This window comes from Tyto alba, unplaced genomic scaffold, assembly GCF_018691265.1.
Source record: "Tyto alba isolate M040663 unplaced genomic scaffold, T.alba_DEE_v4.0 Super-Scaffold_13, whole genome shotgun sequence".
Lineage (NCBI taxonomy): Eukaryota > Metazoa > Chordata > Aves > Strigiformes > Tytonidae > Tyto > Tyto alba.
The window spans coordinates 18,111,651-18,255,829 of record NW_024881275.1 but is presented as its reverse complement, the minus strand read 5'-3'; the positions used below and the strand labels follow the sequence as shown (position 1 = coordinate 18,255,829).

The 144,179-nt window shown below is 37.9% G+C and overlaps 2 protein-coding genes across 4 annotated transcripts in view; both read right to left on the bottom strand.

Moving 5' to 3' along the window:
• Positions 1-23,000: 23,000 nt before the first annotated feature.
• On the bottom strand, positions 23,001-137,639 carry COMMD10 (COMM domain containing 10). The gene is made up of 7 exons (XM_033000986.2): positions 137,556-137,639; positions 137,332-137,422; positions 135,016-135,126; positions 133,119-133,274; positions 114,633-114,743; positions 24,320-24,379; positions 23,001-23,678 (listed from the first exon to the last, which is right to left on the bottom strand). Exons 1-7 carry the CDS (start codon positions 137,585-137,587, stop codon positions 23,640-23,642), a joined length of 600 nt encoding a protein of 199 aa, XP_032856877.2. The 5' UTR covers positions 137,588-137,639; the 3' UTR covers positions 23,001-23,639.
• Positions 137,640-142,891: 5,252 nt separating this feature from the next.
• ARL14EPL (ADP ribosylation factor like GTPase 14 effector protein like) overlaps positions 142,892-144,179 on the bottom strand; it is a 7,854-nt gene continuing 6,566 nt past the window's right edge. For 2 of the 3 annotated variants that reach the window (XM_033000978.1, XM_033000979.2), the window contains exon 5: positions 142,892-144,179. This exon is cut by the window's right edge and continues 497 nt beyond it. The gene's annotated coding sequence lies outside the window, so the exon portion shown is untranslated. The other variant, XM_033000980.1, reaches the window with a different exon arrangement.

Below are 144,179 nucleotides of genomic sequence, written 5' to 3'. Positions count from 1 at the left end.
TTATAACACAATCTTTCCAAGGTCATTTTTCAGAGCTGAGCCGCACTCTAATGCTTTATAACATTACTTCCTGAAGACTGAATTTTTGCATCAGCAGAGATGTTTTTAGCATCCAAAGCAGACACTGGAACCACCAACCTAAAAAAATGTCATGAGGTACACGGGTACCAGCTCACCTGATATCCTAAACATTGACTCTGCACTTATGCTACCAAGGGGTCTTTTAATTTTGTGATCTGTCAGGGAATATCCTAAATAAAGCATTTCTAATAGCATGGCTCCTCCAACACTATTTGGAAGTCTTGAATCAGAGCTAACATTTGAAGGGAGAGAGCTATTTAGTGAATAACAGACACCACAGCAGCCAGATTTTACTCAGGGGCTTTCATACAAGAGAAGAAGAAATGAAGTCCTGGGGAAGGGAGGTCCAATGACATCTTTGTCATCATGTAGCCATGTCAAGTCACTGACTCGGTTCGTGTAGATGCTCCAGGCTCTGTGTATGTTTCCTGGCTAAGGCAACGGTACCATTCTGTTTGCTGATTTTCAGTGCAGGGTATTTGCATGGTAGAGACAGCTTTTCAGGCCTAACAAGGGAAAGAGCAAGCAGATGACAGATGATAATTTTGTGCTGTGCAAAGAAACTTCATGAACAAAGCCCAGTGAGCATACAAATCCCCGCCTGGTCAATTATGAAGTTACATCTTTATCTACCATTGTTACCCAGAGGAGGAAAACATCCAGATCTCTGGCAGTTTTGCTCCAGCACCAGCTGCAAGACGTGCCTATAGCTTTAATTGCTGAAAATCTTGTCATGGTGATGAAATCCATACTTTCTCTTCACCCTCAGGCACAGCCAGGGATACTGATTTGAAGTCAGAGTCTTTTTCCTCATGGAGACACATGCCACTGCAGTAAACCAACTTGCTTGGTCAGCCCTCTGATTTACATGGTCTTGGATCAGGTCTCCTCCAACTCTTCACACAACCGACACTCAAAGTGCAGATGCCTGTCATTTAAAGGCCTAAAAACCATGACAAAAAACCATTAGAGCTTTTTTGCCAGGCTCTCCGCCTAGGGGAAACTATTTCCAAATCCCCAAACTAGGAACCAGCATAGCTGCTGCTGGCACCAATACTGAACCAGTACAGCAGGTCAAGCCGAACTGTCCCCTGCTCCCACCCCACTGTTGAGCTCCGTGGCAGTTCTGCCTGATAGGGCTGATGCCAGTATACTGCCACCAGCCTCTCTGTGACACTCTGGCACGCTTGGGGAGGTGGAGAGGGAGAAAGAGAAATAAATAATTTCCTTTCGCTTCTGCTTTGTCCTCTCTTTGCGATGGGGTCAGCCCTGAGGCACCTGGGGAAGCTGCTTTCCCAAAAGCCTCTGTGGGGTGCTCCTCTGCTCAGGGGCTCCAGGGAAGGTCTCGAGAACTTCATGGGCAGGGAGAGGGATCTCCCTGCCCCTTTCTGGCTGGGAAACGATTTACAGCCTCCAGATCTGATGTTTTTTGCTCTGGTGTCAGGTGGAACAGATTGCATCTCCACAGTACAGCCTGGCCTTGCCACCAGCAAGGCAATGTGTCCTCCTGCCCACATCTCAGCTCAAAGTGACCCATTACCTGCCAAGGACACTTCCCAAACATGATCAATAACCAGCTGAGCTCCTGTTTGGATAATGTAGGATGAACTGTAAGGAAAAGCTCTGGTTTGGATAATGTAGGATGAACTGCAAAACCATGACCAGTCATGCTGACGCCTAGTTTTCAGGACTGGAAAAGAACAGTTTCCACGTTCCTTCATCTGCTCAACACCTTGTGCGTTACTCAAGAGCATTTAAAATAAAATCAGACAGAATTTTCACTGGGAAGATTAACTCTTTTACCAAGAGTCAAATTCTCTGTGATGTTTGTGAACTAATTTCTTTTCTTTTTTAGGATAATGAAGGTTATATCCCCAGGAGAGCACTTACTCTGATCTCCTTCCATCCATGTGCAGAGACAGGAGGGAGAGGTAAGGTGCAGAACTGAAAGAAAAGGGCGAAAGTGGTGCTGAAGCAGTGATGGAGAAATAACATGTGGTGAATGGTGTGAGGGGCTAGTTTGTCAATTTGTGCAAGTCAACATCAGTGAAGCAAAGTGAGCTGCATCCGCTGGGGAGCTGACCCCTTCACTGCAGAGATTTCCCGATTCTCAGCTGCCAAAAGGATAAAACAGCAGGCTGGTTATATACCCTTCTGGGAAACTGTTTCCAAATATTTCCAAACAATTTTAATGTTCCTTTTGCTTGTCAGGGTTACATATCCTTGGTTAGGTTTTCTATAGCAGGTTTCTAACACCCTTTCACATATCCTTAAAATGGCCTGTAATGTTAGAGAGAGCTCTAATTTTGCATAGTTTAAAACAGGCATAACTACAGAGCTGTTATATCCTGTGCATCTTGTCTCAAGGCACAACGTAAATGAAAGTGGAGCTAAGAATAGGTCCTCGTGTCTCAGCTGAGGGGAGAAGCATGTGCCTGCCTACATAAAGAGAAGTAGGTTACGTTTGGAATAGCAAAAGACTTTTTTTTTTTATCAAGAAGAAAAAAATGAAAGTGTCAAAAGTATCAACTAAGCAGAGCTGATCTATTCTCCTTGCCTCATTCCTAAGCAGGTAAACTATATATACAAGAAAAACAGACAGACAGAAAATTCCCAAAGGAGAATCTTGTCTTGTTTAAGACATAATGAATTCAGTATTCAGAGACCACGAAGTCTAAGTGTTTTTAAGCTCTGTAATGTCAGTCGAATAATTATCTCACAAAATGTGTTTGTGTAGGTGAGGTCCCTCTGGTTTGGTTGCTTTCCTGCTATAAAATAGAAAGCTGCTAACCCCTTGAAAAAAAATACAGGGAAAGCAGAGAACATCAAGTTTGTATAAACACTGCTTTCCACTTGTATTCTTCATTTATGTCCTGGTGATAAAACAACTTAGAAATAATTCTTATGTGTGACCCACACTAGTCTCCCAGTTGTATGTGCAGACAATCAGAGCGAAACATTAAAATAAAGAAAATTAAACACAATGCCAAACAGTTGAGTATTAAACATGTCATTAACTGAAAATATTACACTGGAGTTAAATACAGAAATTTCAGAAAAACACCCTAATCAAACACTTTTATTATATTTTTGTTAAGTTAATTAAAAATAGAGTATTAATTCAGTTGCAATGTGACTATGTCATTAACTTGATTAGATATTTTCAGATGTAGAATATTTTACATTTCAGAGATAAAATCTGGCAGTGTCACCCAGTGGATATGGAACTGGATTAAGAATTAATCCATTAATTGGCTGGGCAATTGGGCAAAGCACATAATCCTTCTGCATGCTTCATATTTAATACAGAGTTTTTATGCTCTCCAACTTTCACAAAGTGCTTTGATATACACAGATAAAAGGCTTATATTAATTATTATAGGTGAATACCGAAATGTCAGAAAAGCATTGATTTGAAAAATATCAAGTGAGACTAACCCCTTGCCTTAGATATTGAGGAAACACATGTGAACTAGGGGTCTTAGACTGGTCTCCCTGTAGATAATTTGCCACTCTGAACAGAGGAACAGACAGAAAACAGAGGTATTGCGTTGTTCAGTGGAAAAGTGAAGTCCTGAGCCTGCTAAATGACCAACCAGGACTGCCATTAACAGCTCAACCACATGCACCTAAGACACCACCACCACTCAGGGGAAGATCTCTGGTGACTTCGGTGTCTTTGGGATAGGAATTTTTAAGTGAAAATGATACCTAAGGGAGCTGAAGATATAATTTCATCTCCTGCAAAAAGCTTCCAATTTCATGCTCTGTCTCTTTCAGTGGAAAGTGGTCTGGACCTAGCGGGGGGTGGTAGCATTTAAAGGTTAGTAGCTAATGAGGCTGCGTGGAATTGGAGAGACCAGGGATGGGAGGAGGAGGAGGCAGGGGTTTCTGCTAACTAAATTAGGGAATCAACAGAAAGCTGTTCTGTCTTACATTTGCAGAGACATTTACAGGATCCCACAAACACCTACAGTTCAATGCACCGTGGGTATTTTAGGTGACAGTGGTATGTGAAACATTTCAATAACACAGTAAGGAAGTTACTTAACTGTAAGGGCAATCTGACAACAGACTCGTAATTGAAGTTTTGTCATTAGAAGTGCTTGAAAGTAGGTTGGAAAGCTATACGGAGCATCTGGCAGGTGGAAAATCATGTGAGCAGGATGCAATGGGTTAAACTAAACAATGTGATCTTTCTACACTCACAGTTACGAAACATGACACTTTTGTTTTTTAGTTCATATTAATGTCCTTCTCTGAATTCTGCCCTTTCTTGTTACTAGATTTTTTTCTCTTAGCATTCCACATTTTTTCCCCCTCTTACTTTATGCCATTTCATGTACCAGGTGGCACTGAAGTGAAACTGACCACAACTGTGTTTCTGAAAGCCATAGTGAACACTGCCAAAAAGTTTACCAATCTAACCTGGCTTTGCTTCCCTGCCAGAAAATCACTTGGAAGACTGGCAGGAGACAAGTGATCTCAAGCTTCGAGGCACATCACAGGTCACAGAGCCACTGAGCCTGGCAGTGCTGCTCATCCACCAGAAAAAGAGGAGAAACAAAGCTGTGCTCACCTTTGTTTCCTAACCTAGATCTGTGGTTCCTGAAAAGAAATCTGGCTGGTGGCACAGCACAGCATTTGCACCATGCTCAGGCTGCAGATGAACCCTTGGAAACCACAGAGGATTTGGGGCTGCATAAAACCAGGTGAAGCTCTGACAGCTCCCTGACTAGACTCCAGTGCAGCCAGGTATTTTATCACAGGTGTAATTTTAAGTGCATCCATAATTCCACTGAAATCACAGCTATTCACATCTCTTCATTTAGGCATTTTTCATAAGTACTCTGCTGAATCTTCCCCTGGGAGCTTACTGATTTTTTTTTTTTTTTTTAAACTGTGTTTAGACTGGTTACCCCACACAACAGTTTGCCAAAGTCTAATTAACAACCCCCCCACCATTTACGTGACCCAGAAGCACAGTTTGAAGCACAGACGGAAGTGAAGACAGATCAAGTGAAGAAAGATAAAAGCTCCCGTAGGATGAAAGTCAGATAACCATGTATCAAATGCCTATGCCATGAGTAGCCCAGCTGGCTTCCACAGGACCCTTGCAGGGGTAAGGTGATATTCAAAAGGAATTGGGGTATTGGAGTTTAGCACTTAATAGCAGAGAGAGCACACTGAGACATGAAAACACAAAATGAAGAAAACAGTAAGCAAGCAGTGAATGTCTGGCACAGCCCAGCCTACAGAGCCACCTGCGATACTTTTGAAAGGAGCCCGTAGGAAAGCAGGATGACTGAGCTTGTAACCTCCTGCACCAGGGGACACGTGCCCTGTGCTCAGCCTGCTGTAACCTCTGTGAATGGTACATTAAGAGGAGCAACTCGATACAGCAGAAATAATAGAAGCCAACAAAAAAACCCCACCACATTTACTGGTTTATGGCATGGGGGCTGGGGAAATCTTTCATCCATCAAATCTGCAGCAATGCATTTCTGGCTTTTCCTTTGTGTCCGTGAGAGAACTGCAGACTCAGAGACTCAAGGCACACTAATTCATGTCCCTCTATCCTTTTGGGACACTCTGCGCTGAATACAAGAGCCATCATTAAAAAGAAATCAAGCCCAGCAGAGGGGACCTTAGGGTTCAATTTTGCCTTTTCTCCTGGGAGCAGGAATACAGTCCTCTGTTTCCACGACTGCCCTGTGCCAGTCATTTTCTTGGGTTAGCCTGGTCTGTGATCCTGCAATGGCAGACAATACAGCAGCATAAATCAAAAATATCTCCACAGAAATAATTTAAAGGGCTGATCTAGAAATAGACTGAGTTCTCACCTAGGGCCTCAGTTTTGCCAGTGATGGTGGCTTTGATGTGCCTTCTTCAGACGCCATGCTAAATTCATACATCCATCTCATTTTAAAGAGTGGGAAAATTTATCCTTATTTTAGCTCTGTCACTTCAGAGACTGTACACTAAGAAGGAATCAGCCCATTAAAATAGATTTGAACTCAAGTCAGAGAGGTGAAAGTCTAATGCTTTACGAGTATCCATTAAGTACCTGGTAAAAGTGCAGAATATTCCAGATTTTATCCATCTGATTTTATAGTTATCCGAATAATGGAGACAAATCTGAAAGCTGGATCTATTAAACTCTTCATATAAAAACAAAAGCTGGGAATCAGCAAAAAAATGGAAAGTGTGAAAAGTTTCACTTCATTTCCCTTTTTTTTCCCCACTGTAACTTCTCTCCCACTATCACTTCAGTGATTCAAATTCTACTCCACCATCTGTTCTGAAAAGAAACAAATGGAGTGCGTCTAATTTCTGGAAATTCTGAAATAACCTGGGTAATCTGATTCCAACAAAGAATCTGAGTACGAGTGAGCTTTCTGATCTTTATATTACACACGGAAATGCAGCTGAGACTGGGTCAAAAGAATGCTTATAGAACAGAATACAAACATCACGACAGAGTAAATATACACCAAAAAATATATTTATTTCTTCATTGCATTTCTCTGCGTGATGTGCCTGTAGTAAGACACTACTCAAGGTAGTGTCTTACTTAAGCTGCCAGACTGCATAACAAGTCCAAAGGATGTTCACAGCAAAGTTACTCAAGAAAGTTCCCCTAAAGCTCTGGATTAAAAACTAAAAGTGACTATCAAATCTGTAATCTAACTTGGCAGATTTGAAACCATGTTTTTAACCTTGTCAGCTGCCCATGAGTTACACAGCATGAAAAGCATTCCTTCCCCTTGAAGGCCAAGGCAACTGTACATCATCTTTTCACTGTGATGTGTGAGGGAGATGACAGATGAGCCTCCTCCATGTTCCTGTTCAATGCTGAGAGATGCAATATTAATGACAATGCACATCAGCCCTTCTCTGGGAAAAAAAGTTTTTTAAAAAAATAGACTGAGAGGGAAAAAATGCCTTTTAGAAGAACTGTACTTTTTCACCTTCTTTCCACGCAATAGCCTGCAGGTTAACACACAGCTAAGTCAGATAAGAGTGAGAAGAAATAGAGCTGTTATTCCTCTCATTAAAGATAAGCATATATAGTTATGCGAGCACCCTATAAAGATTGATGGTTAAATGTACAGTGACTAACTAGACATCACAGCGTGGAGTCTTTGCTTCCAAACACCACATCTGCTGAACATCACAAACTTACCTTTTAACAGTTTATAAAACAGTCAGGCTATTAAAACAGGTAACTGCCTTTCAGATTCCCTCTGCAGAATAGCTTCTTCTGTCAGCTCAGGAGGCTGGAAATTAACTTCTGGTGGGGGCTTTGATCGCTTCTGCTAGAGGTTTCTCTTTGGTCTCATAGGCTTCAGACAGGTGGTTTTTAAGTCACTATCTAGTATGGGCAATATCTAGCATGCAGATATACAAACACAGTAAGTGGAATTCTGAAATCTCTGAAGTCTGAAAGCTTTCTTATTTAAATACATCTGCAGATGTACTTAAGAATCTTCCAATGGCCAACACACACCTTAGTTTTTCTTTGCTATGTGTGTAGGATCCAGACAGAAATGATGACAGTGCTAGTTCTGGAGATTAATGGGTATAGAACTCACCTTAAGAGTGAGCTCTGCAGCAGTTCTTAGCACGACATTATCCTGATGAATGGCACCCAGCTGAAGTTCAGCAGTCAGAGCCCTCACTTCTGCCACTTTCCTCTGGAAAGCTTGACAAATAAAAAAGCAGTCTCAGTGCAAAACAGAATTATTCCAGCAATGTTCTACAAGATAGTAGTACCCACAGGCCCCTTTCAGAATCAGGACTGCCTTGCTTTGTCATTGTACAAGCAAACCTATCCCAAAAGATAAAAAAGCAAGTCCCCATAAAAAGACTAAATAAAGAGTCAGATAAAATTAACTACAAATAAAAACTGTTCCACGCAGCACCCTGAATGCTGTACGAGTGACAAGCTTTATAAGAAAAGAAAATGGAAATTATTTTAAAATTATTTTAAAAGTACTAGAGGGGGCTTATACATCCATTAGAAGATAAAACCAGCCATGGAAGGCAGAAGAATATAAATAATTTTTACAGTGATGAACCATTTGTCACCATCGGTCACTGGTCACCAAAAAATGGAGGTCTTAAACCATTCTTTTAGATAAAAATATATTCATGTTTCAACAACAACATCTTCCAGTCTGCCAAGACTAAATGAAATCTACATCATCACAGCACAGGAAACAATTCTACAAAAGGTTTTTATTATGTTGTTATTAACAGACCACGTCTTCATGGCCCAGTGCATGGCTATGCAAAGCCTGCCTCTGTAGTGCTTCCTTGTTGCTCAGCCTGTCTAAATAACTCTGCTGAGAAGCAGAACATAATAGCCTGGGTAGGTGGGCTGCTCTTTTGTGGCTACTTCAGCACCCTGGCTAGCCTGAGTATCTGTACATTACACTGTTTGGACCTGCCTGTGTTCCCATTTTTCACTTTCATTTGCTGTGGAACACACATTGTGTATCCTCCCCTCAAGAAATCTTACGTGGCAGTACCCCAGGTTCCCAAATTAGGATAACACTGGATGCAAATGACATAACTAACACTAGAAAAATAGATCCTTCTACATTAATGAGCTTTACATAACAAATCAGGACCTTAACTGAATTTAACTGCCATGGTCTTAGGATTCATATTGTAACAATGTAAATTCTTAGGTATGGTTTATTTTTTTTTTTAAAATACCACTAGTTACATGTTCTGGGTTGAGTGAGTGGTGGAGTTTTTTGGTGGCAGGGGAGGGGCCTATCGGCGCGGCCCCCTGTGAGAAGCTTCTCAAAGCTCCCCCAGTTCCAAGTCAGCTCCACTTCTGTTTGGGAAATTGAGCCAATCAGCTGCGCCTCTGCGATAAAGTATTTAAGAAGGGATGGGGTGAGGAGTGGTGGGACTTGTGAGGAGGAGTTGCTGCAGCTGTGTGAACACCAAGGTCAGTGGAGGAACGGAGGAAGAAAGGAGGGGGGAGGTGTGCTGGAGCAGAGACCCCCCTGTATCCTGTGGGGAGACGGCAGGGCGGCCCCCCCTGCCACCCATGGAGATCTACGGTGGAGCAGACACTGATTTATGGCCTGTGGCTTCTGCTTGGCGTAATCAAGGTTCTGTGCCTGAAGAAGGCTGGGGTCTCATGGGAAAAGGCAGCCCCGCTGCTGTAATTCAGTGCTGGGAGGATTGCAGCATGCGGGGGTGTCCCACGCCGGAGCAGCTCGGGAAGGGCTGCAGCCGTGGGAGGGAATCCAGTTGGAGAAAGATGGTGACCCATGACGGAGCAGTGTGGGGAACGCTGCGGCCCATGGGAGGAATTCATGTTGGAGAAAGTTTGTGGAGGACTGTCTCCTGTGAGAGGGGGACCACGATGGAGCAGGAGGAACAAGTTCCGGACACTCCCCTCACCAAACATGAAGGAAGTGGCAGCACTGACTGCACCCCCCATTCCCTGCCCCTGCGCCACTGGGGGAGGAGGTAGAGATATCGGGAGCAGAGCTGAGCCCGGGAAGAAGGGAGGGGTGGGGGGAAGGTGTTCTCAAGATGTGGCAATGCTTCTCACTGTCCTACTCTGTTATGTGTTGTCAGTGTCTGTAATAAATGTATGTTCTTTTTTTTCTTCCCCTAACGAGTCTGCCTTTTGCTCGTGATCATAAAGGGGAATTTTTCCCCCATCCCAGTCCTATCTCGAACCCCAAGCCTGGCTCTCTGTCCCTTCTCATTGCCGGAGGGGAAGGGAGAGAGAGCTGATGCATTGTGGTTGGCTGCCAACCAGGCCTAAACCATGAATAGACCTATTCCTTTCAAACGGCAGGTGCATTAACTAAGTCAACCTACTTGGTCAATTTCCCTTGAAAACATTATCTGCATTAAAAAATGTACCAAAGCAAACAAACACTCCATTTCCCTTTCAATTCAGGCTCCATTTTATCTAATGAGGCAGACATATCAAGTTGTACTTTGCATATCTGGCTTTTATGGATCAAAGAATAAATATTGCCTTGAATGTGGATTTTATTACTGTCAGGGAACAGTTCCTCTTGTTCTTTTTGCTTATATTACTAGACATCACTGTCACATACCGACTCTTAAGGTTTTTACAATGTGTTAAGATAGGTCCACAGATGAAGCTTGATGGAATTCAAAGTAGAAAACAATTTTTCATCTGCTTCCTTCCTCTGCTGACCATTTGACTTTCTTGATTCAGCAGAGGATGTGAATGAGTACTACCTCTATTTAAGCTGATGTAATGCCTTTAAAATGGATCTTAACAGAGGCAGTAGACAAGATCCTGTAACAGTTTAGTACTATGTCCTATTTATTAGCTTTCTGTCACCATTTTAGAGATTGCCAGACTCCTGTAACACTACAATTCTTTTCTCTGCACTTTATATACATGACACTTGGTAAATAACTTGATAGCACCTCATGGTGAACTCCCCTCAAATAAAAATTCTTTATCCTCACCTCTGAACCCACCCCCAACTCCAAATCAGTAATAGACCCTAAAGATCAAGGTTATAAATACATATTAATTTGAAAAGAAATAAACAATTTAAGTGAGCACAACAAGAAAGTGTCTGCCCTAGAACAACAGACAGAAACTTAGATGTGCTCCAAAGCAATTTCAAACACTCTTTATGTGTAAAAGTTATCCTGCTTGGACATCCCACCAGATGGATGCTTCTTGGATATCTTCAAACTTCATCAACAAGGGCATTTTCTGTAGATTTGCCTGCAAGCTGTAAGTAACTATGTGGCTATAAATTCAAGATTCAGCTTCATCCTTTGATTTTGCTTCAGGTTTTTGTAAGGAGAGGCAAAAATCTTTGGAATTTGATGTGGCTTAGCTTTAGTTCAAGCGGCCTTTGGCCTCTCTTTTATGAGAAACTCCCTATCATTTTATATCCTTGCAAAAGTTTTCACAGCCTGAAGATGTCTCTCATGAAAAAGGTGAATTAAGAGATATCTTTATCGTTAGTAGGCAGCACATTTAAAGTAATCCTTCTCTTATGGACCTCTAATATAATAGAGAGGTACAAGAGAAATATCTACAGTCTAACACCTGATACCTGGTGTCATGCAAAAATAGAACAAACTTCTTAGCAATCAAATTAAAAGTTAAGAATAAAGGTTATATAAATACTAACACTGAAAGCTGGCAAAAAAAAAAAAAAAAACCCAAAAAAAAACAAACAAACAAAAAAAAACAAACGTACAAACAAAAAAAACACAACAAAGAGAAATGAAGATATGAAAAAACTCCAGTTATGCTGACTGGATGATAAAAAGAACAGATATGAGAAATAACTGGGTGAATAAAGGAGGACATGCTTCCTCCCCTCCCATTCTCCTTTCCCAGAATGGCAAGAAATTCTTGCCCAATTGAGAACTGAGATTAATGTGGACCTTAGAAATGTCACTGTATCCTGATTAACATGTTGGTATTTATTTACAACACAGAACTGGATAACCAGGAAAACTTGAAGGACTACCTAGAATTTTTATCCCCAGAAATGTATCACACTGTGCTTGCCTGAAAAATAATTTTGATACAAAATAAGATCTATGTAAATGAGTAATGTGAGAACAAGACAAGGTGAAGACACAAAAAACTCAGGGCTGGCGTACAGAATGTTCTAAATGATATGCCTTGACTGAGAGAAATGAAGTGTCAGCAGCTCTCCATGGGGATGAAGAACTAGCAGGTGTCAGAGAGCAATCTGAGAAATGGTGACTTGGAAAAGGAATTTACCTACCAGGTAAACAAAGGCTTCTAGTCAGGGGTTTAAGCAGGATCCACGGTACTGCACTGCATTCACACAGCACAATGATGCTGAAAGAAGCCAACTCCTCACCTGCTTGGTCAGGTCCCTCTCCTCCAGGGCGGCCAACCCTCAAATCCATCTCCTGAAGCATCAGCAACAGCTCATCTGCCACACAGAACAGGGCAGCATCAACCCTCTGAAGCCCAAGTAACCCTTTGTCAGTTACAGGTATCTAAGTGGTGAATATGGAAAGGAGTAGCTATGGGACAAGTCTGGAAAAAAAAAAAAAAAACATGGAAGGGAAGATGAACCATGAAAAGTGTAGTGCGCGAAGATGGAAAGAATGATAAAGTCAGAGCTGACCAGGAGGAGAACAAGGTCCTCAAGTGCTCTTAAACATTTGTCATTAAATGAGTCATCAATTTTCAAATGCCAAAATGACTGTGTACAAAAAGCAGTTTGTTAAGTGTCAGGTAAACACTGACATCACTGAGCTTTTCTAATATACCCCTAGGAACAAATACCCCTAGGACCATAACTGTACTAAATTCTTCTGCCAGTGGTCAATTCAATACAGATGATCCCACTGGAGAAGGATGAAGTACTGGGATGCACCTGTGTGTGTGTGTGGATGTCCATAGCCCTGAGTCCACCCAACTCTGACACTGGTGAAATTAAGGGAAATACGGATTGGCTGCTCCAATCATTGAGTTGCTGAAGCTGAGGAAGGCAATAAAAGCTGAGGAAGCCCACACAAAACTGAAATCAAAGGTCTGAACAGAGCAGTTTTATGACTGAAGTGCTGGAAGTGATGGCAAAGCATCCCTTTGTGGGAGCTAGGACATCCTTCTGATTAGAAACTGGAGATGAATTGGACGAAATAGTCTTGAGCTCTCGCATTAGTACCTTAAGTGATACACATCAAAGGAAATTAGTGAGGGATTAAATGTAACTTTGTACTCTCCACAGCCACACCAGTAGGTGGATAAATATACCTGGAGCCACATCAGGGTTCAATATTGCTTGCCAGCATGGTAACAAAGTGGCAACTCAGGTGTGCAGATTTGGGATTTAGAGAGTTTTATTTGGCAGCTTTTCAAAGAAGCTCTGTATTTTTTTTAACTTGTCTCTGTTATAGCCTGTGTTACTGAAACTGACTTGATCCTGGAAGAAGAGCAGTGTGAAGCCTCCTGCCTCTTGAGTGCCATATACTATGTGCTGCACAGTGGGGCAGAGCACTTCACATCAGTACTCGAAGAAACACTCATACCGCAAGGCGTAGGACGGAACTTTCCGCCACACACAGCAGGACTGCAGACACAGTATGTTAGCAGAGAACCTGAGGTCCACCAGTCTGTGGATACAAAAAGGGTGCTCATCTGGAGATGCTTACAGCAAATCCTTCAGCAGGGCACCCATCTCCATTGCCTCGTGAGCCAAACAAACATCACGGAAACTCCCAAATTAAAAGGTTATCTTATTCTGTAAAAAGACCCCAGTGTAGGCAATATGCAGTCAAAAGGAGTAACACAGTGCACTCTTCAGCTGAGATAACTGGCTGTGGTACATGAAGCACTAAAATACTCTCGTTTTTTGGTGTTCACATGTTCTGTATCCTGATGGTTGCTACGTTAATTTGCTTTCAGTAAAAAGTATCAGAACAATGGCAAGCCGAGACTAGGACTTAAAATAGTATCTGCATAACAATTAAGTATATATGCACCTGAAATAGCTTCATATTGCATACTAGACATCAAAAGACTCAAAGCCTAGCAACCAGACAGTTTGTCACAAATTCACTCTAGAAAATCAAGCCATTCAAACTTCTGAGTGCCACTCTTTGTTTCATTTAAAGCAGCAAATATTTTCAGTTTTTAAATTGGGAGTACACACAGACCCTCTGAAATATGGGCAGAGGCTACTTGGCAGTCTGCTGTGCTGCTATCAGATCCTTCTGCAGCATAGTCCATGAGAATATTTCAATTCAGTTCTTCATGTTTTTGGTAATACAGAATTATTTGTATCACAAACCTGAAGATGTTCTATGTTCTTATCATTTACTGATAAGAAATACATCAGTCTTGCAAGCTCAGCAGCTAGTATTTATGTATATCTTGGTTTTGATCATGAACCATATCTTTTAGCAGGAAATTAAAATCTCTTGTGGAATAGTATCAAATCCATGCTTACAAAACACATCAGTGAAAAGCATTGCTGATGTGTCTTCGGGGGATTTAACTTGACCGTGTCACATTAATCACCTCTGAAGTAAAGGAATGACTCATAATTGTTTTCCATTACCTTGTGTTTGCTTTTTCAGCATTGCAAAAATGCCTGGGCCAAGACCATGAATCATAAATCTCATCAAACTTGCGGACAAGTCTTTGAGTGCTTTTTGCTGTGCTATGTTACATGTTAGCCTTTTCCTTCTGATTATAAAAATACGTCTCAAATAAAGGCACTTCTCAAACATCGTGTTTTCGACCTTCTGTTCCTTTGAACACAATGCTCCTGTCAGTTCTTACAGATGGTAAAATTAATCTATAGGGCTATTCCATACCCTCTAGGATAAGATATTTGCTTTTCAATTAAGTGACTGAAAACTACTGTGTACTAATATCCAAATAAACAGACTGTATTTGCAGCTAATAGATCTTTTTGCTAATGCAGCAAAACCTCTCTACAGAAGAAGTTTATGTGATCACTTAAGGAAGCAATGGAACCATTTGCTTCTTAGCAGGAATGATCTAATAAAGGTAGATTAGAAATGTGCTTCATGTGTCCAGAGATGGTTTTTTTTTTTATTTTTTATTTTTTTGGAGCAGGCTTTTCTGTACCTTACTGTTTCCTGATCTTCTCTGCTGTTTGGCTGGTTTATGTAGTCACTTCCCCCTACCAGCAGTACTGACCTTGAGTGTCATCATGATGAACAGTGCAATTTTACACTATGATCCATTTGAGAATGGTGTTTTACCGGCTTTAAGATCTGTACTGAGTCCTTCAAATGTCCACACCAATAGGAGACTCTTGACAGAAAGATGGTATCTCCTGATCCTTCTTTTGAAAAGTGGCCAGGGTACATATGTTACAAATAGGAAAAGAACATAGCAAAATGCTAATTACAATTTAAGAGTGTAGGACAAATTATAGGCAAAACCAGTTAGCTCAAGATGCACAGTGAGACAAGGTAAAACCAGTAAAAGACAGAATCTGCCAGCAAAGAAGTCAAAGAAAGAACTAGCAAGTTTGGAGGAAGGTTTTCACAAAATCAAAGGGAGCACCAGGACTCCAGTTCATGATTTAGTGGGATGCATCATTCTTACTAGGGCTTTAGAACTGTGCTCAGATCATTTTTCATAAAATCTGATGATTTCAAGATTGGTGGCTAGGGAAAGGTATCTACACTCTTCAGATTACGTGCTATTAGTAAGATGCACAACAGCAGGATTTCAGCCAACTTGCACCAAGGGACAGGCATGGACAGCCATTCCATTTCAAATCAGTTAATCTCAATATTTGGAAATTAATTTCTAATTGTTCTTTCTCCAAGCAGACTCTTCCTTGAAGACAAAGTGTTGTTACAGGTTGACACAGCTGTGTTTTCCTGTTCTTCCTCATGCTCATGCCCGATGAATGGTTACCAGTGGACTACCATAGCACCATGTTCCCAGACTGGGAGAAGGATCAGCTTTCAAATATGGGAGAAATATAAGGAGAAAAGGGAGAAATAAGGAGAAAAGATTATTCAAAGAAAACTGTAGCATCTTTGCCTGATCACCAAGTAATTGGAAAGATTCTGTCAAATCACGGAAAATCATCAAATGCTTTTAACCAAAGCCAGTATAAAGTATGCATTGAAGATATGTACTGACAGTCAAGAGGTAGAGCAGATCTTCATACAAGTGATATGAAGATCCCCTGCATCTCTTTATACAAGAGATGTGGCTACTTTATCTGGAGGCTGACAGAGCTCTCAGGGGCTGGATTTTCAAGGGAGGAACTACTACTTTAGACACAAAAGTGGGCTAACATAGCAGCTGAAGGCACTATCTGATTTGAAACCACTGAAATCACTTGACAGAAGATAGCTACGATGAAGGGGCTACTCTGGCAAGTAAAAAGTACAGTCGTGTCTGCATCCTGAGCTTGATTTAGGCAGAGCTGTGAAATGCAGAACAAGGTTTCAAGTTCATGCTTTGTGACCTTGCATGCTGGAATAAGGTTGATTAATAGGAAATTTCCTTTATTCCAACATGCTGAAATCATTATACCACAGGGATATGACCTTTTGCTCAGATACTCTTACACATTCATATCCAGGTCCTCCTGGAAGGAACTCAAGGGTAGATTTTATTCATCTAACACAGTAGTTAAATCATGAACTTTGCTCCAGGCACCAGAGTAAGTTCCACCTTTGGCTTCTCTTTCATATTGACCATTACAACTAAATACTAATTTAAAACCTCTCTGTTCCCAGAGAGAAGACTGATCTCAAAACTTACCAGCTTCAGTGCTGAGAAAGAGACATTCACCAATCCGAAACTTGGTCTGTCAACCTTAACAAACATAGCCTGTTCAGCCAGAAAGACATTAAAATCACCCAGAATGCTTTGCCTTCCCAGTTGTGTACTGTTTGCAGAGGCAGCTAAGAGCAGCACTGCCCAGATGTGCATGAGGTCCTTCAGGGCCTTGTATCCTCTGTCCTGACATACAGGGGGGCTTCAGGGCACTCCTTCTACTGACTACAGACACAAAGGAATCAATCTACTGAACAGGCTTTCAATAGACAGATGCAGGGGTGACATCTAACAGGGTATGGGAAGCTGCAGTTCACTTGTAGGACATTAAAAGGAATCCAAGTCACTTACCAGTTGTTGCAATGAGGAATGCCCAGTCTGTGTTGCCCAAATAAGAACTGAGAAAGCTCCACTTCACTGGAAGTGTCCTCAGTGATACACTGTGCTCTCTTGCTTAAAGGAGCCTCTTCTCTGCTTATCTCTTCCTTTTTGGCTTTTTATGTTTTGTTTTGTTTTTTTTTTTTTCTTTTTTTAATTATGTTTTAGCATCAGATTTTCTAAGAAACTGTGACCACTGCCATTCATTCTGTGAGAGACAGTGAGTGAACACAGCTCTAAAGGGATCAGCTCACGTTTATGGGCTTGTTTTTCCACATTTATCTGATGTACTTCACTTCTGTTTCCCTTAATCAGACTCTGAGGATGATTTAACTTGCTTCAGTCCATAAGGTTCATCCAGAGAAACAGGGATGACTTTATTCATGTACAGAGTTTGGCTGAAAAAGAGAAACTGGATCACTCATAGGTTGAACTGAGAGTTTGATCCAGAAATAGCCAAATGGTTAATAATTCCCCAGTCCTGAAAGGCTGGTCTTGTTTTACGTCCCTTCTCATGTAGATTTTTTTTCTATCTCTCTCTCAAAGTGAGTTTCAAACTTGGTGTGCTAGAGCAACCTCCATGAAAGCTTTACCCTACCTGGAACTGTGCTGAACACTGGCCTGAGATAGGAGAAGGGGTCCCCTTGGGAGCAGAGACGAAGCAGAGAAGAAACATCCTTTTTTATTCTCGAAGTCTGTGGTGCATGTCTCCAGGCTGTGTATGAGCTAGAAGTGTCAGGAATGTGTCAGGATTTAAAAGAGGAGAAGATGGAAGAGGCCCATCATCATAAGGCTTATCTCCTGACTGAGACATCAGGGATTCATATGGGATGCAAAGTGCTACTCCTCTGACCTCATTCCTCACATGGAGGAGATCTCGGTAAAAGCACTGCTTGTCATGAAGAAAATACTCTCATCTCTTCCAGAGGGTAGAGCTAAGCTAACAACATTCAGTTAGGGCTATGTTTTGCCCAGTGCAGTCAGCTTCTCTAATCTTTTCCTGACTAATTGTTGTCCAGGAAAGAGGCAGAGCTCACCTAACTGGTAGTCTGAGGTGCAAATCAAGGCTCATAACCTAAGATGTACCCCAATGCTCAACAGGGACGAGTGGGTGAAACAGGAGACATGGTCCTTTCCTCAGTCCCCTAGGCTCTGCTTAGATTCATTTGCTGCTGCCTACAAGGATATTGGCTATGGCAAACACTTCAAAAGTAGAAACAAATCCAAGAATCAAACGTTCTTCAAAATGCTGACTGTATACATTAATTGAGTAATTGCTTAAATCAAACTGCTTTATTTACTTAAAACAAAACAAAACAAAACAAAACAAAACAAAACAAAACAAAACAAAACAAAACAAAACAAAACCAGAGCTAAGTATTACTTAACACTCTGGAGGCAGAAAAAAAAGTGAGTGATAGAAAAAGCACTGTGTTCTCATGGTGCCCATGAAATGCAATTTAGTTAAGTTGCCCTACTATTGAACCTGTGGATTGGAATGAGAAGAAACAAAGTCAGCCCACCTGTATGCAGAGCTCTTCATATTAACCTTCACGGGCTGAACCTTCCAACACAGTGGAACCAGGGAGTACTGCTTCTCCTGCCTTCACTTGTCCTGAATGACCAAAGGGTGATTTCCAAAAAAAGATGATCTGGTGCTGCGGCATGTCCAATCTTGTAACTATTACTCTACAGAAGAAGATGGCTCCCTGCATATGTGAATCTGTACAAGCATCTCAGAGGCAGATACTACATGCATCCAGATTTCACTTAATGTATGCTGTATATTACCACAGTTTAGGTAACAGTGATGACAAGAATTAGAAAGTGTCCCACTTGAATAGGAATTTGCTCTAGCAAGGTGATCATCTTATAGGAAGAGTCAGTCAAGACAGTTATGCTTCCAACACATGTAAAGCTCCACATTGCCTTACTTTGATTTCAATAAATAGAAAACCTTGGAAAACTATGGAAGATATGTTGGCCTCTGTAGAGAAGGAACTAATCTTGTTAGTGAGAGGGACAAGTCCTTTCTGGATACATAGCTCAACACAGCTGGACAGCAGCTGATTTGTAACAGGCCAATATTTCCTCCTATCTCTTGAGAAACAAAATAACGAAGGAATGAAGTGATCATCTGAACATTTTATTTCAGTTAAAATTACAGCATATAATTTGGTCTGATCAACACAATTACAAAGGCCAAGGGAAAATCCAATAAAATTGATTCATTACTATGGAAATTAGAAATCACTTTATGCGAGAGTTGCAGATAAAAGCATCTTATTAGTTTATCTTTATGAGACATCATCAACAGCATAGCAGACAGCAGCACCATCGTTCATGTACCTAGATGAAATCACCGTTACTCAGAAAGCCAGTTCAGCTGATCCATAGAAAAGGAACTTTCTCACACCGGCTCTAAATGTTGTTCATTTTCAGTCAAATAAGCTATACAATGGTCACAAAATGATATAATACTTATCCACTGGGAAACAAGCATTATTAAGCTTTGTCATTTCCTTACTGTAATGTGAGTGAATTAATAATTTTTGGAAATATGATATGCCAATACAGCCAAACAATTAAATGTTACTGATGCTGTTGGAAGCCAGAGAATATGAGATAGAAGAAGTGTGAAGGTGAGCTTATACCATTTTACCACAATAAACACTTTTCTTCCTTTGACCAATGTAATACTTTGAATTTCAGTGAATTCCTTATGCTTTGGAAGAACAAGACTTCAGAGTCTTTAAAATCAGACTGTAGGAAATTAAGCTCTAAGTAGTAACTCAAAATTGATGTGTCAATAAACCCAGGCATTAAAGGGAAATTTGAAAATCTTCTCTGGAGAGCCAAAGCAGGTTTGGCAACAAGTCAAAATTTGAGATAATAAAGTTATATTTGTCTATCTACCTACACATTTTATTTCAACAATAATAGAATGCAGAAACTTACATACATTTCATTTTTTGTTGAGAAATAAGAAGTACATGCCTAAGGCTGAAATGGGCAAAGATAAGATAATGTAATGAATTTGTACTCAACAAGCATTAATGTGCTATGAGTGTTGTTTTTGCTAACTGATATACAAATAGTTGCTCTTTCCCAGTAAGTTGGTATTTTTGAGGTAGTTATTACACTAGTTTTCATTTTAGGCCCAGAACTCCAAGTCTTCACGTCAAAACAATATGGATGTTTGTTTACATCCAAACAGAAAGATTTCCTTCTTCTGCCAATAGTCCATTTGAGGCAGATTTTAGTGTTAGAGCTTTGTCAGAAGTACGGTCATGGAAAATATTGTCTTCAATGCCTGAGGAAAGATGAATCAAATGTTTTTTAAATGCACCGAAAGATCTGAAATTAGATTCAGTAATTCTTACTTATTCAAATTTCCAGTTTTAGAGCTCAATAAATCTCTGCAAATATCTTCCTTCTACACTATCAGAAGCCTTGGTAATTTCAGTTCTGGATCATGCCCAGGAGATATTACAGACCAATGCTTTGCTAGGACCCTGCACTGAAGAGAGACTGGGATGTAACCCTTTCCTTTCCTGCAGTAAAATCTCCAAAATATCCACAAGACTCACTCTTCAAAGCTATGTTTTACCAGAATGCAAAACAAAAGCTTGAAGACCTTCAGCATGCTCCCACACTAACCTGGTGTATTTAGCTCTGAATAGGCTACATGCCTTCTTCCTCCCAGCAGGTGTTTTTTTTTCTGTCACCTCTGAGGTATGGCACTGGGTCTAGTCCCAGCTGCAGGAAGATCTCCCATTGCTCCCAGGCACCCCCCAGTCTGTGCTGGTGCTTGTTTTTCTCTCATTCCCAGACCCTGCTGGAACACCAGAACTTTATCCAAACTAAGCAGGGGCAGATGCTCTCGGGGGAAGACTAATCGTCTCTCCAGCTCTGCTCAGGCTCAGAGAGCAGCAACCAGAATAAAAGCCTTCTTTTCTGCAAGACTTAACAAAAAACTCGTGTAGTACTGCTCTCTCAGGGTTAGTCAATTTTCTCTTCCTTTTCAGGAGCACTTAAATAAGCAATCTTGTTCTTTATGATGTCACTGGTTATGCCATTGCTACCTAATAATGTACAACCCCAAAGCTTCCTGTTACATACTGAAAAGTCTTTCTAAACTGTTTACTTCCAAGCGCTCCTTGACAAAAGATTACTGTACTTCTTACCGTGAGGTAGGCTATGGCTCTTATTACAGCTTCTGACAATATGACATTCAGCACCTTTAGTAAAAAAGAAAAGGCAACCACTGCCAAAGAAATCACAGATCTCTTCTTCCATCTGCAAGCAAGGATAAACGCTAAGCAAATTTTACAGAATCCTTTAAATCTTACACTTTGTTTTTCCTATTTTTCCTTTAAACATTATCTTATGATTTTTAAAATATTCTCTACTAAAGCTAGATTTAAAATGTTCTTTTTTGTCATCCCACACTTTGCTTTGCTTTTGGCTAAATTTGCACCAAAGCTGACATATATGGGTTAGTTCAAAATATTAGATCAGTTAAACAACAGTTACAGTTACACAACTGACCACAGTCTTTATAGTTAACTATGGTTTACTTTGTTTCCCCACTTTTCCTGCCATTCCCCTACTATTTAAGGGTTTTTCTCCCCCTTTGCCTAGCATTTTCTTCCAGTGTTCCTCCTCTCTTCCTTATAGTTTTCCAACTCCCAAATTCCATGCTAGGGAACATCCATTACTCTATCCTTCCTTTCTCCCACACCTAGTTTCTTCCTACTCAGTCTTGAACTTTTTTTTTTTTTTTTTTTCCCTATGTGTACCTGCTAATTCGTCCAATGCTTCTTGCTCTCCAAACTGGTCCTGCCTTCACTCCCTTGTCCAGGATTCATCCATCACTGCCTATATTCACAAGCATAACTTAACCCCTCTCTCACACTTGGACAACTGCCCTAGTATGTCCTGCACCTATACAGGAGGGTCTTCAACTTGCTTCAGACCTGACTTCCAGAACTTAAGCTCTGGCAACTCAGGAGAAACGCTCAAGAGCAGTGTCCCAGCACACAACATTCTGTCCCACAGGACCAGTAGGAAGCCAGGAACTAGGTGTCAAGAAGCAGCGGATTTTCCTGGCTGTGCTACTTACAATGCACAGCTAGTGCTGGTAGGCAGAGGTGATGGTGGAGATGTGCTCACCTGCAGACATACCGATCTTTACAGCCTCGGATGTGCGAGCTGGCAAGCTGCTGCTAAACATCCAGACCAAGGATGTGCTGTCTGTGGGTGGGAGTGTTATATCCCCAGAAGAGTAGGCACGGTTGTTGGTGGCTTGAGACCACACTTGATTTTGGCAGTCAGCCTCACAAGGTATAGAGTGTGAGATTCTGCCATGCAACAGTGACTCATTTCTTTTTTCCAGCACGGTAATAGTGTTACCTTACCAGAGTGGTACAGTATCATCTGGCATTTCAGTTAAGAACTATGATAAATGTGGGTTTTTCTCTTCAATGCCCTTTACTAACACATAGGCTGTTAATGACTTTATCTTCTAAATCTATTATCTTACAGCTTAGACAACTGGTGCAAACCCCTTCAGTATTCTAGAGGTGACCATGCAATCCCTAATAAAGCAACACAGAAAGCCTAAAAGCAGTCTCCAAAAGCAGCAAAGCAAGAAATCTGGCACAAGAGAACCTAAACACCAGCTATTCAAAACTTATCTTTTAGCCATATTTGTATCCACTGTCATGAGCAAACAAACCTCAAAAGAAAACTGGCTGGTTGGGTACTAACCATCTCTGTTTTAGGCACCTGGAAGAAAAGCCTTGTTCAGGGAATCCCTCAAGGAGGAAAAAAGACAAGCTAATCACAAAGATTTTTATTTCCTCTCACCTGTTAGCCTGGAGTAGAGAGTTGTATAATGTGCCCATTATCATAGTGCAGCACTGAAGCTGCCTCTCAGTGAATAGCCACAAACAAGAACTAAGATGACTTTTACCTTCTCATACTGATCATTAATCTCCATTCATGTGGAACTAATGTCTGAAAATATGATTAACTTGGCCTTTAAGTCACTGTACTTTATTTCTTCCTGCTCAATGTAAAAACAATGGTGGACAACATTAGGAAGGATCAACAAATAGCGTTCACAAATCTGATTGTCAGACTCTTTCAGTGTTCTTTGTTATATATTTTTGAGATTTCCGCCCCCTCTCCCTCCCCACCCCGTTACACACCATACTACTTAGATTCATTGGTATGCATGCAGTGCTAAGAAGCTGTATTTATTCTCAGTGACAAAAGTAAACACTGAAATCAGTGATATTGTTGATTATTTAGAAGAAAAAAGCTTCCAAATTAAAACAGAACCAAGATAATGAAGTTAAAATAGCCCAAACTAATCCATTTTAAAATCTCAATTTATTTTGACAAATTTGCAATAAGCATTATCAATCACATGAATAACAGTTAAAAATGACAGAGAGTTTATTAGCTGTGTATTTTCTTACTACTTTTATAATCCTTTTCTGTCAAAAAAATAGATTTTATTCCTGGTCCCTCATTAGTATGTAAATTTCTACCAGAATCAAGTAACACAAGTAACAAGATAAAAAAAAAAAGAGATTTCTGAAGCAGGGTAGCTTTTTTTTTTTTTTTTTTTCCTGCAAGTAAAGCCATTCTTCAGAATTGCTCAGAAAACAAGAGAAAGTCCATTTGATTCTTCAGACTCTTAACAAAGACTCCTGGCTAATGTTACTGGTTTAAAAAGGAGATAAGCTATATAATTTTACAGGAAGCAACCCACTGAATCCTTCAGCAAACACAGCTTGGCAATCTATCTTCAATTCAAAATAATGAGGTGGCAGGAGTGTGATGAAGAAATAAGTCTTCAAAAACATCATGTAAGGGAATCCAGCTGTGCTTGTATAGTTTCCAGCTATTTAAAGATACAAAAAAGAGAGAAAAAACTCCACTCATATAAAATGTTGTTTAGAAACATGAAAACAGAAAAAACCCCACATTCCAATATCTTCAACTATGCATACTAAATCTATTCACATAGCAATAAAAAAATCCTGTACTCATGAATATTTGTTTTTACATGAAGCTATTAGAATTCATTGCTACAGTTTAAATATTCAAATTTTAAAGAAACAGTTGCCTAAATACTACCTTTTTTACATGCACAGATGTTTTGCCTTGAATTTCCAATGCATAATAAAAAGGAAAAAAAAATAATAGAGTTCATTTTGACTGGATTATGAGCCTGGCATTTCGACTGAAGACATAACACAAAGATGCTCTTTCCAGAGAGCTCCTCATTGTTAATCATCAGCTACTCCTCTCAATCTAACCGCCAGGTATGCTTGCAATGACCCAAGCCCTGCCTGTTCCAAATTTGAATGCACAGACTCTTCTTGAAAATGCTTTATGTGATCAAACAAATCCAACAGCCTTAATTAACGTTGGATCCATTTTCCTTCCAGTTTCATTAGATTTCATTCAAATAGGCAACACTTCCTGCTGAGCAGCATAAGGTGTTTACAAAGAAACTATAGTATCGTAAAATCTACAGACCTTGTTATAGAACTCAAACAGCTCCTGATGACTAAATTCTACAAACACTTTCTTCAGGTTCTGTGAAGAAAAAAAGAAAAAAAAGGAAGGCATAATCATACTTTTTTTCTTTTCTTTTTGGTATTAATTCCATCAATTCAGAATATGAGATTAGGCTATGTGAAAGACAATGGTTGCAACAGTTAGTTTTCCTTCCGTTCACTGCAATATGCCTGATATATGCATATTCCATTTCAGTGAAGAATTCAAGGTGCATCTATTCTCCCACTGTGAAGCATAATAATAATAAAATATTCTATGGAAATTATTTTGTTACCTTATTTTTAAGTCAGATAAAAAAGAAAGATTACATTAATCTTTCTCAGCAGTCCGTCTAAGATCTGATAAATATCATTACACAATGACAAAGTCAGGAGTGTATTTGATTGGACTTGCACAGCTATTAATGTACTGCACCAACACAGAGCTAATACTTACATTCATTAATCTAACAGTTATGATCTTAGCATGCTGACACTGCTAAAGGCATCTATGCACAGACTCAACCTAAGTTAACAATTAACACAACAGCTTCAAAGCAGTGCTTAAACACTAAAAAAGCAAAATAGCACAACTGATGGAAACCACTATGGGTAAAACAGATGGTGGTAATAATCCTCTTCATGCATGTGCTGATGTCTGCGGAGAAGGGGGTTAAATTAAAATTTCTGTCTTGCTTAACTTCCTTTCAAGAAACAGGTAGCTTAATGCCTGCTACTTTCAATCACAGTGGAGATCTATCCAGATTGTTTCTAGCCTTATTTCTTCTACTTGGCTTTGTCATTTTACTTCTTTTAAAATAAATTCCTAACTATTAGTGTACATTCTCTGTGTTGTTGCTAGACTTTCCAGGGCTTGGAGGCATTCCTGAGGATAACAGCTGCACTTCCATAAATACTAACAAGGCTCTGTGAAACCTGCATCTGTGGACACTTCTACCCACAAAATATTATCAGCTGTAGACACACTGATTTTGTTTAACAGGTACCAAATTCATGTACAACTTAAGTCAGTAGAAAAATGCTTATTTATCAATTCAGCTTAAATGAGTAAGGATACTTTTGTATACACATAAGGCTGTGGGCCAGATTCTGTGTATTCTCATACCAATGCAAGTCTCGATTTAAGTCAAATAATGCTGTTGAATTTGGCGCACCAAATGCACAAGAGCAGCAGAAGCCCTGGGAACTCAGGATAGGTACTGCCTGGTGCCTGTTCCTCAAAAGGAGCTGTAAGACACAGGAAAGGGATAAAATGACTGGGGCCAGCCTGTCTGGTGCAATTCCTCCTCCCCACTCTGCAGAAAGAAGGATCCTTTCCAACAATTTCAGGAAGGCTACAAAAGGCTAGAAAAGGACCAGTGATTTGCATGAGAGACCAATCTTCCCCCTCTGGGAAGGAACAATGCAATTCTGGGAATCGTATGGTGAATACAAAATAAAACTACCAGGACAGCAGTTCTCTTTGCCATGACTCCAGCTGATCCTCTCTCCAAAGAGCATAATGCCTTGACAGGGAAGTAAAAGCATTTTTAAAGGCTTTCTAACAGCTAAGAAACAAAGAGAAAGCAAACAAGTAGTTTCTTCAGAAAAGAAAGGGGGTAGAGGAAAGAAGAAAGATACATTAATAGCAAATGGATCTACCATTTCAGACTGAATGTTTGTTTGGCATTTGCCATTCCAGAAGGATTTTGGTGTTTGAATGGAAGGAAGTGAAACTGAAAAGAGGAGGTTCAAAATAAAAAGAAGGTATCATATATCTTAAAGTTTATCAGTCACAAGAATCAGTCAGGGTCATCTCTTGAATGGTTTTGGGCAGAAGAGTCTCCCTGATTTCAATATAACAGTTTTACAGTGACTCCAGAGAGGGGCAGTGGGTGTGACACCTCCAACAACTAGATCTCATTTCTCCAAGCTCTGTGTCTAATTCGGGATGGGCATTTTCTGGTACTACTTCAGATCAGCAAGAAAGATCAACTTCTCACACACACACAAAAAAAAAGAAATTGAAAACCTTGCCTTTCGTATTTTCTCCTACCTACATTAATTACTGTAAGCTATAAGACAGGGTATGCAAACGAAAAAAAGTTTGGTCCTTTTAATTCAGGTTCTTTTTATAATAAAAAAAAATCACTATGCTTTATGAACATGCTGACATCTCTCTTCCCATTGTTATTTCATAATCATAGTCTGATAACTAAGACAAAATTTATGTTGCATTGTGGCAGGCAAAAGTCCGTGGAGATCAAAAAGAAAGCATGCCATGCCAGGCTATGTTTCTGATCTGGGCTGGGGGTGGGTGTATCAGTGGGAAAGGGGATATAACCATCTTTTATGAAATATGTTGTTTATCTGCACTTAATTCTCTGCTAAAACAGAATTGTTTCTGTGTATAAAAAGCTGGTATGTCTACTACATCACTTCAGCAGAGAGCAGTGTCACAAAAAACTGTGCAGAAGTGTGGCACCAGTTAAAAATATTATTTTTACAATATTAAATTTCTCACTAGTATGAGTCCTTTCAGAAAGGTGTCAAAAGATCATTGTTATGTGATCAGGAGTTCCTATATAGGCCAAAAGATACTGTATCATTACTAGGTCCCCATAAGAAAAAGCTACATCTGAGCAGGGTGATGCCCCCCATTTTTAGCTGAGATATCCATTATTCACTTATTTGCTTTATTCTATGTGAACTGTAATTAAACTGTATACAAATAAACTATGAACAACAGTAATTAAAATAATGTGTCACAGGACTAGGTTACCATCCAGTTCTTTAATTACTCATTAAAATATTATTAAAAATTACTGTATAGATAGAATATTGCTAAAGCCCCCAGAGTAGGCAAATTCCTAACCTACTTTATGGAATTTTGCTCAGATAGGCATAAAAAATTACAAAATGAAATATTTTTTCAACTGTAACTAAAACACAGGATAAAAAAAAAATCACTTTCAGCTTACTGACTTAATTAAATGTCACTGTGTGCAGACAGAGTCTCAGCCTATTTATGAAAAGTGTAGCTAAGCTGCCCTCTTCTATCTGCACATACAACTTTTCAGATGTTGTCTCTGACCTAGTATGTGTTTCTCAGAAGGTAAATAAGAAAGCAGTAATTTGCTGGATGTCTAACTTCTTTCTTCCGTCTATCAACTATATCATTCTCTTTTCCTCTTTGCTGATAAATTCCTTCCCATTCCTCACCTTCACTTCACAATTTCCCTTATTTCTGGCATCTCATTTTCTCCTTGCTGTTATCACCTTCATTTGAAAGAAAACTAAACAGAGTAACCAGAAAACTCAACTGAATTTATTCCCATTGTCACAGTCAGTCACTCTAATACATTTTCTAATTACATCTCAAACTTTGTTGCTGTGGCAGTAAAAGTCCTAGATCCTACTTTTAAGAGTTTTAGCCTTGAGGGTAACAGCTTCATAGCATCAGAGAAAGATAGTTGAAGATGTGATTCTTATGAAGACAAAGAAATCTCTAAAATACCAAACATTCATTATTTGGGCAGCTTTGAAAATGGAGAGAAAGGCTTTTTGTCTGATTCAATACCCATGAAGAGTGGCAGGGACAGTGCAGGAGTGATATGCTCAATGAGCATAGCTAAAGATCTGATGTGCAGCATCTTCAGCTAAATAAAGTTGCTGTTAAGTTCAATGTGCTCTTCTGCTGTTAAACATGACAGAACATCACATTCGCTTCCGGAAAAGTCTGCAGGAATTGCAGGTGTCGCCCATCTTTACAGCACTCTGAATCCATCGCAAGGAATATGGTAAAAGTTTTCTGAAACGTATGGTTTAACATATTTGGCCACATATCACTACTGAATGTATCTTTAAGTGTTAAAATTAAATTTTAGTGACATTTTGCCTGTATAGATCTAGATGGAATCTGTTTTCACTTTGCCTCTTTTTCTTACCCCAGAGTTGTACCAATTTACAATTTACAGCCTCCTGAGAACTGTGAAATTCTAATAAGTTTAACTGAGTAGGGTTGTTTTCTCCCCTTACCTATCTTCTCATTTATTGTCTGGTATCATTTTTAAAAATGTAACATCTTCACCAGTCTCTAAAACAGCTGTTCATAACCAAAATTCTTTGGGGAGTGAGGGGGAAGAAGGAAGAGAAGGGAAAGAAAAATGAAGATAAAATCTTCCTGCTCCCAGTCAACACTAATACGCTATCCTATTCAAAACAGCCATTCTGAATGTATGGCTAATTCTACAAAGTAGTCACAATCATTAAATATACACTTAGATTACAGCCACCAGCAAACAATTAGGCAATTTTTTAGCTGAGCATGATCATCAGCATAAAATGATAAAGATTCAACTACACAAGATGTGAAAGAATGTCCAATTTTCCACTGCCTCGGCTAACAATTTATTTTAAACATGAATACCTTCTTGCTGCAGAATGTTTCTGTGGAAACCATGCAAAAAATGTCTCCTTAAAATACTTCAGAAAGCAGAGGCAAATTCATGGTTATAATGAAATACTTTGGTTTTGATTTCGCTTTGTTTTTTTATTCCAGTGCTCTAGACACTTCTATTTTAATGTACTACTGCAAAAGGCTTTATTACTAATGACAGAGTTTTGCAACCTTATTTATTGCCCAGCTGTATTCCACACATTTAACTCCCCCACTCCATGCATAAGCACAGAACAAGGTACTAGGAGTTATAAATAAAAGGCAAACTTCTGGTTTCAAAGCTAACTTGAATATGAAAAATTGATATTGCTGTAATAGTTCTCAACTGCAAAGCTGTAACTACTTTTACGACGCTGCAAAATAAATGCCAAGTATTCTGAAGCAAACAGATGGAGGGACAGGCTGGTTTGTATATCTAAATGTCTACTGATAATGATAATGTTCTATGACTGAGCACATGTAAAAAATTACAGTATATTCAGTGAAGTTTGTTAAAAGTATCTAGCTGAAGTAACACATATCTCAGTCTCCATATTCTAATATAACCTTTAACACTAACTTGAGCCACATCTCAATTAGGTTTAAGAAAATAGTATTTTCACATTTGCTTTCCATTCTACAACTTATTCCTACTAGATATCCTTAAAATCTCAGATATAATGGAAGGATATGGATAATTAAGCCAAGCAGTTTATGGCCAAATTCAGATGCATTCCTAAACGGACCCCTGTTGATTCTTAGTAGCCTACATTTCCCTCTGGACCTATCAGTTTTTGTGCTACATCAATTCAGAATTCCTTTAAATTTCCTTGGATCCTGGAGAATTTTGGAGATGCATTTGCTTAGGCATTTACAGATGGCACGAGGGTTATAAGTTGTATCTCAAAATTTATCAGCAAGTTTAAGTTGCTTGGTCAGAAAGACGAATTGTAGCATGGTAAGAAAAGCAGATGCGTTAAAACAGACCAGCATCACTTAAAAACACACCTGCTCCTTAACTCTCTGCACATAAGAGATAGCAATTAAGGCTCCTTTATATTCTTACAGCAGTAGAAGGATGTAATTCAGCTCAGGGATTCATCAGAACACAATGAGTTAAATACTGACTTATATATTCCTAATTACACTTCTTTCACATCATCAGAAAACATGACCTTCAAACTTCACTCTTCTTCCAAGATTACTTCCATTTGCAATACCAAATAATTATTTTTGTAGAGAAAAAAAAAAATCATGCCTTATGACTGAATTAAACACGGTTTCAAGTCTCAGTGTGCAACTGTTATAAAATAGAACATCTTTCATACTAATCCCCTCTTTTCCTGATCGATATGTTAACATTTAGTTTATACATATACCGCATTCTACCTTTCAAAGTTGCATTTCTTTTTCATATAAGCTTAAGAATTTAAAATTCCCTGTGGTATTTAGGGAGATCAAAATCAGGAGCATACTAAGTATGTCTTTCCCTCCCTCTGCAATGTATTCGTAAGCTCCCTACCCAAAGCTCTGTGTTGATTTCTGACATCCAAACAACGTGTTACTGGAATCTAATGGTTTGGAGATACGTACAGACAACCTTACTTCAGAAGATACAGGATCATCTAGGCATGTTTTCATGGAAAGTGCCTATAATAAATTCATCGCGCAGTCCAGTAGTGACCCAATAGACTCTGCAAGCATTTGAGGACATGAAGATGACCTGACATACTTCCAAAGAGCAACAAGAACTGTCAGGCATTTACATTTTCACTCCTCCTGTTCCGCTCCACCCTCATGAAAATACCCATTACTAGCTGGATGAACTGGTGCAAAGTTACAGAAAAGAAATGGGTCACAACTACTAAAAAGACCACATAGGCTGGGGAGATCACAGAGCATTAGAGGCAGACAGGCCCCTTTCTTCACAGTAGAAGAGAAAAATGCTTTTAAAACTGAGACAGTGATCTGTAAACAAAGAACTACAGTTTTCACCTCTATATACCTAATCAGAGTAAATACAATCTTGCTAAAGAAAAAGGAGATAGCAAAGCAATTTTTTTCCACCAGTTGTATCCAAGCAGAGGGTTCCTTTGCCTTAAATGTACCAGGAACTTACATTCTTAAAAATAACATCATTGTGTTGGTTGGCCTTTTAATGGTATTTTTGCATGGAAAACCCATCAAAACCAGAAATCCAGAGTTGTAGGGTTGTCACATCTTTGCAAAGATTATGTTAAATATACTTTTACAAAAACAGCACAGTGAACAAGCATGCTTTTGGAGGAAGTAGATCGTAAATGTGTATCACTGCCTGCCTATCCCAAGAGATATTTAAAAGCAGGTCTTTTGTACTGATACCTCTCTGTATGTTCTACGTCTGGGAAATGGCTCATAGAAGATCTACTGAAAGGCTGACTTCCTTCTATGCCTGTTCCGTGTTTTATATACCTTCATATACCCTTTCCTTCTTTGAAGATAACTATACACAGTATAAATTCATTATTAATTCCTCACTAGCCTCCACATGGGATCAGTCACTAATAGCATAAAGCATCCATCCGCACAAAGGTGTCATTGTAATTTCAAGATTCTATAGGAAAATGTGTAGGTATAATTGACAAATATAGTACCCAGGAAAAGCTGTGTTTTAAAATTTTTAGTTTCATTCACTAATAGGCTGCCACGCAATTACTAAGAATACCAGTGATTAACCTAAGGAACACAGGTCTTAATAATGACAACTTTCCTATTTCATCTATCGCTCAATTTTGCAAATTATACTGTATTCCTAATAGTGTAGAAAGCCCTCTGAAGAAGCAACTTCACAAAAAGTTTAAAACAAATATATCCTTTCTTCCTCTTAAATTTCAATGTATCAAATATGGAAAAAAAGAGTCTCTGGGAAAGCACATACACCCTAATTGTTGCATATTGCTTATAGAGTGTATAGTCTGTAACGATCAGAATACAACTTTCTTCTTTAGTCAGAACATTACTTTGACAACTAAATAATTTATTCCTGAGAAGAAACTGAATTCTTTGATCTTTTGTGTTTCAGTACATGTTATTTGGCACAGAAATTATGGTATTAAAAAAAAAAAAAAAAAGTTCATGAACACTGTAATGAAAAACACTAAGTTACAACTCCGTGTTTCATTTATTTCCACGAGGGCTATCATGTAAGTCTTCAAACCATGAAGACCAGTGAGTTCACTCTTCAATTCTAAAGATATCTCACATCAAGACTGGCACAATAGTCTTACATTAACCTCGAATGATAAGGTATTCACTTTTCTTCTTTTGCTTGTACTCATAGAGAACTACTGCCGAAGAAACAGAGAGTAAGCAGTAAGCATGATGGCTCCAAAAATGCTTTCAGGCTTTTCTGACCGTACATGTCCACCAAATTCGATCACAGTCAAATTAGTTTTTTACAAACTACACATCTAAAAGATGTCACATAGGCATGGTTATGAAATGTTTCCATTATTGTAATCAGAAAATAATACAGTTTTAGGAAGCTAACAGAACTGAGTGTAAATATTAAGTGCAACATTATCCTGGCACTGGCATCTGAAAATTTAAGATTACGTACTCAATCAGCAAACACTGCAACTGGGTTAAGTATCTCAAGGCAGTGAAGCTCAGCCCTACAGAATCAAAGGCAGACTGAGATAGATTTGTACACAAACTTACAATGGTCAAAATCTCCTACAGCATGGAGAGCACCTCAACAACATGCACAGAGTGCTTCAGAAAGAGCTTCTCACACAGCTTGGTTGTAGTGGACATGATCAATATGAAGTTGCAAATCCTTTATGTTCAAATCAGATACACATCTATGTTGGGTCTGAAGAAAATTTGACTTAGAGAAAACTCAGATAGTGATCCAAACCACTCAGGAAGTCACTCCTTTGGCCTCAACTAAAAGCCAAAAAAAAATCTCCTGTGTCCAGGGGAAGAAGCCTGGGTTATTGTCACCTGCATCTGCATCTAGAGCAGCTGCTCTTGGCAGGAATTTTATACGGTGCAGTCATGCAGATGAGTAACACTTTAAGAAGGCTTTAGATGAACGGATGAAGCTGGTATCTTTTTGCAGTGTTAGCTTCTGCAACTACCTGGTTCAATAAGATACTGCAACACTGCATTGTTTTTCCACAAAAGGCCTTTCTTCACCACCAGAAAAACAGAAAGTATCTATCATTTCTACTGAGGCAAAAGAAAAGAGACTGGATAAAAGATGCCAGCTGTGAGAGGAAAGATCTAAGAAAGCTCAGATCCACAAAATCAATGTAACTGACAAGAAAATACCTTTTCAAAAAAACCTGCTTAAATATTTACAAAATGTCAAGATTAGATAATTTGTAAATTAGTTCTTTTGTTTGGGATGGGTCACTCAGAGTATTATCATTTTGGATTTTGTTAGGCAAACAAGCAAAGATAAAATGTTTAGGGTTTTTTTTTTTGTGCTGAAAAGGTGTTAGTGGCTGTGAGCAAGCACATCTCTGATCTCCAGTGGGCACATCATTCCAGCAGCTAGCAACTGGGTGCTGGAACACAAGTCTCAGCTGCTGAAAGAGACTGGAAAGTCATGCAGGAGTGAGGGATGTTAACTAGCAGACTAGTCCCCAACAGGATCAGACAGAGCTCTTAAAGAATAAGACTGTTTGTAAAGTAATGTTTTTGTTTTGTTTCGTTTTGTTTTTTAATTAGGAAGTCACATACTATTTTTACTTTATTCTAAGAAATAGAACAGATGTACAACTTTTGCTGCAATAGTCACAACTTACAAATAAATGCCAGACTCCTAGCCAGTATCTCTTCCTCACCAGAAGCAAGGCCTTGAACCTGGGCTACCCATTTGGATTAAGGGCATACAGATGTTTGAGTGTGATGAAAAAAATATCACCACCCTGAAATAAGCAAACACCAACATTTTTCAAGCCACACAGCACAGCGCAAAACTGGCCTCAAATGAGACAAAAAAGCTTTGCCTTTTTACAAGAATTAAAAAAAAAAAAAAAGGACTGGGTGTTTTTTTCTAATTATGACTCTGCAAAATTAAGAGGAATGTGGAAACAACTACTTATTATGAGCCAATCCATCAACAACTTTTCTTTCTTAATTTGTCACTGAAGGTTATGTATGTTCTAATGATCCAAAAATTAGCTATTTTGGATTTTAAACAATGTCATTTCAGTGATCTTCTTGCTTTGTTACTTCTACTGGTAAGTTATTTAAAGCTTAATGCAGTGGTGTGGTATGAATTCTCACTGCTTACAGAGAAAACTGGACAGAGTGCTAAGGACAGAAAGTACTACAAGTGCTGTGTAAGTGTTTTTACATACAGTGAATATGAAATCAAACCATTCAACCACAGTTTCCTTCAAAGGCAGAATATGAATATAAGTTTACAGGTAATACCCTCTCAGGGAAGGAAAAAAAAAAAACCAACTTTTGGCTAACATAAGCAATGCAAAAGAGGGTATCAAATCCCTTTTTGTTTTCTTCAAGTCCGTGTGCTATTGAATTACAGTTCATGAAGGTTGCTTTAAAAGAAAGTAAGCAAAATGAAGGAATATAGTACTAGATTTGAATTATTCTACACTCAGCTGGAGTACAATGCAGTAGTCGGGCTGGCTGCAATGGTTTCAGTGAATATAAAAATCAAGATACTTTCTATGTTTTTCTCACAAAATGAATCAATTTAGCTCCAAATTAATTATTTTTTTTTTCCTTCAAGCTTGATACAAAACTAAAACGATAAAGCAAGGAGTAAAAAGTAGTATTATATGCCATAATCTTTTAATAGACATTAAATTAATATTTAACTATACTTAATGTCTTTCAGATTTTTACCTTTTTAACATATAAGTACTTCAAAGGGGAAAATGGAAAAAATAAGGTGTTTCAGGGCAGTCTACAAACACTATTTTGTCTATATGAACAATTTTATAAACTGATGTTCAAACCTATGTTTAAGATACCAAGTCACTTCTTCCAAAAAAACACTGAGAGCTTACAATTTGTTTAATGTCTTGTCCACAGTAATTATAACACAAGTTAAAAGTGTAACATATGGGTTTGTCACTGATATTTAGATTTGCAATCTAAGAAGTTATGAAACTTTTAAAATAATCTAACATGTTCCCAGATTTCTCTTACATCTCCTCCTATATACGGAGAGAATGCTAAAAATGTATTCGCTGACTACTGAAGGTTTTAAATTTAAAAGAAAAAGAAATAAAGGAGAAGGCTTAAAATATTCTCTCTTGAAATAGTATTCATATGCTACTATAGAATGGAATTTAAGACAAATTTTCTCCTCCTTTTAGTAACAACAAGATTTTCAGCATGCATACTGTTCCCAACAAAATTCTTACTTCTAAGTGGATGGACTGGTAAATGGTTAAGGAATTGGCTGGATGGTAGAATCCGAAGAGTTATAAACAGTGGCTCAATGTCCAAGTAGAAACCAGTAACGGGTGGTGTCCCTCAAGGGTCCACACTGGGACCAGTACTATTTATCTTTATTACTGTCTTCATTAATGACACAAATAGTGAGATTGAGGGTGTCCTCAGCAAGCTTGTGGATGACACCAAGCTCAGTGGTGCAGCTGATTTGCTAGAGGGAAGGGATGGCACCCAGAGGGGACCCTGGCAGGCTTGAAGAGTGAGCACATGTGACCCTCATGAAATTCAACAAGGACAAGTGCAAGGTCCTGCTCCTTGCACTGGGAATCCCCTGTATCAATACAGATTTGGAGATGAAGGGGTTGAGAGCAGCCCTGTGGAAAAGGACTGGGGGATACTGATGGATGAAAACTTGGAGACAAGTTGTCAATGTGTGTTCGCAGCCCAGAAAGCTGACTATATACTGAGCTTTATGAAAAGAAGGATGGACAGCAGGTTGAGGCAGGTGATTCTCCCCCTCTACTCCACTCTGGAGTACAGCATCCAGCTGAGGAGTCCCCAGTACAAGACAGACATGGAACTGTTGGAGCAGTTCCAGAGGAGGACAATGAAAATATGCAAGGGCTGGAACACTTCTGCTATAAAGAAAGGCTAAGAGAGTTGGGGTTGTTCAGCCTGGAGAAGAGTAGGCTCCAGAAAGACCTTATTGTGGTATTCTGGTACTTACAGTGGCTTATAAGAAAGATGGAGAAAGATGTTTTACCAGGGTCTGTACTGACAGGACAAGGGGCAGTGGTTTTAAACAGAAAGAAGGTAGATTTAGATTGGATGTAAGGAATACACTTTTTACAATGAGGGTGCTGAGACATTGGCACAGGTTACCCAGAGAGGCTGTGGATCCCCCCTCCCTGGACGTGTTCAAGGTCAGGGCTTTGAACAATGAGATCTAGTGACAGATGTCCCTGCAGAGGGGACTTGTGCATGTCTTCATAACATAGGACATTATTTTACAGACAAAAATACCTTTCAGTACTTGTACTACAATATTCAGACAAATTAGAATTATTTCAATTAATATTTAAATAGCTTTAATTGAATACTAAATTTCAATACATTCAAGTCAAAACCAGCCAGACTTTCTCTTCTTAAATCATAAGTAATGAAGTGATGGTAAAGGGAACAACAAAGAAGAATGATATGCAGGTATGGGAGCTTAAAAAAATTTGATTTCTAACCTGACATAATGACACATACACTGTTACAGTGTTTAATTTAAACAGAGAGAGAAGAATATGATGGTGAAGAGTACTACCAGGGAACTGTTAACAGCTGCTTCCCCACTGGCTAAATAGAGACTGTTCAGTCTGGCTTTCCTTTATACAACAGAAATATTTTCCAACAGTCTCAGGGAAAACTTACCTATCTTGAACCCACTGTACGTTCTCCCATATTCTGGGTTGTTACGTGCCTTTAGGGTATGACTATCCCTGTACAGTAAATTGCTTTGTCTTTAATCTTCATGATTCACATATTCTTCTATCTAAAGCAAGCTTTCCTAAGAAAAAATAAGGAAGTAAGGGGACTGAACTATCTCAAGTTCAAATTAAGCATATATCAGAGACAAAACGCAGACTCTAGACTCACCATTTCCTCCTATTTAGTACCAAGGCAGTATTCTAGTTGCATTCAATGTGTAAAACCACACTGACTGGCAGAAAAATGAACTGAGAACACAAATGGTTGACAGATGAACCGATGAACCAGAAAGATACAGTGATTAACCTGGTCAGGTACTCAGCTGAGGCCTCAGGGTAACAGCAGTCTCATGAAAAAGCATATTAGGAGTATATGTGCTTTCTTACTGGTGAGTGACAGAATTAACAGTTGAACACACAGTAAAGGGAGATGCCATTAGATTCCAGGCATGAGAAAAGTTTTGACTGATGAAAAGAGAGTAATTCCACATTCTTGTGCAGAGGAATGAATTACCCAAACTGCAAACCAGTTGCTTTAATGAGAATAAATAGTCCAACATGCTTAGGACCATTATTTTAAAAGGATTAAAGCACTATTGTGTAGGATAATCAATTCTATTTCAATTGTTTTGTTTATCTTGGAGATAAAAGGATTAACTTGTCTGCAACCATAAGCTAACCAGAACTCTTGTCATCAGGCAAAGGCAGTGTGGGATCAGAGGATGTTTAAGGAATGTGTAGATCCAACAGTTAATTTGACAGTTGGCAATCCAACTCACAAACTGATAAATGCTGTACTTGGTTTTGCTAAAGCTGAAGCATACAGAAATATTAAAATCTAAAATGTTAGAACAAAGCCTGAGATTGCAAGAGGAAGGATCAGCTGAATAAACTGCATCTCCGTATCAGCAAGAACTTTGGTAAATATACAAAGTGAGTTTTTGTATTTGAACTGAAATGCTTCTCCAGGAATTGTTCATGTTTTCTGTGTTGAAAGTATTGAAAAGTTAAAGCAAACACATGGGACGTCAAAAACTGCAAGCCATTCAACAATAACTATACTTCGTACAGCAATGAATGAAAGTTTTTGGATACTGAAGATTCAGAATGACTTTCCATTCATTTTTTCTTTGGGAACTAAAAACTTTTCCTTCTGAACTTCTGAATCAAATCTTCAATAGTTCTACATGCAAGACAAGAGACTTCTTGTCTCAAAACATATCCCATTCTATGAGGAACAGAAGAAAGCATTCACTTCCATTAGCAAGAATACAGTCATCAGGCAAAGTGAAGTAATTCTCCTCTGCTCGTCTCTCATAAGGCTTCATCTGAGACACTGCATCCAGTCCTGCACATGCCCAGTACAGCATAGATGTTAAGAAACTGGTGAGAGTTCAGCATCATCTGGATGGTTACCATCTGGATGTATCGCATGTGAAGAGATACTAGGAGAAGTTGGTTTGCTTAGTTTGAAGCACAATTAAGAATGGGGAACCTAAGTGCAGTCCTATCTGTAATAGTTGCAGAATTAAATTGTACCTCTATGACAGGTGATTTTATCTTGTTAAAGTTCACAGATCTTATCTCTTCAGAGACCCCACCTCATAAGAAGAATGATACTTGGTAATAAATAAAAACCATCCCTTAGCTGAAGAGTTGATAAGGAATACAATTTCAGTCCATCCATGAGAATTCCATTTCTCTGAATTTTTTTCACAGGGAGTGAAATGAAACCTCTAGAAGCTGGCAAACACACCTTTTAGATGGCCACTGTTCTTCACTCTTAGACGACATGGAACTGGATGCACAAGTAATTTCAATAGATATTGGCTGATCAGCAGTGACAGTAGCCAGAAAGATGATCTAGATAACTTGGTAGTAGGCCAGTAAAATTTGCAAGTGACAAGGCTGTTGAATGGTCAATCTTGGGATACAAAGACTTTGCTGACCTGTTGCTTGTCTATCACCACCATAATTAAAAAAATAATATTTTTTAAACAATGCAAAACTATTCCAGCACAATCTCCAAAATCTCTGAAACTTTAAAAAGAGTATAAAGAATCCATAAAAAGCAAGATAGGATTGAACACCCAAAGGGTCCAGAGTTCTTGGATAAAAAATTGCTGCTGTTAGTCAGTTATGCCTCTAAACAAGACCATTCAGAGCATCACCTAGCCACAGAGTTCTTGATGTAGAATCAAAATGCTATGCTCAGACTCCCTTCAACTGTTAAAATGTGTTTTACAGAAAGTCAATAGGTTAGTTTTTCATTAGTGGTGGCATAACCCATTCTCTCAGAATAAAGACAGCACAAAAAACATAAGGATGGCATAAACTTTGTATTAGTTGCATGTATTCTAGATAATGTGACAGAATGGCAATCATGTATTCAACATTACAATTCTTCTGTGAGCAATCTGGTAGTGCGGAGATACAGTATTAATGACTGTGAAATCACGCCTAGACTCCATTCCATAAACTTCATTTTGAAGCCATGGCATTAGACTTAATTTCTTCTCCAGGTACTGACTGGCTGTGAATTGAACTGAAAATGCTATTTACAAGCCCGTGTGTGGCAATATTTCCAAGCAAAGAAGAGACTGAACAGGCGAAGATAAATATCAAAATGGGGCTGTAAATTACCTTGCTGAAAGCTCTTACCCAAAACCTCCCTGGAATATTTCACTACTGTGAAGCCTTACCACAAGGAATCTCATAGGGCATTTTTTAGATGATAATAATAATGGTTACTAGAATATGCTGCATTTTCTAAACTTTTGTTTAATGCAGCATGGCATCATCTCCTTAGTAGTTGCATTTTCCTGTATAAGGCATATTGCTAACACTGTGTTTACAGAAACCAAGGCACATTAAACACTGACAGAGATCCATATTCAAAACCTACTCTAGTTAATGAAATTCTAAGACAATTTACATTGGTTACTTCATAAAATCCCAGCACCCCACCGATTCTAGCTGCTGACTAGAAAAAGCTCCTAAAATTCTCTCCAGTTGAATGACTACAGTTGAAAGCACAAAATAACGCAATAATATTAAAACAAAACATAGCTTTGTCACAAATCCTGTTTTCCACCCTGACCACAGTGGTTTAAATATGCAATGGTTTCATAGCCCAGAAAATGTGTGAGATCAACTGTGACTGAGGATTACAAAGAAAGTAATTAGTTCATGCAGATTAATCCAGAAATCAAAGTAGACCTTAGAAAAGACCAAACCTCAGGATCAAGACACTTCAACAGCAGCTGCTGTCCAGCCCTGCCATCACTCTGTGTTCCATGAGAAAAAAAGATAGCCCTTCTTTCACCATCCCTGCAATTCCTAATTAGGTGATACCTGGGCTTCGATAACAGCTTGTCTCTGTATTTCTAAGCTACTATACTTGCAGCTGTGTGAAATGAGGCAGGGGCTCTTAGTCATAACCCACAGCATGCAGAAAAAAAGCAATTGAAGTTCCCATGTTTTATTGGTCTGAATGCTTAATCAGTGAGAAATAAACTACCCACTCATGCAAAGACGTATCCAAGACAGAGCCTTAGTACAGGAAACAAACGCTGTCCTTCCGTATGCACGTTTGAAGAGCAGGGCAGGAAGAGGAGGGTAGTCTTGTTACGTATTAGGAACAGAACTGCAAAATAACAATGTATAATACAGGAAGGGCAGAACAGAGAGCTTATAGCAAGAAAAGCTTATTGCTTTTCCTACTGCAAGGGACTGACAACAGGAGATACCACCAGCAGATTTTCTACTGCTAAAAAGAAATTTTGATGGACTATGGCCATAGATCAATATAAATCCATACATTAAAAAAATATACCCACAATCATCTTATTCCTACTGAATAGGGATTTGACCAGAGTGGCTCACTAGTACCTTAGAGAAATCTTAAAAAAACGAGTTTTTCAAAGAAGCTAAATACAGATGTTATGTTCTACAGTGATAAAAACTTTCTGTTCCATCAGTGCAATAAATTTTTTTAATGCCTTCAACTAAGTAAGCAAATGTTAAGAATGTATAGATCTCTCATTCACTTGATGTTAGTTTCAAAGTATGCCCAATATTTTTGCCAGTATAGCTACTTTTCAGTGAACTGCAGTGAACATATTATTTGGGCTCTTTAATTTATTTCTTTTTTGGTCCCTATCAGGGAGCCTATTCATGCTATATCAGAAATTGTTCTTTCCACACTACTGCGATGCAGAAAATCTAGTATCAAAGGAAAAAACTTGTTCTAAACCTGTGGGTAAATATTAGGTGCATATATGCAGCATTTATTATTTAAAATCTTGTATTCTATCCTTCTAGACATTTTTTAAAATTCAAGCTCTTTGGAATAACAGGAAGGAAAAAGGCACCTGAAATAAGTGAACTGAATTAAGAGATTTTTCTTTTTAAGAAAAATGAAATGTGCTCGTGAGCATACACACTTTATGTAAATCCTTAGCACAAAATGATTTTATTATGGTTAAGATATACTTCAGTGGATGAAAGGAAGGAATGAGCAGGGGAAATGTAAGAGCTTTTAATGTACACACTGAATTAATCCTACATCAGTGCAGATTAAAAGAGCTACAGTGGTAAATGAAAGTCTATGAAAATATATATATTTGAGCTTCCCAGCATCCCTGAGAATTTACCAAATATATACTACCTTTGTTCGCAGGCTTGTGCGTCAGCTACAGCACAGCATGAGATTAGATTGGCTATACAGCCTAATGCTTTCTTGATACATTTACCTAGCCACAGCTCCAATGTTCAGTTCTCCCCTTTGCTGAAAGATGAAATGGCTTGCAAACACCTCTGCTGACTTCATTTGCCTCTTGATCCTCAACACTAAAAGCTGAAGTTTTAAAAGCGGTACTTCTGAAAAAGCTTAGGAGACTGTAAGAGTGGTAACTTGCTTCATACATACTTTCATAGCAGCAATTTATATTTTTTTATTAGGACTAAAGTGCAGATTTTTATAAATGAGTAGTAAATTCAGTTCCCTCATGTTGCAGTGAAGAGCAGTAACAGCTTGACTCTTGAGATATTTTTATTTATTTTCAATCTAAGCTTGGACATGTTTTGCATGAGAGATGATTTGAGTTTCTACACTACCTAGGTTCTACTTTTACACTCCAATTGAAAATGTACAAATCACACAAAGTAATATTTTCTTGTGGCCTTCTATATATACTTGTCAAAAAATCCCAGACACACCTACAATATAAAAATGTTTCTATCAAAGAATTAAAAGTCTGAAATGTCCTTTGAAAATGACTTGTTTTTCAAAAAATCCAATTAATTAACAGGCAGGTTTTAGACAAATCCATCTGTCCATTCCAAAAAACAATTAATATCTTTGCCTAGAATATTAAATCTTACATGGACACAGAAGTACTGACACTTAATTCAATACTGTACCATCTTGCTAGAGGGAAAATGTAGAGTAGCTCTTTTGTAAGGCCTATTAAAAATGTATGAGATATTTTTTATTTTGGAAAATTTAATTTTTTAATCCATAACCCTTAAATGGCACACACATTAAAAACCAGCATGCATTCTAAACAAAGCAGGTCAGAACCAGGCAGCATATATTAATAACAATAGGGCTATTAGCATGGAATCAGAATGCCAGTCTTAACATGAGTAAGTCATATGTCTGTACAGGGAGCTGACTGACAATACAAATTTTCTCAGTATGCAAACCTTTTGTCCCAAACTACTTTTGTGGCAATTGTGACGCATGAATTTATGAAGCCCTGAGAAAACAAGTAGCATCATTTTTGAAGCATGTGCCTGTATTTGGTTTTGCCCAAGAAGAACTGGCAGAGGAGAGAAAAATAAATTAAACGGGAAAAAACAAAGTATGATTAAAGAAATCTAAGATACAAAATGCAATATTTTTCCTGTGTGACAAATTACTCCACAAGGGACTTAAAAGGGTACCATAGGAATATCTAATATTTCCACAGAAGTCAGAGATACAACTGTGGAGAAGGCCACTATTTTCTGTTGCAATACCACAAAATCAAAGGCTCTGGAAAACACAGGCATATCGAATGCTAGACTGTGCTCCTAATCCAAGAGGATCCCAAAACCACAGTCATACTCCCTTCAAAAACTTACTGCTCAAAATGTGAAAGCACCAGCTCCCTGACACTGCCTCTTGAAACAGGGTGTCTGGCCTTCAGAAGTCATCAACTATTAATTAATTTTTAACAAATCTAACTACAGTATGGAAAGAACCCTAACATGAATGTCTGTTTAACTGACAAAATAAACTCAGAAATACACTCTTTGTCATTGTAATTTTTGTTTGGTGATAAAGAAATAGACCAAACTGGCCCTTCAGTTTAATTCTACCACAAAACACGAAACCTGACGAGTTCTCAAGCAAGTCAAACAATTGATGAAACACCAGTAACTATGGGACAAAGACCAGGAATGAGAAAGGTAGCAGAAATGAGTAGGTAAAGCTTCCTTTAAAAGAAAACTAGCTTTCCAGCTAAAAAAAAAAAAAAAAAAAAAAACCAAAACAAAACCTTTTTCAGAATTCTTCTGCTTCACTGTGAACACACTGAAACTTTAGAGGTAGCGGTGTATGTGCATCCCCATCAGACAGCCTCCCAGCCTCCAACTGGATTTCTTGAGCCTCATATGGATTCTATCTAATAACCCTCAACTGACCTCTACTCACAAGCTTGTCCCATCTTCCCTTAAACCCACAAAAATGTTTGCATCCACATTTTTGGGCAAGGCTTTCTAAAGCACTATTAACTTCTTCTGTGAACATATCAACACTTCAGCTTCAATTAAAAAACCACAACCTGACATATCAGCTCCCTTTATAAAGTTAATATGAGTCAATGACAGTTGTATTGCTAATCTCAGTAAATGCCTTCCCTCCATCTGTTAATTGTCATGCTATTGTCAAATTGAGGGGAATATATTAAAATGCTACTTAAAGGTTATACTACATTTTATCCAGTCAGCTTTAGAAACACGTGTTTTATAATGCAATAATAAGGGATTTGCTTTAACTCCCAAAGCACTTTATCCATTAGTTCAGTTTTTCTCCACTTTTAGTCCAGCTTCCCTTTACTGAAGAATCCAGTTTTCTCTCTACATGTAGAACTTATGATTTGGGAGTCTTTTACTTCCTTTCAGAAAAAAAGAAGATGCTTAACTCCAGGAATAGGCAAAATACTAGTTTAGAACGGAAATGAACTTTAGAAAATCATGACTTCCTGCTTTTTTTTTTTTTTTGTAATCAATATACAATTATTAAGAATCACATGTTGATTCTGAAAAAAAAAATAATTGTTTGGATTATCATTATGAAATTACATTGGTAATGAAACAGAATTACTGCTCACCATCAAATGCCATGCGAACATCTATTATTGTCTTAATTATTTTTTCAACACCCTGATAACTCCTCTAATTTTGCATTCCCATTCCTAAAGCTGAAACCCTCTTTTTTTACAAAAAGGTTGCCCTTATCATTAGGAATTTCAGAACATTAGATTATTTTTGAGTAAACACAATTACGAAGTACAATAACTAATTCAATTACAGTTTCTTCAGAGTAAGTACATGTTACTTCTTTTATACTTATACTTTACAAATGTTAGAATCCTATGATTCCTTTTCCTATAAAATAATGGATATTAATGTGTTAACTATTAATAAACTTATTACTATTAAATTTATAGTAAAAATAATAAATCTAAGATGCAGCATCATTAACTACTAAAAGTCATAGTCAGACTGCAAAAAGGATGTAATTGATTTTTTTTTTCCTGCCAAAACACCTACTCCATCTCTAGATGCTAAAATATTCTCCCTTCCTTGTGCAAAACACCTAGGCAAGATTATCACTTCAATGCATCTGCTTAGTCTCTTATTTCATAAAAAGTAGCCTGTTGCTCTACTGTAGAAACCTTCCAATAACCTGCTACAGAAAACAAGAGTCTGCCTAAACATGTCTAAATACACTTCAAAAGTTCTTGTGTCTTTAGATGACAGCATGTTAGATTAATGTAAAAAGGATTTCCATCTAGCCAGATCTGGTAATGACTTGCAATGGTTGCCAACTGTTTATCAGCTTATGTTAAAAAAACAGCTGATTTCTATGCATATACAACTGGTTAGAGCTGCACAATTCAGAACGGTTCCGCAGACATATTTTTATCCATAAAGAGTAAACTGGGTAAAGTGAGTAAACTCAGATCCATGGAAAATGAAGACCTTTTGGTAGACTGTAGATGTTACACTCTCATAATAGGTTATTCTGATCTAGTCATTACAAAATTGATACACTACCACATGGTAGGAAGTACTGTCACCTAGCCACCCCAAAATTGAACATACAGCAGATTGTTTCTCTTTCCTCTATCAAAACTTCAGAGTGAAATTTTTCAGTAATAAACAATTCTGAATTTAGCTAGTAAATTCATATTTATTGAAAGTAAAATAAAAATATTTCATCCAAAATATTGTTTATAGCACACAAAGCTTTAGTACCCAAACTGCCTTATGCTTTTAATGCAATTAAGGACACTTTATTACTGGGTTGGGGTTTTTTTGTTGTTTTTTTTTTTTTTTTGTTTCAGGACTTGATCACCTAAAATTTTATCTTAAAGGACAAATGAGTAGACTATTTCAATTTCTTATTCTTAATTGGAGTTTATAATACGCTAAAGAAGAACAATATTTAATCGTTCACATCTGTTAATTTTTAAATCCAAATCTATTTACCTTCTAAAGTTGCATCTTTTTCCCCATCACAATGATATGTATCATTAAGGCTGTGTAAAAATTCTAATTAAGAGCAAAGAAATATTGACATTGCCTCTAACAGAATTCTGTGATTTTATGCTTGCAATTGTAATAATGATGATAATAATAATAATAACAACAAGGACAATAACAACACTGATGTATTAGCATCACTTTAACATCACTCCAACTAACACTGAACTATTTTAATACAGTCATATATTTATGTCCACTGCTTTTTAACAGAAATAAATAATAGGCAAGACTGTTATTCTCGTAACAGGAAAAACGAGAACACTATAAAACCGTAATTTTCTCATCTGACTTGATGAATCCTGAGTCATAAAATAACACTCAACATTTAAGTTTAATGTTCTTCGGGAAAGCATACTGTCTGTGGCAGGAGAGAAAAGAGGCATAAAAGAGGAAAAAAGTCTACAAGATACATACTCTACGTATAGGGAAATATTTAAAGGTGTTGAAAGTGATTTTCTCCCCTTGCGTATCTGTCACAGAATTTTCAGAAACAGTGTCTATACTTATGCAATTGTTAATGTTAGCATAACAGTTCTCTAAATTTATTTTGGTTCATGCCTGCTACGCTTATAAAATTCAACACAGCAGCACAGTTCTAGATGACGATCTTGCTGTGTCTCCTCAGCTGACTATGCAACACTCTCAAACACAGGCTGCAGAAACAATCTTTGCTCTTCGTTTAGCAAACTTTTATTTGTTCACAACTTTGTTTTTTTCTTTTTGTCTTTGCAGTATTGAAGAAAACAAAGAACTTGCTGAATGTACGTATTGCCTTAGTCCTTGTGTGCAGAAGTAGTTTAGTATTTGGTAACTCTGCAAATTCACTGGCATTTGTGTAATACAAAACAGCTCAACGTTTGGACAGCTTACTATTTCATAGTGCATCTGCAGAGTTCATGCATAATACATATTCTTCTGAGATCCATCCAAATAAAAGGAACTGAACAAACAGCAATCTGTGACGATGACACGGACATCATATTAGTTGGAAAATTTAGTGCTCCCTCAAAAGTAAAATAAGTAATTTTACCACTGCACTGAATATCACTTCAGAATTGTATTTCAATAGCTAGTTTGGATATTTAGAAAGTCCAACCCTCATGGATGGCCTTTGCAAATCTAGTGCCCATACATACAAATAATATATTTAGTCTTCTGTATCGTCAAGCATGAAGCTGTGCAGGGCATCTAGAAAGAGAAGGAATACAGATCCTACAGATCCTAAGGAGTACTGAACACTTTGTATTTAACACTACATCACTGGTATAGTCCTATACCACTAAAACTTGCATTCTGTATATATGAAACGTAGAGAAGAGTGACAGGTATAAAGACAGGAAGAAATCAAAAGTAATTAATTATTGAGATGCTTGAAGATGGTTTACATAAGCCCTCCAAATTCTTTTACACTGCAGGATTCCTTAAGTTTCTTACAGGGCATAAATATAACAGGAATTTAAATACTATTGAGAGAGAAAGCTGTCAAGGTAAAAGAACACTGGAATGAAAACAAATGGTCATAAATTAGCCAAATTTTCAGGTCAAATTCAAACGAAGTTTCCTAATCACTGTGACAGAGAATCCTGGAAGAGTCTTCCCATCAAAGTAATGGGGCCAAAAATCTGAACTAATTTTATAATGAAGATGACAGAATTTATGAAGGACTTTGTCCTGGGTTGAGTGAGTGGTGGAGTTTTTTGGTGGCAGGGGAGGGGGCTAAAGGGGCGGCCCCCTGTGAGAAGCTTCTCGAAGCTCCCCCAGCTCCACGTCAGCTCCACTTCTGTTTGGGAAATTGAGCCCATCAGCTGCGCCTCTGCGATAACGTATTTAAGAAGGGACGTGGTGACGGGCAGTGGGACTTGTGAGGAGGAGTTGCTGCAGCTGCATGAACACAAAGGTCAGTGGAGGAACGGAGGAAGAAAGGAGGGGGGAGGTGTGCCGGAGCAGAGACCCCCCTGTATCCTGTGGTGAGACAGCAGGGCGGCCCCCCCTGCCACCCATGGAGATCTACGGTGGAGCAGACATTGATTTGTGGCCTGTGGCTTCTGCTTCGTATAATCAAGGTGCTGTGCCCGAAGAAGGCCGGGGTCTTGTGGGAAAAGGTAGCCCCGCTGCTGTAATTCAGCACTGGGAGGATTGCAGCATGAGGGGGAGTCCCACACCGGAGCAGCTCGGGAAGGGCTGCAGCTGTGGGAGGGAATCCAGTCGGAGGAAGTTAGTGACCCATGACGGAGCAGTGTGGGGAACGCTGCGGCCCATGGGAGGAACTCATGTCGGAGAAAGTTTGTGGAGGACTGTCTCCTGTGAGAGGGGGACCACGATGGAGTAGGGGGGAATAAGTTTTGGACACTCCCCTCACCGAACACGAAGGAAGTGGCAGCACTGACTGCACCCCCCATTCCCTGCCCCTGCGCCACTGGGGGAGGAGGTAGAGATATCGGGAGCAGAGCTGAGCCCGGGAAGGGAGGGGTGGGGGGAAGGTGTTCTCAAGATGTGGCAATGCTTCTCACTGTCCTACTCTGTTATGTGTTGTTAGTGTCTGTAATAAATATATGTTCTTTTTTTCTTCCCCTAACGAGTCTGCCTTTTGCTCGTGATCATAAAAGGGGGATTTTTCCCCATCCCAGTCCTATCTCGAACCCCAAGCCTGGCTCTCTGTCCCTTCTCATTGCCGAAGAGGAAGGGAGAGAGAGCTGCTGCATTGTGGTTGGCTGCCAACCAGGCCCAAACCACGACAGACCTATATGACAGATCAATCTAAAGTAATTAAATAGTGGCACATGGTATCATGTTTAGTTACAGATTCTTAAATTCTCATCCAAAGAATGATGCACTCAAAATCAAAAGTCAGTTTTGAGCACTGTATCACTGGATATATTAGAACAAAGCAACTTTCAGAAGTATTAGAGAATATTAGTTTCTCAAAGCATGTTAAATATTAACCCACATTTAAAAAAAGCCAAAAAAAACGTTATATACTGATAGCTAAGGTCAGCTAGAGCCACAAACCTCCCGTGAATCTTAAAATCATGAAGCTCAAGATGTAACAGGCAAGCAGTCTCCCACATACCTTGCTCTCCACTCATTGTTTGAAGTGTTGTTAATATGTCCCAACATGACATAAAGCTTTCAGTTCTACATCCTACACATCATAAATAGCAACATGTACCTTTATCAAACCTACAAAATCTCAAAAGCATCTTTGTGCTATTGTGAAGTCACAAAAGAGTATATCAGATTGTCATGCAGTCCATTTGTTTATTTTGCTTTAGTATTTGTGACAGCTGGTAAGATAAAAATCCACTCTGTCCAGACTCTTAGTTTAGTGCAGTATCTCTGAGATTATTGGATACTCTAACCAGCATCTCTCCTACAGCTAATTTTCCATCAAACATCCTAAACCATGTTAGGCTCAGTGATGTCAGAAACAGCTTCAGGGAATATTGTATATTGTCACTGTGAAACAGGCACAGCAGGTTACTTCAGAGAATAATCTCTTTCATTAAATTTTTAAGAAGTGAAATATCATTAGATGATTCATTCCCTGCAATCTGTATTGTTTTGTAAAATAATTGAAAAAAGAGTTCATTGATCCATGTTTTATTTTTTTTCCTTTAATTCTCTTGGGCGCAGAGGGAAGACAAAGTCTTTAAAACTGTGAGAAGTAGTTTTGGTTTTATTCCTGCATTCAAGCTGAGTCCCAAAAGGGCCAATCTGTAGCTAAATGAACACAAGCAGAATATTTGATTTTGCTACCATCATAGGACTGATTTCCACACAACAGAAAGAGAACATTCTCAGTGAGCTCTTGTCCAAATTGAAAATCTCCAATCCTCGTATCTGTTTCCATAACATCTCATCTCTTAACAGCTTACTGCTTCTGTACCAAAAAACCCCAAAGCTTTCTTTATTCAAATTTTTTCTTTAAAAGCAGTCTTCTGGTGCTTGTTTCAGATACACAACAGAAACTGATTTTAATTTTCTTCTTGTGCCTTCATTCTGCTAATGGATATATAAGGAACATTTAAACTGTATTGCTGAATTTAGAAGATTTTGTAGAAGAAGGATTCTTTCACACTTCAGTGACTGTATATAACTAAACAATCTGTACTTGACTGAAAACAAGTTTCATTGTTTTTAATGAAAGTTTCCTCAAATACTAAGAAAAGTTTCCCATTTCTCAAAACTCACTTTACAAACTGAGGACCTGACTGAGGCACATCCTGATTTCTAAAAAAAAAACTTAAAAAAACCTGACAATTAGTAGTATCTTTGGTATCTTTAGTTTTTTGGTTTAGAAGAAAGAGGAGCTATAAACAAAACAGTGACAAAGCCTGCTTCAAGTTTCTTGTCAGGTGCATGTCTGTATGACAAAACATGGTGTAAGTAGTAAACTCACATATCAGGGGGGATGCAAATTCTAGCTAAGCGGTTTGGGGAAGCCACAGCTTAGGATCAAGCCTGAATAACTCATTTTAAAGGATGAAAAATAAAAGGGATGCTGTGCTTTCAAAAATAATTGGGAAGGAGCAGTGTTCTGGCAAGAGCTAACACTGTACGGAACCACTAAATGAAATGACATAGCTTTAACATGCTACTTACAAGAAGCAATCTACTGAGAATAAGAGATGCAAAAGAAGCAACACGTGTAAAACATACAGATTTGATATACAAGAAAGGAACGGTACCCGCATGTGAGAACAATTCAGAGTTTCAAAAATCTGATCATATCTCGAAATGGTCAGGATGTCTAATTATGTGTTGTACACCATTTGCAGTTGCTGGTGAAAGTTTTAAAAGATTTTTTTTTTAATTATTATTATTTTTAGCTTGATATAATTGACATTTCAATATTGTCCTTCATTCTAAATCAAAATTTATTGTGTTCTTAATCCCTAGATGTGGAGGTTTACATAATTAGACTCCAACATGTTCTTGGTACTAAAAAGTTACTGGACTTGCATAGAGAAGTAAAAAGAATATGGAAGCAGAACAGGAAAGGGGGCCTCTGCTGTCCAGTCACCTGCCTTTTCCTCCTCCTCCTTGGCTATCTTTCCCTCTTTGAACAATAAATCTGCTTTACCACATTACAACATTCACTTTTCAAAACATCCACTTTGGGATCTGGCATTTCCAAATAGAAATATCAATTCTAGGTAGACAGGAGAGGAGGAAGAAAGGGAGATAATCTCATGAGAGTAGCAATCCACTTGGGTTTTTATTTGTTCACTGTTCATGTGCTTTGGGATATATCATTTAATTAATATTACACAAAGATAACAGTTGTGCTCAAGGTAATCCTTGTAAAAGTTCATTCAGGAACATGCGCAGTGATCATGCTTTGATTGCAAGTAGGTCTCATCAAGCTTTACAACGTATATGGAAACAGTACAAACTATTCTCCCCTTCTCTGGTTTGCTAGTAATTCTAATACAAACAATTGAGATAAAGTTTTTGTTACTAAACTCTGTAATTTTTAAAAATTTTAAGCCAGAATCTTAGAACAAATATTCAGGAATAAAAATGTAAGCATGAAAAAAGTTTATAATTTTAACTATTAAATATGGGCAAAACATCTTGGGAGGCATACCACCTTAGAAACCAATGTTGTGATCTGCCACAGGGTAAATCAGGATTAAAATGTGAAGAGGCTAAGAAATTATGCACAACCTCATGCCTTTCTTCTCCCTCAAGCTTTTAAAAAATTCCTAAATGACCTGCAAAACCTTTTATACTGTTTTAAGCTCCTTCCTGGGAACCAAACATCCAAACCTTTAATTTATTCTGGAGATTCTGGTTGTTTCGGTTTTCTGACTTCTTCTAGACTTCATCAGAACAGTATGGTAACCACACAGATGCAAAGGAGGTATTACCAACTTCCAACCTCCTCAATTTTTTTCTTCTTTAGGATGAAAGAATTTAAGCTTCTGGTAAGCTTGGTTTAGAATGCTCCAGTACAACAAACTTCTGCTAGAAAATTCCAAATTTGACATGCTTCTGCAGAAAATTTTAATTCTAATGCAAGTTTAGCTAGAAATCTGTCTGCTCTTCTGGAAGCTCCTCTGCCTGCCTCCCCCGGCCTGAAGACTGCCAAAGATGCAAGGCCAATGAGGTTCTCGTATTTTCCACCAGTGTGTCCAGAGCGCTGCCGCAGAGCAAAAGTACCAGGACACGAACAGTTTGGGATTTCCAAACCAGTGATGTCCCTGGCTGATGAACAATTAAGATACTGGGGTTTCTGAGCTCCAGGCTTTGGCTTCCAGGATCTTGCCAACCGGCTGCCTGGTGGCCAGCCAGACCCTCAAGGCTACCAGTGCTTCTGGGTGGCAGCTGGCCAAACATCTGCTAGTCTGTCATACAGGGTAGGGTACAAAGTCATTCAGGTTATCTCAGAGTCTGATATGTTCTTTGGAAAGAAACCAAGATCCCTATGTGTATGTGATTTTCCCACACCTACTGTCAGACCTTGAACATAGCTTTGTAGTTATTACAGTCTTCAGCTGGCTTGATAAAGACAACTGTCTTTTGTTGAAAAGGACAAAGCACAGTAAGTATCTGTTTTTTGTTTGTGTTTCTGGTGGGTTTTCTAAGTATATAAATATTATATTAAAAAAAAAAATTGCAATAAAGAAATCGTCCTCCCCTCCCCTGCTCTACTGGGACTTGATTTCCTACACTGCAATGCTGAGATTGAACCACAACTATGGTATCACCCAAGGGAACAAGTCTGCCACTTAAAATTTGGTTTTGGACACAAAATCCCCCTGGTTTTACTTACACTGCAGTTAAAACATTTAAATACCAAAAGGCATTATACATACTATGACTTGCTGTACCCAGAAATCCTCGTTCATTGTGTATGAAATATCCAGCAACCAAATCTGAAGGGTGAAATCTAAGAATCGATGAATAAACAACTATTCATAGATTACTTTAGGCACTATGATATAAAATGGACCAGATAAGCAGAAAAAATCCTTATAGTCAAACATTGCACCTGTTGCAATGTGAGTAACATATAAATGGATTGAAAAGAGCAGTAAAATCATCATTTTCTGAGCACAGCCAGTAAACTAGGAAAAATAAAGTGGTTTCTTAAGTAAAATAAGCTTTGAAATTAAGTAGAAGTACACTGTGCTGAAATGGATGAGAAGCTGGTGAGGTGTCCAGTAATCATGCATTTACATAAGCAATTTGGCTAGAATTTGCAGTCATCTGTGAATAATTTATCAAATTGGGTAAAGCAGCTCAAAAGCGCACACTGTCTAAAAAGTGCTGAATATTTTTTCTGTGTCAAAATTCAAAGTCTCCCTCAGTTTCAGTTCCTTTTCTTCTAAATCCATAAAATGGATGAGAACATTCCTCTATGCTGCCTAGGTGACAGCTGATCAGAGAGTATATTTTTCCTATAAGTATTACTGAATAAAAAATGTAAAAACAGACAGTCTTTCTTCTTTCTCAGAAAAAAAAAAAAACAAAAAAAACCCCAAAAAACCCGAAGTAAAGTACAACTATTAAGGCATCATGCATGTTCACACTGGCACAGCATGCTCTCCATCAGTAGATTTCTACACACTATACAATCAGTGCCTGAGACTCAGGTACACTTGTTCATCCGAACGTCCATACAGTCTTCCACCCTCAGCAGTCTATGCACAGCCTGTATCATAACACAGTCTTCATACAGTAACCACCCAGAATTAAAAAACAAAAATAACAACAGCAGTGGGCTCTTCACCGCTTGTCCAACTCTATATATTGAAAAGGAATATTCAGACTCCTTTTGGAAAGAATTCAGATACCAGATTCAGACTGATTTCTTTTTGGGTTCAACATTTCGGTATTTTAAATTCTAGCCTCACTGGAGAGAAAAAATGTTGCAGAAGAACAATAAATTCTAGCTAGTTGTAAAAGAACTCACTCTGTTAGACAGGTGTGAAAAACTTTTTACCGTATCACTGTCCTACGATCAGGAATAAGCATATTTATTATTATGAACTGTAGAGTCCAGGTTCATCACAAAGAACGCTCTGCCTCTCTAATTACAACATACTTTTATTTATACCATACGGATTCTTGTCCTTAGCAAGCACGCTTAACTCAAATGCAGTGATAAACAGCAACCTATCTCAAACATCTCAATATTGGGTCCCTTCTATTCTATCATAGTTTAACCTTCATGAATATGTTTTTGCTCATAAATAAAAAACTACACTTTCTGGCACCCTACCTCTAATATGGTAGAACATTTTGCTGTCCCTCAGTAATGCTGCTCACCAAAAAAATCTTATCACATCAGTTCCAACAAAACCAGACTTGACTCCCAATTGTAAAGCTCCCATCTTCCCCTTAAATTTCTCAAACGCAGCTTCCGGAAAGGGAATCCCTTCATCCTTTTACTGTTTAGCCAGCTCTTGTAATAATTCATGAAAAAAAATCCCAAAATTCAATCTTTAAAATTCAAGCATTCCACTTGCATGAACCAAAACCTTGATGACTTGCCCAACATGAAAAATCCTCCCAAAACGTCTCAACTTTGTGAAGCTCATGGCTGCCTTCTTTGCAACATTTCTCCTCAAAATACTAAACATCAGGGAGAACAAGGAGCATACTGACATGTTCAAAGTATTTAACTTGACAAAGCCAAATTACTCCAACTAACAATATTTAATTTATCAGCAGAACAAAATGGCATTGCACAGTACCTCACAAGAGAAATGTGTTGTAAGATTAAGAAAAAATTAATTTTCTTAATTAAAAGAAAAAAAAAAAAAAGGCAAAACCCTTCCACTTTATAACTCTGAGGAAAGATTACTGAAAAGGTCCTAATGCCTATTAATTAAAATGCTTTAGCTCATTTTGTTGAAGAAAGCATTCAGATTAGTGAATCCATGTAGAACTGATCATTATAATGATCTTGAAGTCAGTGAGACAGAACTCACATTTGCACAAGGAAAAAAAGTGTTTTGGTTTTTTTTTGCTTTTTTTTTTTTATATATATAAGAATAGAAAAAATCTGTCTGCTGAAGAATACAGCATATATTTCTTCAGAGATCCCAGAACAAGTCTGGAAAAACTTCTGCTGACTTGACCTGGCTTGACAGTATAGATCATTGCAATGATTTAAAAGAACGCATATCCTTAGGTGTTCCAAAACACACATATGCTGCTAAAAATAATATATTCAGACACTGTTTCAAATAAGTTCTACGAATGCAATCTATATTGCAGCATTCAGGAGACAACAGAACAGGAGCATGATGTAGCACCCCTCAACAGCTGCTCTTAAACTATTTGAAATGCAGCAAATGGAATAAAGAAGTGGAAATTAATACAATCTTAACTCATGGGTACATAGATCATGAGTTAATTCTATTAAAATGTGAATAGAATTGTGTCAAAATGAAGTATAATGCTGAACAAACTTCCTTCGTCGTTCTGGTTAAGTGAATTAAACTTTTCTTGATATATTCTCACTCGATGCTCAAGAATCCATTACAAATGTCTAAAACAAGACTGGATAACGTATGTCTTATGGCTTTTTCATATTATCATTTTAATTTTCAAAATATCTCAAGAGGTGAAAATGTACTAAAGATTAAAATACTTCTATCAAAAGAAAAAAGAAAGAAAACCCACACAATTTAATTAGCTGAGAAACCAGAGCTTTGTTAAAAGTTGTAAATATAATAAACAAGATTATCACTCAGCCACGGGAAAAAGTATCCCAGCATGCCTTTGAAGAAGGATATTTAAATTCACCAAAAGATCAATTATTCTTTGTAAGGATAACTATGAAAGTTAATAGAGAGCGTTGGCAAGCGTTGTTCTCATAATAAGCCAACAACGTACCACGGATAAAGTAATACAAAATATTAAAGCTTCAGAGACTATGGCTCTCCCAAAACACAGCTCAATCACATACAGAAAATGAGCAGAGAAAGGGCATATCTGAGACCCTGGAAAAACGCAGTCCAGAAGTTAATACTCAAACCTTTGTTATGTTTTGGCATTACTGAGTACTCAAGACCCAAGTTCAACAAAAGTATTCCTCCTCAGTTGGCTGACCTTAAGGATTTCCCCTTTCTGCACCTCATATGCTAACTCCTTCTTCCTAGATCATCTCCATCTGAATTACAGCCCGTAAGGACTTGCTGAGCCATGTACACTGGAATGAAGCAAGAGAACTTAAATTTTACAACTGGACCTAAAAGATTTATTCAAAGAATCCTATTGCCCTCTTCCAGGTCTTCCTATGAAAAGTGAAGATGGAAAAAAATATGGAAAAACACCACTCTTTATATGTTTTGAATGTCCTGAAGTTTAGTTAACACAGTTCAAGTGTGCCAGAGGTGTCTCAGATGCTTTTAGAAAGTGCCTTATGCAATGAAAAATAATGTACTTACCAACCGTGCAATGTGACCATGGTTATGAAATCAGGGAACTGTCAGTAGTCCCTGGGAACAGTTCAGTGACAAGGGTTCACAGATAGGAAACCCTCTGCAATTAGCAGAGGTTGTCCATCTTTTGATTTATTTGGAGCTTGAAGATGAACCCCTGAAGAAAACTACTGTCTGAGAAACCCACACGGGAAGGATAGCCAAGAGGCTGGACTAGATGATGGTTCTCAGGGGCCTGAAAATTGCTACAAGATACATGAATAGATATGTGAATGAACTAGGACAATGTGTTATTGTTTATGCTGTATTCACACATTTACATTCCAGCACATATTTGCAAACACTCCAACTGCATTCACTCTTAACGCTCAGTGTGGCAACCAGTGGAGTTGTTAGTGAGAGCAGCCTGGAAGAGCTGCATCTTGTGATTTGAAAAGAGTATATATTTATCCCAAGGAATCAAGAATGCCTCCTTTCAGGGCTGAACTGAATTGATTGTGTGGGAATGATTCAGCTACAAAGGTTCCCTAGAGATGAACAAAAATGCCTTCGTGTCATGGAATTACTAATAGCCTACTGGCGTATATGACAATGAATCCTGAAAGTATAGTGAGGGGTAAGTGAAAGGAGCATCTCAGAATGAAACCCCAGGCAAGTCTGGTGTAATTTGTGAAGAGTAAACTCAGTGCTGGGAAAAGCCCCTACTTGCCATACCTATTTAAAAATCCAAATTTTGCCAGGGAAAGGAAGACGTGTTAGGGCTTTGCCTTACAGAGACTAGGTGTTCGTGCCCAGAGCTGTCAAGGCACCTGCAGAGGCTGTGCATGAGTATGTGAAGATACAGCAAGGCATCATTCCAGAAAAGCAGAATTAAAATCCCACAGTGGAAGCTGAACACATTAAATCATGCACTTACTGGTTTCTAGAGGCTTTGTGTTAGCTATTCTCTACATCCTCAAAAACTACAGAGCACCAGTGAATAATCTTAACCCCATGTTAGCGAAGCTTTTATTCATTTATTTCCTCGGTCTTCAAAGCAACAGATTTCCTGGCAGGCCCTTAATTCACAGGCCTAATCCTTCTATCCATTTATGTAGATTCTTTGAGGAGATACTTCTGAATACAGAATGCTCTAATTACTCCTTTTACTGCCCTTACATCATCCTCCCATTTCGCTGTTGTTCAGCACAGCCTAGTTCACACTCCTGAGGTATCTTCCCAGAAAGGCAGACCTTTGTAAAGGTATGGGGAACTGAAGAGCAGAGGATGCAAGAACAGCAAAGGGCCTGTTTGGAACAAGGCTGTATTTAAAAGGTTATGAAAGAGCAGCAACCACCAGTACAAGAGGAAGATGGATAGAGGCAGGACTTACACCTTGCAAAATTCTGACTCAGTATTCTGCTGTTACAAGTTTATTAAGCAGTTTTGGGCAAATGCTTAACAAATACCCACGCTTGAAGTTATACTGAGATTTGCTTGTATATAAACCACTGCTGTTAAAGTTCACAAGCAACTACAGAAATAATCCAGGCACTTTATCAAGGCTTGGACAAGGTCCAAACCATCTTGCACCACCTGGATTAATAAAGCCTTTATATTGACAAATACAGCCTTCTCACTGGTATCTTCCTTCTTTAAATCAAGAATTGCACCAGTAGTAATAAAAGGTATGTCTGTGGGACCTAAAAGGTTCATGGCCAGTGCCTTCAGGTGCACATCTTCACATCCGAAAGGCGTGTCTAATTACACGTGGCTCGGTGAAAACCAGAGGCTGAGTGCACATCCATAAAATGCTGTTAGCCAAAACACAGAGCAGGGCGTGTGAGCACAGTTCTCCCTCCCAGCGTGGGGATCGTGCAACCAGCAGAAGGCAGGTGTTCTGTGTTACAGCATGGAGGTGCACACTGAGGGTGCTGGCAGCAGCCTCTGACATTTGTCCCTGTCCTTCAGAAAAAGGCACAAGCGGGTATGAAGGGAAAAATGAATAAAGTCTCTTAAGAGCACAAAAATAAATCCTGCTGGACAATTTCCACCAGACTAGTCAATGTCTGTGCAGGAAATCTGGCAGACTGCTGATCAGTCTTAGGAAGTGACCTGCTACATGGAACCATCAAGTCTCAGAACTTCAAACCTCCAGAGGGGAACCAAACAGATACCCTGGGGTTTTCAGCATAGGAAAAGGGGAAATATTGCAGTACCTATATATGTTAGAAGCAGAAAAGGCTGTTGCCACATTTCTCAACTTAAGAAGTAAAAATACTGCAGGCATCCTCTCTCTAAAAAAAATGTAAATGTCAACTGCCAGCACTATTTCACAACCACAAGTCTATCCAAGTTTCTTATTTTAGAACATTCAGAGTAACCGAAACAAAAAGTAGTTTAATTATAGCAAGTTGGTGTTCCAGGCTATTAATTATTGCAATGAAATGCAGATAAATAGATCAATGATAACACAGGCACAAGAAAAATTATTCTTTCTTCAACAATTTATTATTGTTAGACTTCAGCTCTTCTGACCTGCACAAATCTTATATTCCTACCTTTTGAGAGGACATTAAAAGAAAGTTTCTCCCTTACTTTAACTCTACACCTTACACTTGAACAGTAACACGAAACAACTGGAATCAGTTCAAACGGTAACTTCGGTAGCAAACAGAGAAAATACAGCTTCTTATTACATTGAGCTACCCCTGTTCAATTTTAATAAATACTTTAATTAGGAACAAAAGTACCTCAGCTACTGTATAGGCTATTACACTCTTCCTGTTTTGCACAGTTTTATAGTATTTGGAAATCAATATGACTCAAGGAGCATACAAAGTACTGAAAATAGAAACACCCAATGGCTCAGCAGGATGCAGCATCCTTGAACTTTCAAATGAGATTTTGTAAGAAAGAATAATTCCTGTAAAATATAGCACTTTCATCCAAACTACAATTTTTGTAGACTTTCCAAAGGAGTTTTCATAATTAACATTATGAAACGGCATTAGGGAAAGCAGTATTCTATTTGGTCTGCACAAGGGACACAACTGTAGAAAAAAATGATACATAATGGTGTCTACTGATCTTCATCTCTCACAAAGATTACTGCCCTTCTGTCATAAGTCACACAAGCCACACTGATAAAAATGCAAAATTCCTCATCAAAATGTAATTAATTGAAGAAATGTTGATTTTTTTCTCACTCTTGTTTTTTCAGCCAATCTGGGGAAATCTTTCTGCTCCCAGAGTCCTTCTCTTTTGCTTGCATGATACCATCTTCTTAGGATATAAGTAAAGTTGCCTATTTACAGCCATCCCAACTGTCCTGTCTACATTTCTGTATTGCTGTAATCCTCAGGAGACTCAGTCACTTCATTCCTGCATGATAGTCATAGTCTAAAATTCACCTTTATGAAAAAGCTTCCATGCAAAATGATTTGATTCATTGTTTATTACTCCATTACCGCAATGCACAGCACCACATGGCTCAGACAAAGATGAAAATCCCAGCACATGGGTTTACTCAGTGAAGGCTTGGGAGTTGCTGAGTGGGCAAGGATGAGTAAAGAATTGTACAGAAGGGGACATGCAGGCTGGTTGAGGCAAGAACAGCATTTTATTTATGAAATACTGCCCCTCCTGTTTTATCCCATGAACTTGGACGCTTTCCTAGGCAGCATGATTGCAGCCAATGGCTGTTGCCATCAGCCATGCACCTCTCCAACTGCTCAGGAGAATCACAAAGGGGATTCCAGAGCTGAACAGAAACAGGTATTTCCACACTTAGGAAGAGTACACTTTTAATAGGAGTTCTTGGCTCTCTTCTATTTTCATTTTGCCTTTTACAGTACTTATGGCCCTTCTCATAAAACATCCTTAGAAAGGCAGTCATTGTCGAGGAAAAAGTTAAATGGTAACAGACACCAATCATTCGCAGCATTTATTCCACACAGGCGAACTTCTTAGGATTTACAACCCCTTGTATCTTTCTCTTCAGAACCAAAGAGGTATCTTTTTCTGGAACAAGTAGCAATAGTACTTTTTCTATGCAGTCTGCCTCAGCTTCTTATAACATTACACAATAAAGTTAAATTATAGTTTTGCCTTCTAGCCTCAGTTCAGACTTAACTAAAACGAAGTATCTCATGAGAATCATTGGACCTACAAGACAATGAACAGAGTGAAAGCCAATTTAAGTGTTAGAAATTAGGAGAAAAAGTGATCTTGATTTGTATGGATATTAAAGAACAGCTTTACTTCTGAACATAAGAGCTTCATAAAGGTAAGGTAAATTTATGTTTCTCAACAATCCAGCTTTTAATATCTTTAATATCATTGAAATATACAAAATGCTAAGAATTAAGAATACAAAGGAATGCTAAGAATAAAAAATAAAACCATCAGAGGACATCATATATATTTTTTAAAATCTAAAATAATTCAGAAACTGGGTTGTACTTGTAGTCCACTTTCCCCTCAGCAAGACAGTAAGGCACAGATCTTGCAATACTATTATCACCACGGCAGATCTAAAACACTGATTTTACATTTATGCTTAAACACTCCCTAAGCATTACAATATCCATTAAAGACATATGCACTAACATGTCTTAATGCTTCATTTGTAAGAGGAATTCTTGTAGTACTGTTGTTCACAAACCTCACTTCTGTAAAACTGCCAGCCTCACGCACTGCTTGTTTTCCTAAGACCAAAAATAACTTCTTTTGTCTATTCTTCAAGGAAACAGCTTCAATCACATTTCAGTAAATAGTTTGACTTCTTTAATTTGTCTCCTTTTCCAGTATATTTAAAGTGGACTTTACATACACATCTATTTATTAAAAATGAAAAAAAATACCCATACAAACAAAATGTCACCTGTATTGTTCCTTCATTCAGAAATTTCAGGGGAGAAAACTGAGTCTCTAGGGTTGGTGAGTCAATAGTCACACACAAATAGAAACTGTATAGAGATGAAACTCAAAGACAACTTTTTTGGAAATACAGAAAACAATTAGTCTACTTTCAGAAGATCATCTTGTAAACTCCTAGAATGTGCAAGGACTCAACAGAGGCAGTTTCTGTTGCAACAATACTATTGTATATTAACAACAGGTTTTAACACCCCACCACTTCTAACAGAACAGCTAGGAAACTACTTTTATCAAAGTATGGATCTGTTTAATATTGTCATTTGTTTAGACTAACAATTTGGCTGACCCTAAATTGCTTTGAAATACATGCATTTTGCATCCATGTCTCTATTGCTTTCAGGTATAGAAGTAATATTACTATACTACGTACCAACAAGAGTATCAAAAAAAGATAAACAAACAAGAAATCAATCAATCAACCAACCAACCAAAAAAAAACAAACAGAAAGCATATGTCATTATTCTCATTACTCCACTAAGGTGATCTGTGGATTAACTTTTGTCCATGTAAGAAAATGTGAACATAAATCTCCATGCAATTTTGAGGCAGATGCAACATTTCGTATTTTCTGATCCTGGTTGCTCCAATACAACAGCATATACAAATTCAATCATTTTTAAATATCTGAGTAGTCCCTTGGAAGGCAACAGAAGTATCATAAATGCAGTTAAGCACATGTAAATGGTCTGCTGGACTAGAGTTCCCACACAGTAACGTATACGATAAAAACAATGAAATCTTACTGAAGAGTTCAAAATTTTCATGGCAAAAGCTTAACATTTCTTTAAGACAGATCAGGAAAACAACTAAAATATTTGAGAAGTTGCATGGCAATCAAAGGAGAAAAACAGATCTTTCATAATGTTGAGTGAGTAAGTAATTTTCTTCAAGAAGTAGAGAAACTAAAAGTTGAGAAGATAATGACCTGATAAGTATGGTTCTTAATGGATTGTACGCCTGTGTGCACACACTCATGTGGTCCAGGTAAGGCTGAGGCATTTATGACTTCTCTTTCTTATATCGACTCTTTCTATCAGATACTATGTGAGCTCATTCTGCAGCTTTTCATTTGGCCAAGGACTTACAGGGAGCAGTACGCCCTACACTCAAAATAAGCAGGAAAGAAATCACGTTTGATACCTCTACTCTTTTTTCCAAACTTAGAGGAAACATTGCTAGGGGATGAGAAGACAAACACTGACTACACAGATGATGTAAGTTTTGCTACTTTAGAGAAAAAGACTCATCAGGACAAGAGCAGAAACCCAGCTATTAAATTGCTGGAACACTTTGTAAGCCACAGCACTGGTTACCGGTAAGACCTCATTAGAACTGCTACATGCAAATCTGGTTATCCGTTTGCAAGAAATATGATTCAAGTTGGCACAAGAACAGGAAAAGGATGCTAGGAATTTCAGGGAATGAAAAGCTTATTTATATTAGCAACAAAACCAGCTTGGCTTACAAAAGGATTACAATAAAATGACAATTAGGGAATGAGATTGCTCTGTAAATGTCAGAGGAAGTGTCATAAAAAACTCTTAGGATGAAAGATAACTCTTCCACAGAAATTAAAAAAAAAAATAAAAAGAGGGTAGACTTTGAAAAGATACTAAATATTAGACGGTTCCTTGTCCTCAGAGTATAGATTCTGCTGCTGTGCAGCAGCAGCAGAGGTACATGGCCTAACTATAGTAAAGATACATATAGCTCTATCACACAGCTAGGAGGTATCTTTCAGCTTCATTCTTCACCTATTCATTTTTACCCTAGATGACACTTTGTCTTCCATATGCCAAAGTACATCACATAATTAGGATAAACATTCAAATATGTAGCCATAAAAGTTGCATAGTTAAATACACTGAAGTACCATGGCCTTAGTTTCTAGAGTTTATTATTCTGCTATGAAAATAACTAAATGCAATGCTACTATGAAAAGAGAATAATTTATTTCAGTATATGATTTAGCAACTCTTGAATCTGATTACTAAACCAGAATAACAGTAAGAAAAATAAGAGGTATTGAATAACTTGGGGCAGGGGGATGAAATCTGACTTTGGTAATGAATTTTAAAAAGCGTGTGGCTTGTTTTTTAAACATAGAAAATAGGAAAATATTAGAGGTCTTTAATAAGCAATCCCCAAAATATATATTAAAAGTTTCCAGATTATTCCCTTTCAGGCTAGGTTCTGGAACATACACCCATTAGCAATGAGAAGTGTTACTCCAACTTCTAAACTATTTTAGAACTAATGAATCAGCAGGAGTAATACATATGGTGTTGATATGCCAGCCAACTCTTCTCCTCTGGGAATGGCACAGTTCACACAAAAAGCTGAACAACTCCTTAAATATCCACTGTTGAGTAAAACTTTGAGAACTGAAAAATAAGGTATTGTTCAAAATGGCAAGGCTTCACAAAATGAAACCACAAGCATAGCAGCTGTCATAATAGAAAGCCATATGAAATCTCTTTCCTATCGGTTTCTGTGAAGAAATACGAACTTTCAAGGCCAGGATTTAGATAATAACCTTGTGGACTCTCTTAGGCATTCCTGTTTCTCCAATTCCTGCGTATGTTTCCCTGCTCTGTAACAAAGGTATTACTCTTTTTCTCACACTTGTGAGCACAGTAGCTGGTAACACAAATAATTTCCATAAAGCAGGAGATTGAGTTGTTACCTGAACCATTCCATTCTTGGGACCATCTTACATGTTCTGAATTCGTAATATTCAGCAACTCTCTAAAAAAGAAGTTATTTCAACTTGCTTTTTAAAGAGGTGAAAAATGTTTGCAACACAATTACTAGTAACTGACTGAAATGCACGCAGCTTTTCTACTTTGCATATTTTTATTATTGGTATTTAACCTACGTGCTGCCATTGGAAGTGATGCAAGGGACTGTGACAGCAACTGCTGTATATGAGAGCAAATATTCCAGCTTGCCAGCAGAAGCCAACTCACCAGGCAATGACAGCACTCGGCTGGCTGACCTCCGTGAGGTACACAGCAAGGTCATTCATGGCAAATTCACTGCCTGCAGCAACCAGCTGTCCCAGGCAGCAGCACCAGGCGAGACAGCCCCTCCCCAGGCACCAGGCTGTGCATTACCAGTTCGGTACAAGAGCACGGTGCTTTCAGAAGTGGTAATAGAAGCTCTTGTGACAGTGGAATAGCAGGGTAAGATCTGACAACAAATGCGAGTTGGAAGAGAGGAGGTAAGGACAGTGCTGTTCTTCAGGCAAATGACTGTGGCAACAAATAGGTAGAATTGAAAGAACCATGGAAAACAGAAGAAAAAACAAATGGAGAAAGACACTGCTTACCCAAAAAGTGAAATTCCAGTCTGCTTCAGAATTAAGCTATCCTGCTGAACAAGATGGATCCATAAATATTCTCCATTAATTGTACTTAAGTAAAGATAGATAGCATTTCTCTTTGTAGGGGAAGCGGTTAACTCCATCCTGATGTGACGTCCAAAGCAATGTGTCACAAGCAAAGGATTAAAGCCACAAAGATCTGATTTTTAACAAAGATATTGCTTTCAGAGAGACAGACTAGTGACACTCCATTTTGCAAATTAAAAATGCAGAATAGTAGCATGTGGAAGAGTCTGTTCATCATTGTTTTAACTATGTTCCATATGGTTTCTCAGGCTAGAGTTTATTCACAGCCTTTAATGAAAGAGTAACAAGACTGAAGAGAAGAACACCTCTTATTAACCTTCAAAAAAATGAAAATGCACCTTTCGGGGAATATGAAAATTCAGATCTTAGCAGCTGTTACTAATGATAAATTATGAGTTATAGACCAGCATAGCTAGAGATTTTCTGGAAAAGAAGCTGCATGCAATCTGGAATTTCAGAACTCATCTGAAACTCAAAGTGTGCCAGTGGCATGTGTCAGTTTGTTTGTTTGCTTTATATTTTAATTAATTAATTTACTTATTTTAAATCTGTTTTGCATGTGGGCAAAAGGGGGGGGGGGCGGAATTTCCTGTAACTGAGTTTATTTTTGCAGTAAATAACATGTTGATTCTTAACACTACTTTACTCTCATAAGAATAACAATGCCATTGTTTCCTTATCCTCCCCTAAACACTAGTCTCTAAAGTGATTATAGCTAGATAACAAGCTTTAAAGGATAGGAAATTCAAAGAGTTTGTAGGAGGGAAACAAAAATAAGGCTCTTTGGGTGTTCAGTAAAATGCCTGCATTCAGAGACCTTTTCAATGTAAAAAATGAGCAATTTTACATCCTCACACAATCCTATGCTCATGGCCACTGAGAAGGAAACAACATAAATATTAGAAGGTGTACCATCTTATTGTGAGTTTAATCAAAACTCCAAACACAATAACATTTCATTTTTATCCAGACTAAGTTAACCGCTATTTACTGTTGTGCATTATTCATCCAGACTAGGTTCTAGAGTGAGCTTTTTCATCAGAAACTCTGACGAGGACCCAGAGAGAATAATACTTACACTAACATGTCTCAGCCAATTAATTGGTACAAATGCAAGTGGCTAAAAATGACCTGTGCCTTATAGCCTCTGTTTCATGAATATCAGCCATCCATGAAAAAGCATCTTGGAAAGTTAATACAATGATGACCACAAGTAAAGTCAACTGTATATGGCTTCTACTGGGGCTAACAAATCTGTATCATTGCTTTTACTTTAGAGTTATATTATGTTTGAAGTGCAATCTAGACCAGATACTTACTACTCCCCGCTTTTTCCCTCTCTCATGCAGTATAAATATAGCACACAAACATTTTATTACTTTTATTTTTCCAAGGTTCCTGCCATTTACTCACAGTAGACAAAATCTGCACAAGATGCAGAAAATACTAGATGTTCTGGAAAATGTTGAGTTGTCTCTGCTTATTAATTTTAATGACAATTTCTTATAAGTATGATAGATTTACATGTAGATGTATTCATTCCTTTTCATATGTTTCTTGGGGAAATATGATCTGAAACAGAATCCAAGGAGTAGATTCAAATGCTCTTAGGAAAAAAGAAAAAAACAAACAAACAACAACAAACAAACAAACAACAACAACAACAACAAAAAACAGGCAAAACTGTATTCTCCTTCATAAAGTCTGACCCCAAGACTAAAGAGCCATCCTTGCTCCCAATAAGATGAACAAAGAATTCTCTGATCTTCCTAAGCTGGGTTTTGTTCTTTTCAGAGACTTTCCAATTGAAAGATTTGCATTAAGGCATTCCTCCCTGAAAGTTTTTTTATTTTCTCCTTGGGAAAAAAAAACAAGTCTTAGAATTTTTTTCTCTATAGAAGAGTGACCTCTGCAGTCTGTCTCTTGGAGAGTCGTTTATGCTGCTCTTTAATCTCCTCTTTTTTAGTGTCAGAGATTTGGGGAGGTGCTGAACGTACTGCAGACCACAAGTTGAATCAACAGTGGGATGATGCTGCCCTCTCTAGTGCATTATCAGGAGTATTGTACACAAGACATGGAGGATTTTTGGTTTGGGACTTTTTCTGGTAGAACTGGGGCATCAGTTGTGTCCACGTTCAGTTACTTTACTTCAAATGCAAGTAAACTGAAAATAGTTCAGGCAAAAGCAGCATCATGAAGTAACATTCAGAGAATGTGATTTACGAAAAAAATTAAAAAAATAATTTGTTTAAAACAAAAGAGATGATGAAGGGCATATACTTCAAATCTTGGTATATTCAGAATACTGTTATAAGAGATCTGTACTCCACAGCCACTTCACATGGTAGAAGCTAGTAAATAGGCCAATTTGCAGTAAGGGAGATTTTGTATCAATATCTATATAGATGGAAAGATTTCCTTTCCAGCTGTACAGATAATTTGCCCCAGTAGAAAGTATGTAAGAATCTCTGCCAGTGGGAAATTGTAAAGAACGGTTAAGACATACCTCCTCCAGGGGAAGGTTTAACCACAATACATCTTTGCATCAGTTTGCTTTTGTTTTCCAGCCTGTCACTTACACGGTAAGATCGAAAGGACAAACACAGGTAATGAGACCAGAGACTACTTCTTACTTGTCACCTTCTCTTATTTCCATTGAAAGCACTGTGAGAATGAAGGGTACCACAGCCAGCTTCCAGTGTGACTGGGACAGTCAGCACAGGTATTTTTACATCCAGCCCAAAGTCTCTACCTTGCTGCCTGTAGGATCTCTGTAGCACTTCAGGCCAACCCACTACACGTTGCACCCAAAATGCCTGCAGGCACCTATACCTGTATCTAGAGAAACAATAATCAGAAAACAATCTGCAGTAATGCAGAATAAATGCAAATACAGCAATACTGAGCAGGATCCTGTTTTTCATGTCCCTATGCTTTTTCATCTAAGCAGGCAATACAGGAAGCCTTCACAGAGAGGGTGAAGATGGACCTCTGGTACAGCTTGTACTCCCTGCTCAAAGAAAGCTTCTCCCTTCCACCTGTTGGAAATGGATTAATTGGAGTGTTCAACAAGTTTGATCGTTCCTGTTTCAAATGAAGGTTTAGATCTGCCATCAAGGAGCAGCAAACAAGAGTGCACTGAAAAAATTATGGATTTTGTTACTAAATTAGAAATTATTTATTAGTACGGCCTATGAAGAATTAAGTCATGAGAAATTTCTTCCTTGTCCCCATATTAATATATATTTTCATATAGACCACAATTTCAGGATAAATTTGATTAAACAAATGACCACTATCTAAAAGAAAAAATACAGAACTCCCATCATGGCTATGTAGTAAAATCAAAAAACCTAAACACTACATTCCTTTTATAATCCAACAAAATGAAGTAAAAAGCACTAGAAACGTCCTCTTCACAAACTGTTTTTCAACACTAAGGTCAATTCAAAACCTAATAACCACTAAGCTATGCAGCCCATTTTGCAAATACAGAAAGGTGTAATGTATGAGATGATCACAAAATAAATGTTAACTAGGCATTTGTTCCAGATCATGTTTACCATACATGGTACAAAAGCCACAAAAGTTAGTATAGAATAAAGAAAAAAATCCTAAAGGCGTTTCTGCTTGTAACTGAGTAGAAGTAGAAAAGCTGCCTTGCACTTTCTGTATCTTTCACATATACAACATCTTGTCCTAAACAAAGGAGTCTCTGCTCCTGTAGAGAACTTAATTTTGAAAGAACAGGTTACAAAGGAATAGTGAATAAAGTCTAAACTTAATGTTTTGTAAATCTACTGGGGACAAAGGTATTGCAAGCACAATGGACTGCATCAATTAGAACGCGAGACCAAAAAATATGGCTTGGATTTCTATAAAATCACCACATAAACTGTACTGTGCCTGAGCTGCCTCTTCATTTACTCAGTTTCTATTTTACCCTCTCCTGTAATATTCTGCTACCCATGGATGTCCCGTTATATTTTGCTTATATCTTCCTCTCCCCTATAAGGTATCCTTCAATGTCTCACTATCTACTTGTTGTCATTGGGAGATTTTTAGTCTAAATTATGATCCAATTTACCCATCGTTTTCCAAGTCATTTAAATACCCACTGCCTCTACACATCAGGGCTGTATGGTCACACCAATAAGACCACTGCAGTCAGGCATCACAAGTTTAATTAGATATATAAGAAAGACAATTTTTTGATCAGACAGTATAAACATACTGAATTTGGTCAGTCAACCTATATTCTGGGTATCTTTATAAGTAAAATATAGTTGCAAAATTATGATAAGTAACATCATACAATTTAAGTCTAAGTACTAGTCTCAAATCCAAAGTAAAAAAGGCAGGGCAGCTGAAAATGCCAATGTACAGATTATAAAAGTATCACTAATTCTGTTCTATTCTATACACTATCTATAATTTATTTGGGTTTTCAATTCTGTAGGGAGAGACTTTCACTATTATTTAAATTTAGTCTTTTTCTAAAACAATGTAACAAATGGTGCAGTCAAAACAAAAACCATGAAAAAGAAGAGTAAAGAGGACAAGAATGAAGATTAAATTATCTTAAAATGTGTAGAGAGAGCATTTTAGAGGAAGATCTTGCTTCAGCAATAAATTTTTTGTTATTTATTGTTCCATAAAAGTCATAAAACTGAATGATGCAATAGTTATGAAATAAACAAATGAAAGGCAACTATATTTATAGGTATGTATCTATTCAGAAGTGTTTTAATAATCAGGCAATATTTTATCACTATCAACTTCAAATCTATTCTAGACTTGTATTTAAAATGCATACTCCACAACTACCACATTAAAATCACACATCTCACAAATCACAAAGCAAACTAAAACCTCCTCTCTACTAAGTCAACTTATAAAACCTAAGACTATGCAGTGATTACCATTCTTTCTGTGTGTGCAAAAAAGAATAAAAAGTAAAAGATGTCCCAATTAGATTTTTTTTTAAATCCTGACATTCTAAAATAAAGGAAAAACAAAACGTGATTAAAACTAGGAGCCTTGTGCTTTTTTAAAAAGAAAAAAACCCCAAACAAACAACAACAACAACAAAAAAAAACCACAACAAACAAAAACATGTTTGAAGTGGTAAAAACAGGATGTAAACATTTCTGAATCTTTTTGTGAAGCTGTTTAGAAGTGCCATAATTTAGTCACTAGCAACAAAGCATGAAATCTCAGCAGAACATGATGCATTGTCCCCAACAAGTAACAGCTACTCCCTCCAAATGTTGTTTTTGGTCAAATTACCATAAACCTTAGACAAGTGTCCAGTAAGTTCTTCCAAGAAAGCTTTTTCCTTGTGATGTAAACAAGGTTCAAATGAGTAACAGTTAAGAGCCAGGATGCTTGCTGGGGTTTGCACTGAGAACAGAGAATGGTGATGTCATTTTTCATACTTCTCTACCTTTCATCTCAGGGTTTGGTGGTTCTAGAAATGTACTTATTGTCTATAAATTATGTTCATTATTAGCTTGAAGATTTTATGAGTAATTTTTGAGAAAGGTGCAAACAAAAAGGAATGTATTAAAAAGGACAGTTTCCATAAAGACAGAGCTGTACTTAAAATTCTGAATTTATATTTTTTGAGAGAAGGAGAGAGAGAAAAGGTAGTTTGATTTTCAAAAGTTCTGAATAACCAATCAGGGAAAACTATATGAATAAAACTCTGACAGTAATGCATTCAGATATTCACTAACACGGAAATGGTCAGAGTGACATATATATATATACACAACACCGTAAACTCAAGAGGAATGGACCAGTTTGTAACACATCTTCTAACTAAGATTTAAGGTCTTACATACAACTTAAAAAAAACTTCCAAGGTATTAGTAGTTTGATAAAAATTACTTTAGATCTACTAACCTTTGAAATAAAGAAATCCATTTCCTGTAAGACTATATATCATATATTTAAGCTATCTATACTGCACATTTCCATACACTCTGCATTGCCTCATCCAGTCCCAGCTGTCACAAGAATATACATATGATTTTATTTTTATTTAATTTTTTAAGGAGAGTTTTTGCAACACTATCAAAAAGAACAACAGTACTTGGGCTAAAATTTTCCATGGAGGTGTTTGGCTCAGACTTTGCTCTTAAATTTACTTAAATATTTTTGGCAAAAATGGTATAGCTTTTTCCAAGAATTCTCAAGGAACATCCCAATTTCTTTGTCACAACACTGTTATTTCTCTTCCTGATGCCTTTTGACTCACTCACTACATAGCTTCTACAACAAAAGAGAGAAACAGTATGAAAAACCAGCACATTGTCCTGTCAAAGAATGTAGGATGATGATAGTTATAAGCAGACACATTCGCCAACTTCTGTGCTTGAATCTGTAGCCTTAAGCTTAAACATGCTATATGAGTAATTAATTCAGGATCATTTATTAAGCATGCACCAATTCTACAGACTGCTCCCTCATCAATTGACGACTAGATATTCATTGAAATGACAGCTGAATCTTCCTTCTTCCAATAGCAGCACTTCAAATGAGTGCACTGGCTCCCAAGTTGAGCATCTACAGTGAAAAAATTGCAGAACTCCAGTCAATGCTACCTAGAGCAGTTTCTCATACATGTGCATCTTGAATGTGGTATTTTACTTCCTCCTTTGTCTTGCTGACATTTACAGAAGATCAAATTAGCATGGTGAAAAACTAGCTTGAGTTTCGCAAGTGATTTTGCCCCAGCATAATTTCTGGTATCCTACTGGTTTGCAACTAACAATGAATCTGGATTATAAGACTTTCACTTCTGTATTTTTATTGGGGGTGAATGGAAGGGAATAATGAAATCTGATGCTGAAAACCAAAAAGTCTGTTTTTCTGAACTGAAAAACTGATGGTAGCAGGGAAGCATTCACATCACCAGTCAGGTTACTGAAACATTTGCTAATATGCTATAATAAATATACATAATGCTGTGACAAATTTCACAGAAGAGACCACAAAATACAGGACAAATTGGTTTAAATTCATTAATTTAAAATTATAAGTTTCTTTCACCTTTAGGCCAGTCACATCCTCTGTTGATAACCAATCTACTCATTCTTGAACCTAGACTCTGTTTTGACTGTAAAGCTACATATCCAGAGATAATATTCAACAATAAAAATCTGCTGGTGCTCTCCGAAAGATAATTTATCAATATTTTTGTACTCAGAAAGAAAAACAAAGGAAACAAAAATAATCAGTAGCCATAAAAAAATTGTTTCTCTTCTTTCAATGTCAACATACAGGCAATGCATAAAGATATGTCTTATTCATGAATAACATAGAGAAAACTTCTAAAATTTTGCAGTAGTTTTTAAAGTCTTGAAGTTTTAGAGAAAATCTTTCAGGTGGTTTTTTTTTTTTTAAGAAATATTTCAAAAAAAGACAACACCAAGGAAAAAGAAGACTGGAACAGTACTTCTAGCTTCAGCAAATCATGGGTAAGGCAAGATAGGCTTCTAATTGCTGCGTGAAAAAACATACCTCATCAGTGTAATTTGACTCAGGGTAACTCAGGCCTCAAGTAACTAACACATGAACTTTCAAATTAGTGAAATAAAATAAAACCTTAAAAAGTAGGTACTTCCCTGCAATCAAACTAGGAGCTCTTTTCAACTATACCAAGAAATGAACTCAATTAAAATAAGTAGTTGCATCTGATTCCGTGACAGAAAGATGAAATTACATCACTGCTAGCAGCAGCAACCGAATGGCAGACAGTAATCATGACACGAACTTTACAGTACATTGCAGGGTCAGCAAGTAACACATAACTAGACTGATTTCAATAATTTAGTGAGCAACTTGGAAGCTAGTCTTTTTTTTCTGTCTACATTTACAGGGAGGATGTTTATATAGGAATTTTTAACAGTGTCTACAAGTACCAAGTGTTTAAATATCTAAAGTACTAATGAATACTTGAGCCATATGCTCAGCCCAGAATGCATACATGAAGTATACCTATAATACTTATCTAAAAATTACTACATTGCTGCCAGACTGATTCTTATTAACTCTTTTGTACAAGTGGAGACTTCTTTTATCTGCATATTAGACTTACAGTTAATTACACTTTGATTAATTCAAAACCATACAAACCCCCAATTATAACCTATTTGTAAGTCTCCTAACTTTAAATACTATATTTCAGCAATTTCACTGAAATATACTTCTCTCTACCAGATATTCATGTGACGAACATACTAAATATCAACTACAAGGATGATTGGAAATAAAACCAAGGACAATACTGATCCCAGGACCTGCCAAATAAGGAATGAAAAATTAAGTACATGCTATAGAGATTTTTTTAGTGGATTTTATGAACATAGTCATGATGGTCAATATTTTCAATGTTATGCTCTACTACCTGTCTAGGATTATACAGAAACATTAGTCAAACTTCCCTAACTATATGAAGAATGATAGCACTTAGTTTTTCTGACTACTCCTTCATCTCACAGAAAATCTCAGTTGGCCTCCTGAGTAACAGTAGCATAAATTTCTCACAACAGTAACTCTAGGAACTTAGTTGTATTCTATAATCCGAAGATTTCAGGGGAATTAAAATACCTCTCACATTTCTCAATGTCCAAACTAACCCCCTGAATTCTGCAAGCTACTCATTGAGTTGTGTTCTTCCAAAGCATGTGAGGTTTGAGTAGAAGTAACTCTTCATGCAGTTCTGCCACATCCATTTCCCTCCTACTCATGGGATAGCCTTATCCTCTAGGCACTCACCTCTTTTACTCATTCTCCTGAGTTTCATTTTATGATTTAGGTGTAACTTACCATGATTCAAGATGCTACAGTATTAAAAAGGGATATACAGTCACTTTTGTCTTTCATTGCAAACAGTGGTAGCTACCAAATGGGATGAACTAAGCTCTTGTTGGTCAAGCATATCTAAATAACAATAATAAAAAATAATTGTCTTCAAGCACATCACAACAAAAAAAAGAAAGAAATCTTTTAAAAATAATGTAAAAGATCCTTGGACGATTAGGCCTAATGCAATTACTAGCTTTTTGGGTGGAAAAAAAAAATAGAGACAAAACCCAAGACAGATATCAAGTTTCACAGCTTAAAAAACCATCACAGACTCAAAATAAAGAAGAAAAAAAAAGAACCCCATATTTACAACATTGTGTATCAACTTCCAGTGCTTCTGAAATATAAAAAAAAAAGGCTCTCTATGCCTATAGAAGACAGAGACAATTCACTGATAATACAGCTTCAAGAAATGCCTTTTTATCTCATGTTTCTGACAACACAGGGGCAATTTATGTAATGCAGGACCACATTACTACTTAAATATGTGTAACAGCCCGAAACCTAGATATACAAGGCTTAGATACAGCACTTCCAGAGGCTTATTAAGGTGCAGCATATGCAAAAGTTTATAAAAGTAAATATTTTCAGCCTAAGTCATATTATAGTTCTGCATTTTTTCTATTTAATGAAATTTCAGGTTGAGTAGATTTCCAAATTAATCTATTAACATTCAATTCCAGTGGCTAAAACAAACTTGTCTGAAGATATGGTTGGCCAGGCTCACTCCCTGCTACATTTGGGAATATTTTCACAAAAGCAGTATTACTAGCAGAGGTTAAATTGAGCTTGAATGCCCCAGAAGTTTGTCTGGCATCACTTTAATGCCTTCCCCATTGTGCTCTGGGTCCCGTCTCCCATACGAAAATGTGAAAGATCTCTTCTTTTATCTTCTTTCTCTTTGGACTGCATTACATAATTACTAATGCAGCACTGAAGCATCACAGCCAGACTCAACTGAGTAGAATTCTAAATACAGGGGTGCAGAGATACGCAGCACCTTAAAGACCCTCTGATACCATGAAGAAACAGCATATTTGCTTGAGGGAGGGGAGGAACATACATAGATCATACTTATATACATAGCTTGGAGTGATACATACATATTTTTTTAGTGTTTCTCTCTCAGAACTGTCTATTTTTTAAACACTCTCCACTATGCCACCCAAGTTCCACAAAGACCTTAGGGCTCACACCACATAGCATTTGCACCCCTCTGATGTTATCAAGGTGAAAACACATCTTTTTAAATAGCTTCAGTTACTAAAAAATATAAAACCATGCATTACCTTTTTGCAATACAGAGAATTCAAAAATATTAATGAGGTTTATGTGTAAGTTTATCAGTAGTTTATCTGTTTCTTCTCTTTGATCATTACCTGCTACTAATATTATCACGTTAAATCACAGAACTCTTCTTCCACAAAAAAAAAAAAAAAACAAAACAAAAAAAAAAAAAAACCAAACAAACAAACAAAAAAAAAAAAACAAACAAAAAAACACCCACAACTATGGAAATACATAAACTATTAATTACGTCAAGTGAAGAAATTACAATAAAGTTGATCAGAGCCAGCCAGAATGTAATTAGAAGTGTTATTTCCAGCATTAAAAAATAAGAGTGAGGAATCAAGAGAAAGGACAAATCACACACTTTGTTTTCTTTGGATAGGATCAACACAGTATATGGAAGGAAGAGGTATTTTCATGCCCCTACGAAGCCCTAGTCCTTTTCCCCTTACATAATATTCAGTCCTAACAAAATCTGAGTCTTCTTACTTAGTACAACTTCTATCCCACCAATTTCTGTTGAATAATCACCAAAATGTCTGTTTCATAGATGCATCTACATTCTCCAAAGCAAAGAAAGTGTTCTTCACCACTGCTTAGCACCACATGTTGTCGACAGTGTCAGTGTCACTAAAGACTAAGATGGAAACAATCACTCACAGCCATCTACTCAGCAACCTTTCACTCCATCCTTTACCCATGATAGAGCAAAAACATATTATACCACATACACCTGACCTCCACCTTGAATTATTCAAATCATTGTGGTGAAAAACAAATGTAAGCACATTAACAAAAATCCAGCTCACAGATAATTGAGCCTAGAAAGCCTAAATGACAGGGAAGTCGCCACCCATTGCTCTGGTATAGGTTCTGCTGTGTTCTGAGAACAACCCCAAGCATCTCCCAGTACCCAGCACCTCCTACGGCACCATCACCAGCTGCTGGAGGGGTCATCTCCCTCCCCGCTGCTCACTGCTCTGCCACCACAACAGCTACACTCCTCTGCACCAGCTAAACTGCCAAACAATAAAAAGCACTGAAATGAAGACTTTCTCGTGACTTTGACAAAAGACGACAGACAGCAACTGCTCCTGGAAGAAGAACAAAGGAACTTAACCACATTCAGAATGGGAGCCTCAACCCTTCAATTTAGCTTTCCCCTCAAGTGTCTCACACTTTCAACTATGAACTAATCAAACTAAAAAGGCAGAGGGAGAGAGACTGTCATTTCTATTTTTAAATACAAAGGAGACAGCCAGGTACTATCAAGATGAAGGCTAGCAAGATTGACACAAGTAGGATTTATGTCTAACAAGTATGTTGGTTAAGGAAGGCACACGCCACTACAGGCCTTTTCTAGCAGGTTTGCAGACTATGTTTCTGTGAAAGGCAAACAGGCTTGAATGATGTATTTCATTAGCATGTTCTGTAATCCCGTGGCTGGCCTGTTAGAGGAATATAACTGGAATTTTTTGTAATATATTTGAAATTCTTTTTCATCATAAAGAGGAAAACTGAGTATCTCACACAAACTTTTATAAAATTATCTGGGTCTTTCTCACAGCATGCAGCAAGCATCAAGCAGAACTCAATATAGTTCTCTATACATTAATTTTTAGAATCCAAAGATGAAGTACCACCAGGGTTCCCAATTACTTGTCTAATATATTTTTGAAAAGTAGGCCTAGACAGTTTTATAAATAAAGGCCTTGACAAGCTTATAAATAATTGTATTTTACATTCAGAGAAGCCCATAAGAAATTCAGAGACTGCTAAGAGTCATTAATAGTTCCTTTGACACTGAAGAACCTCATCTTCACTTAGCATTTTCATCAAGTCATGTTGTGTTTTATGGTCAGATTCTCATCCAAACAAGAAAGGATGGATTTAGGATGAAAAGCATGGTCACATCCAGAAACAGATAGTCCAGGCTAACCCCCCAGATTGTGTACACAACTAAAATTTTACATCACTGAAATGTCTCAAAAATAGGTCCTTCATTAAGTCCTACAATACCAAACTCTATGGACACTTGTAATTAAAGACAGAAAAAGACAAACTGAATGCAAAACAGCAAAGGCTTTACTAACATAAATTGAGGCTACAATGTGGATGGAAACTGTTGAACTATAATGATATTAAGAGTGGAGTTCCTTACAAACCATTCTGAGAACTGACCTTATAGCAAAAACATAACAAAAAAAAATTGGATGGCAATAATGACACTTGATGCTAGGGGAAAAAAAAAAAAAAAAAAAAAAAAGAAAGAAAAAAAAATTGGAACTACTATCAATACAGAGGAAGATCAGAACATCACACTGCAAGAACTGAATAGCCTTCAAGAACCAAAGTGATAGTAATGACAAAATGCAATAGCACAAAGTCAAGGTCAAGCACTCCAAGAACAGGAAGAATTTCTACTGTAAGCTGGAGGATCATCAGCTGGAAATAACAAAGGAGGAGAACAACTTGGATGTATTAATCAATCAGGATGAATACAAACTGTCAGAGAGATACAGCTGTGAAAAAGGCAACTGCAATCTGGCTGTATCAAGGGAGGATTTTTCCGTAGAGATGGCAATGTATTAAAGCCTTTTTACAAGGAACTGGTAAGATCTCATCTGGAACTCTGTGAATGTTTCTGATCATCTGTCTTAAAAAAAAATATTATTTAAACTGAAGCATATGTAGAGAAAAGCTACAAGAATAACCAGGGAAGCAAGGATAGAATAGTGCAAAGAGCATACTAACAGATCCTGGTTTAACTAGCCTAGTAAAATGAAGGCTGAGAAAGAATGAGAGTGCCCTCTATAAACAAATGAGGGATGTAAGAAAAGGCAAGGAGGGCAACTCCAAAGCTATAGACAACATTAGCACACAAGAAGTGGATATGAACAAGCAGAGCTGGGAACCGGAAGTCCTTGTCATCAGGTGAACAACACTCTCAAGAGTTTTTACCAGCAGTAATAGGGGCAAGAAACATCACAGGAGCAAGAGGCATGTTTGTATGGTTATACACATTACTACTGTTGTTGAAGTCCAGAAGATCCAAGCAGTCCTTTCTTCTACAGACCTGTGCCTTGCCCATATTCCAAGGCCAGATGCCACCTTTCCCCCATGTTTTCTCTTTTCCTACATACAGTGCAGAAGCACAAGACTATTTGCATGCACTTCCCTATAAGACCTCCTTACTCCGAGGTATTCCACAGCTCAGGGACTCTAACCCAAAGGCTAGAACACTAACATTTTCTGGCATAATCACTAGTGTACCTAAAGGTGTAGAAACAGTTTTGTCAGGCTCTCCCTTAAACAAAAATCCAGAGTATTTTTAATGTCTGCAATACGTCCCAATACAGCAGCACCAGACAGCAACTTTATAGATCATGCTGTTCTGCGTAATTAACCAGTCTGCCAGTTCTAGCTTCTTCTTCTCATCTTTATATTGTAACCCCACAGAAAGCTGGTAATAAACTAACATCTGTTCCAAGCTGCATTGTAGAACAAACTAAATCAACTAGTCAACTACTCTAGCCACACCATTTAATTTAAGCATCCTGGGGAACTTAAATAAAGATTTCCATCTTTAAAGAAACACGTAACTTTGTCATGTAACATATAAATTTTAGTACTTAAATACTAAAAGCTAATGCACTTTAAAAATTGGGTTCCAATTTGAAAATAAATAAATGAGAGTGCTTAAAAGTAATAACACCTGAAAAGATTGAATTCTCTTCAATTTGCTTAGCAACTTTTCACCAGTAAGTACAATCAGGTAAGATCATGCACCTGAACAATTACGGAGACCAGGCAATAGCTTGACACATTCTGTTGCAATCCATCTCATACCTAAATCATTCTAATCTAGTCTGTATACTACACCTGCAACATGTAAATGAATCTACAGTTAGCAACCTAGCTGGGCAGCTGTTATTTTCAAACATGGGGGCAGTGGACTACCAAAATACTGCTTGTCCTACCCAAAAGCTGCATGTTATCATAAGAAAGAGCATTATGCTATGAAAAGACATATATTTTGAAAGATCCACAGCCAGAAATGCAGAGCAGACTAGCAATGGACTTCCTCAACAATGACCCCAAGTATCTAGCACGCTAGTTATTTACATTAGTCTGGCTATATTATGAACACACATCCAGCAAAGCAGACATCTAGGCACATCCCACATCCCTTGTATCCAGACCCTTCACAATTGTAAATCTGCTATAGGAAAACACACACATACCTTAAAACTGTGAAGACACTGCTGGAAAATTACACTACTTAAACCTGGCTGCAGATTCAGAGGTCAAGCTAGCATGTACTTTGTATTTTAGAAGTGGACAGTAATAGAATTTGGACATATCTAAACACAGAAGTGCATGCTTAGTTAAAAACATGAACTGTATGGACCACTGATACAACCACAAGCCTCCTCTTTAGGTACTGTCCATGGCAAACAGGAAAGGCAATTAGCTCTTTACCGAGGAACGGGGACACACGTTCATTCAGTATGAAAATAGGATGGATATATTTAATCCTGTATTGGTCCTAAACTTCACTCAAATTGCATAATTTTCCCCCTCAATTTCAATCAGTTATATTGATCATATGAACAGCTATTAAGTACTTTTCCTTCCAGTTCACTAGAGCTTGCACTTGCAGATACTGTGTACAAACACATTGATCTTAATTATTGCTGTTACTGAAAACTTGGTGCCAGTTTTCGTAGGCACTTGAAGCCAAACTTGGCTTGGGCAATTATGGCTTCTGTATGTTACTCTCTTGTTCACTAGGTTTACTCCCTTTCAGCTAAATTCAGTCTCTGCATCACCGTACTCTTACATCTAATGAAAAGATCCTATGCAGTGCATATTTCATTCATTTTTAATAAAATGTACCTGTCTCCATTAACATGCAGCCCAGCCTGATGCATGTATATACTAAAAAGAAAACCATATTAAGGAGGGTAGCATGGTGATCAGGGAGAGAAAATCAGCTGTAAATACTGAGTTGGTATAAGAGAGAAGGTAACTTGGAAGGGAGGGTGCACCTTTGCTGCTCCGAGAGCTACATTCTTGGAGAGAAACAGTGAGCTGCTGCTCTTTCAGGATCAGGTATACTTAGAAGTCTCTCTGCATGGACGTTATTGATTTGGAGGCATTCCTTATGTAATGGCCATCTGTAATGTTATAATTAGACTGAGCGGCATATGTGCTGGATTTTTTTTCAACTCTGCAGGCACAGAGCCCTTCACCTATAACCAGCATATTAGGTGTCTTTGTCAATGACCTTTCACTGTGTGATTTGATCTTACAGGCGAAATAGCATTCTCTGCTTAAAAACATTTAGTCTTCTTTGGAAGTATACAATAACCTTAGTAGGCACCTGTATTTTCACTGGTTATCTAAAAATCGCTGCTTTAACAAGAATTATGTAATTATTGAATTTACTTGATTCACTAATTAATGTTATGATGAATTCCATGAAAACAAATGAAGATATAGTGATAATGTAAATGAACAAGGTTTTTCTAAAAATTGCCACTTTAAAATTATCTTTAAAAACAGTAACACCACTGATTTTCTGTTTCACTGTAATTTTTCTTCCTGCTGCTGACTTGGGGAAGATGTTCTTGTTGGTGTAAAAGCTATAAAAAGACAGTACGTTATTTTCCCATTGTAGGGGGTTTGCTCATTAGTTTTGAAACAGACCAAGAAAAGAGTTTTTATTTTAATGGCACAGACTTTGAAAAAACAAGATGATTGAGGATAATGTCTAAAATAATATAGCAAAGTTCTAAATCAAACGTGACATTGAAAATCCAGTAATTCTTTGTGTACCTCTTCCCTTAAATTCTAAAATAATATCAGGCATGTACGGATAGAAAACATAAAGACACTAATAGAACAGAATACATTTTTTTTAAATAAGTATTTTCACAAAAAGAGTCACCACAAGGCTAAAAACACAGGTTGTCTAGGTGCTCTGCTCTGTGGAAATCCAACTATACATTTACAATTATTTAAATCACAGTATGGATCTGCAGAGTACCAGGAGTGAGCTGCACCATCTGGTGATTTCTTCCATGTATCTCAGTTTCCCAGTGACGCGAGAATTGTGCAACACAACTGCATGCCAGCTTTATCTGATCACAGTATCTGTTAACAATGTACAAGTTGTTAATATCCACCAACTCCCTGTGGCCATGTAAAGCACAATCTTAGATTAGTTCCCTAAAACTATGTATCTGCATACCACGATGACAGCCTTCCAACAGATTGCCTTTTTTTGTTCTTTTTTCTAGACGTAATTTTTTCTCTCCAAAACCCAGATTTGAAGCACAACAGCAAGAAGTTGTGAGAAACTGTCTACAGTATACATCTCCACTGCAATTTTCAAGTTTCAATGCCTTCCTCTAAGTCCCTAATCATGTACCACCTTATGTATACCACTTCAATGCTCAGCTTAAATAAAATATATTACTTATTCCGATGAAGCTATGGCACATAAAATGAGTTTGTTACAAGCAGTAGAAATGCACAGCAAAGTGCCATGCTCTCCTGCTATTCTACCCAAATGAATCTTTTAATAACTTCAGCACACCACATGACCAGAAAAAAATTAATAATGTCCTTTTTCTGAAAGACCAACATGACTACCGGTGGTAAAGCTCAAGTGTCAACTACTGTGAAGATCATGGTTCAATATTTAGCCTGAGGCAAAACATACATTAATGATGTTCTTCCGTTGCACTACTCCTTCTTCTCAAGATGGAATCTAAAAGGAAGAAAACTCATTTCAGAAGCAGGAAAGCTGCTGCAAAGAGCACTGGCTCAAAGCACAGAAAATACCTAGCCAGTGGACGCCTCCCACACAACACCTGAACCACAGGAAGCACCAGTAAAGCAATCTCATTGGGTTGAGGCAGTTGACTGGACAGCATGATGCATCCTATGTCTGACTAGGACTATCCCTCTGACGGAAAGACTTGTGGGACACTTTGGAGATAGCAGAGAATGGAGATCAATAGTGTGTTGCCAACAGCATCCAGACCAGTAATCCTAAACCATAACCCTTGGTGGGGATGACAGCTGTTTGATAACAAATACCTCAGCACAGTGGAATATTGCACAATACAAACAATGCAAAACAAATACTTTTAAAATATCCTGCTTTCTGGTTGCTATTAAGAAAGGCTTCCATCCTATGATTCTTCCTTTTGAAAATGTAAACACCATAATGATCTTTCCTCCCTACTCTTAATATGAAATTTAACTTGGAAGCAAGGAAACACTATGAGGAACACCAAGCTGTTCCTTAGATTGAAAAAAACCCCACCAAACAAAACAAAAAATGAAAAAATACAAACAACAACAACAAAAAAACCTAAAACCACAAGTATGTTTAAGCTGCTGATATATTTCCTCCAAAAAATACAGAATGCAATTAAATTCCAACAAATACATCATTAATAGGAAGCTGAACTGGAATAAGATGAACGATAAGAACACTATAAAACTAAAATTAAAATCAGTGTTGTATTGAACACTGGATGTTCTTGCTGTATTTCAGCAAAATACTTTAAACACTATAAAACTAAAATTAAAATCAGTGTCGCATTGAACACTGGATGTTCTTGCTGTATTTCAGAAAAATATTTTATTATTCACTGTTAAGAGTATTGTAGAAGTCAAAGGTATAAAAATGCTAAAAATCTCACGTGAAACTGAAATAATTAGCAAAAACACCCTTCCTCTGGTCATTATTGAGCTTATAAAATATTTTTAACATTTTACTTTTGTTGCAAAACTTCATTAAGTGCTTCCTTTCCTACTCTTTAGATACTGTGAAAACTTCAAAGCAATGTGAAAGCTTCAATGGACATGAAATATAGCTGTGTTCTTTTAAACAGAGTTCTGAAACTAATTAAGCTGAAATACTGTAGAAAATGCTACAGCAGGAAAAAGCTAATGAACCTATAGCTGCATTTCAACTGGGCATACTGTGGGAGAATATTTTCTTTCATATAGAAGTCAATGCTTACAGGCATTTAGAAAATTGTTAAAGTAATTGGATGGAGTAAGTAGGCCACAACTGTACATATTTGTGAAAGGCGGACACCGAGATAAGGAGCTTAGGTGTGTTGATAAACCTGCCTGAAAGTGGCTTTGCTTCATATATTGCTTTTCTGGAGTTTTTTTCTGTGCACTGAAGCCTTACACTTTGATTAGAAACCAACTTTTAATTGTGCTTAACATATTTTAAACAGGAGCAATTTAAATGTACCATTCTCTCCTTCCTATATTTAGTTACTGTAGATGATAAAGTTTATTTTCTACTGCTTTACCACCTGTAGTGTAGTGACAGTAATGGTTCAAACAAGAACAAATGCCTGGATAAAACAGGCATTAATGAACAGCAGATAGTTCTCTGCTGCACAAAGGTGCAAGTGTGAATACCAGTTCTTCAGACTAAAACTGCCCCTGTATCTGCAAATAATTAGCTGCACTGAATTCAATGGATTGCACATGCAGTTTTCTTTATATATTGTTCAGTATTTCCCACGTGCAGTTCAAACTCACAGTACCTAAGAAGCCCCTTAGACATAAACCATAGTTTTACACTTCACAATTTTTAAACTAATTAAACGCAAAATACAAGAAAGTAGAAGAAACTCTAATATGTAGAAGAAACCAGAGCATGGATGCTTGTTGGATTTTGAAGGCTACATGCACCATGTATCCTTATTTTGATACAAACATTTGTATTTCTTAAGCTTTTGTTTGTTTTCATTTTTTTAAAAAAAGCTAATACTGAGTGATTTATTATTTGTTTTTCAATGAAGTGAGTTGGGGGCTATTTTTTCAATATAGTAATCTTGACAGAATACTATAAATGCATTTCTTTTTAAAAGACGACATTATCCCAGTGCAACAGATTTTCATGTGTAGATTATCTGCACTTTAAAATATAATCACTTCAAATTGTAAATGAAAAGAAATAGTTATATCAACCTGTGCTGGACCTGCACAAAAGAACGCCTGAGTAGCTGTCCAGCTATGTTTCAGTAAGTATTTGATCCAACTTCCAAATATCACAAAGCTCAAATCATTAAACATGTATTAACATACTTTATAAACACATTCTAATAACCTATTTCTTTCTTGAAGCAAATCAGAAATGACATACAAACAGAATCTCTGATCTGAAATCTTAAATTTTTTAAAAGCTGGAATAAATCCTGACCTGAATTTTACCATTTTTTTACCCACCATTCTCTTCATACAAGAAAAGATTCACTATTTTCCAACAAAGAAGTACTCCTTATAACCAGTCTCATAACAGCAAAGTGGATGTTGGCATTCAAAAGAAACGCTGCAAACAAGCATGCAAGTTCTCATATTTCTATCTGGTAACCATGGTGAAGACTGTCCTTTTGGACAACAAGAAGAAGCACTTAGGTCTCAGTTCAGAAAGAGGCCACTCCTCTTTAGAAGAAATGAAACCTAAGAGTCTCATGTGAAACCTGGGAGAAAAGGGCAAATTGAAAAATTCATGTACAAATACCAAAGCCTGCAGCACTATGATCACTAAATGCAAGTATTGCACTGGTCTCCGACAGCACATCTGCTCACATTGAGTTGTACATTGCAAACATGACAACGTAAACTTGCTGCATACACAAATCTAAAATTAGGGCAAAATGTTCCTTGATTCTCCAATATAATATTTTTTGGAAATGTCTCCAAACCCCAATGGAAGTAAAAGGCCACGAAGACAAATGTTACCTTAGTCCTCAATGTTCAATTACTCTCTAGGTGTTTGTTTTGTTTCTTTTTTTAAAAAAAAGTACTTCCATGCTCCAATTTTCCAGAACCTTCTGAAAGAATACTTGTATCTCATAAAAACATGAAGTACTTCAAGCTCAGCCTAACAAATTCATGAGACTAAGTCAATCACAGCTGAACATGAAGACAAACTTTTTGCCTTCATTTTTAAGCTTTGCTTCATGATTATTTTATTCTGCGAATTTATATGAAAGCAAACTTTAGTACTCACAGTAAAATTTAGTAACTGTGAGGAACCATTTGTATACTTGTTCCACTTACCATACAATTCTTTCCTCCTACAGGATGAGTTAATTAAAGCCAAGACACTTCTAAAGCATGCACAATGGATACATTTGAAGTTCATTATAAAGGAAAGTGATGTTTATAATGCCTCATGACCTAAAAAGTTGGTATTCAATAATGAATGGAGCTTGGCCTTGGTGCTACAAGATCTGTAGACTACCCCTGTAATGTTAGTACGGTATCAGCTTGGGTTTTTTAAACCTCTACTAGTAATTGAAACTGCCTGATTTACAGTTTCATTAATAAACAACATAATGGGATAACAGAAGTCCTATTTACAAAGTTTAACATTTTCAGTCTGACTATTTACTTTGGCAACTGCATCAGGGAGCTGGGTATGCCGTCCTGCACCATGAGGTTTAAGAGCTCATTTCAGTAACCTGGTCATTTTCTCTACTATCCCATTAGCTTGTGGGTAGTTGGGAGTTTGAAATGCTCGTTTTATTCCTTCTTCTTTTGTCCATTCCTGAACCACCCCTGCAGTAAAGTGGCTGTTGTTGTCTGATTGAATTGACTGAGGTTTTGGTAAGAGACTAAGCCATAGTTTCAACCCTTTCCTCTCAGCTTCTTTCTTTACCACTCTTCAAACTGCAATCAGTTCTCCCACCTGAGTGCTTCTCTCCCCTTCCATTACAAGCTGCTCCTCTGAATCAACATGTAAAGCTACTGTCTGGTATTTCCATACCTTCCCCTCCCTTTTTGAGGACGCATCAGTAAACCACACATTCCTCTGATGAGATTTGAATGGAGAAACTGGCTTTATAAGGGAAGGGTGGGTTTCCTGATCAGATAGGTTATCAAGTGGCTCCTGTATCTGAAGTACCTTGGGAGCTCCTTCTTCTATCTTATATGTGTAACAACAGTGATGTAATTGTGCATACCACTTCCTAATTGTTTCTCACTGCACCACCCCTCCAGGGGATTGGGTCCCAGATAAAACTGGTTTCAGGACTTTAAAAGGTCCTCTCAAAAGAACTGGTTGTTGCCTTACGGACTTTTTGGCTCCCTGGAAGACCAGGCTAGCCACAGAAAAACCCTTCTCCCAGATTGAGTAACATTTTTCTGCATCTTTGAAACTTTGTAAATAAAATCCGATGGGACAAGTCAGACCCTCTGGGTTGCATTGCCATGTATGTATAGATAGCCCATAGCAAAACCCCACTCAATATAGAGTGGATCTGTCAGGTGTATTGGCCCTAAGGCCTGGTATAACCCAGCCTCAAAGATTAACAGCTATAAGGCTTCTTCATGGACAGGAGTCCAGTCCCAAATAGTCCTTTTGAGTGCCAAATCATACAAGGGGCGAGCTATGATGGAAATGTCTCAGGGATATGTCTCCTCCAAAATACCAGCCAAGCCTAGGGCATGTTGGAGCTCCTTCTTATTTCTAGGTACTTTTACCTCTCCAAGGGTAGTTAAAAATTTCAGGGGGAATACACGCTGTTCCTCCCCACCACCAAATACCTAGAAACTTTACTACCAAAGATGGGAGCCGTGCTTTTTTCTGCTGGAACTTGAAGTCCTAACATCTCCAGATGAGTAATTATCTTACTTTGGGTCTGCCCCACTACTTCAGTATCAGGGCCACCAATTAATACATCACCAATATATTTGTATACCTTAACTCCCTCCTCTGGGGCAACACGGTCGAGCTCCTGTGCCACTGCATAGTGGGCAATGTTGGTGAATGGTGGTATACCTGAGGGAAGCAGGTAAAAGTATACTGCACCCATTCCCAGGTAAAAGCAAAACAATCTCTGTCTGCTTCCCGCAATGGAACCATGAAAAACATGTCTTTTACATCAGTAGTTACTACAGTCCAGTGGGCTTGTTCCTGTATGGTTAAAATCAGTTTGGCTATGTTAGGTACTACAGCTGTTAGAGGACCTTTATTGGCATTTAATAGACGATAATCAGTGTTAATCACCACTTCTCATTAGGTTTACGGACTGGCCACATCACAGAGTTATAGGCTGAGTTTGGATAACTAACCCTTTTTCTCACAACTCCACTATTACTGGAGTGATCTCCTCTCTCGCCCTTAACAGTAAGGCACAGGGTTTCCCATTAACAATTTTAGGAGGAGGAAGTGCAGGACCTTACTGTAAAAGTCTTAGAGGCAGTTGGGAACCCAAATTTCCATTCCTTTCCTTTTGAATCCACCCACGCTTGTCCCTTCAACAGGTCAAGTCCCAGGATATTTCTGGAGAAATTTCCCAAGACTGTGATACTCTCTGTTCAGTTTCATTCCCAGGTAACCAGCATTTCAACCGAGCAGTCAGCTGTGGCTTAGAGCATCTGAAAACATCTGTAATCCATATCTGCTTTTTAGCAGGAAGAATGCCGTTGTGATCAGCAGTATCAGCTCAGAGTGCTGAAATCTTAACACCCGTGTCTTCTAGAAATGTAACTGGAGTTTTAAGGGGGCCAAGAGCAAAGGTAATTAAGAAGTCCCTCTTTCCTGTAAGCCTCCTTAAGCGGACCCATCCACCGTCCTCAAGCTCACTTACTGAGGACAAGGTGGCCACTTTCCTAGCTCAGGGACCTTTAAATCAATCAACTTGATCTCCCCAGGAGCTGACGGGGTTAGAATTCCAAGTTCCCAGGATGGGAGAGAAAGATCTTTGGGGTTTGAGGGAGGTGTGCTCCCCTTTATTTTGTCCAAGTCTTTCACCAAACCTTCCAGGTTGGGGTGGGTAACCCATCCCTCAAGCGGTGGAGAATCCCCTTTGAAATGCCCTCTGTCCATAGCATGTATCTTTTACTATCAGGAGGTCACATCGACTTGACCAGGGAGGGTTAAGAATTGTGCAAGGGCTTAGCTTTTATCTCCCCATTTCCTTCCACCCTCTTAAGGTCTGCTTTAGATTTTTTCCCACCCTGCCTGGTGAATCCCACACATCACCCATAATTAATCAACTCCCATGCTACTTCTCCGCATAACATCTTTGGGGGTCCCCCCCCGTCTCCTGGGTCAGGGTGTTCTTAAACAATCTCGTAATTGCACTGCATATAATTTCAAGGCATTGGGGAGTCCCCTTATGAGAGGAAGCAATCTATCAGGACCTGCCACATATTGCATAGGAGAGGGCTATGGCCTCAGTGGCTGCATAACAGCCTCTCCTCCCTCACAGGAATATATTTCTCTTATATGCTCTAGGTCTTTAACAGGGTATAACAATTTTGATTCTTTTCTCACATCAGAATCTGCATCCATATTTCCTACACTGGTTTTCATCTAATTGTTCCCTTAGTACTTTTTCACACTTCAAAGCCTCTGTTAAAGCGGTATGTAACCTTTGGTTAGTCGCTCCCTCAGTGGCAAGTGGATTGGAGAGGCTTCTTATCTCATTTTCTAATTTTTCCTGCAAAATCTTCACCAGATCTTGAATGGATTTTATTGCCGACCTGTCCTGGGTTGAGTGAGTGTTGGAGTTTTTTGGTGGCAGGGGAGGGGGCTATCGGCGCGGCCCCCTGTGAGAAGCTTCTCGAAGCTTCCCCAGCTCCACGTCAGCTCCACTTCTGTTTGGGAAATTGAGCCAATCGGCTGCGCCTCTGCGATAACGTATTTAAGAAGGGACGTGGTGACGGGCAGTGGGACCTGTGAGGAGGAGTTGCTGCAGCTGCATGAACACCAAGGTCAGTGGAGGAACGGAGGAAGAAAGGAGGGGGGAGGTGTGCCGGAGCAGAGACCCCCCTGTATCCTGTGGTGAGACGGCAGGGCGGCCCCCCCTGCCACCCATGGAGATCTACGGTGGAGCAGACATTGATTTATGGCCTGTTGCTCCTGCTTGGTATAATCAAGGTTCTGTGCCCGAAGAAGGCCGGGGTCTCATGGGAAAAGGTAGCCCCGCTGCTGTAATTCAGTGCTGGGAGGATTGCAGCATGTGGGGGAGTCCCACACCGGAGCAGCTCGGGAAGGGCTGCAGCCGTGGGAGGGAATCCAGTCGGAGGAAGTTAGTGACCCATGACGGAGCAGTGTGGGGAACACTGCAGCCCATGGGAGGAACTCATGTCAGAGAAAGTTTGTGTAGGACTGTCTCCTGTGAGAGGGGGACCACGATGGAGCAGGAGGAACAAGTTTCGGACACTCCCCTCACCAAAGATGAAGAAAGTGGCAGCACTGACTGCACCCCCCATTCCCTGCCCCTGCGCCACTGGGGGAGGAGGTAGAGATATCGGGAGCAGAGCTGAGCCCGGGAAGAAGGGAGGGGTGGGGGGAAGGTGTTCTCAAGATGTGGCAATGCTTCTCACTGTCCTACTCTGTTATGTGTTGTTAGTGTCTGTAATAAATGCATGGGTTTTTTTTCTTCCCGTAACGAGTCTGCCTTTTGCTCGTGATCATAAAAGGGAGATTTTTCCCCATCCCAGTCCTATCTTGAACCCCAAGCCTGGCTCTCTGTCCCTTCTCATTGCCGGAGGGGAAGGGAGAGAGAGCTGCTGCATTGTGGTTGGCTGCCAATCAGGCCTAAACCACGACACTACCCTTTTACCTGCTATCTCACGTATTTATGCCATTGTTCCTTTCCTGGTGCAGAAGTGGGAGTAAGTGATGATTTTTTAACCTCCTGAAGCAAGGAAATAAAAATAATCCTGAAGTTTCATGGTGGATTTGTTGTTTGTTTGTTTGTTTTTTATTATTATTTTCTTAAGAAACATGACTGAAAAACTAAGTTATTGGACTAAGTCACATGACATGCAAATGTCATCTAGATCCATGAGAACCCTTGTGTGTCATCTTCTATTCAAAAATCTTGCTCACTTTTGCTCTGCCCTGTCATTGTCCACTTCTACTGTATCCACCGCAGCACTGGGGTGCTGCATCAGTACTCCAAATTATCTCTGGGTCAATCAGCACACATGGTATAGACATACCTATATATATATGCATTACAGAATTAGCCCCAAGCAAGGGGCTTGGTATCATGGTAACAGTAATGATTTTTTGGCACCTACTCAACATTTTCTTCAAAATCACAACAAAAGTTTTCCTGTTGTTTCTTGTTGCAGCAGAATACACCCAGCCTCTCTGCAGTTTCATTAGTGCTAATGCAGAAGTTGAATTTATGTCTACCTCACTAATTAGATTAACCAATGGCTCAATGAAGTGATCTCTGTGGATCCTGACAGGAAATCATGCAGGCAGAATCCCAAAACACATCAAAGGGGATTCCCAGTGGTTTCCTCTTCGATTAATTCAATGCAGAAGTGGGGAAATCGATTACTTACTGAATTGTGTCTCAGCTTTCTACACAAATCCCAGTTTCAGCATTTCCAATTCAACTATTTCAGTATTTTCAATTTAGTATTTTAAATACTTCAGATTTATGTTGGAAAAATAAGTTGAAATGGCCAGACATTCAGGGCATGGTTTATGAAGCCAGAACAAGGGAAGTAATCTCAGACAAAAAAATGTCAAATTTTCAAAGTTAACATTATTATATAAAAAGGCCATAACTGGAACTGACAACCTAGACACCACTTACAAAATCATCACCTAAATTTAAACTGTTAAGCAGGTTAAAATATCAAAACTACAGAGAAATAGTGAAAATCCAGCACAATATTTCACAATTACTCTTCTCTTTCCCTATCCACCTTTCACCTCCTTTTCTTGAACTTTCTGTCTGACCTGTTACTTGCAGAAAAAAACAACCTGAGGCTAGAGTAATATAAACATTTAGCCTACTTGGCTTTTAACTAACAAGCTACCATGTGCCAAACCACTGTTATAGGTAAACAGGGGTTTTTTTTCCAAACTTTTTTTGTTTGTTGGAGAGAAGGCAGGGAGAAAGGAGAAAAAGTGTTTGCTTTTTTGTATTTACAACTTTTGAAAACCAGAAAACACAGGGGAAATCACAAACTCCATAACCACAAGAAAACAATTTATATTGCAAGTCATTTTGGTATGTGAGGAGTATCAGACTACTGCTCCCTTACCCTTAAAGCATCAATGATGCAGGTCAGTCAGCCAGTTATTAAAGGACTTTTGAGACAGTAATGTTCTCTGCAAAACAGCACACAGATTATTTTAAGTGTCACTATAGTTTAACTGTTGCCACTAGAGAAAGCAGAAACATTTCATTCTAGTTTATTCCTCTAGTGTGGTTTTGCTGAAAAAAAAACACCTAAATTTTATTTCTAATATAATCTTCTGTGATAAGCATAGCTAACCTTTTCTCCCAGCTCTCCAACACATGCTTCACTCATCTGAAAAAGCTCAATTTTCTTGACTTGGGTCTTTCTGCATTTTTTCCTCTCTTTAGACCCATTTGGAGCCATGAAGATGTCCCTTCCCCCATTTAAGCCTTTCATTTTATGGTACTTATCTATTTTTAGACTTAAATGCTTCAGTCAATATGAGGCATTAGGATAGAAATAATTGTTGTGATGTGTTCCTCTGTGTTGCTTAGTGAAGTAAAAAGGAAAGTTGTATAGCAGTTTGGCAGTCTTACTGGCTGTGAAGTGTCATTAAGTAAGAGATGGCAAGTTTTATCACGCACCTCTGACTACTAAATTCACAAAACAAACAGAAGGTTTACCATGGGAGGTAGAGAGAGATCAGGCAATATCCTCAAGCCACTCTTCCAGTAAAACAGCGTGTGGTTACTAAAATTGCTATGGGAACATGGGAGTTCATCAGCAACATACAGTTCTAGGTGAAAATGTTCCTTAACCTTTTACATTATCACTACTACAGCAAAAAACAAGGTGTAGAAAGTCTAGTGCTCGTGTACCAGGAAAACTAAAACATCAAATTTGAAACAGTGTCATGCTAAAATCTTTTATGCAGTCTTTGTTGTTAAGCTGTAGTATTTGATTAAGGAAAGAAAGTCTCTACATGTGTCCTCTAGTAATGCACTTTAGTTGATTTTAACACATTCATTAATTGCAGCTGAAGAGGCCAAAGTGAAGGGGTAAACAAGAAACAACTGTTTCCTTTTGAGTCAGTGCTGCATACAATTATTCTGCTCAATGGACTACTCATATGATTTTGGAGGGTAGTTTTATCTGGGTAATCTCCATTGTGTACACAAATTCTGCTCTGACTTCCCTCCGTGTTTTATGGTTCCTCAATAATGAAAGTGTATTAAAAAAACCTCAGTCCTTCAGTCAAAAAAAACTGCTAAATTCACCAGAATTTAACTACCTGGCTGCCACATTATTCATAGTTCCTCTTAACCACTTATCCTGTTTCCAAATATTCACAGTTTGTGAAACAAGGGCTTACTCTCTCTAAACACCAATTTAAAAGTATCTTTCAGGACAAAGTAAAACAGTATTCCTCAATAAATAGCTATTACACCACCTTCACAAATATATTTGTATTTTATACCAAGGTCATAATGATTGTTGCACTGAGGAAGACTTACTTCTCCGATTCCTGCAAAAGGGCCAAAATGTGATCTGGAAATTAATATAAATGTCAAATATTAAAACCAATGTTCCAAATGCAGAATTCAGGTTACCCAGCTTATTTGAATGACAAAACCTGGCTTATCAAAATATGTATGAGGTCTTCTAAACTAAATATAACACCAAGAAGAAAAAAAAAATAATTATCCATGTAGCATATTTCTTTCTGTTTCCTGTCATTTACCCCATTAGGACAGTCCTTTAAAATTACATGGGAGAACAGCAGAGGGTATTTGAAATTTCTGTGACTTTTCCAAGGTCATGGGTACTACGGACATGATTCAATAAACTAGACCAGCTGGGTTGATGGAGAACAAGGAATGAATTAGTCCATTGCTCATAAAAAAAAAATATCAAGTAAAAATAAATAACATATACAACCTTTCTGCTTTCAACAAGCAAGCTGCCTATCAGATAAGGTTAAAAAAATTACTAGCAAAAATAGAGAAAACTGATCATGCTGGTAACTGAACATATCTGGAATATGATAAGCATCAAATCTGGCTACAGCGCCTTGGCAAATGTGAAAATGACCAAACCAAGAATGTAAGACTAGTAATAATGCAAAGATTCCCTTTACATAGGGGATCCTTCTGCATGAGAAATAATTTCTATAGCCTTGATATCGCGATGACAGTGTGTATAATAAATTACTCAAACAATAATGAATATGTTTGGGATCCAAAGACCTAAAAGACAGGATTATGTATTTGGTTAAATCTACTCTAAAAATTATGCCCAGTTGTTCATTTCTGTCAGAAGACACCAGAGCTCCTATGCCACAAGAAGCTCTAAAACATCTCCTGCATGTTTGCCCCACTGATGTAGGCACAAATGGCTACTGTGAAAGCAGTTCTTCGAGAAAGCAAGGCAGCATACCCCAGCAATTTTAGGACTAGCCCAACTCCATCCTCTATCCACATCTTCCATCACCTCTCCAGATTCTCTACTTCTATAAAACTTTATTTTAAAAAATATAGCAATACGGAGATGCAAATCTGAAGTTTCACTTACACTGTTTTTAACTATGCCATAAACATTATAATTGTCAAAACCTACTCATCCACTCACCCACCAGTCTGCTGTGTGTGCCATATTTGTATTGCGAAAAGTAAAACATAAAGGAGTAAGCTGCAATAATACAGTCCAGACCTGCACATTGGTTACACCACAAACTAAAGACAATAAAAGAATGTGTGGATTTCTCGCTTGGAGATATTGGCCATGTCTTAGACATACTTATTTATTACTTTGGAGTATCTGGCAGTGTAAGAATAGTGCAGACTGCGTCAACTGTTACAACACAAATTAAGAATATCCTTGTTCCCCTTTCTTCACAAGAAGCAGAATTAAGACATCATGCTTCCCAGTAGACAGACAGTGCTTGGATTCTATTCCTGAACTTACCAACAATGTGCAGCGTGACCTTTTGCTAATATTTTACCTCTGTGTGCATTAGTCTGTTTCAGATTAAAGAATTCAAATGTTTCTTTTTTGTTGAAAAGCTGAAGAATTTATAAGTAGAAATCATACAGAGAACAGTATGTCAGAATTCCAACAGACTTCATTCAAAAATGCATTCTTTTAAAAAGGTGATTCCACTCCTAGTTCACAATTGCCTGCTACTGTTTCAGTTGTTACACCTAAGAGGTCTGTCTTGTCTTTGAGAGCATTGACAAAGAAAAAAAAAAAAAAAAAAAAAAAAAAAAAACAAACCAACACAACAAAACAAGCCAGCAAAACCCTGATCCCTACTTTACTGTAAAGACAGTGTTTCATTATGATAAAGAAAGGGTTAACTTTGCATTCTAAAACTTTTCAGAAGTCTAATTTCAGTAGACAAGACCCCAAGGGGAGGGAGACACGTATTAGAAGCAAATAGAATGTTCCAGTGCATGATTTTTTTCCTTTAAACAAAGCATAATTTTTAGATTAAAATTTAGATTAAATTTTAGATTAAAAGAAGTGAGAAAGGCAACAGTTTTACGATTCCTGCTATGTTTGGTAACAAGCACAACATACCTCTATCACCAATGAACACCTAAGGTTACGATGCAGTTTCATGTGAAATTTGAGAAGTACCTTCCACAGGCTGAATACTGTTAATAAAAAAAAAAAAAAAAAAAAAAAAAAAAGGGTCCCAGCAAAACCCTGCTTCTAGGACTAGCCTGACAATAATTAGTATGTTATATTTTATAATATGCTTTCTATAAACTTTTTCAATTTAATGAACATAGCAATATAACATTTTACAACCATCTTTCCGTTCCTTATACCTTGTGAAAACTGAATGTCAATTCAGTCTAATAATTGGCTTGTTCATTTTAGTTTTACAAACCTTCATGTTCTAATAGGTTTAAAAATCAACCATACATACAAAAGGCAGCAGTGCCACAGAAATGCACCCACCCACTATTTTGCTTTCCACAGCAAGCTGTCCAGCTTCTCCATCCTCATGCTAGTGTACGCAGCAAACTGAAAGAAGGGTAAATCTGTTGACTGTACCTTGATAGGAAACCACATCAACAACACCCCTTACGCCTGACTGACTCGTACAGTCATTGCAAGCATACAGGCACAGTCTCAGGTGCCACAGGATGGCACATCTCCAAGCACAGGGGACTGGGCATCCCAATGACAGCTCAGCACACCAACCTGCTGCCTGCAGACCTGTTTGCAAAGCAGTACTGAGCCAGCAACGGACAGGGGCATGGCCATTCCTGTGTCACACATCAACTTGGAGGTAGATGAAACTGGCTACACCGCTTGTCACACTGAAGTAGAGGCAACACACAATTTTAGCAGGCAGTCTACTAAAATAAAGAATATTGCTGTTTGTTACTTGTGAACAGGAGGGGCAAAGCTACACAGAGTGAAAATCTTCCACAGCATTTCCACAGCCTTTTCTACATAGCATCAGCACTGTATTAAAATTAGTATCTAAAGAAAGCACTGCAGAATGACAAGGTGCTATGAGTTAACAGGTTAAAATACTGATATGAGGAATTATGGAAGTGATAAACTGAAAATCAAGAACTGCATTTAGAAGCAGTCTGATGGAACATTTTCCAGTTGTGGCAAAAATCTATTTTTAAAGTATAGCAAAAATTAATCCTGGCTGCAATGAAATTATTCAGACACAAAGCAACAATTAAAAAAAAAAGCACTACTAATTTCAGACTTTCTTAGGGAAATTAATCATGAAAGCTATCTACCACAATAATGTACTTTCTCAATGCAGAGCACTGTAGATTTTAGAAAGAAATCTGCAGCAAATTAAGGTCAGTATTTAAAACATTGAAGCTTTTCAGAGATGTACTACTAATTAATTTTAACAAATAATCTTCATCTCCCACTTACCAAATCCTGAGATATAAAATGTGAAATCAGCCTACAGATTCATAGAAGAAATAGAAAAAAAAGTTTTCTTGAAATGCTACTCTGCTTATTGGTCCTAAACAAGCTTAAAACACTAAACTAAGTCAATAATCATGGAGAGTGACGAGACATCAGAATCCAGTTCCCACGCTGTTTGTTTCCTGCACTACAGGTTCTGCCCAGAGTAACTGCAACCACAAATATATGCTCAAATGCTATTTTAATACAATATTAAATATGGAATACCACAAAACTTGCACTCCAGGCACAGAGCTACAATTGCCTCTGGTCCTTTATCTTGCATATTGTTTCTACCTCATTTCCGTGCTTTCACTCTCAAATAGCTCCTTATTGTACATGTTTCACATAATTAATACAATGCCAGGTTATGCTAACTATAGTAATACTAGTTAATGATTGACAACGGTCTCAAGTCTGCCAGGTTATACGCAACTCATTTTCCATTTTCTAGCAGAGACTGAGTGATTTTGACTAGAATCAATTTCATTGAAGAACTCATCTGCAATGCTATAGCACTTTTGTACTTCTCCTGTTAAGTGGCATTTCTAATGAAAATTCACTTGGATATCTTAACACAATACCCAGAATGGAAAATACGACAAACTGACTAGAATCATGTGGTTTTTAGAAAGGCACAAAACAAATTAGAAACCTTTCATGAAAGCTAAGTGCAATTCTGTCTAGGAAAAAGACCCTTTGATTCGTGGAATTAATGCTGCTGTTGCTTGCTTCCTCTAAAAGGGTGGTCCTACCTTTGACCCTCTCTAGAACCTGGGCACTCTTGCTTACTTTTCTTGTTTAAACAAAACAGAGCAGATTGAATACCAAATTAGTCATGGCTCTATTCAGCTTCTTTTTCAGGACTCTACAGAAAAGTCTAGTTACCCCTTCATAACTAAAATCTGTTTGCAATGACAGAATAATTTAGCTTGAAATGGGCCTCAGGAGGTCATCTGGCCCAATCATCCCCACCCTCCCTGGTCAAAGCAGAGCTAACACTGAAAGTCAGAGAATTTTGCATTACAGAGAATTTTCAACAGACAGCTTCCCAGAAATGCCCACTTCTGACATCTTAGTAGAGGACAGCACTTTACAGCTACAGAAAGAACCACATAAACTGTTCCTTCCAAATTTAATTTAGACATTTTGAGTGATGTTCTCAACTTTCTCCCCTCCAACTTGAAAAGCTTATTTAAAATACTAATTGAATACATTCAAATTCTTTTGATAATAATCACTATCATATTAGACAAGAATCTGACTCTCGGTTGTGATTGCCTTAATCACTGTATTCCTTTTTATCTTTTCTTCATAACTTTATAATTTTTTACTTTTTTGTACCACTGCACACGTTACAAGAAATATCCTTTATTTCTATTATTTCCTTAGCTAGCTACACATTAATTATTACTTGAGAAAACAAAGTGGTAGGCTAATTCCTGCAGCTCAGAGAGGGTTTTACTCCTCAGCCCTTCATTTCCTGCCTAGGCCAATTCCATACATTCCATGTCACTCTTGATCCTTTGACCAAAACTATTTTGGCAATTTTATCTTATCTGTTACTAATGTGCACAATATCTACTCTAAATGTGTTCCATATTGACATTTCCATAATTTCCACTCTTCTCTCCCTCCTATTTTCTCTTGCATAGTGCATGTTGATTACAATAAAGTAACTTTCTTATTACTGCAATTTCATACCTGTACCTTTTAGTTCTATGTACTTTACTTAAAAATCAAATTTCTCTTTTTTTTTTTTTTTTTTTTTGTTTATGTTTGGACAAAAGATAAAATTAAGACAAGTACAGTAGCATGAGATAAGCTTACCATATGTAAAACTTTATATGTAAACTTTATGTATAGAGCTCTTTGAGATTGTGCATTGCTCAGGGTAAAAACTATATTATTTTAAGGTTGAGTATATGAATGACACTACTAATAACAGAAAAAGAATCTAATCAAATAGCACTTCAGACGAACATGTACAAACACAATTACAAAAAAAAAAAAACAAAAACAAAATGCTTAGCAATTTCCTGCTTTTTAAATTTGTAGGAATTATTGAAATATTTAATTGTCTCTCCATCTCACTGATTTCAATAACAAGAAATGCAAATGCATCAGCCTTAATTTCCATGCAAGTCACTTCTCTTTTCTGCCTCTGAAAGCAGTAACTTTTAAGAGCTTACCAAAAATCTTCCTGATCTTTGTACTAGTAGCAATACTGAAGGCACAAACTTACATATAGAGTTTCACTTTTTGCTACATCTGTAAACCAAAATGCTAGTCTTAAAATGTCTGCTGAAGTCTGGGAGAAGACAGCTATTTTGGAAAGCACAAGTCCAGCAACCATGAAAAGTAAGTGTAAGTTTGGAACAGGGCATAGTTTAAAGTTGCATTTTCTTTCCTACATCACACCCTTCCTCATACTAACAATTCACAACCACCTGCAAACCAGAGTGTACTTCCTTCTGTGCCAGTGCAATTTTTTGGTATGGCCCTTTTTCTTTTTTCTATCTCTGGGACATTGGTTTTGTTTAATTTTCTAATACAATTCAGGGATCCATTTTGCAGTGTAACTTTCCAAACAAATCAGCACAACTGAGAGAGTGGTAAACTTCATTCACCAGCCTTTCCTCTACCTACTACAGAAGAAAACACACGTTTGGGGTTTCAGTGTATTTAGAGGCAGAATGAATACACTTCTCAACAGCCAGCAGGAGGAAGGGGTTTTGTTCCATCTTGTTTTGCTTTTATTTCCAAGGTTCATCTCTGCAGTCAGTTTGTTCTACTGCTTTTGTGTTTGCCTTGAAGGACACTTGACAACTGTTGATGGCGGTATCTATTCACATGCAAAAAAGTCCCACATAAATTAAGCAACATTAAGGTTTAGAGTCTGTATTAATAACTCCAGGCTAAAAACATCTCTAATATTCTAACAAGAACAGCCAAGGAACTCAATCCCACCTTGTGCTATTCCCAGTGATGTCTGTTCCAAAGGTAATCTTCTTCTTGGTGGAGAATTTTCTGCCCCTTTGCAAACTGGTTTCTAGGCTCTGTGAAGCCCTCAGACACGAGTAACAGAGTTGTAAGCAAAGCAGACTTTACTGTCACTCACACATCTGCAGTACCTCACTATATATATGTATTTTAAACTTACAAGTTTAAATAGGGATTTTTATTAAAATCAAATAATTTATTGGAAAAATCCTTTTAGTCACCTCACCCATCTTTCTGCTAGTACATGAGTGCATTCTATCTTATACTCTCTGGAAATATTTCTTTTTCAGTTTCCTCTAAAGCATTCACCTACCTGCGGAGGAGATCAGTCACCTTCTTCACTATTTTATATGCCAGCTTCAGGAAATGGAGAGTACACAGCTGATTCCCTGTACTAGATTCTAAACCAGAAGGAAGCCTAGCCGACCACTCACTCTCCTTCTCCCAAGTGCACTATTTCAGCACCTGGACTGTGCACTCTCCACAGTGCCTGAGTGTTATCTACTTGGTGTTTAATGACAGCAAAGCCTGACCTTAAATCAGAATGCTCATAACCAATTAGTGTTTCAGCAAAAATCCAGGACTTCCCTGAGAAACAATCAGCAAAAATGAAATGGTAATTTTTACACAGTTTAAGTCAATTAAATTTGAAAGGGGTTTTGTGGGACAAACTAAAAGACACTTTTCTAGCCCAAAGGCTTTTTTTGACATATTTCAAAAGCTTTTACACTCAGTAAAGATATTAGTATTCTTTAACCAAAGAAAAAAAAAAAAAAAAAAAAGGGAAAAACGAAACAAACAACCTGCAAAGAGTATTTTAATGTAAGTGTAAGAATTAGATGAAAATATTAAGGAAACAGTGACTCCATGTAACTAGATTTATAAAAAAAAAAAAAAAAACAACAAACAACACAACATTTCTTTTCCACAAAGCCAAAGAATAATTTAATTTACACAAGCTCTGAGGTAATATGAAGATATTAACATATGTTGTACATGTACAATGGCAGAAAATTAATTTTGCACCTGTTCCAGACCTGTTGGTAGAACAGCACATTACTGGACATTGCTTCAGCAGCAATGGTAACCTGCAGTCTTCCTAGCATTCACACTCTCCCTACCCCTACAGTTTTTTCTGAAAGAATTAACCACATGCCAACTCCACAAAACTCTGAAAACGGGAAGTGCTTATTTTTATATAAAGACACTTACTGAAGTAAAAGTATTTTGGTTTTCATCTGCAAAGCTCTTTTTGCAGTTTTACAGGCTGACTCATGTTTGGTCCACAAATCTTACTTCCTTCTTTCCTTAAAAAAAATGCTAACACTGAAAGCACATTACTGAAGTGCTTCAGAAAACAGTGAGAAAAACAGAATGCTGATTTTTTTTTCCACTGTCTGAAGCCACATCACTACAAAAAGCCAGTAGTCGCTCAAGTTTACAAGTTTTGAGCATCTTAAAAATAGGCACATTAATGAAAACATCTAAGGTACTTCAACAAATTCAAAGCTGGGTTATGTTGGATTGGAACATTTTGAAAAATTAACTGCTTTATCGCAAAGAAGGGAAGGGTTTAGAACAGGTATTCACAACCTAACATCTCACTGTGCTGCTTAAGTTACAGCATTGCACCTCTCATGCTCAGCACCAACAAGTAAGTTTCATCTATCTATCTATCTATCTATCTATCTATCTATCTATCTATCTATCTATCTATCTATCTATCTACCCATCCATAAAGAACAGATATACCAGATACCCTTTTCAGTTTGTTTTTTTTGGTTGTTGTTGTTGTTGTTGTTACATCCTTCGTCTGCCTTACTATTTCCACACATCTTTGAAAGATCTGCTGTTGGTCTGTGGCTCACCCTTGGATCTCATTCCCTCAGTCAAAGATGTGTCAAGGTCTTCTCTTCAAAAAATAGTAAACACAACAAGCGTACTCTGTCCTAGACAGGCATCACAGGCCTCAATCTTAAAGTCAAGGTTGGCTCCAAGTTCTTTGTGACTCCCTCAAGGCCACAGGAGCGTACAATTGCGGTCTGAAATGGTAATGTGAATTTTAAAGCAACTCCAGTAAAAAAATAAATTCAAATTATGCTACACTTGAATTTTCAAGAGCTTTTCAGAATGACTTTTCAGATACCAGGTTGAGAACAAAGCACTGCATCACGTGACATAATGCTTCTCATAGTGCATCACTTCCCTGCATGTTAATCATCCTCAGCCTTACTCAGAAAAAATCTCTACATCTTCAGCTCAACTTCAGTTATCTTCCTTGCTTCTCTGTTGCTGTTAATTGCCCTTACTGCCTCCACCTCCCCCACATTTGTTTCATGCTCTTCTGCTCTGTGTCAGACCATTCTCAAACATCACTCTGCCAGCTTACCTGAGAGTCTGCCTGACTACAGTACACTTGGCAAATCAATGCACTCCAACAGAGAAGCTTCTTGCTGCTGAAGCAAAGCAGTTCTCCTGAAAAGGTTAAGCATTAAACACTTCCTCCTGTATATTGTCTCAGATACATCTGCATTTGGAAAGAAATCAAATAGTAACAATTCCAGTACTAAAAACTGGCTATTCTTGATCTCATCCATATTATCTACAAACCATTTTGGTCCTCATCAGAAAGACTTTCATTTTCACTCAATGTGATACAATTTAAAAAGAGGAAACTAAAATGCTCACCTAAGAACTTGTTAAATGTTAGCCTCCAAAAGTACAGATAAGAATACACTACCATCCAGGAACTCTGAAACTGTCTAAATACTTCCTAAACATCTTTTCTGCATTTATAACATTCCATGTTATCCCTTTAAGAGTTACCGTACAGCACAAGAAGGGCTTTAAGGCCTGAAGAACAAAGGAAGCCGGGCTAATAAGGAATTATAATGATATATTATTTAATCGACTATTGTTCAAAAAGAAAAGAAACAGAAGCAACAATGAAAAAAAAATACTAGTTATATGATGGCAACACTTGAAAGCATGTATTAGAACTTCTTAGACATGGCTCCAACCCCAGGAATTTTGTCCCACTTTGATGGCAACTCTGCTGTTTGAAGAATTTCAAAGATATTTTGGAATCTGTAGCATTTCTTTGATAGGAGCACAATGCACTTGTTCCTATCAAGATGGGATGATAGAAAGGAAGAGGGAATGGGAATGTGAACAGGCAAAGTGATCTAGAAATGACAACAAGAAAAAACAGCTCAGGAATTCTGCTTCTCTGCTGTCCTAGGGACTTTCCTGAATCTGTAGGTGCCTTTCTTCCTGCCTCTAAATTGAATTTTCAAATGAACCTTCTCCTCCTGAGTGCTCTTACACTTCCTTTCCAGAAATTGCGTCAAGTATTTGCAGGCAGTATTTGTAATGTTTATGCACTTGTTCTTGAAGATTTATATTTGTTTTCAAGTATGTATGGTTCAATTTTGCAATTCCTTTATTTAGGATTCAGAATAGGAGAAGAGGAGAGACAACATGAATTCGAAGTCCTCTGTGCAGCTAAAGAATCATATACTCCATTCCAGGCTGCAAAACCATCCAGGACTACTAGATATGATGGCACTCCTAAACTAACAGTAGGCAGCCCCCTTCAGCATAGTGTCAGTGCTTCTCCAGAAAGCTTAAGCCTGCAACTTTCCTATGCCAACACAGTAGATAATACATTTCTCCATCTCATTAAGAAGAGAGGGAAACTTGTTTTGCTGTCAAATTCCCAATTTCATACCATGACTTATACTCAAGCATAAGCACCTCCCAGCTCCTCATTTCTGTTGATGCTGGAAACAAAGACAGAGAAATAATCTAGCATTTTCAGCCTTCTTTAAAACTCTGCTGCCTGCCTCTGTGCACCAGAAGTAATCCAAAAAGCCTCAAATCAGGCATTACTGAAAAACTCAGTGACTAATCCTAGACAAACATTTTGGCTCTATTTTTGAATTACCCTTTCATTACAGCACGGCTTCAAAATGTATTCTTAGTAACAGGAGCTTTCTCGATATAGAAAAAAAGTATTTTCCCTTCCCCATTGAAATCTCTTTTTATTTCTGCCTTGCCAGTAAGTGTGCATTCCTAGAAATATGTATTTCTTATTTCATTAGTAGCGATTTTATACAATCACACTGAACAAGATTTGTTCAGGGGCTGTAGGCCATGCTGTGGGTTGTGGTTTTCCTGTTAAAGAGGTCATATTTCATGTATTTTAACCAGTGAAAAAGGTCACTTGTCGTAGCAGCTTTTAAAGTTTGCTAAATGTTCATACAAAGCCAAGTGACACAAGTGTAGATGCCACACAGTTCCAGATACCAGACTCCTGTCATTTGTAAACAACAGAAAACAAGATGAGTGAGAATTGCCACCCTTGCATATAATTGAGGTGATGACCTACCTTCTTCCACCTGAAGCATGACTGGAAAGGGTGTCACAGCGTTGTTACAGACACCTGTTCAATGTCAAATGCACAGCATTGATACTGTTTGACAGCATGTACCATATATTTATTGCCTCAAGCAGGACAGATGTTAGCAACGCAGGAGATGCTCACTTTGTACTCCTTCAAGAATATACATACTCCTCCAGGAAGCCAGGTTTGGCAATTTCATTAGTTTGCACTATGACAAAAAAATTAGCAAAAGTAACAGGAAAGTAAGCCCAGCCATTCTGCAAAGCAGACAGAACATACAGAAGAATCCAATTGCTTTTAAATTCAAAGCCATGTTATTAACCCATGAAACAGCTTGGTTGGAAATTTATAATCACTGAGGGGATTACTTTACCTTGACATTACCATTTTGTACCAAAACTCACAAAACAATTCATTTCAAGAACTGATGAAAGAAAAGCAGAGCACAGGGGAGAATCACAATGATGGTGAACACAAATATAAACTAAATGCAAATGAAGTAGTGCAGGCTCCTTCTGTACTACACTGAGCAGACCTGGTGAGATGTTTGTCACATAAAACACCTAATTGGTGTGCAATAGCCTAAGCAATACAGAGCCACTGGCAAGGTATTAACCAACAGGGTAACTGGATATGGTTCTCCTCACCATCGTGTTTTCCAAAGGTACATGACACAAAAGCGTGGTGCAAGCTGAAGGATATGTGAATTGATCTGGCAGCTGCTCCTTGCCACCCTTTCACCCCCAATCTCTTCTGATGTAAGTGTTGACATGGTTAGAAAGAAAAGGTATGCAGGTGTGTCCTTCAACAAGACACGTGGCAGGTTGTATACAGAGAAAATGGAGAGGCGGGTGAAATGTGATGGGGTGCAGGATGCACAGTCCCAAAGTGGTCCCACACAGGACCTGACCCTGGCAAGATGCAAAGGCTCTGACACAGATCAGTCTCTCTATATGGTAATATACTGTGTAAAATACACAGTAAAAATACTGTGATTGAATCTGTAATTTCCCAACCCAAATTAAACAGTTTCACACGTGATGTCCTCACTTTTTAGTACTATAAAGGAGACACTGTGTTCAAATGCTCCAAACAGCTCATTCTTGGTTTCTGTGGCTAGCTCTACTCTTGAAAGGACTGCAGAAAGTCTGAAAGGAAATTCTGCCAGGCACTCATATTTTTAAGCAGAATCTCACAGTGGTTCAGCTTCATACATACAAGAGTACTCATGGCACCTGTAAATTTACCAAAACCATGCCTCTGCCCTCAGACACTCAGAAGTGCTTCTTCTGGAAGAAAGCTAAACTACCCCATTATATAAATTTAAGAGGTAAGACCAAGTCTCCCAAGTCCTGTGCAGATACTTTGACTGGAAATCTCTACCCTCACCCAACCAGTATCTCTCCCCTTTCCAGTGCAGAATATGGAGTTATAACCACTGTGGTTAAGGGAAAGCAGGTAGCTGTTTGCAGAGCAGCTCCCTGGCTCACTCCCTCCCAGGACCAGGACCTCGCTGACACCTCTCTAACAGGTCCGTATGCTTCAGCAGCATGCGACAGCTTCCCTGAAGCTCCCCGCGCCAGCGGTGCGCTGCTGAACTCTCGATCTGATGATCTTCCTCCATGCAAACATGCTAGCTACTCAAATGCAGTTCTGCATGCCTGTTCCAGAGTACATCCACTGGCAAGGGAGTGGGAAAGTTTGTTGGAAAGGACAGAACAAATTAGAAAAATTTTTTTTAGAAAATCCAAGATCAGATATGCAAGAAAATTAAGGAACAATCAAAGTTGACTTTGCTAAGTATTCCCAGATTTGAGAAGTTAATTAAATATTGTGAATTATCTACGAGATTTTCAACCCATTTGGCCCAACTTTCTTTTGCAAGTCAGAAAATTAAAATGGCAAAATCATACTTGTTACATGTAATTTCTTTTCAGCTCTTCTGTCTATTAAGACAGACATCTTCCAGCACCTAAGGGCAGTCATACAGATTTTAAAAGCATGTAATTATACTCAGGCCTGCAATCAAATGCTTACCAATATGCAATGGAGTTCTATAATTTTAAGTATCAATTCCAGCCTGTACAAGGCAGATACTATAAACAACTTTAGTTTCAGGACTGCCTTAAAAATATCCATGTCTAAACTGGATTTGATGTTGAAACTGGCCTTATTTTGTCAGGACACACAGCATAACTATGATTTCAAGGAAAAACAATTAATATTCAGCCTAAATATACAAAAGAAAAATCATTATAAATGTAAGATCTGTAATAACTAGGTCTACTGCAACTGAAGTTCAAGCAACTGATGTGATACCATAGGGAGAAAAAACAAAATTAGAGACTGACTCATTTGATGTGCAAAAAAATTTAACACAGCAAAAGTCATTTAGGCGGCATAACGCTCAGCAAGAAAACAAATATCCGAATATTACGGTACTTTTAAAAATAGTCATTTATATAATGTTCTTATCAAACTTATGTTCAAAAACCTGCCCTACAGCAATAATTAAGCAAAATAGATTGAAAATACAATTTAAAAATCAGAAATTAGCTATAGTAGACTTCTAGTCTACAAGATTTTTTATGAATACAAGAAAGACAGACTACAGGAGAAGAGCGATATCAGTTTCTGATTTGGGTTAAAACATGTCAGCCTGCAGCTAGTCCTTTCAGAAGCTGCACAGAAATCAACATAGAGTAAGACACTCACAAGGTGAGTGACCACTCCATGCCTCTTATACCATCCTGCTCATCTCCCTTCCTCTTAAAATATCTTTCATATAATTTAAACAGCAACGTAATACTGCAGTTTCCAAGCTAATCCATCCACTTAACTTTCAAATGTGAAAAATACACAACTCAGGACAAAATAATCAAGTAGACCTTAAAAAAAAGTTTAAGAAGTTTGTGTAAGTATTCTTTTTTGTGCACTAATAAAAGGCAGATGAAATATTGGGGAAAACAAGGAAATAAAACTGCCAGTGTTCCTTAGCAGCTCAAGTTCAACAAAGTATCACTATTTACTCTGTGAAGAAAATGGAATAAAAAGTTATTTAAAAACTGCTTAGGGTGGACAATAAGAACCCATTTCACTGGCATTTGTATTAGATCATTTTTCTGTTTCTTCTGCTTACAACACAAGATTTCCATTTCTATCCATGCCTGCCACAGAGCCTTCTAAGCAGCGTTTCAGTAAACGGCAGTTTAACACGGCAGTGGAAGGCAGAAAGTTTCCTCTATTTTCTGCCCATCCTCCCACAACTGCAGAAGTAAAATGCAGTGGTGAGAAGATAAATATTGATCAACTACAGTAAGCCTGAAAAAAACCCCAGGAAATTATGTAGAGAAAAGGTGGAGCATGGCAGTCAGTCTAGGCTGGCTTGAACATTATACTGTCTCATACAAGCCCACTACTTAAACACCTTTTCTGTTTTTTTTACAAATAGGCTGTATAGGACTTAAAGCTTTCTTTGAACACTCCAAACTGTTCTTTCTTGACACCCCAAGCAAAGTCATTAACATATCTCTTTTGGATTGTCTCCAAAGCATGCATTTCTATGGTGCCTATAAATGCCTCTAACTTTTGTAGCTTCAAGTTCACAACTTCCATTAATACATTCTGTATATATTTAGATCTTACTTTTAACTCCTTCTTTTTTATATTTTGCTTCTCTCTTATTAAGGATGTCTTCATATTCAGAGTGCCTCCAACACAGTACACACTACCAGGAGACATTCGTAAGAGTGCACCTCTTCTATGCCCACCCAAGAATGGAACAGCAAAGCACAGACTGCGCCCAAGCTACTGCTACAGTAATGAGGAACAAGGCAACTGCTTCTGAAGTGTCAGTACACACCAAAAACAGGCAGTAATGACTGTAGAAGACAATCCTACCTCTTCCAACAAGCTCTAAAGGTATCCCTTGCATAGGAGCCAGCTACAGGAAACTAAAACACTGTTGGGTCTTAAAGATGTGAAGTATTTTGAAGCATAAGTCCACTGGAAAAAAAACACATGGAAATTTGTTTTTTAAAATTCCATGTGTCTCAACGTTTCTCATTTAGAACCCCTCAAAGGAAAAATAAAGGATTAATAGGCAACAAAACTTTCCACAAGCAAGTCTCTCCAAATTGCAACAGCTGAGCAGTAACAAGTTCACCATTTTACAAATGGAAGAACTGAAAAGCTGAAGATGGAAAACTGAGAAGCATTTTCAGTGGTGCTCAGAAAACATGTAGGCACATGCTTATAGGTAGTTCTACACAGGTTCCCTCACACCAAGACTTTCTTATATAAAACATTTATCTCCTACTTTTATAAATACGTTTCACTTCTTCCCTGCTTGCTACTAATTGTCAAATATTGCAAGAGACAACCACTCCAGCCCAATTTAAATGCCATAAAATGCTACTCGCTTCATATATTCATATGTACCAGCCTTATGACCCTATGAATTTTATACCTTTTAAGATTCAGGAGAAATTTTTATGTTTATGTATCTGTTTTTAAACATCCAGTTTAGAAAACTGCTGACTTGGAGATTACACATTGTCTTCCTCTGCCCTTGCTTCCAATACTCAAAGGCAGCAGTAAACTTCTCTGTAACAGAGCACACATGCAGAAGAGCTATGTTGGTAAAACTAAGCCTTGCTGTTACAGAAAGTTCAACTTTTATGTTCACCTCTCCCTAATCTCACCCATTTCTTACACTACCTTATCTTTCTACCTTAGAGTCAGGAAGAAGCAGACACAGGAGAGGTGCCAATTTTTAACACATTTGTGAAAGGCCCACAGGGCTCATTGCCTAAGTAAAAGCAGAGGGATCGGTCCTGACAAGAAGTACTGCAAAAGCATAGCAAAAGTACTGAAAAAATATGGTTATTTTCCACCACTACACATAAATGAAGACAACAGTTCATTTGTTAAAATGCTGCATAGTTTTCTGAGAATAGTAGGCAAGAAAGTATATAGATGCCTGAGAATTTGCAATTAATCCCATTAATGTTTTTTCTTCATCTGAAAAGACTGAAGGACCAAACCTACAAAACCAATCTGAGGCAAACAGGAAACAAATTTTATAAGGAAATGAGGCATGCACAACTGCATTAAATGAGAAAAATTCACTAGATCCTTTTGTTTTTCAAATGCCCACAAAGCCTTAAAGTTTAACTCTACCTGGCAATGAGATGGGTCTAAGTTTCAACTTAACAGTTAAGTATTTCAACTATTTTTCTGCTGCTTATTTGGACTGACAATGATAAAGTTATACATTACAGACAATTCAATTTACTCCTGTACAAACAGGACTTTCAGTACTAACTACAGGCTGAGGTTTCCCAAGGCTGCAACCAACTGTACATAGTAAACTGCGACCACTTTCTTTTTTAATTCCATGACACAAAGACACATGGACAAGTTCACAGGAGTGTTTTAGTGGAAACAGAGCACGTGCAGAAACTGTAGCCAGTACAGGGTTTGTAAATTCATGTGTTATAGACTGTATTCATAAATTGTGTATATAGCCAGGAGAAACATAATACTGTAAAGAGATCTCTGTAAAAAGATCCTTACTATAAGCTGGGTAATTAAATCATGTAAGATCACAAATGGAACCAGATAATTAACTACACCCTGCAGCAGAATTGCCAGAGGTGAGTGCAAACTCCTGGAGTCACACCATCTGGTAAATGGTTTCTAAGTAAAATGTCAAACTACTCACAACTTACAGGACATGGGTTATTCTGCCATCCATTTCTATGATGGTAAGAAAACAAAAGTCCTCTCAGAATCTTTAAAATTCTAGACTGCAGCTTCATTTCTTCCTCTAATTAAATGGATTTAATCAGAGATAAAAGGTATGATAGATCAAAAACAGTCTAATGGAAGAATTGCTGTGCACTGCAAGTCTGGAATTTCTGGCTCTCATGGTTGAGCAATTAAATTTCTGACAGCATTCTGTGGCAATATGACAGCCTAGAAGCAAATTATAAATTTCAGGCTCATTTTTCTGAGCTGTTCCACACACTCAAGATTATACAGTCATTCTTACTACAGGTCCTACAAATATGAGGACTTTTCTCAGTAGTCTGAACCCTCTTCTGAGGGAAGTTTCTGCTTTCTTATCATCAGCGGCATTTATTAGATTTTAGTTCTCTAAACAAAATTGGTTTCATGAGGTACCTTGCCAAAAGCAGCAACCTTGCTTGTATACAGAAGTTCAAAAAGACCTTGAGCCAAGACTGTAATATCTGAGACTATCCAGGCCTCCAAATTACCTCCTCTAAATAGGAATGCAAAAATCTTTTCACATCCTTAAACATTTTGCATTCATCCAAAGCCTGTCATACTTATTTTTTGCAATTGCTAAAGACTTACAAACCACCTTGATGAGAAGACTAAACTCAGTTCAAGGGTGTACATTCAAGCTTGTTTGTGTTCTGAGAAGGAAAAGGGTGATGTCTTCATCAGAACAGAAAGTGGTTGAGAGGTAGCTGATGAATGTGAGAAGCAATTTACAATTGTTTAGTCTTTGCAACCCAGCACAGTTCCTCCAGCATCACAACTTGTAATTGTCCTCTTTTTTGGAGGCCCTACAGATACAAATTACGCCTCTGCTATTGGGGAAAAAAAAAAAAAAAAAAAAAAAAAAAGAAAAAAGGCACCCAAACGCATTACCCCAAAAGCTGAGGACTGAGAAGGCAAATGAAGGGGTGCATCATGGTATAGATGTTCAACTCTGCCATCTACCTCTCTGGAGTGGGAACATATCACTACCATCCACCAACTCTCATTGTTACGCCACTCCATAAATAGAACTTCTTTTCAGATGGAAACAAAGGCCTCAACTGAAAGGTACAGGGAAGCACGACCATATCTCCTTAAATATCCACCCAAGTGCTGGTCCTGCCTGCATGCCATACAGGCTGAACAGAATGTACACCCTGAATTGAGTGACTTATCTAGCTCCAGTGGAAGAAAAGCTTTGTTTCTCATCTACTCTGCTTTGCTGTTAAAGATGGGGAAAGTATTCACAATGGCAAAATCAGAAAGCAGAATGGCATGCTTACTGAAGTAAACAGAGAAAAATGTCTTAGGTTTTTTCACAGTCCAGAAATGCATAGAAATGTAAAAACCTATAAAAACTAGGAGGAAAAAAGAAGAAAACCATGACCTATTATTTTAACAAGTGAAATATAATAATTTAAAATTTCTAGACTTCTATTTATTTACTTTGCAGAATGATGAATATGTATTATGAGCTCAGTTTCAAATGCAGTCAGGCCCCATTTTCATTTTGAACAAACGGTTGCAGAAAAAAATAGTTTAGAATATTTCCATTGCTATATTCCCCTTTTAAATTATCTAGAAGTTAGGGGTAATTAATTAAAAGGAAATAAAATTAAATCAGAATAGTAACATTTTAATATTATCTGTGTTTTGTTGAAAGTGGAAATAAAATTAAATCAGAACAGTAACATTTTCATATTATCTGTGTTTTGTTGAAAGTATTACATTAGCAGGTTTAACAAACCAGCACATTTACCAGTTATTTTTTGTCTCGCATTGGCAGACAAAATCCTGTAATAAAATTCCTAAAATACACATATAAAGAAGGAACAAAATAAACAAAGTATTGAATTCTTACAGGGAATCTATACATAGCATTCATACTGAAAAAGAAGAGCTCTTCCAAGAAGTCCTTAATGATTAAGAATAAAATCATAGATGAAATAAAGAGAAGGAGAACTAAGAAAAGAACAAAGCCTTCCACAGGGCAAACTGTAATTAGATAACTGAATCTAATGAAATCTGTGGAATGGATTTACAGAAAAAAATTGGATAACTATCGAGAGACAACACTGGGCAGAAATAGTTTATTTATCCTAACAATTTCCAAGCATAAATGTTAACTACTGATCATGTGTAAAAATACACAATAATAAATACCTTTTATAGAAATGTGCCTGAATGAATCTTCTGAGTGAAGCAGCATCGCAGAAACTCTTTTAGAACACACTCTTACTTCTCCCATTCCTCTGCAGATATATTTCACACCAATGATACAACATTTCTGAAGCCCTCATACCTTGTTTACAATTTTTTTTACACGGCTCCTGTAGTTCTAGAAAATGATCACAGTTCTTTAGAAAGGTCTAGACCTGCTATTAATGATGAGAAACAATGTGCGAGTGTGTGCCTATGAGGATAATTATTAAATAATTTACTGAAGGAAATATGTATTAAATAAACGTAGCACTTTTTGGGATCAATCTTTGTTTGCAAATCAAAATCATAATTAGCAGCACAGATTATTAAGATTGTTAATTTGTGCTCCCTCTACTGGTTAATTCACCCTATAGCTATAAAAATAATAATAGCCTGTAAAAAAATCCCCAGATTGTTGTGTTGCAACTCGACGGCCCAAAAAATCTAAACCCAAATCATATTATTAAAGAAAACTCTTATGCACAGCCGCTATCTTACACATCAGTTCTAAATGTCACCTTAGCTCGTTAAAATGACAGAATGGAAGCAAAAGAATCTTTCAGTTCAAGAAGATGTTTCCTATCATACCAGCTTGTTTTGTGTGCCTAGTTCATAGAAATTCCACTTCCCTCGGATTTAGAAATGCAATTAAACATTTCAAATTCTGAATCATTCTAAGAACCTGATGTTAATTGGGTTATTATTGAAAGCTCCTTTTTTTGTCTTGTCACACAAAACACCATCAGCAACCAAGATGCAAAGCCGCCTAGATGACAGACAACTTGGGCTGGAATGCACATTTTGGCAGCCCACCTGATCCACCCCTCTGCTCACAGAGGGACTTACTCCACACTTTGGTTAGGATGCTCAGGGACTTGTCCCATTGACTCCCAGGTATCATCAACGCTGGCAACTGTGCAAACTCTCCAGATAATCCATTCCCATACTTAATCACCCCCATAGTGAAAAAAATTTCATGGCATATGAAAAATATTTGTTAGATCCAAATCAAGCATAATTCAAAGTCTGAGACAAACCAAACTGCAAATTTGTAGAAAACAGTTTACCAAAAATAATGTGATCTGATCACAACTATTACGAGTCACAAGCAGCGTATTTCATAGAATGGTTTGGGTTGGAAGGGACCTTAAAGACCATCCAGTTCCAACGCCCCAGCCACGGGCAGGGACACCTTCCACCAGCCCAGGTTGCCCAAAGCCCCGTCCAGCCTGGCCTTGAGCCCTTCCAGGGAGGGGGCAGCCACAGCTGCTCTGGGCACCCTGGGCCAGCGCCTCACCACCCACACAGGGAAGAATTTCTTCCTTACATCTAATCTAAATCTACCCACTTTCAGTTTAAAACTGTTACCCCTCATTCTATCACTACACCCCCTGATAAAGAGTCCCTCCCCAGCTTTCCAGTAGCCCCCTTTAAGTACTGGAAGGCCGCTATAAGTTCTCCCTGGAGCCTTTTCTTCTCCAGGCTGAATAAACCCAACTCTCTCAGACTGTCCTCATACAGGAGGTGCTCCAGCCCCCGATCATCTTCATGGCCTCCTCCGGACCTGCTTGAGCAGGCGCATGTCTTCCTTGTGTTGGAGGCCCCAGAGCTGGAGATGGCACTGCAGGTGGGATCCCGAGAGCAGAGTAGAGGGCGAGAATGCCTTCCCTCAACCTGCTGGCCACACTTCTCGTGATGCAGCCCAGGATAAGATTTCATGGGCAATGCAAATGTCACTAGCAGCTTGAATCACTTCAAAGAACCAAAGACCACCTTACTTCTGAATTTTGATGGTATAGTACCTGCGGATCTCTGCATTTCATCTGAAGCTGTCAAAATATACTCTATAAATATTTATATAGCATATAGCAGATCTTCTGACTTTTTTTATTAAGCACAAATAACGTTCATATATCCATAGGCTTTCTGACTACCTCTCCTGGAGAGATAATTTAAATATTAATTTTAAATGTCTTCTGACAAATAATTTTTTATATTATCTTTAAGTGGAGTGAGTGGTAGTAAACACTAATGTATTAGTACTATTAGTTAGCAAAAGCGGAAGTAACAGCCAATTTCATTTACCTTTCTCAGTATGCCTTTTTTATTAATAGGCTTTAGTTTAGTAGATGAGCAAGACAAACTTCTATTGTTATATACAGATTAGAAATGTAAACACTTAACACTTGCCACAAGGACTGAGTTCAGAATTCCCTCAAAAAAGCATTCGAATGGCCCGTGTGACAAAGAGCACTACTGCCCCCTAATGTGCCAGCCCACAAAAACGCCTCGGTAACGGCGTTCGTGTCCTACCTTAAAAAATTCAGCTTGTTATATTCATGGATTAAAAAAAAAAAAGGAAAAGTTTTGTAAGAAATTAAGACTATTATTAAGAACATATACGCTAAATTCATGCCAAATTTCTGCACAAAAGGCAAACACATTAGGTCTGGGGAGGAAAAAAAAAATAACAACTAGCTGGTATCTAGGATTTTCACATAACTTAATACTTAGTGCACAAAGAGATCATGAAGATGCAAAATACAGCACAACAATTATGTTCCAATGCTTCTGTCAGTATATAAGCAGACACTAGCCAATCTTAAACCTATTCTGTATTAGAATGCAGTAATTCAGAAAAACAAACCTGTAGTTATTTTCACACCAACACAGATTTTTAAGTTTTAGTCCCTGTATTATGAGAGCATCAGTACGTTCTTCTTGTTGCACTGTTCTATCTAAATGCCAGTTACAAGTCTATTCTAGGCTTGTAATTATTGCAAAATAATTCTGATCTTGGTATCTAATTATGCCCACAAAGTGAAATAGAGAGGAAACAATCAAAAAAATCCACTGGCTGAATTCTGTTTGTAAAGGAAACAGACGAACTTCCTGTGTCATATAAAAGTGACATTTTTTCCTCATTTTTTAAGAAGTTGTTTTGCCACAGAATTGAATCTGTATGCTGTGCTGTCCAATGCAGCTTGGACATAAAATATAGTCTGGTTTCTGTATTTGCATTTCAAAAATATAGATTGCTGTGAACTGCTGAAAAAAAAAATAGAACTACTGCAAGTCCTGGTGAGAAGCACAAATATAAGCTGTGTATTCTTTTATCCTACCATAAATCAGAAACTCCACTCACATTAGTAAAATTACTGTGATTTAAACGCAATGGTAAAGCAGAACTGACTTCTGATTTTTCCCTTTAAATCTTTTATACTGACTTTTTCATAGATAAACATTTTGACAGACACCACAGAAGTAAAGACTCCAATTTCCATTAGCAAGATACGGTTAAAAGCAATCCATGTTTTTAATTTAAAACATAATACCTAACAAAAGATACCAATTTTATGAATAAAAAAAAATACATTCAGCAGTGCTTTTTGGCACTAAAATCCTTGAACTTCAGACTTTACCTTAGAACCTCCAAATATTAGCTTTCTGTGGCCTTGCATACTATGTCATCATTCATATAAATACATCATTAGCACAGAAAGGCTGCAAGTGATGAGTAATATCTTACATAACTACACCCGTGGTAGAAGGCTGCAAGCTACTAGGCATTAAAAGTGAAAGTACCACCAATCACATGCAATGTGATAAAAATAAATTCCCTACAAAGATATTTGAGACCTAAAATAACCATATTCCATTATATTTATCTATTACATTACAGCCCCAAAAGCTGGTAACACAGCTCTCAGTCTACCCAATACGTATGCTATTACATCAGTACTTCACAATTCCAAGTGCTTACTCTAATTTTATGAAATAAAAAAATGAAAACACTGGCAAGACTAACACCGATCAAAAGTTCCAACTGATGCCTCAGAACTGCGAGCACCAGGCCATCACCACAACTCATTCCAACTCTGCCAGGCATGTATTTTTTACCTTTGAATCTTCATTGCTCACTCCCAGCTCTAGCACAGCTCGAGGAGACTTCAGCTTCGCTTGCATGGACTCTGCCATTTGAAGATTAAGCTGCCATCCAATTGTTTCAAGCTATAACACACAAATTTAGATTACAATCAGATGGTACAGAAGTACTCGGGCCAGCTTTCAATATTGTGAATGGTCTGTGTCAGTGAACACAATGTCAGGCTCCATAAATGTTAAGCATTTTTGTACAACACACATTCTGCAAATTCTCCTGGACTCCAAGACAGATTTGCTTCTCTCTCTTGCCAAATTTATCATTTAAACTGCCTGTGACCACCCAAAATAAAGCAACTTCATATGCCTCAAATCTGTTGGAATCAATCCATAAAACACAATTAAGGATCCAAAATAAGGTGGTTTCTCCCTCCTTGTGGAAGTTTATCAGCAAAGTTACAGATTCAATTTTATCTCATATTTATTTTACTTTTAGGAAAAAGTAAAAAGTTACCAATAAACGGTAAACCAGCTAAAAATGGTAATTTCTTAATCAACAGACCTACTCATGGGTATTCTACCATATACAGATGTTAATGACAAAAATAATTCTGTGCTGCTTTTAAAATTGTTACTGCTAAAAAGCCAAAAACTAGTTAAGCATGTGAGCAACAAAATTTTTAATAGAAAACTACACAAGAATACATTTCAAATTGCTTTTTAATCATTAATCTAAAAATTATATTCAAACATTATCAAACTATACCTCATGCAGAAATGAAGTACACAAGAACAGAACTACAAGTTTTTCACAAAATAACCTATCTGGTCTTCTTGAATAAAGGAAAGTAGAAATACAAAGTCCTACCGTCTGGCATGTTAATTTGCATACAAGCTCTTTTCAATCTAGTGTCTCCCCTCCGCTAATAAATAGCTGACTTGGTAAAAGTGAAAGCGTGCCAGATCTCAGTTAATCTCTTACCAGTCCAATAATTCAGCTAAAATCATCAACAGCACAAAGCCATCCCAGAAATACTATACTGTGAGCAGCAAAGAAGCCAGTATATGCTCTGCCTCCTACAGTGACAGTAATTTCTATATGAAAGATGGGAGATAAAGTGAGTGGCAGAATCATCTTCCATCCACACAGGTCAAAGACAGAACTTCCAAAATTTATTGCAGCTATACCATTTACATTTACACATTAATGTATGTTGTATTGCATTTCTTTATCTATTGCACTGATATTGTACCAATTACGAAAGCAGTATGACTAAGCATACCAGAAGGAAATTTACGTATCGCGACCTATTAACCACCACTGACACTCCAGGATGGTTAGGGAGTTGAGCAAACGCCAAACAAAGTTAATGGAAAGACACAGACAGTCTCAGACCGACTGTGTACAGGTGTAGGAACAAGACAGGTGGAAGAACTTCAGCAGGTCAGCCTGCAGTATGTTAGCTGCTCTGCAGTAAATGCCCCTATTCAGGCTTCATTCTGTGGTAAAAACAAGGAAGTCTGAACAGGAATCAAACCAATGAAAGCATGCATACAACACAAATGGACACAGCTAAAATGCTGTAAATCTAGTCTAGCTCATTTTGTGGTAAGTGTAGCTTCAGCAACAGTGTGCCCACAGCCTATGAACTAAAGATACTTTAAAAGACAGGTTTTATAAAATCTAAAAGTAGATTAATTTTTAATCATAACAATTTGATTTTCTCTAACTAGATTACATCTTGGTTGATGAAAATAATAGGGCATTGCCTACCACACTCAAAAGTAAAGCACAATCCAAAATGGATTTTGTGAATGTGAACAAGTCAATCGCACTAATGGACAAGTCTGCTAAGCCCCTGAGCTGGCTAGTATCTGGAATCTTCCAGCAAATTATACCAAAATGACAGCTGAAAAACATTTTTCTCCCCACAGACATGAATAAAATTAAGTAAAGATCTTAACATCTTTCCTTACTCTAGGTTTCAAATCAAGAAAGAAGTTCAGTTCAGTTAATGAACCCTACCAAAACTGATAATGGTCAAAAGAGAAGGACCCAAATGCTGACTTATGGGCTAGTGGTGGGAGCAGCCTGAAGCAGGCAACAGGAGCAGTACAACCTATTCTGATAAAACATCTAGCCAGTAAGGTCAACAGTGAACAAACTCTGGAATGTGATGGCTCTTCATACTGCAGTCATTAAGGTTCAAATCCCACACTCTTCAATTTAGAAAGGACTTTCTATCTGTTGCTTAAACAGTTTAGCACAGTAGTATTGAAATCCAGCCTTAAACAGGCTAGCATCTTATCCAGGATTATAAAACAGTGTCACTAGAGACTAGAACAGTGTCCTAGGAAGCCTGACTTGAGACTTCTGAAGCTGATAAACAGTGAACTATATGTACCATGAAAAACACACCATCAAAAATAAAGAAATACAAATTTATGTCTTTTATTTCATTTTTAATACACATCTATCCAGAAGTTTGTAGAAGGCTCAGAACAAATACAATATATGTGGCAGCACGGTGGCCTCAGTTTATAGCTGAACAGCACCCATAACTTTTTTTTATATTGCTTTACCTTAAAATTACTTTGTTTTCCTGTATGATTCATATGTCTTTTCTGTTTTAAATATAGTTGTACAAGAACAAGTTTTGATAAACAAATTACATGATGCCCAAGGCTTCTAAATAGTCTGACTATTTATTTTCTTGAAAGAAAAATGGAACGTGCATTTGGCTATGGCTGTGTTTACTTAGAAGACATTCAACATCCTGAAATATCAATTAACCTTTTGAGAGTGGTGACATGTTTGCGCATGGCGTTTGTGTTAAGGCACAGTATTGGGTAGCCATGAAGTGTTACATATTTTAGGGTCAATTTTTTCAAAAATGCAAGGACTACAAAATCATTTTAACTTCTGATATAAAATTTGCTATAGGAAACAAAACATTGGAAGAGACTATATGTTGCCAGAATCTTCAAGATATTAACTGAAAAGCATTTACTGGGGGGCAAGCGGGGGCAAGTATTTCTCCATAACTAGCATGAAAATAAAGCCATGGTTTTAGTTACTGTACACCTTTACCTTCTTTTTACAATTTCTTATCAGCAGTTTAGAAACATGCAAGCTACCTTGTAGCTGCAAAAATAAACACCAATGAATAATGTACTGTAGGTTCCCACTGGTATCTCTGGCACTTATTTAACCTCAGGGTTATGTTTAGAAAACAAAAAACAGATGCAAGCTGGAAAACACAGGAAAGGAAAAAACACAGGTGCTAAATAAAACCAACAGTAAGCATGTATGAAAATGCTTCAGATCTGCTCCATGAACACTATGGCAAACGATTCAGGGCTAGAAAGATAGGAGGAAGCTTTCAATCACTCCTGTAATCCTCAATTCCTATGTCCTTTTTGTTCCACTTCAGCTTCTGAAGAGGGTACCATGACAGCCAGGACTAACAGGCGTGGAAGAACCTATGTACTTCTCCCTTCCAGCACTCATTCAGTACTAGCTGTAGAAGAGATAAGGTGTTATACCTGCTAAACCAGCTCCGTACCCTATACGAACATAGTGCTTCTCAGTGGCCATCCACGCATTTCCCAGGAGCAGATCCACACTAGAGAGCTGCCAGTCCCCCTACTATGGGAAGATCTGACCCTTCATCTGTAGATCACTAACACCTTTACAGGTACATAACGTAATCATCTCTGGTCTGTCGTCTATGATACCCACAGTCGTTCTCCTCCAGTATAAAGCATGGGATCTTTTAACTCATGCCCACTGTCCTGTCCACCAGACTACTTTCCATACTAAGTAGTAGAGTGTAGTATTTTACATATTATGACAAGATGACCAGTAATCTAACATAACTGTGGTAAAACATTTGGGTGAAAGTCACCTTCTGCAAAAAGCCCATGCGCGCTAAAAGGCAATTCAGCTTTCACAGCTGATCTGATATGAACTTCAAGCATGATCTCCAACCAAAAAAAGGATTCCACATAGCCAAAATTAACATCCGCAGAATCCACCATTTCTCTCATCACTTACAGCCTATTATGTTTTACATGCTCTTTCTTGCGTATTTTCACCACAGTTCCTTACTTTCACTTTCAACCACCCATAAACATAACTACAAATTAAACCAAAACTGAGAAGAAATTAAAGAAATCAGATAAACATGGTAAGTTTCTATAGTAAGTTGTCAAAAAAATCAAAATACTTCTCCTTTCTCAACTACGTAACAATATTTATCTTATAATGAGAACTCAAGTAAATGTTCTTTGGCAAACAAATTCAGGCTAAAACCATCAATAAAACAATCATCTTAGCTATACAAGAACCAGTCTATCAAACTCAAAACCAAAGGACAACTTTGAGAGTGAGGGCAGACTCAGTGTCCGGAACAGGCATGTTCCAGGGCTCCAATGTGAAGGACCAAAAGCAGAGCCAAAGGGACTGAGAAACTCAGATGGAAAAAAATGTTGACAAGGACCCTAATTTGATAAAATAAGTGGGAATATTGTGAAAAAAGGGAAAATTAAAAGTGGAAACAGAATTTCAGGAAAATACATAAGCACCTAAAATGTCTTCCCTAATACTTCCAACTTCAGCCATTCAAAACTTCTTGAGCAGGGTCCCATATTTTTAAGGGAGGAGAGGGGAAAATGGGGTTTAAATGCTCAGTCAGTACTGGAGCAGTGAAGAGATTTTTTTTTTATTTTGGACTTGAGTGATATACTGAGTTTGCATCTCCTGTCTGTCTCTGCACCCTTGAAGGCTGGACGCTTGTTTTAGTTTTAAATGGGAAACTGGAATTTTCATATAAATTACCTGCCTCTAGAAGGTGAAGCTTTCAGAAGGTCATCTAGTATCATAACAAATCATTACAGGAACTATAAAAGATCAGTATTAGTGCCCTCAGAACTCACCGATGTGGCACGAAGAGCTTACTTCTTACCACAGTGCAAGCAGGATGCCATAATACCATGCAAACCACAACTTCTCCTCCATGATTAATCCATGATACGGCATCTATCTGCCCCTTAGAAAGTTCTGTAAGCATTGACCTCAGAGAGTACCGAGGAGTAACAGTAAGTAAACAAAGCACTGAACCTGCGAAAATTACTGTATGGAAATACTGCCTGGAGACATCAAATCAACATGATTGGTTTTTATCATAGCCAGACATTTAGGTAGTTATGAAATACAGTCACTTTACAGCTCAAATTTAATATCTTATGAAGATCTAATTATTTCATTTAGATTCTTGAATTCCCTTCTCTTGGCAAGATTTGCTGCTGTCAGAACACCAAGCTTTCCCTAAATGGAGTAAAATATTATGTACTTTACTTCTGTGTAATACTAAAACATAAAATCACAGTCTTCAGTTAATGGGAGAACAATTATATTATATTCAGAACACATACATGATCCAGAACATGTGTGCAAATACAATTATTGCGCATTCTAGGTTAAACTTAACAGACCACTACAGATAAACTGGCTACAGGAAAAATTTTGAAGATCCTGACATACCCATTATTAGGCTCGCAGACAAACAACTATATGCATTTCTACAGGGAGAGAGAGAAATGCTGATTAGCATTTAGCAAAGACACAGAAAAAGAATTCTCAAAACTGGAGTTTCATCTTAAAGACTAAAAAGTGAGAAAAACAGTCTTCTGGGCTGAACTTGTTAACAAGTCTGATGGGCAGAGAATGCAGAAGCAATTCTAAATTAGTAGCAGTGTTCTGTATTTTTAAGTTTATGGGGAAAAAAAGCTTATGAAAGCCCTAGATGGGAAAGGAACACAAAGCATAAGCAAACTAACATATGCAATTTATCAAGTCTAGTACTACTGTTACAACAGATGTTTTCAGTATTGCCAAAAGGTAACTGATAAAAAAAAAAAAAAAAAAAGATTGTAATACTACCGCTACATTTGGTAATGTTTGAAAATCAACTTCATAATAACACAATTTTTCAATATTTTTGTCTGTTTGGATTTTTTTTTTTTTTTAAGGCAACAAAACCCCCCAACAACATGTGCCTTCTTAGAAAGCAAAAGGTTTTCATTATCCTGAAATCACCAACGGGCTGTTGAAGCTTTCCAACATGAGTGATGAGAATTTTAAAGCAAACCGAGCTCGTGGTCCACAGTCAGAATTAGAAGCCAGTAAGAGTAACCTTTAGAATAACTAGGTCACATGTTGTGAATATTGAGAACATGCACTAAGGAAATTACAGTATGATACTAAATCTTACTCATCTAGTTCATAATGCACATATCAGTTCTGTTGAATTGGACTCTGGTGACATTACCAACTTCAGCACAGCTGAAAATAAATCTTAACATCCCTTCTGAAAATTCAGATCTTGACAGAAAACTGAGTGCTTCTAACAGTACTACCTATTGTGGTACTAGTGGTGCTGAAGGACTTCATACAGACATCCCTGTTCTTGGTTCCCAGCAGCTTCCTATGGCACAGAATGCTGGTTTTGACTTGCATAGCTGAGAGCTAACATCCCAGTCTCCTGAGTCAATACTCAAGGAGCCACTTCAGGGTGGTTTAAGTGCATCTCTAGTTACTTTCCTTCACAGGCAGTTTGATTAATATGAAGACAGGCTGAAGCAGTGTAATTGACCTCGTTTTTGTGAGTTTCTTAAAAAAATGTGTAATAGAAACAGAATGCCAAAAAGAACTTCTTGCTGACTCATTCTTTACTGGTGACACAGAAAATAGCCTTCTGTTAGGTAGGAGCCTAGCAAACTGCTTCAGATAAAGTAGGACAGTTACAGTAACAGAGAAATTAGTTTCACGTTCCACTGGTATATAGGCCCACACATTTGATTTTCAAATATTGTAATCTTTGAGAGGCCACTCAGTTCAAAATGATCTGGTATTTATGATAATTTAAGTGTTACTGCACATGAGAAAAAAATCACATGCTTGTTTCTATAAAGCTTTTTCTGAAAAAAAAAAAAAAAACAAAATAAGATAGAAGTGTAATGGTACTGTTTTTCAGAGTTACACTCTCCTCATCTATTTCTACTAAATGTGATATATCTGGAAGAGCATTGTATCAGTTTACACACAGCAACTACTCTTGGAAATAAGTTCAGCTTCACTACATCAATGCTGGAGTCTTTTAACCCTTAGTTAAAAAAAAAAAAAAAAAAGAGCACCTTAATTCACATTCTAAAGTAAGTATTGATAACTTAAGATTCCAAAGTCTAAACTTATACTATTATAGTGTTAAGAATGAGTAAGACTGTAGGAGAGTGCATAATAGTGGGACGAAACCCCAGCCTTCAGTCCATTCTTGAGGAAGTAGATTTGTGGTAGATGGAAAAATAAGGTTCAAGAACTACCCTCAAAAAGCCACACTGTGAGCAAAACCTATTAGTTACTTTTAGAGCCTGACAAATTCAGAAAGTGCACTGCTTGCAATAATGGAGAAAATTAACAACTCTATGTCTCTCCCCACTCATACCTTAGAAAGGAATCTATCCGGCCCCCAAAGGCAACAATTACAGAAAGAGAAAAATCCTATTTTAATAAATGAGAATTTTGTCCTTTTAACTCAGATACTAACTCACTCATTTCAGCTATTTTTCCTTCTAATCCCAGAGGAATAGTCCAACTTTAAAGATTAAAACATTTGCTGGAACAATCTAAATGAGTTGTTTACCTAATTTAACACATCCACAGCATTACTCTCATTGAAGCTGCTACAAACAGTGAAGTGAGAGATAATGGGATATGAAATCTTCGGCAAATATTGTTCTCATATTATTACAACAGTATCTATCACACTGACACAAAACATTTAAGAATGTTTTCAAACTAACAAAACTCAAAATATTTTTAGAAAATAAATAATCCATATCACAAGAATTTTTCTAGTGCAGATCTTTCACCTGCAATACAGCTTTGTTGTTCTAAGTAACCTAGAGAAAAATAAGTACGGCTATCCCTTCACTCAGTTTAATTCCTGAAAAAGTAACTACCCTCGTTCCTCCACTGAAGATCAAGTACTCTTCATTTAATTGTAAGAAAAGAAAGTCAGAATATTCACATTTTAAAGTTTGGGGGTCCTCTCCCTTCATCTTTCAACAATCAAATTAGACAAAATGTACCAAGTCATAGTTACATAAATGAATAACTTTCATTTAAATTAAATACCTCAACATGTCTATATGGCTTTAATAAATTAGCTATCAGTTTTGTACGGATAAGAGGGAACTAAAGGTGTATTACATGACAACAAAAGCACTGGTCTACAATGCACTACACTAACTTCAGACCTGTGTATTCACACAAACGCAAAACTAGAGCAAACCATTAAGTCTGCTCTTTAAAATTTACAGCCAATTCCATTCTTCATCAGCACACTCAGCATTCCAGAATCAAAACTCCAAATTAGATATGAAAATGTCGATTTTGCCTGCTGTGATGATGAAAATAATTTAGGTAAGAGGCCAAGAGAAAGATGGAAAAACATATCTGACTGTGAACTCCTTCAAAAACTCCCCATGTCTGCTTAAGAATTTTAGTGAAGAGGAGACACCAGCAGGATGAAGCCAAACATGTACTCAATATAGCAAACAAGTATTAAAACAAAAAAAAAAAGGGTGCATATTTTTAAGAGGAGGGCAATGAGCTACATGCATGATTTCCCAATCATCACAGGCAGGGTCTTCATCACAGAAATATTCTGTAATCAGGAAGAGAGTGCTTCCTTCAAGATAATTCCCAGATCAAACCAGTTTCCTACTGATGGGAAACTCTATAGCACTGAGGGGAGGGAAGATGACTGCATAAACACACTGATTTCTATACTCTATTGTTGTTACTGACTTCAGTTGTATTAAGGTGGCATGAATATCTCTGAAGGAAGCTCTGGATCTTGCAGCATCATTTCAGCAGGCCTCACTGTAACAAATGCTCCATGGGTGAGGAAGTCTGCAGTGAAGCAGCTGGATTTTCACATTGGTTGCATAAAATTTCTGACCACAGTCCTCTACCTATTTTGAATAGCAGTGGAAAAAGCTGATGGTATACAGTACTTCAGAATATATCCCCCTACTGTACAAACATATTCAACTTTAATACAATTCAGTATTCCCATTTTATAAATGTATTACTGAGGCATTCTGTGGTTTCAGTAAGACATACCCTTCAATGGCTGATTTAAAACCTATAAAATGCGATTATTATCCAGAGATATGAGTCACAAATTGAATGACCAGCATCTTCAGCTGACAGTACTAGGCAAATCTTCAAATGAAACCCAAGATGTAGAGCATGCACCACAAAAATTATATATAACTATCAATAAAACCTTATATAACCCACTCATCCATAAAAAAAGGTCAGGATAATAGGTGGTTTTTTTTAAAAAAAGCATAAAAATCTGTAATTAAAGACAATCATAACACATATGCACAGCCAAGTTAAGCAGAGGTTGTACAGTCAACTACAGTGCCTCTTACTAAATTTTAAGACTGGACTTTGCAACCTTAATGATAGTTTTGCAATGTATCTTACTCATAGTCATAAGAAAATAAGAATCACTGAATGGATCTTATCTATCCAGTCACATACTAGAATGCAACATCGAATCTGCTTCTGCCTTAATCACACAGATACTTCAAGACCATCAGCAAACAGACAAAACAAAAAGGAAAGCAGCAACTACGTTTTTCACCTGTAGACAAGAATAATCTTCTAGGCTCTGAACTAGTGTCACATGCTGATTGACTCTAACTAGAAATAGTAGTAGTTGTAACAGATGGGCAAGGAAAGGGTTGGGTTGGATGAGGCAGACAGACAGTGAATTTACAGAATCCTGTACAAAGAATTATGAAATAGAGCACAATTTCCAAATGAAAGAATTCTGAAAGATTAAAAAAAAAAAAAAAAAAAAAAAACAAACAAAGAGAAACTATTCATGTGGCTTTGTATCTTGGACTCAAAAGAAGGCACTGTAAGACCAACGGACTGAAGACAGGTTTGGCCGAAGACCCATCAAGTGGTTAAACCAACTGAGTGGCATAGAGACACTGAACAGAGACACAGACACATTATGTTTGCTGTGCAACTCTTGGATCCCTCACAACTTTCCCTAATGATATCAGTGATTTTCAGAGGCAGAAAAAAATAATAACATTAGGTGCAATAAGTGTTTTAAACTTTGTAAACTGGGAGTTTCAGCTTGTAATTAAAGCTAGATAAATCAAGAGATGTGGGTCAAAAAGCCAGTACCTCAGCTACCTCTCAGAGAGGATTTGAATATCAAGAGGGTACTAAAAACAGAAAAAGAGTTTGAGATTTAACTCTAAAAGGAAAATCTGCAAAAATTACGTACCTAAAGCAACCTTATTTGTGAATATGTAAAATGGTCTAGATTCTTCATCCAAGACTGGCTCTCTCCTGGAGGGTTAATTTCCTCAGACTTCACATTTTTGCCTGCAAGGATAAAGTCCTACTTCCCTTCAGCAAACCCTACTTAGCACATAAGCCAGGAAAAGTTGTATTTTCAGACTTCTTCATTCAGTATTCAAATCAAGACCCCTCACATCTTTAATCTTTGGATTAAAAAAAAAGGAAAAAACACACATGAAAAAGTACCAATGTACTTCAAACAGAAGGAAACAGAAGTAATAATATGACATGAAATTGGTAGAGCAAGACTAGTGCTAAGACACAACAACTTCAAAAGACTTTTCCCTAATTGAAGTTGCTGCAGGTTTTCATCTTGACACGTATTTTAACTGATAGGCAGCTAGCTTGAAAGCAACCGGAAAGGAACTGTATGACAAACATCAGAAACAGCATTCAGGCTTCCCCAATCCTAGTATTTAGAGGTCCACTTCGTGCAAAAGGTGTCGCTGTGCTCTGTCTCTCTCTGAGAAATTTGTGGGCACAGAGTTGCAGTAAAAATATGCACCAGTCTACTAAAGCTTACATGTAAAAGTCATAGCTGACTGGCTCTTTTATCTTGCAGAAGAATATATAGCAAGATCCAACGGTGGAAAGATGAAGTTAGGCAGATTTTAATTAGAGATTAGAGATAAGGCACACATTTGTATTAACCATAAAAAATACCCCAAAAAATTACCTGTCATTTGAAGCCACCTGATCCCTGTTTCAAAAGCTCTTTTACATTTTGAAGAAAAATTATGATTTGTATTACAGAGGAAGTTACACAAGATAAGCATGGTACTCATTTATAACCTTAAAAGAAGCTATTTTGCATATAGGAACAGAAATGTTTCAGATGCTTTTAAATATTCTCAAAATGTAAATGATAAAGGTTGGAAAGAAGGTAAAAGGGTAGGAAGAAACTAATTTTTAAAAATCCTCAAGAAGTAGTATCTAAAAATTGTAAACAATTAAAATACCTACCTACCAAAGATGGATGAGGTCAAGATTAAACAAATTCAGTTGTACTGTAGCTGGCTATTAAAATAAATCTCAGTAGGTATAAAACTGGGTCTTTACTACATCTTTCATTATTTGCATTGTCTTTGCCACTGTCTGTTATGGCATGATGACATAATGCAAGTTGGTTCACAATTCATTATGACAATGCCCATAGGTACAACACAGTCTTTGTGACCTCTATTTGTCACTGGAAGAATGACTAGTGGTTCAGACACTAACAAGGAACTGAAAGGCTCCTTTTGTTCAAGCTGTATTCCTTCTTCTGCACTTCTTCAGATATTAGAAAGAATTCTTCCCCCACAGCAACAGCACACACACAGAGTATGCCAATTCTCTTCTTTTTTGGTCATAACCACCATAGGATGAATGTGTTTCAGACTATTTCTGTATATTTGCCAGTGTTTAGCAGAGGGAATTTAGCATATTCACATTACATATACTCCCCTTAGCAAGAAGGCCAGTTTCTGAGAAAACTACTTTCAGAATTTTTCCCATATGGCTTCAAACAGCCAGTCAAGATACAGAATTGACAGTTCTGTCAAGAATTTTAGATACATAATTTCACTAGTTGCATTCCCACGCATCATTATATTAAGTAATGCTGTCTAAAAGCTATAAAAAACTTCTTCTGCTTGGCAACATAGGACTCTCATCTTTTTTTATTGTATGTATTTTAAAGATCCTCTGAAGAGTTTTCCAAAACGAGCAAGCTATGAAGCATTTAGCTTGACCTGCCTTTAAAACAAATAAAATTTATACAGAGTACCAAAAAACATACAGAGGATGTAATATAGGGGGAGCAGAAGGGGAGAAAAGCAACAGAATTGATGAAAAAATTGCCATGAGAATTCAGCATTAACCCTACTAAAGAGCTAGCTCTTTTTCACAAAGAGGAAAAAACGTATTTTAATATGCTTGATATGTGTCCTGATTTCTAAACTGATACAGTACCAAGCAAAGACTTTAAAACTGGATCAGACTGCTATCAAACTATTATCATTCTAGAGGCCAAATTAAGAATGCATTCAAAGAAAAAACTGATACAGTTATCATTCTACTTGATTAGGACTGTATTGTACAGCAGAAATAATATAATGAAGGGACTGCCATATGAGTAAAGATTCAAAGAACCAATTAATGTAACAGGAGAATATACATAACTAACAACCCTGGGTAGCTGAAGGCTGCCTATAGTTCAGTGAAGAAAAATTAACACGAGTGTGAAAATAAATACTATTAAACAGTACAGCTTTAACTCTACAGTTTTTATTAATTTCTCAAGACAATAGCATCCTACCAACTAAGCAGACTGCACCAAAAAAAATTTCAAAAACCTATGTTCAAAAAAGAACATTTTTTTTCTCTAAGAATTAGAAGTAGTGTTCAATATGCCACAGAAAACTTCACCTAATCAGTATGCTGGAAAATATGTGTTCTGTTGCTCTAACAAACTCAGTTTGGCTTGTCACCCTAATGAAGCTATCAGCCAGCGCATTACCACCTACATCTTTTGCACAGAACTGACAGACCCAGAACCCAGAATACTAGTTTTTACCAAGCTGTAATTTGCAGGTGGGAAGAGAATAACACATCAATACAAGCAAAATATCTGTAAGAAATTACTTCTCATAATAACTAGTGGTCTGGAGTCCAAATCCGATCACTGCTACAAGCCAAAAGATGCAGTGGCTTACTCTCTCAAAAACAGCAATGAGCCAAATTAATTAGTAATATTAGGAAATAATAATCCTGGACAGTCAGCTACCTACTAGTTTTGGTTATAAACTGAACAATCCTCCGTTCTTACTTCAATTTGCTGAAAGGTTCCAATTTTTGCGTGATGTGAAAACCGTATCTCTAAATAAAAAGAAATGTCAACCATTTTATGTTGTCTTAAAACAGAAATGAAAGATTAGTGCCTGGTCCTTCTGTGTACGCTACAGAAAATAGACTTAGTGGTAACATTTCAGTACTTCCAAATACATAACTTCTAAATACCAGATGCCAGGAGAGACTCGGAATTATTTTGCCACTTGGACTTTAGTAGAACACTTTAAAACAAAGATAAAACTCCAATTAGAACTGTCTTAGTTACACTGCAAACTGTATCTTGTGCACAGTTTCCTTGAATGACTTCCCATGCTGGAACCGAACTATCAGGATCTTAATAATACTAATCATGACCCTGATTCTGCACTGAGCCAGATGAGGAATCCAATGCATACACCCCCTAAAGTCATTATAAAGAAAGTTCAGAGTTGGTAAGTGTACAGAAAAGCACATGGCAAGCGAAAGCATATATTCACATATATTCTGAATTCTAATCAATATGTAGTCCTGCACACCACCTGAATAGTTCAGTAAAAGCCCCTACCAAATATGCAGTGACAACAAAAGCCCCATATATATTTTTAAAAGAGTATGAAAGAAAATAATCTGTATTCATAGAATGATACAATGGTTTGGGTTGGAAGGGACCTTTGAAGACCCCCTAGTCCAACCCTTGTGCCATAGCCAGGGACATCTTTTACTAGTTCACGTTGTTCAAAGCCCCATCTAACCTGACTTTGAACACTTCCAGGGAGGGGGTATCCACAGCTCCTCCGGAAAATCTGCTCCAGTGTCTCATCATCCTCATTGTAAAAAAACGTCTTCCTTCTATCTACCCTAAACCTCCCTTCCTTCAGTTTAAAACTGTTGTTCTTTGTCCTGTCACTACAGGCCCTGGTAAAACATCTCTCTCCATCTTTCTTATAAGCCTGTTAAGTATTGAAAAACTACAATAAGGTTTTTCTGGAGCCTTCTCTTCTGCAGGCTGAACCAGCCCAACTCTCTTGGCCTTCCTTCATAGCAGAGGTGTTCCAGCCCTTGCACCATTCTCATGGCCCTCCTCTAGATCTGCTCCAACAGCTCCATGTCCTTCTGGCATTGGGGACCCCAGAGCTGGATGCAGTACTCCAGGTGGGGTATCACAAGAACAGAGTAGAGGAGGAATATCACCTGCCTCAACCTGCTGTCCACCCTCCTTTTCAAAAAACCCAGGACACAGTTGGCTTTCTGGGCTGCAAGTGCACATTACCAGCTCACGCCCAGTTTTTCGTCTACCATTATCCCCAAGTCCTTCTCTGCAGGTCTGAATCCATTCATCCCCAAGTCTGTATTGATTGAAGATTGCCAATCTGAAGATTGCCCTGAGCCAGGAGCAAGACCTTGGACTTGGCCTCGCTGAACTTCATGAGGTTCACAGGGGCCCACTCTCCAAGGTTGTAGGGTCCCTCTGGGCGACATCCCTTCCCTCTATCAAATCAACTGCACCACTCAGCTTGGTGTCATCCACAAACTTGCTGAGGGTGCACTCACTACCCCTGTATCATTGATGTAGACATTGATTAGTGCTGCTCCCAATCCAGACCCCTGAAGGAGACCTTGATTATAAAACCACCACATAAACTATTAATATTCCAGGCAAACTCATATCATACTCTATTCATATTAGTTTCTTGAAAAATATAACAGAAACATGTCAGAAATACACATAACATGAAGGATGACAAATAGGAAACTTCCGTGGAATGAGAATGAGAAATCGGAGACTATGTAGCTTAAAATAAAAACAAGACAGACTGCACTCTTCTTCAGTATTATTCATAATAAAAAAGGGGATATACATTAAAATCAAAAGATAATGAATATACTGTATTTTAAAAATGTCAATACATATCACTTTTCCCTCAAGTGCTAGAAAAATCAGGAATCAGGCAAGTACACAGACTGAAACCTCCAGGCTCATTAAGTAGGATATTTCACGAGTGATAAACAATCATCTTTGAGGGTATAAGACAGCTTCTAAGTCATGACATAAGGCAGAATTTTACATTGAACATGTTAGCTAGAGGATTCCACCCTGTACTTCCATCCAAAGTGCCAAATACAGGATACACAACAAACAGATTTTCCCATCCAGTACAGTAACTCCTGTATTTATGGAATCTGAATCACTAACAAGATTACAAGGTACTTTTTCTTATTATATACAAATTTATGTTACTTAATACTAAGATGCTGAAGGGACTGGAGCATCCATCCTATGAGGAAAAGCTGAGAGAGCTGTGACTGTTTGGTCTGGTGAAGAGAGGGCTCAGCGGGATCTCCTCAATGTATACAAATACCTGAAGGGAGAGTGCAAGGAGAACAGAGCCAGGTTCTTTTCAGTGGTGCCCAGTGACGGGACCAGAGGTTGTGGGCACAAACTGAAAACACAAAGTACTCTGCCTCAACACAGGAAAACACTTTTGCATTTCAAAGGTCACCAAGCACTGGCACCAGGCTGCCCAGGAAGGTGGTGGAGTCGAGTCTACATCCTTTGAGATGTTCAAACGCTGTCTGGAAGCAGTCCTGGACAACTGACTCTAGTTGGCCCTCCTCGAGCAGAGAGTCTGGACCAGATGACCTCCAGAGGTCCCTTCCAACCTCAACCATTCTGTGATTATGCTGACAACAATTATGACAACAAAACGGTCATATTCTTTTTATGTACCTAATATTGCTTCTGGGAGTGAACAGCACAAATCATTCACTTACACATAGCCATGTAAAGAAATAACTACACAGAGGCCACATTTATAGGATCAACTTTTTTAAAAGTTATACCCATATATACGTGTTGCAGAGTATTAATAATTGGATGCACACCTCCTTTTACAAAGAAAGGAGTTAATATAATCTCTAAATCAACCTATAAACCTGAATTGTAAATCTAATCTAAAAAGCTAGCACTCTGGTCTAATTTTTTTTCAGGATTCTGATTTTTTAAACTTTAATTAGAGATGTTGATGAAGGTTTATAGCAAGCTACTATAACAGTGTAATACAACTAAGAGAATATTTTGCCCATCATCTCTCAAAGTATAGGAAGATAATACAACAAGTATGTGCTTGTTTACAAGTAATTTACACAATTACTTATAGAATGTAGAAGGAAATAATAAAGGGATCAGGCAGTAATAAAACATTACAAGGAGATTCATAAGATTATAAGGAGATGGAAAAGTCTTCTTTCATTATCCCGTGAAATTTTTACAATATTTTACCTCTTGTGCCGTGTGAGCAGAATAAATACTTTATTCAGCAGTTAGTTCTGTGAATTGAGGCTTTGGGTTAAGAAAAAATTCTCTTGAACTTTGAGTTTTTCACTCAACTGAAGTCTACAGGATTAACATGGTTTCAAAACAAACTGAGAAAGTAAATTCAAGTTCAAGCTCAAGTTACACTTTAGAGTCTGCACTCAAACTGATAATCAACTTGTCATCTAGGCTAGGAATAAAGGGGGTAAAATGATGCTTCAAGCATATGTAGAGGCACACACCTATATTTAAACCTGCTTTCATGCTAAATAACAAGCAAGTTGCACCATGGTATTTTGGGTTGCTCTTCTGCAAGCTTAATTTAACAGTTTAATGCTTGATATGGGGTGTAGTATACTAGCAAAATTACATGAGATTGTGGTGAAGTCACAAAGAATTTCCAAAACTGCAATATATACTAGAAGCACTGTATATTGCAGGGCTCACAAAACCGCATACAAGAAATAAAGCAATGTCATCCTCAGACTAGGTCACAGAAGGGACCACCAGTGTGTATGGTACAAGTTCCAAATAAAAAAGGATCAAAGGTGGGTTTATTAGTTTCTCATATGATGAAGACCCAGAAAAAAAAAAAAAAAAAGTATTAGTTCATTGTCTGTCTGAAGAAAATTCTCAAACAGCTGCTTTGTAGGGTATCTTTAGAATTGCCTTCCATTCTACACAAACATGCTCTATTCTGAAAAGTTAGCCCTATAACCTTCCACGATTTGACTTGGTTTTTCAAATTACTCACCTCCTTCAATGGACAGTCATACTTGCCTTTACACTCACTGTATTGATGATCATTTAAACTGTGGGACTTGCATGCTTGGCATTGGTAAATATAATCTCAAAGAGAAACACAAAATGTCTTGTTCCACTCAATTTTTTTTTGCATTCTCACATTATCAGTCATTGATTTGGTTAGGTTCATGAGCTACTACGATTTTGCCCATGAAAATTCTACAAGTTTTGTGTCTAAAATTACCTAATTTTACAAAGGATCAAGTTTAAATACTTCAGCAAAATCATGTGTGATGCAATTCTGAATATCTTGAGTCTGCTCCACAGACATATCTGGACTTCTAAAGATGTGCATTTTACATCTAAATAAAATCCTCAGTTTACTAAGGTGTAAACCTACTGGTATAAAATACATTGTTCTATTTCTGTCAGTGTATCCTGTGTACCTTATGTAACAAACTGAATCTTATCCCAACAAGATACACAGCAATGATAAAGAATAATTGAATCAGTGTTCCAGAATTCTTTTGAACCATTTGAGCCCGGCTGACTGAAATGTTCTGTATACATCTCCTAATGCAGCTGAAGGCTTATTATGAATCGACAGAAGGATGTTACTATATCTTCTCGTAGAGGTAGACTTTTATGCCTACAGACACAGTGAGACTTCCACAGCATGCACCAAAGTTTTAACTGGTAACAGACACGTATGAAGCAAGATTATGCCATCACAGAAAAGCTGCAATAAGTATCTCACAAAATGCAACATCCAACAAGCTTACAAAATTAAAGATGGCAGGAGCTCAGATATACATTCACTAAGCAGAGCGAACAGACAGACTGATGAGCTAAACCGCTACAAGTGTTCATGAGCACATTACACTCTTGCCTTACTGTAAAGCATGTTCACAAACATCTCCACATGGTATGTGGGTTGCATTACTTTACATGGCTAACAGTGCACATATAGTCAGGTTACAGCAGTTACAGCAGCTCAGCTAACACGTGACATCTCTAAGACAACGGAACTCCAATGCCCAAATCACATTTATCTACTACCTACTAAGTACCCTTTTTATTTTCCAGTGCCTTGGCTTATCACAAACTTTGTATCTTAGTTCAAACTCCTTGCTTTAAAACAAACCTACAGTTTTATTCTCTCAGAAAAAAACATTACCTTCTGAGGGGTCAAAACCCTCTGCCTGAACTTTTCAATCGTATCTTGACCTGCGGCTGCCCACACACTGGCAAATGCTTCAGCTTTGTCTTGATCCAGGTGAATGCTTTGCAGCTGTTGCTGTAATGAAGCAGGCTTCAAATTATGATAGACTGCCTGTTAAAAGAAAAAAAAATAACTGCTGTTGTACAATACTGCTCTACAAGTTGTGTCAGATATATTCTACCACAGATGGCCACCACATTCACACAAGATTTTTACTAGCAACTCTACCATAGGACTGCTCATCTTAACCCTCTGACTGAGAAGGTAGGAAAGTGTAACTATCTCAATTGTATCTCAAAATGCAGTATTAAATTACTCGTCAAGATAGACTAACTGAAAAAATGCACATACAAGCTAGATCTGAGTATATGTACGTGTTTTCAACGTACATAATACCAAAGCAGCTACCACTGAAAAAGAACAGGCTTTGAAGTCAATTGTGACCATGAAGAAAGGACAACCTTTCCAAATTCACGCTGTTTAAGCAAGCCTGAACTATGAGGTAATATTCTGAAAAGACAGTAACAGTTTTCCAAAAAAGATGAGTTAGGTACAACATCCCTATTAGCATCAATTTTTGTGATAAACACTCTATATTGTATGGTAGTCCACTTACAAAACAGGACTCCATCAGCACAACAGCAGGGAATTAAAAACAACACGTGGCAAAAGCCCTGCATCGGTCGTACTATCTATCATGTGTCCAAAGACCAAAGGGCTGTTAAAAAAGTTATGCTCTGATGAAACAAGATGCTACACCAAGAAGGGTAACTATTAGTGGGAACACAAAAGAGTCCTCATACAACATGTATGCCACCTAGGACTCTTGTTTGTGCAAATATTAATATATTGGGTTTGGGGTTTTTTTTTTTTAAATGCAAGAGAAGCAAATCCTAGAGGAGACTGAACTGCTTTTTCTGTTCATCTTCAATAATTTTCATAAAAATGAAGCCGTCTGATGAAATTAAGGCCAGGCAATGTAACAGGTACGTTTGATGCTTGGTTGAGATGAAAGTTCAAAATTCCAGTCTGGATGATACATCAGGTTTCATTTCACTTTTTCCACAGGGAGGACTGTTTGTTTTCTTTCTAATGCTGTGGAACGTGTTAACTAAGTGAACTAATCACAAACTGACATATAAGAAAGGACAAGATTCAAATTCCACAACAGACCATCAGTATCCATGCCCTCTGCACAGACTACACTTGAATGAAATGGACAGATAACATCGCTGCTGTGACAATTTATAAGAAAGTTACCATCTATACGAGGTAATACATTGGGTTCCCTTCTGAGTAGTGGTAGACTGTAGAATCAGAAAACCTTCTCTCTTTACAAGACATTTAGCTCTACACCATGCACTCACCTCCTCATTCAGATACTAGAGCTACATCAGGTGCACCTGTTCACATAAGTACAGGCGGCTTCTGTGTGCATTAAAGTTTTCCATAACTGACACTTCACGTAACTTAGGTAGTGCTCAATAATGCAATCTAGTATTTTCTTCACAGGAATTAAAACAAAACAAAACAAAACAATGCATGTCTGGCTTGCTTACAATGAATGAGGAAAGACTGTATCTCATAATTATCAACACTTCTCTTGGAGTAATGCAGAGTTTGCTTCCACCACCTATATTTACATTAGCTGAAAACTCACTCCAGAAATGTAATGAGTCCAATCCAAATCAGGAAGTCATGAAACCAAAAGCAGTAAAATCATGCTGCCGAAACATACATAATATAGTACAGATACATGTTTTCACTAATTCTTTTTAACTTGGATTCTATTTTTTTAAAATCTACAATCAGATAAAAGTATTATCAATTCATAATGATAAAAACAAAGTACCTGCTCCAAAATGAATGATATAGTTTCAAGAACTAGGTGAAGATCCTGCTTTTCCAACAAAAAAGCTATTTGAAGTTTTCCTTCTTCCTCTTCACTGAAGCTACTTTCAGCCTGAAGCACAAAAATGGTTAGTCCTGACATCCCACATACTGACCAAGAACATACTTGTCAAAACAAAAACTTCCTCTCCGTTTTTACAAACACAGTAGCTGTCCAGCTGTTTCTAAATAAAAATAACAATGTAAAGCTTTTTTTCCAACAGAAAAATACAATGCAATTCCTCTCACTGAAAATAAAAATTAAAAGCCAACAGTATCACTTGAGAAGTTACCAGGACTACTTGAAACACATCACAAAAAACTGCTTCCGCTTTGCACCTGAGACAGCAAAGAAACATTTTTCTTTAAACAGTCAGATCATCTCTGACAACTTTTTATTGATAAAAATAAGTATGAAGGGCATTACTTGAATCAGACCCAAAAGAAAACAGAAGGCAAAACTGCAGTCAAGTTAGTTACGTATGTTACTTCTACTCTGGATACTCTTCTGAAAACCAGCCATGCTGTTACAAAGGAAATAAAGGCCTAATGTATGCTTATTTTGAAAGTCAGATTTGAATCTATAGCCTACTGTATTACTGAAGATTACTGAGAATGTTCTGTACTTTTAAAATACAGCAGTTACATTTATTATACTACAGCAAATTAAACAGTAATTTAAATGGAGATATTGCCATCTTTTAAAACTTAATTACTAACAAATCTATGCTACCGACATCAAAACACCGCATTTAGACCACTTAGTATTCCAAAACTGCACAGCTACAGAAAAAGGCAATTCAGTTGTCAGCATAAACGAAATGAGGCAATTACACAAAAACTTCAGTGATCACAATGTTTGTAATAAGAGTGTCAAAATGGAAACATTATTTGAATCATTAGCTGTTAGGAGGAAATGCAGAGCTCTCGGTATCTGTTTTGTGAAGGCGAGTAAGTTTGTTTAAAGTTTCCAGCAATTTAACAAGCCCTGCAGTCAGATACTTTGAGAAGGCCAACTGAACAATTCATGAGATTGACTGAAAGCTAAATTTAAAAGATCACTCCAACCAATGTAAACGCTGATTAAAACTGTGAAGAGCTACTGAACTGCTACTGAGTAGTAAAAAAAAAACCCACAAAACCAAAAAAAAAGGTTGGTGACACTTTCCAGTTATGAATGAGTTAACATCCATGCAAACGATTGAGAAAACCCTTTGCAATAAGATCAGCATCCAAGCTAGTAATTTTGGTAGGAAAAAAACAGCAATTGAATGAAATATCAAAACAATCCTTGCAGTCTCAGAATTATGACCTTTAATACATCTGTATTTTCTATATGTCCTGCTCCTAACCTGTAATATTTTAATGTTTATTTTGTGTATATATATGTGCATAGAAAACAAAATTCTGTATTTCTTTTTAAATTTTTTCTAAACAAAAAACAAGGAAATAAACACAAACTGATACTTAAAGAAATTCAGCAAAATAGTTTCTGGTTTAACATTTATCTTAGCATTTCCCCTACAATATTTAGTGCCAAGGTTAGACTTGGTCTCCATTTGACTTCATGGCACTGTGCAATGAAACTGATTTTGTTCATTTATTTTTTTATTTATTCCACAATTAAAAAACAAGCCTCTGTAAAGACGACAAAATACTAACTAAAAGTTATGGACTTTATTTTTAACCTAAATTCCACAGAAGGCTTTAGTTGATGGATATACAGAAATGCCAAAAAAAAAAAAAAAATGCATTTAGTATCTCCCTAGTGGGGGCAAGAGTGGAGTTTGTGGAAAAATCCAAGAAGTTGCATCTCCTCGGAGAGCACTGCCGGAGCACTGCTGGTCCTCCCACCACTCACCTTCCACGGCTCGTTACTGACTCTTACCTCACTCCACCGAAATCAAAAATACTCTAAAAACAGACAGACAAGCCGGAATGGAAGCGACTGTCCCTTCGCAGCCCAGAGAGCTGCTCCTGTCCTCCCCCACAGCCGACCTGGAGGCAGCAGGAGGGCGGCGGCTGCTCCCGGCTGGGCCGCCCGCCCCGCCGCCGGGCCTCGGCAGCCCGCGGTGCCCCGGGGACACCGGCACCGCCTGTCGCTGGCCCAGGCCCGCCTGGTGCTGCAGCACCGCGGCCAAAAGCGCCGGCGGGACCCAGCTGGGCACCGGCTCTGCCCGCCCCGCCCCAGCGAAGCCCCCGCTGCCGCCACGCCGCGCACCGCCGCCAAGCCCACGGCGGCCCCGGCGGGTTCCCCCCCACCCCGCTCCCGGCCAACCTTCAGGTGCAGCTTCTGGAGAAGGCGGGAGAGGAGCCGCGGGAACCGGCCCGAGTCCACGGCGTTGAGCAGCGACACAGCCCTGCGGATGCTGAGCGAAAGGAAGAGGAGGCGGTCAGGGGGGACCCGGGTCCCGCCGCGCACCGGGCAAGACGGCGAGTCCCGGCCCGCGCCCGGCGGCGGCGGAAAGGCGGAAGCGGCATTGCCGCCGAAGCAGCCGGTACCTGTCAGTCTCCGGGACGACCGGCACCGCCATGGCTGCCGCTGCGGCCCCGCCCCTCGACGGCAGCCCGGCGAGGCCAAGCGCCGCCGATCCGCGCTGGACAGGCTGGCGGCCAGGACGCCGCGAGCTGAGGAGGGGGGGGGGGGGACGGGACACCCCTGAGGCCTGAGGGGGGGGGGGACGGGACACCCCTGAGGCCTGAGGGGGGGGGGGGACGGGACACCCCTGCGGCCTGAGGCGGGAGGGGGGGACGGGACAGCCCTGCGGCCTGAGGGGGGGGGGGGGGGGACGACACCCCTGAGGCCTGAGGGGGGGGGGGGGGACGGGACACCCCTGCGGCCTGAGGAAGTGGGAGACGGGACGCTCCGGACGCCTGTGGTGGAGCCAACTTCACGAGTGTGCAGCCGCCTCCTCACCCCACGCAGCCGTTGACAAGCTTTGTGGATGAAATCCTCGGATTTAAAAGCGCGGGGGGGGGGGGGGGTGGGGGGCGGTATTTACCCGCTCTGTCAAGTGCCGGCAACGCTCATACTGGACTCCCACCGCTGGAGCGAGGGTTTTGCGTGAAACTCCTCAGCCCTTCCAGCCCCCCACAGAGCCCTTTTGTTCCCGCGTGGTAGCGCGCAGCCGGCCCCGGCTCGTTGGCAGACCGCGAGTCTGTGATAAAGTTGCCCCGTCTGCCGCGTTACAGACAATGGTTCCATCCGTGGGGCCAGCAGCAGCCTCAGGCTGTGCTCCCGTCTGCCCCACGTAACCTGCCCCCCGGGTAACAACCCCAAATTCGCCCCGTCCCACCCCGCCTAATGTGAATTAATTGTTCATTCATTACCTTGAACGGATGTAATGTCTATGAGACCTATAGTCTCCCTTAGATTCGGCTGAAATTGAAAAACTGTGCTGAAAGACAATGGGACAAGCAAACGGAGGAGCAGGCAGAGCGATGGTGGAAATCTTCTTTTCCTAGGAAGCCAACTAAAAATTTTTAAAAACTGCAGGAGGCTTCTGAATGTGGCTGTAAAGTCTTAGAAGATGTGGCCCAAAGGGTTAGGTGTGTGGTAATGTAATAAATTATGATAGGCTCAAAAGGCAAGTGGTAAAAGGCTGGAAATTTTGGAGGTACTGTAAAGAAATGTTTTACAAACACGTATGCTGAAATCTTGCCTGTTTTGACATGAGGGGAACTTAGTCATTAACTTCAAAAGGGTCAGGGTTTCAGACAGGACATTTGAAAAGATAATGTTGTTTAAATAGACTCCGCCTTAAGAACCAACTTAATGAAAAAAGAGTGCCAAACCAGGCCATACTTCAACAGTTATTTTAAAGCAGAGAGTTCCTAGCTGAGACTTTAACAACATTTGTACTATACCTCCTACCAGAAGTTGGACCCACAGTCACTGTTATGAAAGACAGATACATGTTTCAAGCTATTGTTTTGGTGTGAAATATAATTACATTCAACTATTTAATCTGGTTTTCTGTACTACTATAAAACATGAAAAGACAATATTCTTGCGTGAAATTTATTTGGCTGGGAAAGAAGAATGATTGTTTAATTCCACACTGAAATAATGTAACTTCTTGTTCTAGGAAATCTCCCCTGAGACCAGCATTTTATAAAGTTCACTCGGTCAAAATGAGAAAGGGAGACTGGAAGTCTAGACAATTGCTTACTTATTTTAAAAAGTCCCAGCTGACACAGGTATTGGATGCACCACTCAGGTTTGCTGCCAATTCTCTGGTTTTATAATCATATAGACCTGAAGTGTTTTCTTTCACGCTTTGCTGGATCAAATGAATATTCAAAATGAAAAGTCAAAACAATGAACATTAAAAACTCGGCTGGATAGGATCCTGAGCAACCAGCTCCAGCTGGACCCGCTTCACACAGAGGTTTGTCTTGAGACCTCTGGAGGCTTCTTCCTACCAGTATGATTCTGTGTTCAAAGCTTCACTGAAGACAGGAAAGAGAGCAACTGATTGGAAATAATTAATAATGAAATTAACCTGCAAAGTGCTGCCAAGTGCACAATTAAACACATTTTTTCCTAATACCTTTTCTGTCCCTGAAAAAAATAATTATAAAAAGTTTTGATTTCTCATATATCCATTCATTTATTATTGTTTTGTACTTGCATCCATGATGCATTTTTCCAATGTGAAGAGATTTTTTCACTGAGCTACACAAGTTAATGTACTTTATCAGTTTTGTTAAATATTCATCTAGTTAAAACGTATTTTGAGTCAAATTTTTACCCATATTTTGACTCAAAATATGCCACTTAGACATGCAAATGGATGTTGTCTGGGATTTTGGATTTGCACATCCTACGGCAAAATCTTGGGCATCAGTGACAGACTTCAGAGCATTTAGCTGCTAATGAAAGGGGTCTTACTGCCTTACAATAGTCTTGAAAAGCTCGATGTTCCTTACTTTGCATTTCCAGAAATTGAACTATATATTCTGTTCTTTCATAAAGACAAAACAAGACTTTGTGTTATTCGATTATGGTTTGTTTTACTTTTCTCATCACCCAGCCCTTCAGCTAGACTTCATTTAGGCTCTGCTTTTTAAAATACTTATATGGTTATCAGGTGAAAATTATTATATAGAGCATGAAAAGGATGTAAAGTTATGAATTACAGAATACTTTCTACACAAGGATAGTTATGCACTGTAATAAATTTCATGAGGAAGTTGAGGACTGTCATTAGAGATTTTAAAGCACAAAGAGAAGTCTGTTATGAAAAATGGGTAGTAAATGTGTAGCAAGTGAGCAAAGCTGATCTAGCATGAAAGACTACAGGCTCTCAGGATCCTACAAGGACCTGTTTTCTCTGAGTGTATTATTTTCTCTTTTTTCTTGGCTTCTTTTGATTTACTTTTTATTCTGTAGCCTCTTACTTGCGATGCCATTCTGTCTACACTCAAGCCTTTCCTTCTTGTGTCATCTTCATCTCTGTTATTTTTCCTTCCTTCTGAAGGTACACAAAAAAGAACTTGTTGAACTCACTCAAGATCTGATTTGTACAACATCCTGACACTATTGACTAAATGATTGTCCTACAACTCAATGAAAATAAACCAATAATGTTTGACATAAATTTTCACTTCCTACATGCAAGTAGCTTAAACAATTTAAGTTAGCAAACTATAAATCTGTGTGGCAGGGTTTGAATTGTGCCTTTTGCCTAGTATTAAATGGCTCAACTTTAGAAGTCTTGTTGAAAAAATATTTCTTTTTTTGTAAAGAGTGTTCTAAGTGTTTCAGTGAAATTACATCTATCAGAAAAAAATACAACTCTCTTGCTGTCTGTGACTGCTATCATTCTGAAACAATCTGCCATTCTTTCTGTCATTATTTGCGTTCCACTGAATGAGTAATCTCATTAAAATCTATAGGACTACTCAGATTCTGCTTGGAAAGCGTAAGGGCAGGGGACTATGAATAAGGGCAGGGGCATCTTAGTTTATTGGCTCTGTATGCTGGTTTACTGTTTGCTATTTTTGTACTTACATATGAACAGTCACTAGTACATCTAGTCATGTGAAGGGAGTCAGATTATTTGGGTGACACAATGGAAATCAAGGCTGCATAGTCTGCTACTTTAATCAAAGGCATCTGTGAGTATACAGGAGATTCATCTGTGGACAATAGGCCTTCATTTATTTGATTATAACGCAAACAGATATGATCTTGTAAGGACCAGCATTCATACATTTGCTCCTGAGTGGAGGTGGAAGTAGGTCAGTATTTTCAGGGCCAGGTCAATGGAAAAGAGGTGCACTGCCCTCTACAAATGATAGGACAGGAAATCTTCTAATGGTCCATGCCATGATTACAAGTTAGGGTTAATGAAACGCAAGTATCATGTTCTGACTAATGTTCAAAGTTGCAGTTAGCTCAGACTTCATATATCTCTTTTCCAAATAGAATGGGATCAAACAAAGTAGTCCACTGAAACATGCATAATTTGTTTTAAAATGCCTTAAGATCATGAACAGTGTGTCAAAGGAGAAGCTACAATTAATACTGCTATCACTAGTTAAGAAACTCAACAGAGCTGCAGCAACTGTAATGCTTTTGGTGCAAACATTTATCCAAGGTATATTTAAATATTTATCCAGAAAGTATCAGTTTGTATTTCTTTAGTCAAACTCTTCTGGTTTTCCCACTGACGTGAGTCAAATCTGTATTCTACTCTGGTGTGGATGTATATAATGTTCAGTTGTGTTCATATAGGAGGTCTTAAATAGATCATGAAAATTGTCTGGAAGAGTGTTCAAAGTGTATATTTTTTTTTTTTTTTTTTTTTTTTTATTAATGCCCTTCTGTGTTTGTTTGAATCACAGAGGCTGGCAAATACTAATTGTAGAGTTCTTACCTTGACAGATGCTGGTACATACAAGTTTAAATTCAATAACAGTATGGACTTACTTTTCTCTAAATGATGCAGTGGGATTGAATGGCACCTCACCATATGCAGAAGTTCATTTTAAGACAGGAGGGACAGTTTAGTGGTCTCAGGTTCGGACTGAGATATCTAGACTTTTTGGAACCACAGATCTGACTTCTAGGGCAGACTGTCCTTTATAATTTTTAAAACTGTAGGTAAACTGAATACCAGTTCACTGCAGTTTACTGCAGCTGCTTAGTGTTAAGCCTCCATGTGGACAGGAATCCCATAGCACTTTTAATACAAAATTTGGGTGCTTACTTTGGGAAAAAAATCTCCATTTTCTGCCTGTTGTTTTACAGTGCTATAACCTATTGTATTCCTAGTCTGTGTTTCAGAGGTGCTATGTTATATATGTAACTGTATATTAGTAATCATGGAGCCTTTAAATAAGAATATTTATATAAATAGTTCTAATTTTTCATTGTGGAACTTTGCGTGAAGGATTTGCAAACACTAAGGAAGAAAAGAGTCAGCATAATTTTGCCCACTTGTTAGATATACATGTATCTACTACTAAGTTTCACAATCACTATAAACATTTTTATGGCACTGGTAGATTTTGTTGTTTTTGTTGTTTTTTCCCATGTACAACTGCCCTAACAGACATTATATCCTTGCACTGTCAGATGCTCATTTGGAATTGAGGGAAAAGTTAGCAGGATCATTGCAACAATAGAGTAAATCTCAAACCAGAGCAGAACTGCCTCTGCAACATCCTCTTATTTCGTTATCCTTATGCTATATTTTCAAGGTCACACCAAGTGTGTTTGTAGTATAGTTCTCTTATACTTTGCATTTAGCTGTGATTGTGACAGAGGCATAGTCCATGTTAAAAACCACAAAGTAACACCAATGAATTCAGTAATAGGACTCTAAAGATTTAAACCAATCTGCTTTTAATCCCATTTCTAAAAAAATTACTACAGGAATCTACTTGGCAAAAACACAAATAGTTTAAGTGGAAGGAGGTGCTTATCCAAACATGTCCATTTCACATCTTGAGGTTATTTCAAAAGAAGACTGCCATCTTCCTGTCCATGTAAATCAACTTTATTTTCTTGAAGAGCTACTTACTCAATCAAGTCCAGAATGAGTTTGTGGCACACCTGGAATAAGAAACCAATCCCTGACTACATTGACAGGATTTCCATCTACCTTAAGAAATATAGCTCAAAGATGATGTGGACTATCTGATCTCCTGATTGGGACCAGTGAGGTATGTGAGAGAACAGCACCAGAGCTGGTGGCCAAACAGGGAGTGTTTGAACCACCATAGCAAATATTTCTATTAAGTTTTTTGGTACTGGCTTGTTTTATGCTACAGGCTGAAGTGCTGAGATGTCAGTGGTTGAGAGGAGCAACAAATCTTTCTGAGGTATCAGGTCAGAAGATTGTGCTGTTAAGGCATTCTTGGGATCTATTCCAGGAATTTTCTTCTCTGAGACTGCTTTGGAGCGGGAAGTCTTTGTCCCCAGAGAACGGCCTCTTGTAGAGGAGAAAAGTGGTGCCACATTCAAAGCAAGAGAGTCTGCTCAAAAACAAGTGCTGGGCCCAGGGAATGATTCCCCCACTAGCAGTACACTCCTGAAGATCATCTGCAGCAATCTGCAACCTTCCCCCCTTGAAGATCTAGAGAGACCCTCACTCTTCAGAAAGAGTGTGAGTGTTCATCATGAATGAGAACACGTACCTCATAAGAAGACTGGGTGTAAGTTATAGTATTTGAAATCTGTCATGTCTTGCATGAAGAGGAAGGTAACTGCTGGAAGAGATTTTCCTGTCCACAGGCAAAAATAACCAATGCATTTACCTCTAGCTATATAATTAATGACTGATCAAGGTTGAGTGTGCCATAAGCTGTAAAAAAAAAAAAAAAATGCTGATGAAACATTTTGATGTCAGTATTGTAGTCTGGGCAGAAAGAAAGAATTGCAGAGTAGTTTCTGCTCTCCTTTGCTTTATATACAGAGGGACATGGAAAGTGATGATGTAATTTTAAAGAACAGTGTTATCTCAGATGACTCCTGCCTCATCTATACAAGACCTGAATGCATCATAAGGAAGCAACACTTGGACAAGCATTCAGAAAAGAGTGAGCTGTGTCACACATCTGAGTAAATGAACAAGCAGAGAAATCTACAAGAATAAAACTCATTACAAGTAACGT

Coding starts and splice junctions, on each gene's coding strand:
- COMMD10 (XM_033000986.2), bottom strand. CDS start 137,587: ATGGCGGTGCCGGTCGTCCCGGAGACTGACAG. Junction 133,275..135,015: donor TATCATTCATTTTGGAGCAG/GTACTTTGTTTT, acceptor TTCTTTTAACAG/GCAGTCTATCATAATTTGAA. Junction 114,744..133,118: donor GGGTTTTGACCCCTCAGAAG/GTAATGTTTTTT, acceptor TGTGTGTTATAG/CTTGAAACAATTGGATGGCA.